At 42.8% G+C, this 142739-nt stretch overlaps 3 protein-coding genes across 5 annotated transcripts in view; 2 read left to right on the plus strand and 1 right to left on the minus strand.

The window, feature by feature from the left end:
• LOC135505102 (apoptosis regulator BAX-like) overlaps positions 1–2234 on the minus strand; it is a 6455-nt gene extending 4221 nt beyond the window's left edge. The window contains exons 1-3 of the mRNA XM_064924195.1: positions 1916–2234; positions 1036–1084; positions 782–943 (exon numbers count right to left, since the gene is read on the minus strand). Coding sequence (XP_064780267.1) covers positions 782–943; positions 1036–1084; positions 1916–1982 — 278 coding nt within the window. The 5' untranslated portion in view covers positions 1983–2234. The remainder of the gene's footprint in view (positions 1–781; positions 944–1035; positions 1085–1915) is intronic.
• A 49337-nt stretch (positions 2235–51571) lies between these two features.
• Positions 51572–112623, plus strand: LOC135505111 (anoctamin-1-like). 3 transcript variants are annotated; one of them, XM_064924216.1, is made up of 25 exons: positions 51572–51968; positions 55561–55733; positions 77951–78289; positions 82592–82690; positions 83208–83359; positions 85778–85832; positions 86239–86290; positions 86475–86530; positions 86624–86665; positions 90186–90250; positions 90433–90567; positions 91431–91591; positions 93391–93473; positions 94936–95007; positions 95982–96056; positions 99218–99419; positions 99697–99808; positions 100004–100061; positions 100460–100560; positions 100740–100882; positions 102845–102997; positions 103555–103607; positions 103747–103931; positions 109610–109715; positions 109877–112623. In XM_064924216.1, the coding sequence occupies exons 2-25, from the start codon at positions 55626–55628 to the stop codon at positions 110087–110089; spliced, it is 2820 nt and encodes a 939-aa protein (XP_064780288.1). In that variant the 5' UTR covers positions 51572–51968; positions 55561–55625; the 3' UTR covers positions 110090–112623. The 3 variants fall into 3 exon arrangements, with proteins under 3 accessions (XP_064780288.1, XP_064780298.1, XP_064780279.1); XM_064924226.1 differs by having other exon boundaries at positions 51572–51700; XM_064924207.1 differs by lacking the exon at positions 51572–51968 and adding an exon at positions 53329–53580.
• Positions 112624–113476: 853 nt separating this feature from the next.
• On the plus strand, positions 113477–115865 carry LOC135505125 (FAS-associated death domain protein-like). The gene is made up of 2 exons (XM_064924234.1): positions 113477–113823; positions 114261–115865. The coding sequence occupies exons 1-2, from the start codon at positions 113526–113528 to the stop codon at positions 114548–114550; spliced, it is 588 nt and encodes a 195-aa protein (XP_064780306.1). The 5' UTR covers positions 113477–113525; the 3' UTR covers positions 114551–115865.
• The last annotated feature ends 26874 nt before the right edge of the window (positions 115866–142739 follow it).

The raw sequence follows: 142739 nt of genomic DNA on the forward strand, positions 1-142739 counted from the left end.
CAAATGTGGCGAAACAATTAACTTTTTGTCCTGAATACAAGGTGTTATTTTTAAGGCCAATCCAATACACCACATTACTGAGTTCCACTCTCCATATTTCCAAGCATAGTTGAGGCTGCATCATGTTATGGGTATGCTTGTAATCGTTAAGGACTGGGGAGTTTGTCAGGATAAAACAGAAATGGCATAGAGCTAAGCACAGGCAAAATCCTAGAGGAAAACCTGGTTCAGTCTGCTTTCCACCAGACACTGTGAGATGAATACACTTTTCAGCAGGACAATAACCTAAAACACCTAGAGCTGCTCATCAAGAAGACAGTGAATGTTCCGGAGTGGCCTAGGTAGTGTTGACTTAAATCTATGGGAAGGCCTGAAAATGGTTGTCTAGCAATGATCAACAACCAATTTGACAGAGCTTGAAGAATTTTGAAAATAATTAAGGGGAAATGTCCAGATGTGGAAAGCGCTTTGTGACTTACCAAGAGAGACTCACAGCTGTAATCACTGCCAAAGGTGATTGTACAAAGTATTGACTCAGGGGTGTGAATAGTTACGTAAATGAGCTATTTCTGTATTTCATTTTCAATCAATTTGCAAACATAAAAAATAAAAATAAAGTTCAAGTGGGATATATATTGTGTGTAGATGGGTGAAAAAAACAATAATTTAACCCATTTTGAATTCAGACTGAAACACAACATTTGGAATAAGTCAAGGGGTATGAATACTTTCTGAAGGCACTGTAACTAATATGCTAATTCAGAAGAAAATAACGTCATACTGTTGTAGCTCAGCATTTCTGTTCAGGTCATCAGCGATCAGCAGCAGCTGTTGTACCACTTCTTTGACTTGGTGGTCCTCTAGTTCGTTGGGTCTGCCACCAAGGTCCTCTGGAGTCAAACGTCTCTCTGGGTTTTCTGCACTGACCCTCTCTATGACATACCTTCATGGATAAAAATGTACAAATATTTTGTGAAAATGGATAATGTGATCATCGGGATGGATACTAATGGTACTAGTGCTAAGTTTATTTACCCTCTTAAAACAACAGCTCCTTGTTCCATAATTCTGTCGTCGATGACATCTGTTACAAAGATGTTGTTAGTGATTTTATGTTTTTATTATCAATGTTTAATGACATGACAGTTTATTGTGGTGATCAGATAGATGTGTTAATCACGCATTGTGCTCCAATTCAATTGGCAGAGTCTTTTGCTCACTCCCAGAACCTGCATGTTTCCTTTATGATGTAGACTTTGTATGCCACTTTACTTGGGGGTTAGAGTTATGCCGCGTTCAAAACAACTGGAAGCTCGGGAACTCGGAAATCAATTCAATTCAATTCAATTCAAGGGGCTTTATTGGCATGGGAAACATGTGTTAACATTGCCAAAGCAAGTAAGGTATATAATATATAAAGTGAAATCTCTAACTTCCAACTTCAGTGCGTTCAAAAAAACGGTGAACTCGAAAAAACCCGATTTGAACAGTCATCCAACTCGAAATTCCAAGTCGGGGACTCGGGCCACTTTCTAGATTTCGACTTTCCGAACTTATGATTTTGATTTGACCTAGTATTACACTTTTTGTTTCCCATTTGTTACAGTGAAGTGACGTCAAATGACATTTCTATGGCCTTCCAAGCTCAAAGTGTGTAGCCCAAAATAGTTATAGATTTTTAGTGCTAGATTTTTACATGTTGAAATAGCCGACCTCACTAAGACTGTTTTCACCATTTCGCTAATTAGTCTAACTAGGCCTACATGCTGAAACAATCAGGGGGAAACAAAGTATCGCTTCGATCGCGACCAATGATTCTGACGGGACCCTGTACTTTGTGTTAGTTGACAATATTTTAGATTTTAAAAATTCAGGTGACGATCTTTCAAAGTCTCAAGCGCATATTAATATTTACCTTCACCCCCGACTGCACCCGGAGGCTCATCTTCGCCGGTTTTCCGTCTTTCTCGGGAGTCTGCCATCGACGAGAAGTTCTGGGGTGAAGAAGTTCTACACCTCCTGATCACCTCAGCGGGTCTTGACGAATCAGTAACCGCAAGGCGGGGATCTAAAGAAAACAATTATTATGCGTATCTGTCGCTCGCATTGATAAGTAGCCGAATCGTCCAAAAATTACCGCTGTCTACACATTTCTCTCCAGAAAAATACCAAAGATAAGATAGAACAAGGAAGTAACACGGAAATACACAGTGGGTTGGCCCTGGGCTGCTTGTTGTGTGTCTAAACTACGCCTCTTCTTCGTGTGTCTTTCCGGCAGACGAGACAATATGTTGCGTATTGCTGCCTTTCACAGTTTGGAAAGTGCATTGCACATTCGTTCACAAAGAAAATGTGTTGCACCACCATCTAACCCAGGGATGGGCAACTCTAGTCCTCGGGGACCTGATTGGTGTCACACCTTTGCCCCAGACCCAGCTAACACACCAGACTCCAATAAGTCATTCTAAACTGAAGTCATGATCTTCAGTTTAGAATGCAATCTGTTTAATCAGCTGTGTTTGCCAGGGATGGGGAAAATGTGTGACACCACTTCGGGCCCCTGAGGACCTGAGCTGAGTGTTCAAAACATTAAGAACATCCTCCTAATATTGAGTTGATTTAAATATTGACATCGATAATGGATCATAGCTTTTTCCTGGATTCACCTGGTCAGTCTATATGTCCTCATATTTTAGTGCAAAAGAACTACAGGGGGTTTTGAGAGAAAGGTGTCGAGCCTCTTTAGGCCAAGGGCCTGGTGTAGGATCTGTTTGGGTCAAAGTAGTGGGAAGGAGTGGCGAGGTGTGTTTGGGATAGTGGTAAATACACTGAGTGTACAAAACATTACAGACACCTGCTCTTTCCAGGACATACAGTTGAAGTCGGACGTTTAAATACACCTTAGCCAACTACATTTAAACTTAGTTTGTCACAATTCCTGACATTTAAACCTAGTAAAAATTCCCTGTCTTCGGTCAGTTAGGATCACCACTTTATTTTAAGAATGTGAAAAGTCAGAATAATAGTAGAGATAGTTATTTTTTTCAGCTTTTATTTATTTTATCACATTCCCAGTGGGTCAGAATTTTACATACACTCAATTAGTATTTGGTAGCATTGTCTTTAAAATTGTTTAACTTGGGTCAAATGTTCTGGGTAGCCTTCCACAAGCTTCCCACAAAAAGTTGGGTAAACTTTTGGCCCATTCCTCCTGACAGAGCTGGTGTAACTGAGACAGGTTTGTAGGCCTCCTTGCTCGCACATGCTTTTTCAGTTCTGCCCACAAATTTTGTATAGGATTGAGGTCAGGGCTTTGTGATGGCCACTCCAGTACCTTGACTTTGTTGTCCTTAAGCCATTTTGCCACAACTTTGGAAGTATGCTTGGGGTCATTGTCCATTTGGAAGACCCATTTGCGACCAAGCTTTAATTTCCTGACTTATGTCTTGAGATGTTATCGTAATATATCCACATAATTTTCCTCCCTCTCGATGCCATCTATTTTGTGAAGTGCACCAGTCCTTCCTGCAGCAAAGCACCCCCACAACATGATGCTACCACCCCTGTGCTTCAAGGTGGAGATGGTGTTCTTCGGGTTGCAAGCCTCCCCCTCTTTCCTTCAAACATAACGATGGTCATTATGGCCAAACAGTTTTATTTTTGTTTCATCAGACCAGAGGATTCGCCAAAAAGTATAATCTTTGTCCCCATGTGCAGTTGCAAACTGTTGTCTGGCTTTTTTTATGGCAGTTTTGGAGCAGTGGCTTCTTCCTTGCTGAGTGGCCTTTCAGGTTATGTCGATATAGGACTCGTTTCACTATGAATAAAGATACTTTTGTACCTGTTTCCTCCAGCATCTTCACAAGGTCCTTTGCTGTTGTTCTGGGATTGATTTGCCCTTTTTGCACCAAAGTACGTTCATCTAGGAGACAGAACGCGTCTCCTTCCTGAGCGGTATGACGGCTGCGTGGTCCCATGGTGTTTATACTTGCTTACTATTGTTTGTACAGATGAACGTGGTACCTTCAGGCGTTTGGAAATTGCTCCCAAGGATGAACCAGACTTGTGGAGGTCTACAATTTTTTTACGAGGTCTTGGCTGATTTCTTTCAATTTTCCATGATGTCAAGCAAAGAGGCATTGAGTTTGAAGGTAGGTCTTGAAATACATCCACAGGTACACCTCCAATTGACTCAAATAATGTCAATTAGCCTATCAGATGCTTCTAAAGCCATGACACCATTTTCTGGAATGTTCCAAGCTGTTTAAAGGCACAGTCAACTTAATGTATGTAATTTCTCACCCACTGGAATTGTGAAACAGTGAATTATAAGTGAAGTAATCTGTCTGTAAACAGTTGTTGGAGAAATTACTTGTGTCATGCACAAAGTAGATGTCCTAACTGACTTGCCAAAACTATAGTTTGTTAACAAGAAATTTGTGGAGTGGTTGAAAAACAAGCTTTTATGACTCCAACCTACAGTGCCTTGCGAAAGTATTCGGCCCCCTTGAACTTTGCGACCTTTTGCCACATTTCAGGCTTCAAACATATAGATATAAAACTGTATTTTTTTGTGAAGAATCAACAACAAGTGGGACACAATCATGAAGTGGAACGACATTTATTGGATATTTCAAACTTTTTTAACAAATCAAAAACTGAAAAATTGGGCGTGCAAAATTATTCAGCCCCCTTAAGTTAATACTGTGTAGCGCCACCTTTTGCTGTGATTACAGCTGTAAGTCGCTTGGGGTATGTCTCTATCAGTTTTGCACATCGAGAGACTTACATTTTTTCCCATTCCTCCTTGCAAAACAGCTCGAGCTCAGTGAGGTTGGATGGAGAGCATTTGTGAACAGCAGTTTTCAGTTCTGTCCACAGATTCTCAATTGGATTCAGGTCTGGACTTTGACTTGGCCATTCTAACACCTGGATATGTTTATGTTTGAACCATTCCATCGTAGATTTTGCTTTATGTTTTGGATCATTGTCTTGTTGGAAGACAAATCTCCGTCCCAGTCTCAGGTCTTTTGGAGACTCCATCAGGTTTTCTTCCAGAATGGTCCTGTATTTGGCTCCATCCATCTTCCCATCAATTTTAACCATCTTCCCTGTCCCTGCTGAAGAAAAGCAGGCCCAAACCATGATGCTGCCACCACCATGTTTGACAGTGGGGATGGTGTGTTCACAGTGATGAGCTGTGTTGCTTTTACGCCAAACATAACGTTTTGCATTGTTGCCAAAAAGTTCAATTTTGGTTTCATCTGACCAGAGCACCTTCTTCCACATGTTTGGTGTGTCTCCCAGGTGGCTTGTGGCAAACTTTAAACAACACTTTTTATGGATGTCTTTAAGAAATGGCTTTCTTCTTGCCACTCTTCCATAAAGGCCAGATTTGTGCAATATACGACTGATCGTTGTCCTATGGACAGAGTCCCCTCCTCAGCTGTAGATCTCTGCAGTTCATCCAGATTGATCATGGCCCTCTTGGCTGCATCTCTGATCAGTGTTCTCCAAGTATGAGCTGAAAGTTTAGAGGGACGGCCAGGTCTTGGTAGATTTGCAGTGGTCTGATACTCCTTCCATTTCAATATTATCGCTTGCACAGGGCTCCTTGGGATGTTTAAAGCTTGGGAAATCTTTTTGTATCCAAATCCGGCTTTAAACTTCTTCGCAACAGTATCTCGGACCTGCCTGGTGTATTCCTTGTTCTTCATGATGCTCTCTGCGCTTTTAACGGACCTCTGAGACTATCACAGTGCAGGTGCATTTATACGGAGACTTGATTACACACAGGTGGATTGTATTTTTCATCATTAGTCATTTAGGTCAACATTGGATCATTCAGAGATCCTCACTGAACTTCTGGAGAGAGTTTGCTGCACTGAAAGTAAAGGGGCTGAATAATTTTGCACACACAATTTTTCAGTTTTTGATTTGTTAAAAAAGTTTGAAATATCCAATAAATGTCGTTCCACTTCATGATTGTGTCCCACTTGTTGTTGATTCTTCACGAAAAATACAGTTTTATATCTTTATGTTTGAAGCCTGAAATGTGGCAAAAGATCGCAAAGTTCAAGGGGGCCGAATACTTTCGCAAGGCACTGTAAGTGTATGTAAACTTCCCGCATCAACTGTATAGACTGACCAAGTGAATCCAGGAAAAAGCTATGATCCCTTATTGATGTCACTCGATAAATCAGCTCAATATTAGGAAGGTGTTCTTAATGTTTTGTCCGCTGTTAGATCAGGTCCTCAGGGGCCGGAGTGGTGTCACATGTTTTCCCCATCCCTGGCAAACACGAATACAGTGAAATGTTTACCTACAAGCCCTTAACCAACAATGTAGTTTTAAGAAAAATACAACAAAAAAAGAAATAAAGTAACAAATAATTAAAGAGCATCAGTAAAATAACAATAGCGAGGCTATATACAGGGGGGGTACTGGTACAGAGTCAATGTGTGGGGGCACCAATTAAGGTTCAAGGTAATTGAGGTAATATATACTGTACATGTGGGTAGAGTTATTAAAGTGACATATGCATAGATAATAACAGAGAGTAGCAGCTGTGTAGGGGGGAAATGCAAGTAGGCTGCGTAGCCATTTGATTATATGTTCAGTAGTCTTATGGCTTGGGGGTAGAATCTGTTTAGAAGTCTCTTGGACCTAGACTTGGCGCTCTGGTACTGCTTGCCGTGCGGTAGCAGAGAGAACTGTCTATGACTAGGGTGGCTGGAGTCCTTGACAATTTGTAGGGCCTTCCTCTGACACTGCCCGGTACAGAGTTCCTGGATTGCAGGAAGCTTGGCCCCAGTGATGTACTGGGCCGTTCGCACTATCCTCTGGGTCGGAGACCGAGCAGTTGCCATACCAGGCAGTGATGCAACCAGTGCTGCAACTGTAGAACCTTTTGAGGATCTGAGGACCCATGCCAAATCTTTTAAGTCTCCTGAAGGGGAATAGGTTTTGTCATCCCCTCTTCACGACTGTCTTGGTGTGCTTGGACCATGTTAGTTTTTGGTGATGTGGACATCAAAGAACTTGAAGCTCTCAACCTGCTCCACTACATCCCCGTCGATGAGAATGGGGATGTGCTCAGTCCTCCTTTTCCTGAAGTCCATCTCCTTAGTCTTGATCATGTTGAGAGAGAGGTTGTTGTCCTGCCACCACATGGCCATGTCTCCGGCCTCCTCCATATATGCTGTATTGTCGTTGTTGATGATCAGGCCTACCACTGTTGTGTCATTAGCAAAAGTAAACATGGTGTTGGAGTTTTGGCTGGCAGTGCAGTCATGAGTGAACAGGGAGTACAGGAGGGGACTGAGCATGCAGCCTTGTGAATGTTGGTTGCGGAGAGTGTGATCACACAGTTGTCCGGGAACAGCTGGTGCTCTCATGCATGTTTCAGTGTGTCTTGCCTTGATGCTAGCATAGAAGTAATTTAGCTCGTCTGGTAGGCTCGTGTCACTGGGCAGCTCTCGGCTGTGCTTCACTTTGTTGTCTGTGATAGTTTGCAAGCCCTGCCACATCCGATAAGTGTCGTAGCCGGTGTAGTACAATTCGACCTTAGTCCTGTACTGACGCCTTGCCTATTTGATGGTTCGTCTGAGGGCATAGCGGGATTTCTTATTAGCTTCCGGGTTAGAGTCCTGCTCCTTGTAAGCTGGAGCTCTACCCTTTAGCTCATGGTGGATGTTGCCTGTAATCCATGGCTTCTGGTTGGGGTATATCCGTACAGTCACTGTGGGGACGATGTCATCGATGCACTTATTGATGAAGCCAGTGACTGATGTGGTTTACTCCTCAATGCCATCAGAAGAATCCTGGAACATATTCCAGTCTGTACTAGCAAAACAGTGCTGTAGCTTACCATCAGCTTCATCTGACCGCTTCCTGCTTTAATTCTTGCTTGTAAACAGGAATCAGGAGGATAGAATTATGGTCAGATTTGCCAAAAGAAGAGCGAGGGAGAGCTTTGTACGAGTCTCTGTGTGTGGAGTACAGGTGGTCTAGAGTTTTTTTCCCCTCTGGTTGCACATTTAACATGCTGATAGAAATGAGGTAAAACGGATTAAGTTTCCTTGCATAAAAGTCCCTAGGCCACTACGAGCGCCACCTCTGGATGAGCGTTTTCTTATTTGCTTATGGTGATAATATAGCTCATTGAGTGAGGTCTTAGTGCCATCATCCGTCTGTGGTGGTATGTAGACAGCTACGAAAAATAGAGCTGTAAACTCTCTAGTTAGATAGTGTGGTCTACAGCTTATCATGAGATACCTCAGGCGAGCAAAACCTCGAGACTTCCTATGGATATTGTGCACCATCTGTTGTTTACAAATATACATAGACCACCACCCATTGTCTTACCAGAAGCTGCTGTTGCAGTGTATAACCCGCCAGCTGTATGTTATTCATGTCGTCATTCAGCCACGACTCAGTGAAACATAAGATATTACAGTTTTCAATGTCCAGTTGGTAGGATATACGTGCTTTTAGCTCGTCCATTTCCCCCCCGGGGATTGTACGTTGGCCACTACTACGGATGGCAAGGGCAGATTAGCCGCTCTTTGGCGGATCCTCACAGGGCACCCCAATCTCTTTCTGCCATATAATTTCCGTCTCTTTCTCCTGCGAATGACGGGAATGAGGGTCTGTTCGGGTGTCTGGAGTAAATCTCCCTCATCCGACTCATTAAAGAGAAATTATTTGTCCAGTTCAAGGTGAGTAATCGCTATTCTGATTTCCAGAAGCTCTTTTCAGTCATAAGAGACAGTTGCAGCAACATGATGTACAAAAAATGTGAAAAAACAAGCAAAATGGCACGGTTGTTTAAGAGCCCATGAAACGACGCCATATGACACATTCTGCACTGCTCTCACCCTGGGAACTTCAATCTGTCTCACTTGTGGACATTTCTGATCCCCAGCAACATCGCCACCCCCACAATTGAAAGTCCCCCAAAAATTCCACCAAAACTATGCCGCACCAAATGTTTGTGTTGCACCAAATGGCACGCATCACAGACAACAGAGATCCCAAACTTCGGTCGATCCAATTTAACACTTAACCGTACCCCAGTTATCACTCCTTTCAGCAGTGCTCTGCTCCGGAGAGCAAAGCAGGACCGGTGGCAAGATACTGCTTTCATCCCGAGTCTCGAAACGCCCTCTGCCTATGAGCAGTTGACACACAGAAAAATTCCCCTCAGGATGTTTTGACTGAATTGACACAACTCAACTCCTTCCATAACACAGATCATGCAAAAGGCATGGATCCACTTTCCCCATGAATCGTACTCCCACTGGGCCAGATTCTTCCCGGGTATTTTCCTGATCATTGGGGTGAGATTCGGAAGCCTTCACCTCACCTGACGATGCAGGTTCTTCCTCCTCACTTTTGTCAGGTTCAATTTCAAGTTCACTATACGTCGACTGCAGTGTTTTCAGACACGTAACATGCGATTGTCTGTCCTGAACTTGACCCAAAGGAGAAAGTACTCTGCTTGTATTTCACAGTTTGTGTTTGTACCTCGCACCCTTCTTTCTGCTTCTTCTCACCATCCACACTCTTCCTTGCCTGGGCCTCCATCACGAATTCCATTTTCTTATGGGACTTCAGGAAACTCAGTATCTAGCCACTGGTACTGCCATGCTCCATTCCCTGATCCTATATTGTAGTACAGTGTAGCCCAGGGGTTTTCAAACTGTGATTCGGGGCCAGATAGAAAGCATGCAGAAAAGATATTGAACTATATGCAGTATATTTTTTTAATAATACCATCTTTGAGAACTAGCAATCAAATAAAGACTAGACAGTCAGGGAGAATCGAAAATGAAAAACATGACACACATGACACATGCTCAGTGATTTTGTTGTTTGAGTAGAGGAACACAGCATTAGCTATGGCAAAATGCATAGAATTGCAGGAAATTAGCTTTAAAACCACAAAATTGTCTTTCAGCTCCAGGCGAAACTGTGTAGAATTGTTGGAAATTAGCTTCAAATCTGCAAAATGTTCTCTCAGCTCAATGGAAAAATGTGTAGAATTGCAGATCATTAGCATTACAACAGCAATATGTCTTTCCACTGCAATGATACCTTTCTAGCTAATAGGCTATGTTAGAATTGACACTTCCTCTTCCAGTTATTATGTGGGGAGGTTAAATAATGAAACTGTCTACCAAACCTATTCATTTTAATTCACGGGGTCGCCGGTTTGCCTGGAAGGGGTCCCCGTGGAAGAAAAGTTTGAAAACCCCTGATGTAGCCTAGGCTAAATGATTGTCTTGCATGATTTAAAAGCTACACGCGCAGGCATTACACTGACTGACACCCACATCCTTAAATTGACTTAATTACATTTTTCAATAGCCTAAATTACACAATAACAAACAGAACATTCACACACATGATTTAAAAGAACATTTTAGTTAAAACAAAGTAGTGCATTTGCGTTTATGCAGACACTGCAATGCTTTCTTAGTTTGAATTAAATCATACTTTACATTCATAGTATTTACCTTTTCACAAATCTTAAAACTCAAACTACAAACTTGTCAGGGGATGTCACTGTTGCCTTATGGAATTTTCCTCCACTAGAGATAGCCTATCTGTAAGATGACACCGACCCAGAGCAGCACCAAAGTAAACACAGCATTGTTACTTGTTACATGGTCACTAATAGCCTAGCCCTATAGGTGGTGCTGTGTCATTTCTGTTTTGATGAGCAGACATGCGATTTTAGTATCACAACCCACCTCTTTCACACTCCACCTGCTTCCCTCCAGCCAACTTGCTTGTCTGTTTTTTTATACCACATAACAAAAGCCCAATGGACTGTCTCACAATGCCTGCATGGAAGACACATGGGGTATTTGGCTCTACCATCAGCTCCCACATTACCTATATACTCTAAAAAGAAAAGGTTCCTGGAGTATCCTTTTGGAGTTCTTCAAATTGAAACTATGGGGGAACCTCTATAAATTCTTTGAATAACCTTTTAAAGAGCCTTTTGGGGTACATTTTTGAACTAGCCCCCCCCTCCCTGTTGTTATTATTATTATTATCCATAATGTATAGGCCTATGGGATATTCATTGAAGAGGTGTCACGCCTGCTCCCGCCCTCTCTCTCTAGGGCTCAAAGGCGCCAGGCTCCCCAGCATTACGCACTCCGGCCACCATCATTAAGCACACCTGTTTTCCCTCATCACGCGCATCAGCAATTATTGGAATTACCTGGACTCAATCACCTGTGTCATTACCTCCCCTATATCTGTCTGTTCCCAAGCTCTGTTCGCTGCTTCAGGATTAATGTTTGTATGTCATTATGTTTACATTTACATTACATTTAAGTCATTTAGCAGACGCTCTTATCCAGAGCGACCCAGTGCTGATGCTGTTGCCATCCTGTTTAATGTCTGTGCTATGTTAATTATTGACTCCCCATACCTGCTTCTCATCTCCAGTGTCGGTCCTTACAAGAGGTAAGGGAGGAGGATACTAAATGTGATCTGCATAACATACCAATACCAATTGACATACCTTTGTATGCCTCCTCGTCTGTATACCTGCAGACATAGACACAAAAGTGAGCAGTTCAGTCATCTGCACCCAACACAGCCAGCCTTCAACATGTTCTTATAACCTACATATTCTTACCTCTTTGTCAATTGATATCCATTGAATTGTGTCCATTTTCTGTTTTAGAAAGATTTGCACAAATATGAAAAGATAGATGGTATCATCAGGAAACAATATAAATTTAGATCATACAAGTGATCTTTATATTTTTCAGTTAAGTGTTTGAACCTAGTTAAGTTAGGTTCCTGCAAAACCCCCACCAACTTAGGCGGTTCCTCAAAGAACCCCACCTCTTATAGGGTTGATGAAAGAACCTTTTGGGGCAATTGTCAGTGCCAAGAACCCTAAGGTTCTTGAAAATGACTTTGAGAATCTTAGAAGAACCCTTGTTGAACACCTAATTTTTAGAGTGTAGGGTATGATGTTGATAGATTTCCACTACCAGTGTAAGCAGGTAGTCTATTTTGGCTTTGTGGCTAGGGGAGAACCTATTGGTTTACTGGACACCCCGAGTATCAGACTGGTTCGTATATCACTTTAGGCATGTACTAATGTAATGTAATTATGTGGTGTGTGTTTTGGTCAATTATGTAAGTACATACACATAAGTACATACGCCAGAGTAGTGGAGTGGTTCAGCTGCACAATTTGACTCAATTGTTCACTTTATGATAAAAGCACCACATTTGGTACAGACCTTTTTGAATGTTACATATGAAATGTTGTATAAATGTGTTATGGAGGTTATTATGAATGATACTGCAACATCCACAAAGGAGTTTTTAATGGCTTCATAAAGGTGTTATGTATGCATTCTGTTTACCAAAACACACATACTGGTACCAACACATAAAGACTCAACATGTATTACAAACACTCACCGGCCAGTAGCGGTGCGTGGGTAAAATGACTGGGGAAGCCAAGCCAGAAAAAAAGCCCTATTACAACTTATGTGTTGTGATAATGGCATTGTTTGTTCTATAACCTGTTAGTTCATATGCCTTGCCATCGTGATATATGGGCCTAAGGCTGAGACAATAAGAAGACACAGTGGCACAATAAATTCAACCACACCTTTGTTTCATCACAAAACCGGAGAGCAACCTCTGTCCGGTGACGTCCACAAAGCATATTGCACGTAACAAACAGCATGGTCAAGCAAGTTAATGTTACTAACATTTTTGGATGACTAAACAACTATTGATTAACCATGGAGAGTTAAGAAAACAAAGAAAACAGGAGCTGCCTCCACTAATCCAGAACCATTTCAACATATATTTTTTAACATAATCAAATCACCTATGCTTATTTTATTACAGTGACAACTAAAAGATACCAAAAACCATTTAGTCTCGTCAACATAAGCTAAATACGATGTTGCTGTCCATGGATTTGATTTCTGTGTGTGTGCGCATGCATGCGTGTGTGCATTCGTGCAAATAGAAAAAACATGTCGACTCACCCTATTTGTAGAGAAGCGTCAATGCCATCCTCCTGTCTTTCATGTTGACGAAACGGTCTATGACTCTGTCATACAGTACACATTTTTAGTTTTTGTTGTCCTGGGCTATCCATGAATACACACCACTGTCACAGGCACACATAGGCATGTGACAAAATCACACAGAGACATACTAAGGCAAAACAAATACCTAAACAAAAGACTATTGTATAATGGTCGTAGTACCCAACCCTATGACCCACCAAACACAGAACAGTCTTTGAATTTTAGGGGCAAAGTGCCTTACTCATGGCAGTAGGGGATGGCACCTGAAAAAGTGATGTAGGTGTGGAATAAACTTGTCTGAGAGCTTAGAGCTGAATACTGAGATTATGCCTATGCTTAAACTTATCAGCGTAACACAGTCTTGTGGCCTGAAGAAGACCTAGGTTAGAAACCAGTCTGTCCCATTAGTGCCGTGACCCAGATTTGTGAGGAGAAGGTGAAATGGGTGGTGGAGCGTAACGAAGGTGGCTCTGTAAACCATGCTTTGGTGTTGAGTAACCTGTCTTGATACCTAAAGAGGTTAGAGTGGCAGGCCAGTAACTGGAAGGTTGCCAGTTTGAATCCCAATGTTGACATACACAATCTGGGGGTTGACGCAGTTGCTGGTGTTATCAACGGAGTTTAAACCTGTGCCTCTTGTTACCTTGCTGAACTATGCTGGTTTACATTCTGGGTCTGATGGGAAAAATCTGGTGGATGTGACTCTGCAACTGGAAGGTTGCTGGTACCTAATCTTAGATGCTATTCCTTGCCGTTGAAGCACAGTTGGTAGAGCATGGTATTTTTAATGCCAGGGTTGTGGATTCAATTCCCACTGGGCACTAATATTTAAAAAAAAAATGAAAATGTATGCACTCACTACTGTAAATTGTTCTGGATAAAAGTATATGCTAAAATGTAAAATGTTGTTCCCTTGAGCAAGGCACTACCACAAAACGGTTCCAAGGTGTAATCTCCTTTATCTTGGAGGAACTAACGCAAGTCTTCAAATTATCACACAGGGTTACTCAAAACCAAACTACTAAACTACCCCTGTTACACTTCACCCCCATTTGACTTCCCCTTCCTAGCAGAGACCCACCCTGGCACAGACTGGAATCTAACCCTGGACTCCTGTGCACCACAAGGTCTCAAGCAAGGTTACTCATCATGCTACACAGCCTGTTGTGTTTGGTGTGTCAGGGGTTGGATAATGTGACATCAAAAATACAAGTTTCAGTTGTACAATTAAACTTTTATTTAGAAAATCTCTCTCCACTAAAGGTGCTATGAATGCCTATCTATAATCAAGTATAGTGTTACCTGAGAACGTGTGTTTGTTTTGTATGTGTGTGTGTCAGTGTGGTCATCGCAGGGACCAACAGGCGGAATTCCATCAAGACCGGCAGAGAGGCAGCCGATAGAGACTCTATGTGGCTGTGGATCAAGAGAAATGATCAGTGAGTGACAGTACTACTTGGACACATGTCTAGATGCTTTTTATAGAGGAGATCAGATGTATAATTTCACTCATCTCCCCCGTAACTATTCCCCAGGTCGTTGCTGTAAATGAGAATGTGTTCTCAGTCAATTTACCTGGTAAAATAAAATAAAATAAATTGCAGGGCTGACGAGACAATGGACTATCCATTGTCAATCCACAATCCATTGTCTCGTCAGCCCTGCAATTTATTTTATTTTATTTTACCAGGTAAATTGACTGAGAACACATTCTCATTTACAGCAACGACCTGGGGAATAGTTACGGGGGAGATGAGTGAAATTATACATCTGATCTCCTCTATAAAAAGCATCTAGACATGTGTCCAAGTAGTACTGTCACTGTGAGATGGAACAGAGTAAATAGCCATTTTAACGTCATAGCCGGTGGCAATTTGTGGAATAGAAACCTGTTGGAATGCGGTTTTAACCAATCAGCATTCAGGATTAGACCCACCCATTGTATAAATGGCCAAAATACCATGGCTAACAACTGTTCTTACACAAGACAATCCATTGTCTCGTCAGCCCTGCAATTTATTTTATTTTATTTTACCAGGTAAATTGACTGAGAACACATTCTCATTTACAGCAACGACCTGGGGAATAGTTACGGGGGAGATGAGTGAAATTATACATCTGATCTCCTCTATAAAAAGCATCTAGACATGTGTCCAAGTAGTACTGTCACTGTGAGATGGAACAGAGTAAATAGCCATTTTAACGTCATAGCCGGTGGCAATTTGTGGAATAGAAACCTGTTGGAATGCGGTTTTAACCAATCAGCATTCAGGATTAGACCCACCCATTGTATAAATGGCCAAAATACCATGGCTAACAACTGTTCTTACACAAGACGCAACTCAGTGCCTGGATACAGCCCTTACATGCTGACCAGACCGGACACGTCGCGTGCGCGAGCGACGCAAAATAAATTTAGAAATCCATGTTATTCAATTATTGCACCCACACTGCTCGCGCATGCCAACGAGCGTCTGCTGCGCCAAGGGCTAAAATAGAACTCATTCCTCTTTCTGACGCAGATCGTGCTGCAAGACCTGCCTCTCCCATCTCCTCATTGGTTTATAGAAGCAGGTACCCACGTGCCATCTCCTCATTGGTTTTACCCACGTGGGTGATTTAAAGATGAACTGTTTTGCCGGTCGTCGTGGTAATACAATGAAAGTTTAGATGTGATCACCATATAAATTAAACGATGAAAAAGCCTGGAAGGAGGAGAGATGACTAGAAACGATTCAGTTGGCCATTTTATGTGTGGATTAATTGTCGGAGTAGAGGTCCGTCTGCATTTCAGGTTAAATAACAACTCAATTCAATGTTTATTTTTATTTTTTTGTTTGTTTTTGTTTTACCTTTATTTAACCAGGCAAGTCAGTTCTGGATTTTTGTTTTAAATTCCGTCTCTCACAGTTGAAGTGTACCTATGATAAAAATTACAGACCTCTACAAGCTTTGTAAGTAGGAAAACTTGCAAAATCGGCAGTGTATCAAATACTTGTTCTCCCCACTGTATATTTACACACAGTGATTTACACACCTGCTGATTTTGTACGTTTGCCCACTGACAAAGAAATGATCATTCTACAATTTTAATGGTAGGTTTATTTGAACAGTGAGAGACAGAATAACAACAAAAATATCCAGAAAAATGCATGTCAAACGTTATAAATTGATTTGCATTTTAATGAGGTAAATAATTATTTGATCCCCTCTCAATCAGAAAGATTTCTGACTCCCAGGTGTCTTTTATACAGGTAACGAGCTGAGATTAGGAGCACACTCTTAAAGGTAGTGCTCCTAATCTCAGTTTCTTACCTGTATAAAAGACACCTGTCCACATAAGCAATCAATCAATCAGATTCCAAACTCTACACCATGGCTAAGACCAAAGAGCTCTCCAAGGATGTCAGGGACAAGATTGTAGATCTACACAAGGCTGGCATGGTCTACAAACACCATTGCCAAGCTGCTTGGTGAGAAGGTGACAACAGTTGGTGTGATTATTCGCAATGGAAGGAACACAAAAGAACTGTCAATCTCCCTCGGCCTGGGGCTCAATGCAAGATCTCACCTCGTGGAGTTGCAATGAGAACGGTGAGGAATCAGCCCAGAACTACACAGGAGGATCTTGTCAATGGTCTCAAGGCAGCTGGGACCATAGTCACCAATAAAACAATTGGTAACACACTACGCCGTGAAGGACTGAAATCCTGCAGCGCCCGAAAGGTCCCCCTGCTCAAGAAAACACATATACATGCCCGTCTGAAGTTTGCCAATGAACATCTGAATGATTCAGAGGACAACTGGGTGAAATTGTTGTGGTCAGATGAGACCAAAATGGAGTTCTTTGGCATCAACTCAACTTGTCGTGTTTGGAGGAGGAGGAATGCTGCCTATGACCCCAAGAAACCATCCCCACCATCAAACTTGGAGGTGGAAACATTATGCTTTGGGGGTGGTTTTCTGCTAAGGGGACAGGACAACTTCACTGCATCAAAGGGACGATGGACAGGGCCATGTACCGTCAAATCTTGGGTGAAAACCTTCCCTCAGCCAGGGTAGGTCACAAAAATCAGAAAAGCAATCAAATTAATCGTTTACCTTTGATCTTCGGATGTTTTCACTCACGAGACTCCTAGTTAAACAAACAAATGTTCGTTTTGTTCCATAAAGATTATTTTTATACCCAAAATACCTCAATTTGTTTGTTGCGTTATGTTCAGAAATCCACAGGAAAGAGCGGTCATGACAACGCAGACAAAAATTCCAAATAATATCCATAATGTCCAAAGAAACATGTCACACGTCAACATGTTTTTTATAATATTTGATAATATATCAACCGGGTGTGTAGCTTTTCAATAGGACCTGGAGAAACCATGGCCGCTTTACTCAGTTGCGCAAAACTCACTCTGAGAGCCCCCACCTATCCACTTACGTAATGTGATCTTTCTCGCTCATTTCTCAAAACAAAAGCCTGAAACTATGTCTAAAGACTGTTGACACATTTGGAAAGCCATAGAAAAAAAGGAAAAAAGGATCTGGTTGATATCCCATTAAATGGAGGATAGGCATGCAGAGGTTTCAAAATAAGAGGCACTTCCTGATTGGATTTTACTCAGGTTTTCACCTGCAACATCAGTTCTGTTATACTCAAAGACATTATTTTTTACAGTTTTGGAAACTTTAGAGTGTTTTCTATCCTAATCTGACAATTATATGCATATTCTAGTTTCTGGGGCTGAGAAATAGGCAGTTTCAAATGGGCACGTTTTTTTAGCCAATAACGAAATTCTGCCCCCTGCACGCAAAAGGTTAAGGTCCTGGAGTAGCCTAGCCAGTCTCCAGACCTTAATCCCATAGAAAATCTGTGGAGGGAGCTGAAGGAGCTCGAAACCTTAATGACTTGGAGAAGATCTGCAAAGAGGAGTGGGACAAAATCCCACCTGAGATGTGTGCAAACCTGGTGGCCAACTACAAGAAACGTCTAACCTCTGTGATTGCCAACAAGGGTTTGCCACCAAGTACTAAGTCATGTTTTGCAGAGGGGTCAAATACTTATTTCCCTCATTAAAATGCAAATCAAAGCAACATTTCTGACACGCGTTTTTCTGGATATTTTTGTTGATATTCTGTCTCTCACTGTTCAAATAAACCTACCATTAAAATGACAGACTGATCATTCCTTTGTCAGTGGGCAAATGTACAAAATCAGCAGGGGATCAAATAATTTTCCCTCACTGTGTATATATATATATATATATATATATATATATATATATATATATATATATATCAGTGCCTTTGGAAAGTATTCAGACCCATTGACTTTTTTCCACATTTTGATACGTTACAGCCTTATTCTAAAATTGATTTAATCATTTTTCTTCTCTCATCAATCTACACACAATACCCCATATTGACAAAGCAAAAACAGGTTTTTCGAAAAATGTTCAGAGGTATAAATATTAGAGGTCGACCGATTATGATTTTTCAACGCCAATACCGATACCGATTTTGGAGGACCAAAAAAAGCCGATACCGATGAATCGGCCGATTTAAAATAAAAAAAATAAAAATAAAATAAAAAAAGTATTTGTAATAATGACAATTACAACAATACTGAATGAACAAATAAATAATGAAACATGTTCAATTTGGTTTAAATAATGCAAAAACTAAGTGTTGGAAAAGTAAAAGTGCAATATGTGCCATGTAAACAAGCTAACGTTCGAGTTCCTTGCTCAGAACATGAGAACATATGAAAGTTGGTGGTTCCTTTTAACATGAGACTTCAATATTCCAAGCTAAGAGGTTTTAGGTTGTAGTTTATATAGTATTTATAGGACTATTTCTCTCTATACCATTTGTATTTCATATACCTTTGACTATTGGATGTTCTTATAGGCACGTTAGTATTGCCAGTGTAACAGTATAGCTTCCGTCCCCCTCCTCGCTCCTACCTGGGCTCGAACCAGGAACACATCGACAACAGCCACCCTCGAAGCAGCGTTACCCATGCAGAGCAAGGGGAATAACTACTCCAAGTCTCAGAGCGAGTGACGTTTGAAACGCTGTTAGCACGCACCCCGCTAACTAGCTAGCCATTTCACATCGGTTACACCAGCCATTAGGATTATAGGCTTGAAGTCATAAACAGAGCTGTGCTTGCGAAGAGCTGCTGGCAAAATGCATGAAAGTGCTGTTTGAATGAGTGCTTACGAGCCTGCTGCTGCCTACCATCGCTCGGTCAGACTGCTCTATCAAGTCATAGACTTAATAATAACATAACACACACAAATACGAGCCTTTGGTCATTAATATGGTCGAATCCGGAAACTATCATTTCAAAAACAAAACGTTTATTATTTCAGTGCAATATGGAACCGTTCGGTATTTTATCTAACGGGTGGTATCCCTAAGTCTAAATATTCTTGTTACATTGCACAACCTTCAATGTTATGTCATAATTACGTTTTTTATAAGATGCGTTTAATGCTAGCTAGCAACTTACCTTGGCTTCTACTGCATTTGCGTAACAGGCAGGCTCCTCATGGAGTGCAATGAGAGGCAGGTGGTTTGAGCGTTGGACGAGTTAACTGTAAGGTTGCAAGATTAGATCCCCCGAGCTGACAAGGTGAACATCTGTCGTTCTGCCCCTGAACAAGGCAGTTAACCAACCGTTCCTAGGCTGTCATTGAAAATAAGAATGTGTTCTTAACTGACTTGCCTAGTTAAATAAAGGTATAAAAAAAAGAATAATAAATTGGCAAACTCGGCGCCCAAAAATTTCAGATTTCAGATTGTTATGAAAACTTGAAATCGGTCCTAATTAATCGGCCATTCCGATTAATCGGTCGACCTCTAATAAAAAATATATACTGAAATATCACATTTACATTAGTATTCAGACCCTTTACATTGTTGAAGCAAAGCCTCGAGTCATCTTGTGTATGACACTACAAGCTTGACACACCTGTATTTAGGGAGTTTCTCCCATTCTTCTCTGCAGATCCTCTCAAGTCTGTCAAGTGGATGGGGAGCGTCAGGTCTCTCCAGAGATGTTGGACTGGGTTCAAGTCCAGGGTCTGGATGGGCCACTCAAGTACATTCAGAGACTTCAAATCCAATTTTATTAGTCACATGCGCCGAATACAACAGGTAACACCTTACATTGAAATGCTTACTTACGAGCCCATAACCAACAGTGCAGTTTCAAAAAATACAGATAAGAATAAGAGATAAAAGTAACAAGTAATTAAAGAGCAGCAGTAAAAAAAAAAAAAAATATGTACAGGGGGGTGCCGATACAGAGTCAATGTGTGGGGGCACCAGTTAGTTGAGGTAGTACGTACATGTAGGTAGAGTTAATTGTCCCGAAGCCACCCCTATATTGTCTTGGCTGTGTGCTTATGGTCATTGTCCTGTTGGAAGGTGAACTTTCACTCCAGTTTGAGGTCCTGAGCACTCTGGAGCAGGTTTTCATCAAGGATCTATCTGTACTTTGCTCCATTCATCTTTCCCTTGATCCTGACTGGTCTCCCAGTCCCTGCCGCTGAAAAACATTCCCACAGCATGATGCTTGCACCACTCCAGACCTGAAAGTTTGGCATTCAGGCAAAGGGTTAAATCTTGGTTTCATCAGACCAGAGAATGTTATTTCTCATGGTCTGAGAGTCTTTAGGTGCCTTTTGGCAAACTCCAAGCAGGCTGTCTTGTGCCTTTTACTGAGGAGTGGCTTCCATCTGGCCACTCTACCATAAAGGCCTGATTGGTGGAGTGCAGCAGAGATGGTTGTCCTTCTGGAAGATTCTCCCATATCCACAGAGGTACTCTGGAGCTCTGTCAGATTGACCATCGGGTACTTGGTCACGATTACTCAGTTTGTCCAGCTTTAGGAAGAGCCTTGGTGGTTCCAAACTACTTCCATTTAAGAACGATGGAGTCCACTGTGTTATTGGGGACCTTCAATGCTGCAGAATTGTTTTGGTACCCTTCCCCAGATCTTTGCCTCGACGCAATTCTGTCTCGGAGCTCTACGGACAATTCCTTTGACCTCATGGCTTATTTTTTGCTCTGACATGCACTGTCAACTGTGGGACATTATATAGACAGGCGTGTGCCTTTCCTATCATGTCCAATCAATTGAATTTACCACAGGTGGATTCGAATGAAGTTGTACAAACATCTGCACCGGGATGCACCGGAGCTCAATTTTGAGTCTCATAGCAGGATTTTAATACTTATGTAAATAAGGTATTTATGTTTTTAATACATTTTCAAAATACATGGTGTTGCTTTGGCATCATGGGGTATTGTGTGTAGATTGCTGAAGGAATTGTTTTACTTAATCCATTTTAGAATAAGAATGTAATGTAACAAAACGTGAAAAGTTAATACTTCCCAAAGGCACTGTATATAGAGTAGGTATGTACAGACAGTATGAACAGTATATGAATATAAAAGGTGTGTAAAGCAGTAGTTATAATGGACAAGTCTTTCCTAGAATACAGTATTTACATATGAAGTGGGTAAAACACTATGTAAACATTATTAAAGTGACCAGTGTTCCATGACTATATACTGTACATGGGGCAGCAGTTGAAGGGTAGAGTACCGTGTGGTATCCGGCTAGTAACAGTGACTAAGGTTCATGGCACGGTGTTCAATATCATCTCCGCTGTACATGCAATCCCAGAAATATTGGTTTTCTACAATTTGACCTACACGACTGCTGTATTTCCATCTGACCCTCGTTGTATCATACTGTGTGAAACTGCAAAATCTTTTGGTTTTCCGGAGATCCAGGCCATGAATTATAGGCCATGAATTTTTGTATATTAAAGGTTTGTAAAATAGTGGTACACCAGTACGGATCATTTTGAAATATGGCTGCCTCGACCCCAGGGGCCAAATCTGGGGTGGCTCCATATCTAATTATTTTAAGGGTACATAAAACAGCATCTCTGCCAAATTTGGTGCTTTAATTAAAAAGAGAATGATTTTTCAGCTTAACCAGCCCAATAGAGGTGATAAGTGAACTAAACATTAGCTTGTTTCGTTATGTTGAAATGGACAGAGGTTTGTATAGCAGCTGAAAACAGACATACTGTAACTGTGTGGTATTCAAATATGCATTTATAAATAAGCCTTAACAACAGCAGATAATATGATTTAATAATGACCCCTCACATACTGGGGTCAATCATGGCAAAAAAATAGCTTGATGTCAAAATGTTACCTTAATACATAATGCCCAGGCACTTTGGTGTCTCTTACAGACTATCTTCCAATAGGGAAGCTTTTTAAAATGTATTACTGATTTCACCCACAGTTGTTGCCTTTTAGAGTATTTGTTTTTCCTCTGCCTTTATGGCTGCAAGTGGACTTTAGAGAGGTAGTATACTGTGGTCAGATAACCTGAAAAGAGTGCCTCCCACATGTTAGGGCACGGCTTTTTCTAACATCATCACATTGTGCAAACATAAAAACCATGTCTGGCAACTTGTGGAAAGGCATTTATGACTACTGTTTAGAGTAGACACAGTGATCCCCCATAAAATAACACTTCACCTGCCCTTAGGGCATCACACTAACCAAAGTGATTAACTTGTGTGTCTGAGAGTTAGCCTGTGATATTTACCTCCAAAGTCTCCAGAAAGGGGAGAGCCAAAGCATCACAAAATGGAAATAGCCAGAATCCACTACACTGCCCCTGTACTAGAGGAGAGTAGTGTATGTTTCTATTTTTGGGACAGCAATTCCTTTAAAGGGGAAGTGCCGTTTTTTGACATTTTCGCACAATGTGGTCAAAATAATTGTGAAAATTATGATAATGCCCTTTTAGTGTAAGAGCTTAAAAAATAAATGCCTGGAATTTCAGCCTGTTCAGGCTTATGGAGTTTTTGGCCCACAGCATGACATCATAATCTGATCGGATTATTCTGACCAATGACCAGTCATCTTTTATTTGCATATGTATCCTCCTATCTTTGAAGGGATAAGCTGGCCTGGGCAAAGGCCGGCCCAGAGGTCGTATGCGGCCCGCGACCTGATTTAATACGGCCCGTGGAATCATGCTCAGATCACATAAAGAATTTGCGATAGTAAAGTTTTGAAAAACGGATTTGTTATTCAAATGAAAAGCCCAATGAATACTCGTCTTTGTGTAATGATTTAATGATTTTATTTTGAAGGCACATATAAATAACAACTGCACGAGGACAGAGTGACTGACAGGCTCACACACACGTCACAGTTACAAATAGTAGCTAGCTAGAAATTGAGCACAATTTTGTTTTTCAAAGATTAAAAAAAAAATGAAAGTAGACAGTTCGAGCAAGAGTGGACATTGAAATATTTATTTATTGCGGTATCAGGGCTTACCTTCACCATTTACATCATGTCCCTCATGAATGAACTGAATTCCAAACTACAAGGGAAGGGCCTTCTTGCACATCAGATGTACAGCCTTGTCAAATCCTTCAAGGGAAAATGACTCCTGACCCGCCAAGTAGAAACCAACAATCTCACCCACCTTCCGACACTACTAGTCTGTTCCCTTTCAGATGATCAGCGAGAGAAGTATACATCACTGATGCACGCTTTGAATGGTGAGTTTTCTTGTCGTTTTGAGGATGTCAAAGTGTTGGACAATGACATGCTATTGTATTCCTCTCCTTTCACCTTCAATGTGGATAACGCTCCCACTGACCTGCAACTTGAGCTTATCGTTCTTCAGTCCGATGCAGCGATTGGAGAACTATTCAAAACAATGTCACTGATGAGGTTCTATGGATCTCTCAATGAACATTACTTTCCAAAGATTAGGAGTCATGCTCAGAAGATGTTTGTAATGTTCGGGTCAAGCTATGTATGTGAACAGATATAACAAGATATAACATAACACGTCAAGGCACAAATCATCTGTTACTGACTCTCACCTCTCAGCAATCCTGCGTATAGCGACGTCAGAAACTATACCTGACTTCACTGCTCTAGTAAATGCCCATCAGAGACTTCACTCCTCACACTGATTGAGTAATTTAAATGTAATGTTGAGCTCTCTCTCTCTCTTACCCGTTAACAAGAGTTATGTACGTGGTGCTGAATGCACAGTGTAATTTTTCCTCCATGGAGTTCATTGCATGTTTTATAATGAAAATACCTACCAAAAGTAGAATATGGATGTGGTTTATTTCTGTGCATGTTAAAAAGTTAAACAAGTAGCAAATCTGGACGTGATTTACAATCATACACATGATGTATAATGTATAATCCTGTAATAAGATTCTGGCCCGCGATGGCAAAAATATATTCTAATGTGGCCCTCCATGGAAAATAATTGCCCAGGCCTGCTCTAGAGTAGATTAACCTGTCCGCCAAGCAGGGCTGTGTACGGTATGCAAATATATTTTCAATTTGTATGAACATGCCCACATGATCAGACTGAGCATTTCAATGGCAAAAGGAGGCTCAGGGAAATACATTATTTAAAAAATATATTTTGAGCTATGTTCATGAAATAAATACACACTGTGAATTCTTAGACTGGGAGATGATTTAAAAATAACATTAAAAAACACAGCATTCCGTTCAAGTTGAAAAGAAATCACCCCCACATCCAGCGGTGCTCTATCAATCTCGATTGACACTCTCTCTGTGAGAAAATGTTCTCTGCTCTAAGGGGTTGGATCTGCCAGCTTGTTTTAATTTCAGCCTTGTCATGACAGGATGTGTGGGGGGCAACAGGAATGGGAAATGGTTAATACACTTAGTTTAGACGAGAGTGTTTGATGGTGTGAGGAGGACACTCAAATTGCTTCCCATGGAGAATTAAGCAAACCCAAGTTCAAGACTCGTGGGCTTGGCAGATTCCCATGCCACAGTCGTCTCGCCAGGCTCCAGCGCGTCAGGCTACTGGTCAGGTTCGTGTGCCTCTATGGAGGCGACCGGTCCGTGATCCTCGAACGTCCCTTTGGTCGGCCCCCTGCAGCTGAAGTCGCACGCGTCTCAGCCGGCTCGACAGGTTCCCGCGCTTCAGAAGAGGTAGCCGGTCCACTCCTAATCTCCGTGATCGTCCCTGTTGTCAGCGGCTTGCGGCTAAAGCCGCGCATCAGGGCGGGGGTAATGTCACGTATACTCCCTCTCTGGCCTCTAGGTCATCAGACTGCTGATTATTACGCACACCTGCCACCATCGTCACGCGCACCAGCGCTTATTGATGCTCACCTGGACTCCATCACGTCCTTGATTACCTGCCCTATTTATGTCACTCCCTTTGGTTCCTTCCCCAGGCTTCATTGTTTCTGTTTCATATCGGTGCGCTGTTCAAGTTTCTTGTTTTGGCCATGTCCGCGTATTTATTAAATGTATTCACTCCTTGAACTTGCTTCCTGACTCTCAGCGTACAACAGTCTCTATCCTGTAAAACTAATTGAGCATTGCATTAGCCTGTTAGTCTGCTAGCTACCCTCCCCCACAACTACACACACAGCCCAAGAAAGATGTTTCTGCACTCAATGGAAACAGAAACGCATCTTCCAGTCCTCACATTGTGTCCAAAAAATGTTTCACAAGTGTCGGGAAATATGACAAAGACAATATGAGTGGCAAAGAAATGTTGGTTTGTTCAGAGTAGGAATAGGCAACACCAGCCCTTGGGGGCCGGCCAATACTTGTTACACAGCACATAGCACTTACAATACTTGTTACACAGTACTCAAAATGAATCATATGATAAATGTTTACTGTTTTAAAACACTTATTACAGGTTTAAACTTTAAATCAGTTTATGAAAGGTTTTTGTCTTCTATTCTTTATTATAAGAACGTAAACGTCTCTGAGACCAAATCGTTTTAGAGAAGGGAACCCACTGAATAACTAGTTTTACAGAGCAAGGCATCTATATCCTGTGAGTTGTAAAGTAAACAAATATCTGAAAGTTAAACATTTATATCTGAAGATGAACACACTTTCAATATTCTACCTTGGAAGTTAAATACTTCATGATCAACACCTATTTAATTTCTTCATGCAACAAACCTAGAGTTGTTTTAGGTCTGTTTAGTGTTAACAGTTTGATGTGAATGTAAATATTTTCTTAAATATTTTTATTTTCTTAATGCCACTCGCCTGCTTTTCACCTCATGTAATACCTGATGTACTTAGAGGCACATCACAACAGGTGGTCCAGGTAAGTCATGACATACTTGCGAAAGTTTTCACCCCCTTGGCATTTTGACATATTTTGTTGCCTTGCCACCTGGAATTTAAAATAGATTTTTTGGGGGTTTGTGTCATTTTATTTACACAACATGCCTAACACTTTGTGGATGCAAAATATATTTGGAGAAACAAACAAGAAATAACACAAAAACAGAACTTGAGCGTGCATAACTATTCACCCAACCCTTTTTATAACCCAACCCTGATCTGTACTTCTCCATAACTTTTTCCCTGACCTGTTTCAAGAGCTCCTTGGTCCATTACATCCAAATAGAAATTAATTTAAATTACAGGTTGTAATGCAACAAAATAGGAAATCGTCAAAGGGGATGAATACCTTTGCAAGGCACTGTAGCAAAAGTGGGGAATTAACTCATTTGTTCTCTAGACGTTGAACTGATGTCTGTGCCTAGTGGGTTGAGTCGATCAATGAGAGAAGATTTTAAATGGAAAAGACCTTGTATTACTTCATGCAGCAAAACATGTATTTATTTTAATAACGAAACAACTGCAACTGGACACAGACAATTTAGAAGATGTATGTTTGGCCGAATCAAGAACAAAGGGAGCATCGACAAGATAAGGTTGGTTGAAAATTCTCTGTGCTACCCCAAACAATACATATCCTGTAATGGCTAATTGAGCATTGCAGTCTGATTAGCCCATTACAGTCTGATAGCTACCCTCCCCCCAACCACACATTTCCCCAGGAAAGATGACTTCCGGCGCCGACAGAGACTTCCGGCGCCGACAGAGATGGCCGCCTCGCTTCGCGTTCCTAGGAAACTATGCAGTTTTTTTTTTTTTTACGTGTTATTTCTTACATTAGTACCCCAGGTCATCTTAGGTTTCATTACATACAGTCGAGAAGAACTACTGTATATAAGATCAGCGTCAACTCACCATCAGTACGACCAAGAATATGTTTTTTGCGACGCGGATCCTGTGTTCTGCCTTACAAACAGGACAACGGAATGGATCGCATGCAGCGACCCAAAAAACGACTCCGAAAAAGAGGGAAACGAGGCGGTCTTCTGGTCAGACTCCGGAGACGGGCACACCGTGCACCACTCCCTAGCATTCTTCTTGCCAATGTCCAGTCTCTTGACAACAAGGTTGATGAAATCCGAGCAAGGGTAGCATTCCAGAGGGACATCAGAGACTGTAACGTTCTGTGCTGTACGGAAACATGGCTCACTGGAGAGACGCTATCCGAAGCGGTGCAGCCAACGGGTTTCTCCACGCATTGCGCCGACAGAAACAAACACCTTTCTGGTAAGAGGGGTGGGGGCGTATGCCTTATGGCTAACGAGACATGGTGCGATGAAAGAAATATACAGGAACTCAAATCCTTCTGTTCACCTGATTTAGAATTCCTCACAATCAAATGTAGACCGCATTATCTACCAAGAGAATTCTCTTTGGTTATAATCACAGCCGTATATATCCCCACCCCCCCAAGCAGACACATCGATGGCTCTGAACGAACTTTATTTAACTCTTTGCAAACTGGAAACCATTTATCCGGAGGCTGCATTCATTATAGCTGGGGATTTTAACAAGGCTAATCTGAAAACAAGACTCCCTAAATTTGATCAGCATATCGATTGCGCAACCAGGGGTGGAAAAAGCCGCGCCCTCAGAGCATGCGCAGACCAGTTGGCTGGAGTGTTTACGGACATATTCAATCAATCCCTATACCAGTCTGCTGTTCCCACATGCTTCAAGAGGGCCACCATTGTTCCTGTTCCCAGGAAGGCTAAGGTAACTGAGCTAAACGACTACCGCCCCGTAGCACTCACTCCCGTCATCATGAAGTGCTTTGAGAGACTAGTCAAGGACCATATCACCTCCACCCTACCTGACACCCTAGACCCACTCCAATTTACCGCCCAAATAGGTCCACAGACGATGCAATCTCAACCACACTGCACACTGCCCTAACCCATCTGGACAAGAGGAATACCTATGTGAGAATGCTGTTCATCGACTACAGCTCGGCATTCAACACCATAGTACCCTCCAAGCTCGTTATCAAGCTCGAGACCCTGGGTCTCGACCCCGCCCCGTGCAACCGGGTACTGGACTTCCTGACGGGCCGCCCCCAGGTGGTGAGGGTAGGTAACAACATCTCCTCCCCGCTGATCCTCAACACTGGGGCCCCACAAGGGTGCGTTCTGAGCCCTCTCCTGTACTCCCTGTTCACCCACGACTGCGTGTCCACGCATGCCTCCAACTCAATCATCAAGTTTGCGGACGACACAACAGTGGTAGGCTTGATTACCAACAACGACGAGACGGCCTACAGGGAGGAGGTGAGGGCTCTCGGAGTGTGGTGTCAGGAAAATAACCTCACACTCCACGTCAACAAAACTAAGGAAATGATTGTGGACTTTAGGAAACAGCAGAGGGAACACCCCCCTATCCACATCGATGGAACAGTAGTGGAGAGGGTAGCAAGTTTTAAGTTCCTCGGCATACACATCACAGACAAACTGAATTGGTCCACTCACACAGACAGCATCGTGAAGAAGGCGCAGCAGCGTCTCTTCAACCTCAGGAGGCTGAAGAAATTCGGCTTGTCACCAAAAGCACTCACAAACTTCTAGATGCACAGATGCACAATCGAGAGCATCCTGGCGGGCTGTATCACCGCCTGGTACGGCAACTGCTCCGCCCTCAACCTTAAGGCTCTCCAGAGGGTAGTGAGGTCTGCACAACGCATCACCGGGGGCAAACTACCTGCCCTCCAGGACACCTACACCACCCGATGTTACAGGAAGGCCATAAAGATCATCAAGGACATCAACCACCCGAGCCACTGCCTGTTCACCCCGCTATCATCCAGAAGGCGAGGTCAGTACAGGTGCATCAAAGCTGGGACCAAGAGACTGAAAAACAGCTTCTATCTCAAGGCCATCAGACTGTTAAACAGCCACCACTAACATTGAGTGGCTGCTGCCAACACACTGACACTGACTCAACTCCAGCCACTTTAATAATGGGAATTGATGGGAAATGATGTAAATATATCACTAGCCACTTTAAACAATGCTACCTTATATAATGTTACTTACCCTACATTATTCATCTCATATGCATACATATATACTGTACTCTATATCATCGACTGCATCCTTATGTAATACATGTATCACTAGCCACTTTAACTATGCCACTTTGTTTACATACTCATCTCATATGTATATACTGTACTCGATACCATCTACTGTATCTTGCCTATGCTGCTCTGTACCATCACTCATTCATATATCCTTATGTACATATTCTTTATCCCCTTACACTGTGTATAAGACAGTAGTTTAGGAATTGTTAGTTAGATTACTTGTTGGTTATTACTGCATTGTCGGAACTAGAAGCACAAGCATTTCGCTACACTCGCATTAACATCTGCTAACCATGTGGATGTGACAAATAAAATTTGATTTGATGTTCTGCACTCAATGGAAACAGAAACACCTCTTCCAGTCCCCACTTTTTTTTCATTGTTCAATAAAGGGTGTTTCCAAACAAATGTCACACAAGGAGGTGTTGGAACACAAGGAGTGGCAGAGTAAATGTGGTTTGTTTAGAGCAGGGATGGGCAACACCAGCCCTCGGGTGCCGGTTATTAGTGCATAGCCATAGCACAATTCTGGTTGCCTTATTTTACCTTTTCTGCCTTGTTTTGAGATATGGTTCGATCCCACCCAGGGACACATGGTTGTTTACAATAGTTGTTACACTGTCCTCAAAACATGAATCATAAGATAAAAGTTTACTCTGTTTATTAAAATAAACAGAGTAGAGTTTATTCCCTCAGAAGTTGGTACCCTGTACTTAAAACATTTGTTGTTTTCTATTTTGTAGTGTTCACGTTTATCGTCTTTATTAAACATGATGAACACTTACCACGCTGCGTTTTGGTCCTCTCCTTCGTCCACAGAAGAAAGACGTTACAGATGTTTAATTTAATGAAATCATACTTGAAAAAAAGTAAAGTTACATTAATAGAAAATTATTCGAGTAGAAGTGAAGGTCACCCAGTAAAATACTACTTGAGTAACAGCACAATATTTTCTTTAGGAATATAGTAAAGTTAAAAGTAAAATTTGTCAAAAATATGAATCGTAAAAGTACAGACTTAAAATCGACTTAAGTAGTATTTTAAAGTATTTTTTACTTAAGTACTTTACAGCACTGATAATATATACAGTGATCTTTTTTATTTTTATTTTTTTACCTTCATATACAGCAATATATGTACAGTAATGTAAAAGAATGAACAGTACCTGTGAAATAAATACAAATCAAACAAGAGTCCAAACCACTTCCATCAATGGAAATATATCTTCAGCTCCAATTTATTTCAGTGTGTGTGTGTGTGTGTGTGTGTCTGTAGAGTCACTCCCCCTTACCCACCATCCATCTCTACTTTTCAGTCTCATAAAAGGCAGTCTGTTGGCGTTCCCGCCAATGCCCTGTGCCAGGTAAAGGGAAAACACTTTGGCTAGGCAGTAGATATTTTCCTGCCACTCAAGGAAAGCCGGTGTGTGTGTGTGATGGCTGTTGGGGCCTTGATTCAGCAACTGGTGGCAGAACCTGTTGCTCTAAGGATTTTCTCTTTCCTCAGTTCGCTCCTTCCTCACTACCTCCCTCTGCTTCGAGGCCTCCAGCTTCCATTGAAAGAAGGCAGTGGCAGCAAAATCCTAAAATGGCATCCTTGAATTGGTGAGGCTTTCCGCTGTGTAAGTGCAGGTGGAAGGGAACATGATTGGGACACTGACCATTTTACTCTCTGCAGTAACATAATGTCACAGCTGTGTGTCTCTCGGAGCTTCTCTGGGCTGGTGTTAAGAGCAAAGCAGATCTACCCACTTCAGGATCTCTTCCTCTCTGTGGTGCCTGGCCAGTAGGACATCACTGGCAGCTCTAATGGGCTCTGTCCATCAGCCGTGGTCAAAGATGAAGAGGCAACCTCATCTCTTGATGGATCCAACGGAAAAGCTGTCAAGGGCAATGATCGGTGTGGCTGGCAGAGGTGTGCTTGGAAGATCTTATCAATTTTGCTTTAATGACAAAGTCTTTATCATACACTAACCTAAATCAAGTGTGCGATTATGTGTGATATCAGCAGGAACTCTCAGAGGAATCCTCTTTTGTTGGGGCAGGAGCTGGTGCCAAAGGGGAGCAGAGCAGGACAGCCTGTAGAGAAGGCCACTGTTCGAGCTGGGCCTGCTCTGCTGGGGGCCGAGCAGAGAGGAGAGCCAGAAGTTCATGCATGTCTTTCCTCTCCTGAAATAGAGGCCCGATTATCTTAAATGAGGATAATTATAAAGCTAAACTATGTCATTAAGTGAGTGTGTGAGTGCGTGAGTGAGCGAGTGTGTGATTGAGAGGCGGAGGGTGTGCTGTGTGATCATGTCACTGTGCTGTTTTCTTTTTTGTTGCATTCAGTCACTGTACCCGCCCTGGCAATCCCTGGTATGTGTGTGTGTGCGTGTGTTCATATGACACAGAAGTTTGTCAAGCTGACCGAGTCCTTGTAGTAGGACATTCAATGATTAGCTTTGGCATCAACTACCGTCAACAGTGTACAGTAAAAAAGACTATCAAACATTCCGATCTGTATTGACACAGGCTTTAATCATGTGAAGTTACAAAACCTCTTGGGCTTAGTCATCACTCAAGTTTACCAACGGATGGAGGTAACAGTGTGTACGCACCTCTCGACCATTGTGATACGCATTAATTGGCACAACGGTTGTTGACAAATGCATGACATATCCGTTGTTCCACCTGAGCGCAGACCAAGCCTGGTCATGCTCCAATTCACATCAGTTCCTCAAAATCAAAATATGAACTTGAAAGATATCCACACAACTTAAGTGGCCGCATTTATGAATGAAATTTACATTGGAATGAGATATTTACCACCGTTGTCTACACGGCGCACACAATGATGGCAGCTTTTTCTTTACGGTGTGTTTGAAAAAGCAACAGCACATCGTTACACCATGAGCAATGGAAATCATTCTCAATATAAGTAACATCTATAATTGAATGAGACCAGGTGTGTCTTATCTGATTGAGAGTTGCTGATACTATCCTTGTGTATTTTATGTAGAAAATCTGGCACTGAACCACACACTTCTATCTAGTGAGAGTGCACAGAACATTTTATCTTTAATTACAAAAACAAAGAAAGTATCGACAAGTTAAGGTTGGTTGAAAATTCTCTGTGCTACCCCAAACAGTACCTATCCTGTAATGGCTAATTAAGCATTGTATTAGCCCATTACAGTCTGATAACCCCCCCCCCCCCAACCACACATTGCCCCAGGAAACATTGTTCTGCACTCAATGGAAACAGAAACACTCTTCCAGCCCCCACTTTTTTTTTCATTGTACAATAAAGGGTGTGTCCAAAAAAATGTCACACAAGGAGGTGTTGGGACACAAGGAGTGGCAGAGAAAATGTGGTTTGTTTAGAGTAGGGATGGGCAACACCAGCCCTCGGGTGCCGGGTATTAGTGCATGGCCATAGCATGGCTCGATCCCACCCAGGGACACATGGTTATTTACAATAGTTGTTACACTGTCCTCAAAACATGAATCATATGATAATAGTTTACTCTGTTTATTAAAATAAACAGAGTAGAGTTTATTTCCTCAGAAGTTGGTACACTGTACTTAAAACAATTACATTACAAGTTTTAATAAGGTTTAATCAGTGCATGAAATGTTTTTGTCTTCAATTCTTTATTATAGTAACATACAATTCCCTGAGGCCAAATAGTTTTACAGGAGGGAACCCACTGTGAATAACTAGTTTTACAGGAGAGGTTGGGACTGACTGTGATTAACTAGTTTTACAGGAGAGAGTGCCTCTTCAGAGCAAGGCATCTATATCCTGTGAGATGCAAAGTTAAAAACAAATATCTGAAGATAAACACACTTTCAATATTCTACCTCAGCAGTTACATGCTTCATGATCAACCAATATTTATTCATTTCTTCATGCAACATACCTAGATAGTTGTTTTAGGTCTGTTTCGTGTAAACAGTTTGATATGTGAATGTAAATACATTGCTTTTTATTTTCTTAAAATGGCACTCGTCTGCTTTTCACCTCATGTAATACCTGATTTACTTAGAGGCACATCTCAATAGCTGGTCCAGGTAAGTCATGACACAGCAAAAGTGGGGGTTTTCCTTTGTTTTCTAGGTTTCCTTTATTGTTCCTCAAGCAAGATGACATCACAGACTCTCATCAGACTAACACCTTGAATGACTACAACGGTGTTCCTAATGTTTGGTATACTCTGTGTGTATATATATATATATATTCTTTTTTTCAGGATGTAACATATCATACAACATGGATGACGTTGTACACAATTGTGCATGATTTTTGGGAACCCATTTTGGCGTGAGTGCTACTTTCAAAACTACCGTCTGAAATTATGCAAAACCATTAACGCATCTTTAAGAAGGTTTTACAGTAGACACCTAACAGCTGTGATTTAAGGTTGCTTGCGTAACCCTGGTTCACTGATAATATGATTGAGGTCTCTCACTATAGGAACACGCCCTTCTAGGCAATCACAGATAGCTACAATCACACAACATCTATCAGAAACAGACAGGAAGCATAGTGAAAAGTGGGGAACCCCATTCATTATAAGACGCCAGGGTCCCATCTTGTTGAAGTCTCAAAATAAATGAGGGGTAACTAATGTACCAGATAATACGTCTCTATACAGAGATGCTGCAAGCGATGCCCTTGAGTGGTCTTGAACACGGTAGCAAAGAAACCCTCAACCTCACCAGGGTAGCATACCTGTGCCAAATTACTTCCGGCGCCGAAAGAGATGGCCGCCTCGCTTCGCGTTCCTAGGAAACTATGCAGTTTTTTGTTTTTTTTTACGTGTTATTTTACGTGTTATTTCTTACATTAGTACCCCAGGTCATCTTAGGTTTCATTACATACAGTCGAGAAGAACTACTGTATATAAGATCAGCGTAAACTCACCATCAGTACGACCAAGAATATGTTTTTCGCGACGCGGATCCTGTGTTCTGCCTTACAAACAGGACAACAGAATGGATTGCATGCAGCAACCCAAAAAAACGACTCCGAAAAAGAGGGAAACGAGGCGGTCTTCTGGTCAGACTACGGAGACGGGCACATCGTGCCCCACTTCCTAGCATTCTTCTTGCCAATGTCCAGTCTCTTGACAACAAGGTTGATGAAATCCGAGCAAGGGTAGCATTCCAGAGGGACATCAGAGACTGTAACGTTCTGTGCTTCACGGAAACATGGCTCACTGGAGAGACGTTATCCGAAGCGGTGCAGCCAACGGGTTTCTCCACGCATCGCGCCGACAGAAACAAACACCTTTCTGGTAAGAAGAGGGGTGGGGGTGTATGCCTTATGGCTAACGAGGCATGGTGCGATGAAAGAAACATACAGGAACTCAAATCCTTCTGTTCACCTGATTTAGAATTCCTCACAATCAAATGTAGAACGCATTATCTACCTAGAGAATTCTCTTCGATTATAATCACAGCCGTATATATCCCCCCAAGCAGACACATCGATGGCTCTGAGCAAACTTTAATTTAACTCATTGCAAACTGGAAAGCATTTATCCGGAGGCTGCATTCATCGTTGTTGGGGATTTTAACAAGGCTAATCTGAAAACAAGACTCCCTAAATTTTATCAGCATATCGATTGCGCAACCAGAGGTGGAAAAACCTTGGATCACTGTTACTCTAACTTCCGCGACGCATTTAAGGCCCTGCCCCGCCCCCCTTTCGGAAAAGCTGACCACGACTCCATTTTGCTGATACTTGCCTACAGACAAAAACTTAAAAAAGGAGCTCCCACGCTGAGGTCTGTCCAACGCTGGTCCGACCAAGCTGACTCCACACTCCAAGACTGCTTCCATCACGTGGACTGGGACATGTTTCGTATTGCGTCAGATAACAACATTGACGAATACGCTGATTCGGTGTGCGAGTTTATTAGAACGTGCGTTGAAGATGTCGTTCCCATAGCAACGATTAAAACATTCCCTAACCAGAAACCGTGGATTGATGGCAGCATTCGCGTGAAACTGAAAGCGCGAACCACTGCTTTCAATCAGGGCAAGGTGTCTGGTAACATGACTGAATACAAACAGTGCAGCTATTCCCTCCGTAAGGCTATCAAACAAGCTAAGCGTCAGTACAGAGACAAAGTAGAATCTCAATTCAACGGCTCAGACACAAGAGGCATGTGGCAGGGTCTACAGTCAACCACGGACTACAGGAAGAAATCCAGCCCAGTCACGGACCAGGATGTCTTGCTCCCAGGCAGACTAAATAACTTTTTTGCCCGCTTTGAGGACAATACAGTGCCACTGACACGGCCTGCAACGGAAACATGCGGTCTCTCCTTCACTGCAGCCGAGGTGAGTAAAACATTTAAACATGTTAACCCTCGCAAGGCTGCAGGCCCAGACGGCATCATGACAGGATGTGTGGGGGGCAACAGGAATGGGAAATGGTTAATACACTTAGTTTAGACGAGAGTGTTTGATGGTGTGAGGAGGACACTCAAATTGCTTCCCATGGAGAATTAAGAGAACCCAAGTTCAAGACTCGTGGGCTTGGCAGACTCCCATGCCACAGTCGTCTCGCCAGACTCCAGCGCGTCAGGCTACTAGTCAGGTTCGTGTGCCTCTATGCAGGCGACCGGTCCGTGATCCTCGAACGTCCCTTTGGTCGGCCCCCTGCAGCTGAAGTCGCGCGCGTCTCAGCCGGCTCGACAGGTTCCCGTGCTTCAGAAGAGGTAGCCGGTCCACTCCTAATCTCCGTGATCGTCCCTGTTGTCAGCGGCTTGCGGCTAAAGCCGCGCATCAGGGCGGGGGTAATGTCACGTATACTCCCTCTCTGGCCTCTAGGTCGTCAGACTGCTGATTATTACGCACTCCTGCCACCATCGTCACGCGCACCAGCGCTTATTGATGCTCACCTGGACTCCATCACGTCCTTGATTACCTGCCCTATTTATGTCACTCCCTTTGGTTCCTTCCCCAGGCTTCATTGTTTCTGTTTCATATCGGTGCGCTGTTCATGTTTCTTGTTTTGGTCATGTTCGCGTATTTATTAAATGTATTCACTCCCTGAACTTGCTTCCTGACTCTCAGCGTACAACAGTCTCTATCCTGTAAAGACTAATTGAGCATTGCATTAGCCTGTAAGTCTGCTAGCTACCCATTTAACATTACATTTACATTTAAGTCATTTGGCAGACGCTCTTATCCAGAGCGACTTACAAATTGGTGAATTCACCTTATGACATCCAGTGGAACAGCCACTTTACAATAGTGCATCTAAATCATTTAAGGGGGGGTGAGAAGGATTACTTTATCCTATCCTAGGTATTCCTTAAAGAGGTGGGGTTTCAGGTGTCTCCGGAAGGTGGTGATTGACTCCGCTGTCCTGGCGTCGTGAGGGAGTTTGTTCCACCATTGGGGGGCCAGAGCAGCGAACAGTTTTGACTGGGCTGAGCGGGAACTGTACTTCCTCAGTGGTAGGGAGGCGAGCAGGCCAGAGGTGGATGAACGCAGTGCCCTTGTTTGGGTGTAGGGCCTGATCAGAGCCTGGAGGTACTGCGGTGCCGTTCCCCTCACAGCTCCGTAGGCAAGCACCATGGTCTTCTAGCGGATGCGAGCTTCAACTGGAAGCCAGTGGAGAGAGCGGAGGAGCGGGGTGACGTGAGAGAACTTGGGAAGGTTGAACACCAGACGGGCTGCGGCGTTCTGGATGAGTTGTAGGGGTTTAATGGCACAGGCAGGGAGCCTCCCCCACAACTACACACACAGCCCAAGAAAGATGTTTCTGCACTCAATGGAAACAGAAATGCATCTTCCAGTCCTCACATTGTGTCCCAAAAAATGTTTCACAAGTGTAGGGAAATATGACAAAGACAATATGAGTGGCAAAGAAATGTTGGTTTGTTCAGAGTAGGAATAGGCAACACCAGCCCTTGGGGGCCGGCCAATACTTGTTACACAGCACATAGCACTTACAATACTTGTTACACAGTACTCAAAATGAATCAAATGATAAATGTTTATTGTTTTAAAACACTTATTACAGGTTTAAACTTTAAATCAGTTTATGAAAGGATTTTGTCTTCTATTCTTTATTAAAAGAACGTAAACGTCTCTGAGACCAAATCGTTTTAGAGAAGGGAACCCACTGAATAACTAGTTTTACAGAGCAAGGCATCTATATCCTGTGAGTTGTAAAGTAAACAAATATCTGAAAGTAAAACATTTATATCTGAAGATGAACACACTTTCAATATTCTACCTTGGAAGTTAAATACTTCATGATCAACACCTATTTAATTTCTTCATGCAACAAACCTAGAGTTGTTTTAGGTCTGTTTAGTGTTAACAGTTTGATGTGAATGTAAATATTTTCTTAAATATTTTTATTTTCTTAATGCCACTCGCCTGCTTTTCACCTCATGTAATACCTGATGTACTTAGAGGCACATCACAACAGGTGGTCCAGGTAAGTCATGACATACTTGCGAAAGTTTTCACCCCCTTGGCATTTTGACATATTTTGTTGCCTTGCCACCTGGAATTTAAAATAGATTTTTGGGGGGTTTGTGTCATTTTATTTACACAACATGCCTAACACTTTGAGGATGCAAAATATATTTGGAGAAACAAACAAGAAATAACACAAAAACAGAACTTGACTATTCACCCAACCCTTTTTATAACCCAACCCTGATCTGTACTTCTCCACAACTTTTTCCCTGACCTGTTTCAAGAGCTCCTTGGTCTTCATGTGCCCCTTGCTTGGTGGTGCCCCTTGCTTAGTGGTGTTGCAGACTGGGAATCTTTCAGAACAGGTGTGTGTGTATATACACTGAGACCATGTGACACTTAGATTGCACACAATGTGGACTTTATTTAGCTAATTATGTGATTTCTGAAGGTAATTGATTGCACCAGGTATTATTTAGGGGCTTCATAGCAAAGGGGGTGAATACATGTGCATGCACCACTTTTCCATTTTTTTATGTTTTGAAACAAGTTTTTCACTTCATCAATTTTGACTATTTTGTATGTCCATTACATGACATCCAAATAGAAATCAATTTAAATTACAGGTTGTAATGCAACAAAATAGGAAACCGTCAAAGGGGACGAATACCTTCGCAAGGCACTGTAGCAAAAGTGGGGAATTAACTCATTTGTTCTCTAGACGTTGAACTGATGTCTGTGCCTAGTGGGTTGAGTCGATCAATGAGAGAAGATTTTAAATGGAAAAGACCTTGTATTACTTCATGCAGCAAAACATGTATTTATTTTAATAACGAAACAACTGCAACTGGACACAGACAATTTAGAAGATGTATGTTTGGCCGAATCAAGAACAAAGAGAGCATCGACAAGTTAAGGTTGGTTGAAAATTCTCTGTGCTACCCCAAACAATACATATCCTGTAATGGCTAATTGAGCATTGCAGTCTGATTAGCCCATTACAGTCTGATAGCTACCCTCCCCCCAACCACACATTGCCCCAGGAAAGATGACTTCCGGCGCCGACAGAGACTTCCGGCGCCGACAGAGATGGCCGCCTCGCTTCGCGTTCCTAGGAAACTATGCAGTTTTTTTTTTTTTTTTTTTTTTTTACGTTTTTTTACGTGTTATTTCTTACATTAGTACCCCAGGTCATCTTAGGTTTCATTACATACAGTCGAGAAGAACTACTGTATATAAGATCAGCGTCAACTCACCATCAGTACGACCAAGAATATGTTTTTCGCGACGCGGATCCTGTGTTCTGCCTTACAAACAGGACAACGGAATGGATCGCATGCAGCGACCCAAAAAAACGACTCAGAAAAAGAGGGAAACGAGGCGGTCTTCTGGTCAGACTCCGGAGATGGGCACACCGTGCACCACTCCCTAGCATTCTTCTTGCCAATGTCCAGTCTCTTGACAACAAGGTTGATGAAATCCGAGCAAGGGTAGCATTCCAGAGGGACATCAGAGATTGTAACGTTCTGTGCTTCACGGAAACATGGCTCACTGGAGAGACACTATCCGAAGCGGTGCTGCCAACGGGTTTCTCCACGCATCGCGCCGACAGAAACAAACACCTTTCTGGTAAGAAGAGGGGTGGGGGCGTATGCCTTATGGCTAACGAGACATGGTGCGATGAAAGAAACATACAGGAACTCAAATCCTTCTGTTCACCTGATTTAGAATTCCTCACAATCAAATGTAGACCGCATTATCTACCAAGAGAATTCTCTTCGATTATAATCACAGCCGTATATATCCCCCCCCCAAGCAGACGCATCGATGGCTCTGAACGAACTTTATTTAACTCTTTGCAAACTGGAAACCATTTATCCGGAGGCTGCATTCATTGTAGCTGGGGATTTTAACAAGGCTAATCTGAAAACAAGACTCCCTAAATTTGATCAGCATATCGATTGCGCAACCAGGGGTTGAAAAAGCCGCGCCCTCAGAGCATGCGCAGACCAGTTGGCTGGTGTGTTTACGGACATATTCAATCAATCCCTATACCAGTCTGTTGTTCCCACATGCTTCAAGAGGGCCACCATTGTTCCTGTTCCCAAGAAGGCTAAGGTAACTGAGCTAAACGACTACCGCCCCGTAGCACTCACTTCCGTCATCATGAAGTGCTTTGAGAGACTAGTCAAGGACCATATCACCTCCACCCTACCTGACACCCTAGACCCACTCCAATTTGCTTACCGCCCAAATAGGTCCACAGACGATGCAATCTCAACCACACTTCACACTGCCCTAACCCATCTGGACAAGAGGAATACCTATGTGAGAATGCTGTTCATCGACTACAGCTCGGCATTCAACACCATAGTAACCTCCAAGCTCGTTATCAAGCTCGAGACCCTGGGTCTCGACCCCGCCCCGTGCAACCGGGTACTGGACTTCCTGACGGGCTGCCCCCAGGTGGTGAGGGTAGGTAACAACATCTCCTCCCCGCTAATCCTCAACACTGGGGCCCCACAAGGGTGCGTTCTGAGCCCTCTCCTGTACTCCCTGTTCACCCACGACTGCGTGGCCACGCACGCCTCCAACTCAATCATCAAGTGTGCGGACGACACAACAGTGGTAGGCTTGATTACCAACAACGACGAGACGGCCTACAGGGAGGAGGTGAGGGCCCTCGGAGTGTGGTGTCAGGAAAATAACCTCACACTCAACGTCAACAAAACTAAGGAGATGATTGTGGACTTCAGGAAACAGCAGAGGGAACACCCCCTATCCACATCGATGGAACAGTAGTGGAGAGGGTAGCAAGTTTTAAGTTCCTCGGCATACACATCACAGACAAACTGAATTGGTCCACTCACACAGACAGCATCGTGAAGAAGGCGCAGCAGCGCCTCTTCAACCTCAGGAGGCTGAAGAAATTCGGCTTGTCACCAAAAGCACTCACAAACTTCTACAGATGCACAATCGAGAGCATCCTGGCGGGCTGTATCACCGCCTGGTACGGCAACTGCTCCGCCCTCAACCTTAAGGCTCTCCAGAGGGTAGTGAGGTCTGCACAATGCATCACCGGGGGCAAACTACCTGCCCTCCAGGACACCTACACCACCCGATGTTACAGGAAGGCCATAAAGATCATCAAGGACATCAACCACCCGAGCCACTGCCTGTTCACCCCGCTATCATCCAGAAGGCGAGGTCAGTACAGGTGCATCAAAGCTGGGACCGAGAGACTGAAAAACAGCTTCTATCTCAAGGCCATCAGACTGTTAAACAGCCACCACTAACATTGAGTGGCTGCTACCAACACACTGACACTGACTCAACTCCAGCCACTTTAATAATGGGAATTGATGGGAAATGATGTAAATATATCACTAGCCACTTTAAACAATGCTACCTTATATAATGTTACTTACCCTACATTATTCATCTCATATGCATACGTATATACTGTACTCTATATCATCGACTGCATCCTTATGTAATACATGTATCACTAGCCACTTTAACTATGCCACTTTGTTTACATACTCATCTCATATGTATATACTGTACTCGATACCATCTACTGTATCTTGCCTATGTTGCTCTGTACCATCACTCATTCATATATCCTTATGTACATATTCTTTATCCCCTTACACTGTGTATAAGACAGTAGTTTAGGAATTGTTAGTTAGATTACTTGTTGGTTATTACTGCATTGTCGGAACTAGAAGCACAAGCATTTCGCTACACTCGCATTAACATCTGCTAACCATGTGGATGTGACAAATAAAATTTGATTTGATTTGATTTGAAATTAATGGGTGGCGTCATGCCCCTTGGGGTGGCACCCAGCAGACAGTTCTATTGTCAAGCCCAACTCTGGAAAACAGATGCACCCCTCGTCCGCTTTGGGGGTGGTCTGTCTTCTGCCCGAGAAGGTGCAGGGCCCAACACTGTATGAGCTGTGCCCTGCTCCGCTCCGCCTCTAGAGGATCCCTAGGTCAGGACTTTGAAGAGGCTGCAGTGAAGGACAGCTCGAACCTGGACTGCGTCGATGGGGTCTGGAGCCCCTGGACGCCGAGAGCTGTTCACAGATGTAGGATTTTATAGGACATATCAAGGCTCTGTGCCCCTTTGCAAGGGGACATAGAGTGATATATTTCTGGAAGTAGGGTGCTGTAAGCATGAAGTGAGGACAGTGCATGGTGGAAACTGATATTTACCCGTCCAGCCTCGGCTTGAGCTTAAAACGGTACTGAGGGGAGAGCTTTAGCTTGGAGGTCACTTGTGTCCAGAACAACCATGTTTTAGCCCAGCTTTGGCTACAGTTTGTGAAAACTAGCCTTTACGCGGGAGCTGCCTTGGTTTTAGAGTCACCCAGTGGACTACTAGCTTAGCTATAGCTAGCACAGTGTTAGCTGAAGAGAACCATGTTGCCATTCGGTCTAGAGAGCCTCTTTTGACCTTAATTCCATGCTGTGTAACTGGTCAGTTTAACCTAAACATTTAATTCCAGGAATTTGAGTGCTTGGCTTAGTTCGCCCAGTACGGGGACGGTGTAGCTGTACCTCAGAGGGAGAGAGAGACTGTTCTGTCAGCAAGGTTGTGTGTGTACTAATCAAAGCCTGAACACGGGGCCTGTACAGCTTTGCTAGCTCGTAGCAGCCTAGTGGGTTAAACGCCTAGCTGTAGTTAGCACTTCGTTAGTCGGAGTGCACCGTGTGAGGGTATTCCTCTATAAGCTGAAAATCTCCCACAACCGTAGTACGAAGAGGCAAAACCAGTTAGTCTAGCCAGTGCGGGCTCTGGTAAGCTAATCGAGTAGAGAAGTAATGCTACCAAAGGTAGGTAGAAATAACTAGCAGAAAGAGTGAGATTTAATCGTTTGCTGGCCGACCTTAGCTGTGGAGCTAGTCCTGGCTCTGTGGCTGAACAGGTCACCTGTGAATAGTTAAGCAGGACAGAAGTGGTTCAAGTCATGCTGAAGAGAGACAGAGATCTTACCTTTGCAGTAAGGAAGAAAACAAATCATAAAAGTAGAGGATGGAAGCGTGGCGCTTTATAAGGAGTGGGGTTCTGACAGACTGTGTGACTGGAGCTTCCTGAGACTCTGCCTAAAAGGGTGTGGCCCCATAGGGAGAGACTACAATTAGTATTTGAAAGAGATGTTTGCATATCTTGCATTACTCATCTCACATCTCATGTATATACTGTATTCTATACAATCTACTGCATCTTGCCTATGCCGCTCGGTCATTCGCTCATCCATATATTTATATTTATATGTACACTAGACATAAAACTATGTAATAACACATATGGAATCATGTAGTAACCAGAAAAGTGTTAAACAAATCAAATATATTTGAGATTTGAGATTCTTCAAATAACTACCATTTTCCTTGATGACAGCTTTGCACACTCTCAACCAGCTTCACCTGGAATTATTTTCCAACCATCTTCAAGGATTTCCCATAGATGCTGAGCACTTGTTGGCTGCTTTTCCATCACTCAGCGGTCCGACTCATCCCAAACCATCTCAATTTAGTTGAGGTCGGGGATTGTGGAGGCCAGGTCATCTGATGCAGCACCTAATCACTTTCCTTCTTGGTAAAATAGCCCTTACATATCATATGTGATGTGTTGGGTCATTGTCCTGTTGAAAAACAAATTATAGTGGGACAAAGCGCAAACCAGATGGGATGGCGTATCGCTGCAGAATGCTGTGGTAGCCATGCTGGTTAAGGGTGCCTTGAATTCTGAATAAATCACAGACAGTGTCATCAGCAAAGCACCCCCACACCATCACACCACCTCCATGCATCATGGTGGGAAATACACATGCGGAGATCATCCATTCACCCACACCGCGTCTCACAAAGACACGGCGGTTGGAACCAGAAATTGCCAATTTGGACTCCAGACCAAAGGACAAATTTCCACCGGTCTAATGTCCATTGCTGGTGTTTCTTGGCCCAAGCAAGTATCTTCTTATTGGTGTCCTTTATTAGTGGATTCTTTGCAGAAATTCGACCATGAAGGCCTGATTCACACAGTCTCCTCTGCACAGTTGTTGTTGAGATGTGTCTGTTACTTGAACTCTGAAGCATTTATCTTAGTGCTTGATGGTTTTTGTGACTGCACTTGGAAGAAACTTTCAAAGTTCTTTATGTTCCGTATTGACTGACCGAGAATGGTCGTACCTACGTTGTCACAACACAACTGATTGGCTCAAACGCATTATATCAAAGCACAAGGTGAGTATCAAAGCACAAGGTGAGACCCAAATGCAGACACAGGAGGCAGATGGTTGCAGTCTTACAATGTTTATTAATCCAAAGGGGTAGGCAAGAGAATGGTCATGGACAGGCAAAAAGGTCAAAACTAGATCAGAGTCCAGGAGGTACAGAGAGGCAGACAGGTTTGAGGTCAAGGCAGGCAGAATGGTCAGGCCGGCGGGTACAAAGTCCAGAAACAGGCAAGGATCAAAACCAGGAGGACTAGAATAATAATAATAATAATATATCCCATTTAGCAGACGCTTTTGTCCAAAGCGACTTACAAGTCGGCTGGGGCCACTACTTTTACATATGGGTGGCCCCAGCGGGAATCGAACCCACGACGCTTGGCGTTGCAAGCGCCATGCTCTACCGACTGAGCCACACAGGACCGAAAAAGAATGCAAAAAGTAGGAGAACGGGAAAAACCGCTGGTTGACATGGAAACATACAAGACAAAGAGACAGGAAAAGCAGGGATAAATAGACTGGGGAAAACAAGCAACTGGAGGGGGTGGAGACAATAATGAGGACAGGTGAAACTCATCAGGGTGTGACATTAAGAAAGAAATACATTCCACAAATACATTTTTAAGAAGGCACACCTGTTAATTGAAATGTATTCCAGGAAAATACCTCATGAAGCCGGTTGAGAGAATGCCAGGAGTGTGCAAAGCTTTCATCAAGGCTAAGGGTGGCTATTTGAAGAATCTCAAATATAAAATATACACTGCTCAAAAAAATAAAGGGAACACTTAAACAACACAATGTAACTTCAAGTCAATCACACTTCTGTGAAATCAAACTGTCCACTTAGGAAGCAACACTGATTGACAATAAATTTCACATGCTGTTGTGCAAATGGAATAGACAACAGGTGGAAATTATAGGCAATTAGCAAGACACCCCCAATAAAGGAGTGGTTCTGCAGGTGATAACCACAGACCACTTCTCAGTTCCTATGCTTCCTGGCTGATGTTTTGGTCACTTTTGAATGCCGGCGGTGCTTTCACTCTAGTGGTAGCATGAGACGGAGTCTACAACCCACACAAGTGGCTCAGGTAGTGCAGCTCATCCAGGATGGCACATCAATGCGAGCTGTGGCAAGAAGGTTTGCTGTGTCTGTCAGTGTAGTGTCCAGAGCATGGAGGCGCTACCAGGAGACAGGCCAGTACATCAGGAGATGTGGAGGAGGCCGTAGGAGGGCAACAACCCAGCAGCAGGACCGCTACCTCCGCCTTTCTGCAAGGAGGAGCACTGCCAGACCTCCAGCAGGCCACAAATGTGAATGTGTCCGCTGAAACGGTCAGAAACAGTCTCCATTTGGGTGGTATGAGGGCCCGACGTCCACAGGTGGGGGTTGTGCTTACAGCCCAACACCGTGCAGGATGTTTGGCATTTGCCAGTCTGGAGACGCCGTGGAGAATGTTCTGCTGCCTGTAACATCCTCCAGCATGACCAGTTTGGCGGTGGGTCAGTCATGGTGTGGGGTGGCATTTCTTTGGGGGGCTGCACAGCCCTCCATGTGCTCGCCAGAGGTAGCCTGACTGCCATTAGGTACCGAGATGAGATCCTCAGATCCCTTGTGAGACCATATGCTGGTGCGGTTGGCCCTGGGTTCCTCCTAATGCAAGACAATGCTAGACCTCATGTGGCTGGAGTGTGTCAGCAGTTCCTGCAAGAGGAAGGCATTCATTTTATGGACTGGCCCGCCCGTTCCCCAGACCTGAATCCAATTGAGCACATCTGGGACATCATGTCTCGCTCCATCCACCAACGCCACGTTGCACCACAGGAGTTGGCAGATGCTTTAGTCCAGGTCTGGAAGGAGATCCCTCAGAAGACCATCCGCCACCTCATCAGGAGCATGCCCAGGCGTTGTAGGGAGGTCATACAGGCACGTGGAGGCCACACACACTACTGAGCCTCCTTTTGACTTGTTTTAAGGACATTAGATCAACGTTGGATCAACCTGTAGTGTGGTTTTCCACTTTAATTTTGAGTGTGACTCCAAATCCAGACCTCCATGGGTTGATAAATTTGATTGATAATTTTTGTGTGATTTTGTTGTCAGCACATGTAAAGAAAAAAGTATTTAATAAGAATATTTCATTCAGATCGAGGATGTGTTATTTTAGTGTTCCCTTTATTTTTTTGAGCAGTGTATTTTCATTTGTTAAAAAAATGGGTTACTACATGATTCCATGTGTGTTATTTCATAATTTTGATGTCTTCACTATTATTCTATAATGTGGAAAATAGTAAAAATAAACAAAAACCCTTGAATGAATAGGTGTTCTAAAACTTTTAACCGGTAGTGTACATATTCTTATTCCATCCCTTTACTTGGATTTGTGTGTATCATGGAGTTGATGCGGAATTGTTAGATTACTTGTTAGGTATTGCTGCAATGTCAGAACTAGAAGCATAAGCATTTTGCTACACTCGCATAAACATCTGCTAACCATGTGTGACCAATAACGTGTGATTTGATTTGTTGACTCACCTTTGTCATGCAATGTCAGACTTGGATGTTCTTGGGTGTGACGCTACAAGCTTGGCACACCTGTACAATGCCTTGTAAAAGTATTAATCCCCCTTGGCATTTTTCCTATTTTGTTGCGTTACAACTTGTCATTTAATTAGATTTTTATTTGGATTTCATGTAATGGACATACACAAAATATTCCAAATTGTGAAGTGAAATGAGAAAAAATTAGTGGTTTCAAATGCTAAAAAATAAAAAACGGAAAAGTGGTGCGTGCCAATTGTCACGCCCTGATCACAGAGAGCCCTTGGTTCTTTATGGTATTGTAGGTCTGGGCGTGACTAGGGGGGTGTTCTAGTTTTTATATTTCTATGTTAGTGTCTCTAATTGGGGATCATATTTAAGTTCTCCAATGTTCCCACCTGGGTTGTGGGATAATGTTTTGGTTGGTGCTTTGTTGCGCTCGGTGACTGCATGTTTGTTATTATTTGTTGTAGGTTTCACTATGAAAGATAATGTGGAACTCTACGTACACTGCGCCTTGGTCCACTCATTTCAACAAACGTGACAGAATATCCCACCAACACTGGACCAAGCAGCATGTGACGGAGATAAAGGAGTTTTGGACCTCGGAGGAGATCATGGGAGGTTGTGAGACCGTTCCTTGGAAAGAGACACCAAGGAGGGTGGAAGGACAGCGATGACGCCAGGGACCGCGGCCACAGAAATTCTAATCTTTTTTTAGGGCGGGGGGGGACGAGGGCTGGTCGGCGGAGCAGCGGAAGAGTGGGTCATCAGTCCGGTGACATCTGTGCCAGCTCCCCTTACTCACCCTGAAGAGCCAGAGACCGTCTGGGAAGTGATGGATAAGTTAGGAGAGAGATAAATTAGAGAAATGTTATGTAGGTGTGTTCTGCACGGCATCCGACCTCAAGATCCTGTCAGCAGTCTGGTGAGTCCTGTGCCAGCTCTCCGCACTCTCCCTAAAGTGCGTGTCACCAGTCCGGTGCCACCTGTGCCAGCTCCCCGCACGAGCCCTGAAGTGCGTGTCCCCAGTCCGGTACGTCCTGTGCCAGCTCCCCGCACTCTCCCTGAAGTGCGTCTCACCAGTCCGGTGCCGCCTGTGCCGGCTCCACGCATCAGGCCTCCAGTGTGCCTCCCCAGTCCGGTACATCCTGTGCCAGCCATCCGCACTCTCCCTGAAGTTCTTGTCACCAGTCCGGTGCCACCTGTGCCGGCTCCATGCACCAGGCCTTCAGTGCGTCTCCCCAGCCTGGTACGTCCGGTGCCAGCTCCCCGCACCCGGCCTCCAGTGCGCCTCCCCAGTTCCGCTCCTAGGCCGGAGCATTCCTCTGCGCCGGTGCCCAGTCCAGGTACGGTGTACAGTCCAGCTCCAAGGCCAGAGCCTTCCTCTGCGCCCGATGCCCAGTCCTGGTACGGTGTCCAGTCCAACTCCAGGGCAGGAGCCTTCCTCTTCGCCGGGGCCCAGTCCAGGTCGTGGTGGCCGGTCCAGCTCCAGGGCCGGGGCCTTCATCTGCACCGGTGCCCAGTCCAGGCACTGCGGCCGGCCCAGCTCCATGGCCAGAGCCATCCTCTGCGCCGGTGCCCAGTCCAGGCATGGCGTCCAACCCAGCTCCATGGCCGGAGCCTTCCTCGGCGCTGGTACCCAGCCCGGGCACGGCGTCCAACCCAGATCCATGGCCGGAGCCTTTCTCTGTGCCGATGCCCAGTCCAGGCATGGCGTTCAGCCCGGCACCATGGCTGGATCCGGGATCTGGGCGGTGGCTACGACCCGCTCCAGAGACGCCACCGACACAGGTTTTGTGGCCGGAGTATGCACCTTTGGGGGGGCGGGGGGTACTGTCGCACCCTGATCATAGAGAGCCCTTGGTTCTCTATGGTATTGTAGGTCAGGGCGTGGCTAGGGGGTGTTCTATGTTGGTCTGCTTGGTATGGTTCACAATTAGAGGCAGCTGATTATCGTTATCTCTTTTTGGGGGATCATATTTAAGTTCTCCATTGTTCCCACCTGCGTTGTGGGACATTGTTTTGGTTGGTGCTTTGTTGCGCTCCGTGACTGCACGTTTGTTATTCTTTGTTGTTTTGTTGTAAGTTTCACTATTAAAGATAGTGTGGAACTCTATGCACGCTGCGCCTTGGTCCACTCATTTCAACAAACGTGACACCAATGTATAACCACCTTTGCTATGAAGCCCCTAAATAAGATCTGGTGCAATCAAATACATTCAGACGTCACATAATTAGTTAAATAAGGTCCACCTGTGTGCAATCTAAGACTCACATGATCTCAATATACATACACCTGTTTGGAAAGAGTCTCAGAGTCGGCACCACCACTAAGCAAGGGGCATCACTAAGCAAGTGGTACCATGAAGACCAAGGAACTCTCCAAACAGTTCAGGGACAAAGTTGTGGAGAAGTACAGATCAGGGTTGGGTTATAAAGAAATATCAGAAACTTTGAACATCCCGCGGAGCACCATTAAAGCCATTATTTAAAAAATGAAAGAATATGGCACCACAACAAACATGCCAAGAGAGGGCTGCCTACAAAAACTCACGGACCAGACAAGGAGGGCATTAAAAGAAGCAACAAATAGACAAAATATAGGCCTGAAGGAGCTGCAAAGCTCCACAGCGGAGATTGGAGTATCTGTCCATAGGGCCACTTTAAGCCATACACTCCACAGAGCTGGGCTTTACGGAAGAGTGTCCAGAAAAAAAACATTGCTTAAAGAAAAAAATAAGAAAACACGTTTGGTGTTCACCAAAAGGCATGTGGGAGACTCCCTAAACATATGAAAGAAGGTACTCTGATCAGATGAGACTAAAATATAGGTTTTTGGCCATCAAGGAAAACGCAATGTCTGGCGCAAACCCAACACCTCTCATCACCCCAAAAAACACCATCCCCACAGTGAAGCATGGCGGTGGCAGTATCATGCTGTGGGGATGTTTTTCATCGGCAGGGACTGGGAAACTGGTCAGATTTGAAGGAATGATGGATGGCGCTAAATAAAGGGAAATTCTTGAGGGAAACCTGTGTCAGTCTTCCAGAGATTTGAGACTGGGACAGAGGTTCACCTTCCAGCAGGACAATGACCCTAAGCATACTGTTAAAGCAACCCTTGAGTGTTTTAAGGGGAAACATTAGTCAAAGCCCAGACCTCAATCCAATTGAGAATCTATGGTATGACTTAAAGATTGCTGTACACCAGCAGAACCCATCCAACTTGAAGGAGCTGGAGCAGTTTTACCTTGAAGAATGGGCAAAATCCCAGTGGCTAGATGTTCCAAGTTTATAGAGACATACCCCAAGAGACTTGCAACTGTAATTGCTGCAAAAGGTGGATCTACAAATAATTCACTTTGGGAGGGTGAATAGTTATGTACACTCATGTTTTTGTTTGTTTGTGTTATTTCTTGTTTGTTTCACAATAAAAAATATCATGCATCTTCAAGGTGGTAGGCATGTTGTGTAAATCAAATGATACAACCCCCCCCCCCAAAAAAAATAATAATATATATTTTAATTCCCTCTTGTAAGGTAACAAAATAGGAAAAATGCCAAAGGGGGTGAATACTTTCACAAGCCACTGTATTTGGGGAGTTTGTCCCTTTCTTCTCTGAAGATCCTCTCAAGCTCTGTCATGTTGGATGGGAGCGTCGCTGCACAGGTATTTTCAGGTCTCTCCAGAAATATTTGATCTGGTTCAAGTCTGGGCTCTTGCTGGGCCACTCAAGGACATTCAGAGACTTGTCCCGAAGCCCATCCTACGTTGTCTTGGCAGTGTGCTTAAGGTCATTGTCCTTTTGGAAGGTAAACCTTTGCCCCAGTCTGAGGTCCTGAGCACTCTGGAGCAGGTTTTCATAAATGATCTCTCTGTTCTTTGCTCCAGTCATCTTTCCCTCGATCCTGACTAGTCTCCCAGTCCATTTCCAGAATACCAAACTGGTAGCTGAAGGCAAAACATACATTGATTGTTACTCAGTTGATTACTACATAAAGTTAATGAATGGATACATTCATTGGGATTGTGGTTTGAGAAGACAGCCTCTACCAAAGGACTGACATCATGAAAAGACTACAGACAACTCATCAAATGATCAATACAAGGATACCAATGCTTAGATACATTTGAAGGAAATCGTTTTTGTTACCGCCCAGAAGGATATGCCTAGTATTCTATATTCCACTTGTATATAGTAATTACTCTGTTTAATGCTAGTGGTTATCAATTGAGATAGGCCTGTAGTTCATGCACCAGCATTTCTCCAGATCACTCCAGGAAACATTTTACATATGTAAAGTCACTGTTGCAGAAGCATTTGGTAGGAAAATCTATGCAGATGGCCTCATTGTCCATTGATTATTTGCATAAAATAAGGCCATCTGCTGAATATGACTTTTTTTAAACGAATTACATCCGTATTTCCATTCCATTTCCCATCAGTATCTTCAACATCTTAAACAAGACTGCATGCAGACACAGGCTACTTTTTAGAGAACAGGTGGTTGAATGTAGATGTGAATTATGCACAATATAATACTTTTTTATGCATGTGCATTCACTTTAGTTAGAAGTCTCAGGTACTCTGGCTCTGATCTGAGAACAGCTGGGAATGCCATTATTTTGGTTCTCATTCCCTGCTTCATAAGAGTCGCTACACGCCCAGGCTGGTATGTGTGTGCAGAGATTACATTTGAAAACATTCCTAATGTGTTTTATTGCGTTTCCTACTGTCATCCTAGGCCTACCTGATATTGCCGTATCATTATTCTGATTCACAGACTTCCAAGACAATTTGTAAGCTTAATTCAATACCACACTCTGTAGGTTATTGTTTGTTGTGGCACTAAGGTGACGACGACAACTTTACATTTCCTGATTCTCGGGGAGGGAGTCGCAGGGAGGTTGCGAACAGGTAGACACAGGCAGAGAGGAAGAGGCGAAGGGAGAGTATTTACTCCGCTCAAAATCTGTCCGAGTGTGATGAGCCAATTTTTGCATGGAGGTCTATAAGAGAGTGTCGAATTTGGTCAGTCATATTTCATCAAATAGAAGTTTCGTAATGTTTAGGCTTTTACAAATGTATTGACATGAGTGAATGCAAGTGGCATTCTGGCAACTTTGAGAAAAACTACTTAGACTACGCGTGTGAACAACAGGCACAACTATCTGCCCTCTCGTTGCCTAGAATGGTCCCACCTGATCGCGCCTGCCCCTAATAATTGAGGACATGTATTTCCATTATTAGAGCGGTCAGACGGGTATCTTGTCATTTTAACAGATCATCTTTGACACAGGTGAGTCGCCGACAAATGTGATACTGGTATAATTTGGGGAAGTGCAGTTTTGTGTACTTGTGTGTCTTGGCATCATTGCTTTATTGTACTTAACTAAGGTAGGCCTAATTGCTGTCTTTCAGTAATTTCAGTAAATGTTGTTTGGTTTGACCAAGTTGGTTCAAAGCCCAGATGCGCCTTCTTGTCGGGGTGGGGGTTTCCCTATAAAATACCAGTTTTTCCCTGTGGCATCCTGGGAGCCTAATTGTAAATAGTATACTTTCCAGAATGTTTTTAAAACTGATTATCCACATGTAAATATAGGCCTAACATCGTACACGGATATAGGCTATCAAGTGTGTTTTTGATCACGACGAACTATTGCTGATTATCCACATATAAGCCTAACATGGTACACGGATATAGGGCTATCAAGTGTGTTTTTGATCACGACGAACTATTGCTACATATTAAAACACGTTTAAAATATTTTGTTATGGAGATTTACATTTGTACCATGATGGTGCGCCTGACAAATTTAAGCATCATACAGAACGAAGTCGTTTCAACTCAGGCTGCGTAAAATGCAAATTCCGCGGGTATCGAGAATGTCAAGCATAAAAGTTAGATATAGTGGGTGATTGGGCATCTACATTTGACATGCTGTACACGTTCTAGGCTACTTCTGACATTTTTCGTGAACGCTTCCTCTGTGACTGTCGCTCTGGTTTCCTATTTGAAGAGAGAGTAGCCTAAATTCATTGGACACACACAAGCATTGCGTTGCGCACGGACTGTTGTCTCCAGGTATTGACGTGGTCGTCAGGCTCGAGGTAAATGAAATGCCCTCATTTGAATTCCTCTATAATGGGTTATTTCATTGAAAATATAACCATTGATTAAGTCAATTTGCTGAATTTGAGGGTTCACAAAATCAGCAATCAAGTTTTTTATACGAGTATGAAAACCTGAGTGCATGACAGTACAGGCCAAATAAGGTGCAGGTCAAATCATATAACCATATGCGCTGTAAGATGTTGCCGCGTTGCTCAGTCAAATTAGTGTATAGTAATTCATGTATTTCAAGCATGAAACATCCCCTGTGTTTGACGGATAGCCTCACACCTACCCATGTTGGAGGAGATATCAGATCGTGGCGTGGGCGGCACCAGCTGTCTCTTGCGGGTGCTCTCACAACCATATTGACCATCCTATTGATGCACTGCACTGAAATATATTACATCTATTTTGCACGACGTGTTGTGGGAGGGCACATAGAGAGAGAGAGAGAGAGAGAGAGAGAGAGAGAGAGAGAGAGAGAGAGAGAGAGAGAGAGAGAGAGAGAGAGAGAGAGAGAGAGAGAGAGAGAGAGAGAGAGAGCCTCTGTAGTAGGCTAGCCTTCATGGGGAGGCAGGGGCACGTTCTGTGGGAAACCCATCGTTTCCATGCCTCACCACAGCATTGAGCCCACGGGCGCAGTGAAGGCATCGACTATATGGTTTTCAGAGCGTGGAGGATAGAGAGAGGAAAATCTGTTGAGATCACTGGTGTAAATAGTCTGTTCAAATGGAGAGACATGGTGATGATGATGATGATCCGATGCAAGCCATAAACAGTCATGATAAAGTAACTGGTAAGTTAATGCTGTTTGATGAATGGTTAATTTGAAATTATTTTCCAAATGTACAAGCTCCAATACAAAAAGAAGCGCACCACAGGTAGGATATGGTTGCATAAGGTATAGAGCTACATTTGATGGATGGATATGCGGCAGGTTAGCGGTTAGGAGCGTTGGCCAGTAAGGTCGCTGGTTAGAATCCCCAAGCCGACTAGGTGAAAGATCTGTCCATGTGCCTTTGAGCAAGACATTTAACCCTAATTGATCCTGTAAGTCGCTCTTGATAAGTGTCTGCTAAATGACTAAAGTAAATGTCAAATGTAGGAAGGCAGGCAGGCTGTAGCCTAATATTTAATTATATGAAAGCCCACTCGATCTATTTTTTAACATCACTTTTGCATGTTTATATTTTAGGCATTTTTTAGGGGGGTTGGAAACGATTTATTACACATTTGTCATAATGACCATTCACTGTAAGGTTATAGCCTACTGTAATGTAGCTGCTTTGAGAGGTTTGTTTACCTGGCAGTCAATGCTGAGCAGTATTCCCGAGGCAAGTGTTCACTGTGTTCACACCCTCGGCTACAGTAGCTGATAGGGGACGGCGCACAGACAGATATATTTCTGGAAGCACGACTCCATTTAAGCATGCCTTATACTGTCATCCAAACCATTCTAACTTGAATTCATAAAAACAAATATGTTAATAAATATGTTTTTGACAGCTCTTGTTATATACAGTATCTATCTACGACTACTGTTGAATTATTCTACATGTTGATTGGGATGAGGAATGGAATTAGCAAACAAAGAGGTTCTTTCTGATAAGTATGAAGACTGGATCATAGTTGGGAAATCGAATTGGTGTAATTTAATTTTGCTTTAGCTACTCCGTCACATCATATTCCTTCAGCTCTCAATAAGTTCACATAGGTTTGTTTCATGTTGATATAACAAATCAAGCATCTAAATCGTAAAAAAAAGGACTTTACTATTTGGCCATTTTGATCAATACAGCATCTTTATGGATAGATACAGCATATTTCTTTGTATCATTACTGAATATTACTGAATTGTAAATTCCAACATACAATTTTGCAGTGCAAGACAACATCAGGTCACTACTTTTGATTTAATGGAGCTGTCAGTGTAATTATATAATGTAATCCTTCAACCTATTATGGTCCATATCAGGCTCCTGCTAATTTCAGCACACACTCCTTTTTTCTCCTGAAGAGCACCCAAGGGCCCTTATCTGTGAAGGTTATTACAAGGACTTGACTTACAGCATATATGTGTCTTTGACTGTCAGAAGCTGTCCCTGGCATTGCCACGGGTAGGGAAATCCTTGTGAGTCATTGCCCAAGAAAAGGCAGATACTTGGTGGAGCTCCTTTGTATTCCCTCTAAAAGGTTTTCTCAACGTAAAAGGATTCGTAATGTTTCGTGATCAAAGACCAGATGTGTACGTTGTCTAGGTACGCTCAGATATTCAAATATTTATAGAAATATTGTCATACAGGCATGCGGGGTGACAAATGAACAAAAGACCAATCGGTAAAAAGAGGCAACATTAGCCTTTAGGCCATGAGAGATTCATGGACGTGCTTACGCAACCAATGCCTTTACATTAGCTCTTTGGAAGAAAAATAAAACGTTTTTGCTCAACATTCACACAACATGCACATAGATGTTGAGTGTAAATAAACTATGGTCAGATTCTCAGTGATTATAGTCAACTATATGGGTACTTCCTCATCCACGCTGTTAGATTACCCTAGAAATGAACACCCAAAGCATGTTGGTTAATTTATGTGGCTGTCAAGAACCTCATCAGACAATATACTGTACAATGGTAGGATGCTTATTATGCTTCTCAAGCCATTGAGCTGGACAGTACACTCTTTGCACCATTTGACCTGGAAGCACATATCAGAGTAACAAATACTTACAGTATATTGTTCCATACTAATCATATCTTTTTCCTCCCTCACAGGTCAAACTTTCCTCGTACACGACCTCTCTGGTAGTCTTCTCCCTGAGTTGGAAGAGCAAGGCACCATGAGGAGGAATGACTATTATATCCCTGTATCCTGCGAGGAGAAGGCAGCTGACTTTGGGAACACTAAGGATGGTGGCGATAGCAAATATAACAAGTATGACTCCATCGTAAGTGGTCTTCTCTACATTGAGAATTTGTATTTGTATTTATTAGGGATCCCCTTTAGCTTTTGCCAAGGCAGCAGCGGCTCTTCCTGGGGTCCAAACACATGAAGACACCTGCATTGTAATATTGTTGTATGGTGGTATTATACAGTTTGTATTGTAGATATGTAGTGGTGTAATAATGTTAAATGATGTATTGTTTTATCGTTTGTTTTATGTGTATAGAATGCGTGTGCTAGTGTGTGTGTGCGTATGCGTGTGTCTGTACCTGTGTGTGTGTCTCTTCACAGTCTCCGCTGTTCAATAAGTTTTATTTTGATGTGTTTAAAAAAAAATCTGATTCTACTGTTTGCATCAGCTACCTGATGTGCACCTCCCATAGTCTGTTTTTGACTTGGGAATTGTGAAGAGACCTCTGATAGCATGTCTTGTGGGGTATAACACAAAATCATTTTACTTTTTTTCTCTCAAGATCAAAGCATTTAATAAAGTAGTTCAAAGTGTGTAAACAGCTGATGGGCATACACAGAAGTTAATCTTAGTGTGGTAAATATGAAGATCAAAACAAAGATTCCACCCATCTAATCATGGGTGGAATCTTTGTTCTGATCTTCAGTCATCATATTTACCACACTAAGATTCACTTCTGTGTATAATTACTGTATGTTAATAACCTAAAACCATTCAAAATCATAAAAAAAAATATATATATATTTTATTTATTTCACCTTTATTTAACCAGGTAGCCTAGTTGAGAACAACTGCGACCTGGCCAAGATTCGACACATACAACAGCACAGGAATAAACAAAACATACAGTCAATAATACAGTAGAAAAAAAATAAAACAAGTGCAAATAAGGTAAGATTAGGGTTGTTCAGGAGTTAAGGCAAAGTAATTACAATATAGCAATTAAACACTGTAATGGTAGATGTGCAGAAGATGAATGTGCAAGTAGAGATACTGTGGTGCAAATCTCTTCAGCACTGTTCAATTGGCTTTTATAATTTATTTATTTAACTGGGCAAGTCAGTTAAGAACAAATTCTTATTTTCAATGACCGGCCTAGGAACAGTGGGTTAACTGCCTTGTTCAGGGGCAGAACGACAGATTTTTACCTTGTCAGCTCGGGGATTTGATCTTGCAACCTTTCAGATACAAGTCCAACACGCCAACCACTAGGCTACCTGCCGTCCCATTTTGAAAAAATAAATGGTGCAAATAACGAATTATCATAGGAAGTCACCCTCATGTACTGCCCTGTGTTAGCAGTGTAGAAGGTTAAAAAGTCAGAGTTGGTGTTCCTCTCTTGATGAGGACTAATGCCCCATCACTATGGAAACTGTATTGGGTCAAACTTGTGTACCTTCTACTGGCTCAGAGGGTCATTTGGACAGTAATTGCGGTCTTGTTCTATCTAATCACAGACACACTGGAATTATTAAGCAAGCTGATGTACGCACCTAAAGCAGGCAAGAAAGGTCAAGTACGTTGTTTGAAACACAGAGTCAATTAAATCAGTGCGGAATGCGGATGTATTGCTATGTATCAAGTGACTGCTAAAACAGACACTGATGGATGTTTTGTTGTTGTGAGGACCTATTTCCAGAATTAGTTTATGTATTCATTAGGATATAAAAATGATGCAGTATTGTTATTCAGCTATCCTATAGTGACCCTACGGATGTTATGTCCAAACCTCTCCCACAGGACTCTGCTGTTAGTGAATCGGCATGACAGTCAGATGGCTTAGATCTAGTAGCTATACAGCTGTAAAGGTTTATATGCAAATGTGTAAGAAGATATGCATGCCTCCCTAGATTAGAGGGCCTGTGGCTGAGTAACACTATTGATATGCATGCTGGTTTTTCTCACAGCACAGGAGTTAGGAGGTGGGTGGTTGAAGGAAGGGTTATGGTTCTCTCCATTCCTGTATCTGCAACATGCCGTAACCACAACCTTATTTTCCCCTGTGAGGAGTGACCTTTGCTGTGACTTCTTGTTCTGAGGGGGCTGAGGCTTGTCGTCCAGTGGGATGCTTGTATTGAGATGTTTTCCAACAACTAGAGCTCTTTTGTCTCTTGATTATCAAATAGGTTTGTTTTCCATAAGAAATATACTGTTTGTTCTCAACAAAAGCGATGAATTTCAAGCAAATAATTGCAGAGCAAATATTGTGTTTGGGTGTGCCGTACCAGTAGAGAGAACATACAGGTGAGGCCATTCAAACTAGAGTCCATAAAACAATATCTACACGTGTTTAGTTTGTGTTAATGCATGCAATCCATTTTGAATGAGTTATTTTAAGTTAAAAATACCTATATCCCTATTATATATCAATGTGTGTCACTATACCTGACAGTTATTTTGCAGTAACACATCTATATAGCACAAGGGGAAAATATTTGAACTTAATATATAAATGTGTAAACATGACTGTATAGCATTATATTCATGAACCCTTCCCCACAGAGTATTTCAGAGTGAAAGTTGTGGTGTTTGTTTATAACACGCTATATGGCACACATTTAGCTTTTCAGATTTCAGCTGTTATCAGATGCAGTACATTTTATTTGACAAGGTCACGAGTTCAATGTGGACAAATGCAGTCCATTTTTGAAATATGAAATACAATACATGCAAACAAAAGATATATAAAATCTAGTTACCACACCTTAATCGTCTAATTGGACTCGATTCTACGTACGTCCACGGTCTAGGCTAAATGACTCTATCATGGCATTTTGTCTAATGTCATATCTAGGGCGATCCTACTTAGTGGTGTGTTGCTTAGGGCACTATCCTAAGTTGATAACTACATGATAAGTCTACAGCTGGAAGGCACTAGCTTCGGACAGTCTACAGGGATGACCTATGGACCTCTGGGGAGAAACTGGTGATTATTGTAGCTGTAGAATCAAAGGGGCTTTAGGGACTATTTTCAACTTTACCAAGACTGGTATTTTACTCAGACCTTTAATTGATCCGAGTATAAATCTTCGTTAAATGTTCCGTTGTGCATATGCATTTATGCTTGCACAAGCGCACATGCCAAGGGAAAGAACCAAGTATCCTGATAGGCTGCAACCTGTTCAGTAAGAATCGGTGCCAACCTCAAGCCATATGCTAAGGGGGCCTGTAATGGTTTGACTACAAGTCAATGTGTCTTACACCATTGTAGTGGCTGGAATGACTGTTGCTGGGGGATCAGCTACCCTACCAATTTATCCAGAAATGTTATCTTACCGAAACACATGATTAGAGCAAATCCAAGTTGCATTGTAGTTGAGACTACACATGGCAATGAATTATTATTGTTACCATTTGTTTTTGGAGGTGGAAAGACCACTGGACTTTTTTACGACCCGTATGGACACCTCAGTGATATTTCAGATGTATTCCAAGGTTATCCCCGTTGAGGGGTTTGTCCGCTCCTCTCTGTTCTCGTGGGGAAGTTTATAACTTGATTTGTTTTCTGATCAGGCTGCCTTATACAGTGTTGTACGTAGCATCAACTCCCCCACTGGCCTCAACGAGGCTTATCATGGGTCTGGGCCAGTATTCCTCCCCTTTGTATCTCGGGACACCCCCACCAGCGGTTGCTGTTGGTGTCCGAGTGTAACGATGACACTGAGTCGAGAAGCAGGTGCAGAGGAAACGTTTAATAAAACAACAAACATGAAACAAGACAGCGTATCAGTGGCGAGAAAACAGGAAACAATACCGACTGAGGAATGAACATAAGGGAGGGACATATAAAGTGGAGGTAATGAGGAAGGTAATGGATTCCAGGTGTGATTCATGATGATCTGTAGGTGCGCGTAATGAAGGATGCCAGGTGTGCTTATTGATGAATCCTAGGACCAGTGGTTAGTATTCCGGCGACGTAGCACACCAAAGGGGAGGAGCAGGAGTAGATGTGACAGTAACCCCCCTCTGACGCGCAGCTCCTGCCGCAGGACAGGGGCGACCCCGAGGACGAGGAGAGGGTCTGTCCAGCCGGCGAAGGTGGAAATCACGGATGAAGTTGGGATCCAGAATGTCCTCCACCGGAACCCAATGCCACTCCGCTGGGCATGGGGGACAGCATCAGCTAGGGGACCAGGAACCACCGGCCTGAGAAGGGAGACATGAAACGAGGGTAAGATATGATACTGACTGGGCAACTGTAACCTATAGGTCACCTCGTTGACCCTCCGGAGAACCTTGAACGGCCCCACAAACCAGGGGCTCAGTTACTTGCAGGGCAGGCGGAGTGGGAGGTTCCTGGTAGAGAGCCAGACGTGATTCCTAGCGTGGAACACCGGGGTCTCAATGTGGTGGACGGTCTGCCTGTTCCTTTTTACGATGGACAGCACGTGGTCTGCCTGTTCCTTTTGATGATGGAACCACTCATCAACCACAGGAGCTTCGGTCTGGCCCGGGGTCCACGGACGGCTGAAAACCCAGAACACACTGGAAGGGGGTCAACCCAGTGGAGGAGTAAAGCAGCGAGTTCTGCGCGTACACTTCCCATGGATGGAATCGTACCCACTTACTCTGCCGGTACTGGCAGTGACTGAGGCCGGTACTCGGAAGTGAGGCTGAACGTGAGCCCGAGCTTCTCCATGAAGGCACTCCATACTCATGATGTGAATTGGGGGCCACGGTCAGAGACTTTGTCCTCGGGAAGGCCATAATGCCGGAAGACCTGCTGGAAGAGTGCCTCAGCGACCTGGGGAGCAGTTGGGAGACCAGGAAGAGGGATTAAATGACATCACTTAGAAAATCTATCCACTACCACCAGATTGGTGGTGAAACCGTCAGAGGAGGGGAGATCAGTTACAAAGTCAATGGATAAATGAGACCAGGGTTGCTGAGGCACGGGAAGCGGCAGGATCTTCCTTGCTGGTGCATTCTGTGGACTTGGTTTGGGCACATTCAGATCAGAAGTTGACATAACAAGTTACATCCTGCGTCAAGGTGGGCCACCAGTACTTCTCAGTGATGGAGTGGATAGTGCGAGAAATACCTGGATATCTAGCGACGACAGCTGTGTGTGCCCAGGTCAGCAGCCGATCACTTATCCCTGTGGGAACGTAGATGCGCTCAGGAGGACAGTTCAGGGGTGCGGGCTCCCTCTCCTTTAACCTCTTGAAACTCTAGGGGCGCTATATCATTTTTGGATAAAAAGACGTGCCCGTTTTAAGCGCAATATTTTGTCACAAAAAGATGCTCGACTATGCATATAATTGATAGCTTTGGAAAGAAAACACTCTGAGGTTTCCAGAACTGCAAAGATATTCTCTGTGCGTGCCCTAGAACGTGAGCTACAGGCAAAACCAAGATGAAACGGCATCCAGGAAATCAGCAGGATTTTTGAGGCTCCGTTTTCTATTGTCTCCTTATATGGCTGTGAATGCGAGATGAATGAGCCTGCCCTTTCTGTCGTTTCCCCAAGGTGTCTGCAGCATTGTGACGTATTTGTAGGCATATCATTGGAAGATTGACCATAAGAGACCACATTTACCAGGTGTCCGCCCAGTGTCCTGCGCCGAAATTGGTGCGCAAACCTCAGCTGCAAGTATTTTTCCATGGAATTCAGAGAAGAAAGCAGGCTTCCACGAACGATATATTAATGAAGAGATATGTGAAAAAACACCTTGAGGATTGATTCCAAACAACGTTTGCCATGTTTCGGTCGATATTATGGAGTTAATTCGGAAAAAGTTTGACGTTGTTGGTGACTGAATTTTCGGTTAGTTTCGGTAGCCAAATGTGATGTACAAAACGGAGCGATTTCTCCTACACAAAGATTCTTTCAGGAAAAACTGAACATTTGCTATGTAACTGAGAGTCTCCTCATTGAAAACATCCGAAGCTCTTCAAAGGTAAATGATTTTATTTATTTGGTTATCTGGTTTTTGTGAAAATGTTGCGTGCTAAATGCTACTCAAAATGCTAAGCTAGCTTAGCATACTCTTACACAAATTAGTGAATTGCTATGGTTCAAAAGCATATTTTGAAAATCTGAGATGTCAGTGTTGTTAAGAAAAGGCTAAGCTTGAGAGCAGGCGCATTATTTTCATTTTATTTGCGATTTTCAGAAATCGTTAACGTTACATTATGCTAATGAGCTTGAGGCTATAACTGTATACAGGTTTTTTTCATAGCCAAACGTGAACAAAACGGAGCGATTTGTCATACACAAATAATATTTTTTTGAAAAACTGAACATTTGCTATCTAACTGAGAGTCTCCTCATTGAAAACATCTGAAGTTCTTCAAAGGTAAATGATTTTATTTGAATTATTTTCTTGTTTTTGTGAAAATGTTGCTGGCTGAATTCTAGGCTTATAGCTATGTTAGCAATCAATACTCTTACACAAATGCTTGTTTAGCTATGGTTGAAAAGCATATTTCGAAAATCTGAGATGACAGTGTTGTTAACAAAAGTCTAAGCTTGAGAGCAAATATATTTATTTCATTTCATTTGCGATTTTCATGAATAGTTAACGTTGCGTTATGCTAATGAGCTTGAGGCTATAAATAGAATCCCGGATCCGGGATTGCGCGACGCAACAGGTTAATTCCTGGCAGATTTCCACATCTACGTCCCAGGCATCTGGACCTACGACTCGGGAGGATGAGATTATAGGTGCACTCTGGACAGGACCCCCTCCCGAATCGTAGATACAGGACAGGGCGTCTGCCTTGATGTTCTTGGAACCTCGGCGATAGGTCAGCTTGGTGAAGAAAAGTTCCCACCTGGCTTGTCGTGGATTCAGTCTCCTCGCTGTCCGTATGTACTCCAAGATCCGTTGGTCGGTGAGGATGACGAAAGGTTCCTTGGTACCCTCCAGCCAATGTCTCCACTCCTCTAATGCCAACTTCACCACCAGAAGCTAACAATCGCCGACGTTGTGATTTCTCTCTGTGGGGGACATTTTCTTAGAAAAGAATGCACACAGATACAATTTGAATGGGTTACCCTGCGCTGAGACAAAACTGCCGCCACGCCCACCTCTGGCGCGTCCATCTCAACCACAAAGGAAAACGTGGGATCTGGGTGTTTGAGCAATGGGGCGGAGGTGAAACGTCCCTTGAGGAGATGAAAGGGCTTGTCGGCTGCTGGGCTCCACACCAACCTACGAGGCCCACTGAGGAATGAACATAAGGGAGGGACATACAAAGGGGAGGTAATGAGGAAGGTAATGGAGTCCAGGTGTGAGTCATGATGATCTGCAGGTGCGCGTAATGAAGGATGCCAGGTGTGCGTAATGATGAACCCAGGACAGGTGGTTAGTATTCCAGCGACGCCGCGTGCCGGAGGGGAGGAGCAGGAGTAGACGTGACATCGAGGCACAAACAAAAGGGTTGGACCCTTTGTAAGAGTTGTCAGCAGCCGCGTTGTTAGTAGTTTGTGGTTCAAAATGCTCAGTGGCTGTTGTGGCCTGCCTTCCACCACAGTGTCCGCGTGTGGCAACTGTTCCAGTACCCTTGAACTTAGACAAGGATATCTTTTGGCGATATCGGAACAGTGTTTCACCAGTTTCAATCACCGGGTCAGTGGCGGGACTGACACCGTTAGTTTCATAGAAAGGGTTTTCAGTCCCTCTCAAAGCGGAAAATGTATCATCGGAAGCAGAGTCCACTCTGAACGTTGATGCTTTGTTTCCTGAGACGGCTGCATTGCTTGCGGAAGTGTCTGAAGGACAAGAGAAGTTAATCTTAGCTACAGTATCGCATGACTCCAAGGAGGAGGGAAGTTGCTCACTCACAGTGACTGCTGGCTCGAAATCATGAAAATAATAGTCTATCAGGTTTGCTGACTGAATGTGACAAGATATCGTAATATCGGCTTGAGTCAGATTCTACATCAAGAGGTGTCAATGTATTTTTCCCAAGGGGTCCTGTAGACAGATACTCCTTGTGGATGACTGTGTTGCAGCCAGCGTTAGGAGAAGACAGTGTGGTCAGTGGAGACGGCACGGTTATCTGTGACCATACCTGGTTGGCTTTCCAATCCATTAGTGGGATCAAACGATCCATCAAGTCTGCCCCGAGTACCAGGTGTTCAGTTTTGAAGCTGGTAACTTACACAGGGTGAAAAAGCGATACATCTTGGAAGTGTAGTTTCAGCATGAGTCATATTGTGAGAGGCGAGGTAGTCTGAGTAAAACCTTGAAGTTCAGTGTCACATCGTTCCATTTTTTAACCAACGTTTAGCTAGGTTCACAACCCTTTTGAGATCATTAAACAACATTTGAGAGATGAGCGATATTGTTGAGCTCGAATCAATTAATGCATCACATGTTAAGCAGTCCTCTAGGACTGTTTCCACGTAGTGACTTTCAGAGTTGCGTTTTGTGGTCATATTCTCCACAAAGTGGAGTGACTGTTCGCAATGGCATGATATGTCAATTGTCTTCATGGTTAACTTCTTGCGTCGAGCAATCCCGGATCCGGGATCCTATTTATAGCCTCAAGCTCATTAGCATAACGCAACGTTAACTATTCATGAAAATCGCAAATGAAATGAAATAAATATATTTGCTCTCAAGCTTAGACTTTTGTTAACAACACTGTCATCTCAGATTTTCAAAATATGCTTTTCAACCATAGCTAAACAAGCATTTGTGTAAGAGTATTGATAGCTAGCATAGCTATAAGCCTAGAATTCAGCCAGCAACATTTTCACAAAAACAAGAAAATCATTCAAATAAAATCATTTACCTTTGAAGAACTTCAGATGTTTTCAGTGAGGAGACTCTCAGTTAGATAGCAAATGTTCAGTTTTTCAGAAATATTATTTGTGTAGGACAAATCGCTCCGTTTTGTTCACGTTTGGCTATGAAAAAAACCTGTATCCAGTTATAGCCTCAAGCTCATTAGCATAACGTAACGTTAACTATTTATGAAAATCGCAAATGAAATGAAATGAATGTGCTAGCTCTCAAGCTTAGCATTTTCTTAACAACACTGTCATCTCAGATTTTCAAAATATGCTTTTGAACCATAGCAAAACAAGCATTTGTGTAAGAGTATTGATAGCTAGCATAGCATTTAGCGTAGCATTTAGCCGGCAACATTTGCACAAAAAACAGAAAAGGATTCAAATAAAATCATTTACCTTTGAAGAACTTCGGATGTTTTCAATGAGGAGACTCTCAGTTGCATAGCAAATGTTCAGTTTTTCCTGAAAGATTCTTTGTGTAGGAGAAATCGCTCCGTTTTGTACATCACGTTTGGGTACCAAAAAAAACAAAAATTCTGTCATCAAAACGGCGAACTGTTTTCAAAATTAACTCCATAATATCGACTGAAACACGGCAAACGCTCTTTAGAATCAATCCTCAAGGTGTTTTTCACATATCTCTTCATTGATATATTGTTCGTGAATGTCTACTTTCTCCTGTGAATCGCTTGGAAAAAGACGTGCAGTTGAAGATGACGCACCAATTTCGACGGAGGACACCGGGCGGACACCTGGCAAATGTCGTCTCTTATGGTCAATCTTCCAATGATATGCCTACAAATACGTCACAATGCTGCAGACACCTTGGGGAAACGATAGATCGGGCAGGCTCATTCCTTGCGCATTCACAGCCATATAAGTAGACAATGAAAAACAGAGCCTAAAAAATCCTGCTCATTTCCTGTTTGAAGTTTCATCTTGGTTTCGCCTGTAGCATCAGTTCTGGGGCACTCACAGACAATATCTTTGCAGTTTTGGAAACGTCAGAGTGTTCTCTTGCTCTCTCTTTCGCTTGCATAGTCGAGCATCTTTTTGTGACAAAATATTGCGCTTAAAACGGGCACGTTTTTTTATCCAATAATTAAATAGCGCCCCCATAGATGTAACAGGTTAAAACAGATTGACTTATCTGAGTTTGAGTGGAATTGGCTATTGCGATGTGGTTGAACTTGTGCGTCACAACATTATTGTTATTTTTTAAAACTTTATTTATAGATTTTCAAATATGAGAACAAAAACAGTACAACCCCAACCATCCATCCATCCCTCCAATCCAATCCACCCTCCCTCCAATCCACCCACCCAACAACCAAGGCATCAATAGGATATACTATTAAAGTAAATTAAATATGACAGAAACACACAGAAAAACAGTAATAGAAACAAAAACAATGGAAAAAATGTAATAAAAATTATCAGCACAAACGGCCACTAGAACAGACATGGCTGCTTACCAAAATATGCAAGTTACACTAAGTAAAAGACAGGCTCTCCACGTATTGTATTAATGAGGACCAGATTAAGTCAAACTTTTGTCGGGACCCAAGCACAGTGTACCTAACCTTCTCCAGAGGAGGATATGACATCACCTCTTTAACCCACTGCATAAAGGAGGGTGGCTTTGCAGACCTCCAGTGAAAGAGAACAAGGTGGTGAGCTAGCAGCGAAGCAAATGCTATCGCATTTCCTGATGCATGGTAGCATTCTGGTCTAGGGCAAGTACCGCAAAAATGTCAGTGAATGGCTTGGGGCTAACAGTTGTATTACACATACAGTGGGGCAAAAAAAGTATTTAGTCAGCCACCAATTGTGCAAGTTCTCCCACTTAAAAAGATGAGAGAGGCCTGTAATTTTCATCATAGGTACACTTCAACTATGACAGAGAAAATGAGAAAAATAAATCCAGAACATCACATTGTAAGATTTTTAATGAATTTATTTGCAAATTTATGGTGGAAAATAAGTATTTGGTCACCTTCAAATAAGCAATATTTCTGGCTCTCACAGACCTGTAACTTCTTCTTTAAGAGGCTCCTCTGTCCTCCACTCGTTACCTGTATTAATGGCACCTGTTTGAACTTGTAATCAGTATAAAAGACACCTGTCCACAACCTCAAACAGTCACACTCCAAACTCCACTATGGCCAAGACCAAAGAGCTGTCAAAGGACACCAGAAACAAAATTGTAGACCTGCACCATGCTGGGAAGACTGAATCTGCAATAGGTAAGCAGCTTGGTTTTAAGAAATCAACTGTGGGAGCAATTATTAGGAAATGGAAGACATACAAGACCACTGATAATCTCCCTCGATCTGGGGCTCCATGCAAGATCTCACCCCGTGGGGTCAAAATGATCACAAGAACAGTGAGCAAAAATCCCAGAACCACACGGGGGACCTAGTGAATGACCTGCAGAGAGCTGGGACCAAAGTAACAAAGCCTACCATCAGTAACACACTACGCCGCCAGGGACTCAAATCCTGCAGTGCCAGACGTGTCCCCTGCTTAAGCCAGTACATGTCCAGGCCCGTCTGAAGTTTGCTAGAGAGCAGTTGGATGAACCAGAAGAAGATTGGGAGAATGTCATATGGTCAGATGAAACCAAAATAGAAGTTTTTGGTAAACTCAACTCGTCGTGTTTGGATGACAAAGAATGCTGAGTTGCATCCAAAGAACACCATACCTACTGTGAAGCATGGGGGTGGAAACATCATGCTTTGGGGGTGTTTTTCTGCAAAGGGACCAGGACGACTGATCCGTGTAAAGGGAAGAATGAATGGGGCCATGTATCGTTAGATTTTGAGTGAAAACCTTCCATCAGCAAGGGCATTGAAGATGAAACGTGGCTGGCTCTTTCAGCATGACAATGATTCCAAACACACCGCCCGGGCAACATAGGAGTGGCTTCGTAAGAAGCATTTCAAGGTCCAGATCTCAACCTCATAGATCTCAACCTCATAGAAAATCTTTGGAGGGAGTTGAAAGTCCGTGTTGCCCAGCAACAGCCCCAAAACATCCCTGCTCTAGAGGAGATCTGCATGGAGGATTGGGCCAAAATACCAGCAACAGTGTGTGAAAACCTTATGAAGACTTACAGAAAATGTTTGACCTCTGTCATTGCCAACAAAGGGTATATAACAAAGTATTGAGAAACTTTTGTTATTGACCAAATACTTATTTTCCACCATAATTTGCAAATAAATTCATAATCCTACAATGTGATGTTCTGGATTTTTTTTTTTCTCATTCTGTCTGTCATAGTTGAAGTATACCTATGATGAAAATTACAGGCCTCTCTCACCTTTTTAAGTGGGAGAACTTGCACAATTGGTGGCTGACTAAATACTTTTTCCCCCCCACTGTATGTGAGAATGCCTCAAAATGGGGCCCCAGAAGCCACTCAAAGATTGGCATGACCAATACATGTGTCCCACAGTCGCTGGACTCTGGTGGCATCTCAAACATTTGGCATCCACATTTGGGTATATTTTTGCCAATCTGTCATTTGAGTAATGGAGACGGTGCAAAACTTTAAACTGAATGAGCCCATGCCTTTTGCAACATGATGAGATGTGGATACGCTCAATACGTTGTTGCCTTATATAATCAGGAGCTCGGCACCCATGTTTTGCTCCCATGCAGATTTTGTATTTGCCAAGGAAGGCGGATTAATGTCCTGTATTATGTTGTATAATCTGGAGATTGTGCCCTTCAGATACGGGTTAAGATCTAAGCACATCTCGACTGGACACTTAGTGGGCTCGAGTGGAAATGAAGGCAAATGTTGTTGTTTTTTAGCAAAGCTGCGAGTATGCAGATATCTAAACAAGTGGGTATTGGGAACATTATGGTCAACCCTCAGAGTCACAAAAAACACCAGACCGTTCCTATGCCAGAACTGGAATGCCGTGTCAGTCTGTGACACTGGGAAGATATGATTAGATGTTAATGGAGTTGCAAGTAGTTGCTTGCTTATTTAAGGCTAAAGTGATTTCGGAATTGGGACCAGATTTTAAGGGTGTTCTTGACAATGGAATTCAAAACATGGGTGCCAAGGTTCATGGACAGTGGGGAGCACAGGAGCGAGACAGGATAAGTTGGAAGACTTGACTGTTGCTCCATGAGGGCCCAAGTTGAACCATCCTTGTTATAAAATGTAGAAACCCAATAAACACATTTAGATATATTTGCATGACTAGTATTAGTGTAAAAAATGTGGAAGGCCTGCGGGCTTAGGTCTCTCTAGATATACCTTTCTCATTCGTGTATTTGACTTATTCCAAATGAAGTTGGAAATGTAGCTGTCCAGCTGTTTGAACATCGACTTTGGGAGAAAAATGGGGATCATTTGGAATAAGTACAAACATCTAGGTAGTATAGTCATCTTAACAGAATTAATGCGACCTGCCTAATGCGACCTGCTGATAAAATGGGACCACCTTATGAAATCCTGCTGTTTTATCCTGGGGATAAACAGCAACACTGCCTGCCCCCTCCCCCTGTGAGGAGGGAAGTAGCTGGAGGTAACCTTGTTGGTGCGAATGGAAGCCACTGGGAACGAGATCAAAATCTTAATCCAGGAAAGGAATAAGGGGCCAAACCCAAGTCTCTCTAGTACTGTAAATGGATATTCCCACCCAACCCGGTCGAAACCCTTTTCAGCATTTTTGACTGGGCTGAGCGGGAACTGTACTTCCTCAGTGGTAGGGAGGCGAGCAGGCCAGAGGTGGATGAACGCAGTGCCCTTGTTTGGGTGTAGGGCCTGATCAGAGCCTGGAGGTACTGCGGTGCCGTTCCCCTCACAGCTCCGTAGGCAAGCACCATGGTCTTGTAGCGGATGCGAGCTTCAACTGGAAGCCAGTGGAGAGAGCGGAGGAGCGGGGTGACGTGAGAGAACTTGGGAAGGTTGAACACCAGACGGGCTGCGGCGTTCTGGATGAGTTGTAGGGGTTTAATGGCACAGGCAGGGAGCCCAGCCAACAGCGAGTTGCAGTAATCCAGACGGGAGATGACAAGTGCCTGGATTAGGACCTGCGCCGCTTCCTGTGTGAGGCAGGGTCGTACTCTGCGGATGTTGTAGAGCATGAACCTACAGGAACGGGCCACCGCCTTGATGTTAGTTGAGAACGACAGGGTGTTGTCCAGGATCACGCCAAGGTTCTTAGCGCTCTGGGAGGAGGACACAATGGAGTTGTCAACCGTGATGGCGAGATCATGGAACGGGCAGTCCTTCCCCGGGAGGAAGAGCAGCTCCGTCTTGCCGAGGTTCAGCTTGAGGTGGTGATCCGTCATCCACACTGATATGTCTGCCAGACATGCAGAGATGCGATTCGCCACCTGGTCATCAGAGAGATGACAACCTCTGGCTGTTGAGTTGAGTGGGCAGAATAAAGAACATTAAATAGCCAGCGCATATTATAGAAAGATTGCCTACCTGTCAGAGTTAATTATTATATTAGGCATCACTGTCTCTAAACGGCGTGAGAGGACCTTAGTGAGAATTTTAAAATTGCAACACAAAAGGCTTATAGGGCGGTATGAGCCACAGTCTCGGGGGATTCTTGTATTTTTTAAGCAAACCGAAATACTCACCTGGGTAGGTGTCTGTGGCAGGTTCAGACTAGAAAGGATTTCAATGTACATTGAGCTGAGGATAGGGGATAATTTAGAAGAGAATGCTTTATAAAACTCAATAGGAAACCTGTCAGGCCCAGGAGCTTTACCGCTCTGCATGGACAGGATTGCCAGAGTAGCTTCATTATCACTTATTGAGGCATCCATGTTGGTTTGTTCATCTGAATTGAGACAGGGGGATGTCCAGATTGTCTCGAAATGCATGCATACGAAATGTGTCAGGAAGAGTACGAGTAAAGAGCAGAGTAGAATTGCTTAAATTGATTGTTGATTTCTTTGGGATGGGTTGAAGTTGAATCGGCTGCGACACACATTTCAGGTATGGTGCTGCTGGTAGCGGATTGTCGAAGCTGATGAGATAACAACTTGTCAGCTTTCTCTCCATGTTCATAAAATGTCTGCCTCGACTTAAACAGAAGCTGCTCCGTTTGTTTAGTGGAGAGATTGTCAAATTCTGATTGGTGTAGCAGTCTCTCTTTGTAGAGTTCAGGAGTCAGAGAAGAGGCATTATCTGTTGTCCAAATCTAGTGCGCTGGTTGTTGTCATACGCTGTGTATGAAATAGTTTGGCCCCTTAGATATTCTTTTAATGACTCCCGCACAGTAGAGGGAGACACGTCAGGGGTGCAGTTGATCTGTAAAAACACATCAATATGAGTTGATATGTAATTTTTTTAAACGCACTACAGGATAGTAGCAGTGGGTCAAGTTGCCACACGCGTTGTGACACAGTACTGTCCAGAAAGCGGATATCTAGCTATAGTCTGAGATGATGATGCTGTGATATTGACTATTAGTTACAAAAGGAAGAATTCTATTGTCCAGCAGGAAAAAGTAGATCCTAGAGTATGAGCGGCGGACTGGAGAAAAAAGGAGTAATGTTTAGGGATTGCTCCTCCTACATGGATCAGACAAATTATAAGATTCTAGAAATGAGTTGATTACTGCGCCTGATTTTGAAATTACATTGTTGGGCTTCGGTCTGGATCTGTCTAGACTTGGATGCAATACACAATTGAAATCTCTGCCCAGTATAAAGTGATGAGAGGTAAGGTCAGGAAGTGTTGCAATGAGGTCAGAGAAACATGTAGCGTCATCCCAATTAGGACCATAGATGTTAGCCAGAATAGCCTGTGTGCTAAACAATTTCCCCATCACTATAATATATCTGCCGTTAGTATCCGAAATGACTTTGGAGGAGACAAACGGGGTGCCTTTTCTGATAAGGATGGCTGTCCCTCTGGCCTTAGCATCAAAGTTGGAGTGAAATAATGGTCTACCCATCCTGTCTTTAGTTTATCATGATCGCTGGACCGGAGGTGGGTCTCTTGGAGAAAAACAATGTCTGGACTTGGACTTAAGATGAGCAAACACTCGGCTACGCTTGGCCATATGGTTAATTCCTTTTAAATTCCAGCTGATAAAACAAGTGGAACCTAGAGTATGTGAATTAGGCATAGCTATAGTAATTAGAAATTAATGTTGGTACGATCACATGGCCAGTGTGCTGAGAGGTCAGAGTAATAAAATATAAAGAAAAGAACAACAAAATACTCCGAAGAAAGTATTTGGTGGGGGGAACATATACCCCGTCCCCTTGGGATGACAATATATTTTTTTTTATATATATATAATATTGCTTGTGCTTCTGCTGTGCACTGTTGTACAGGACCAATGTCAATCTCTGCTGGCGGCCATATATCAGGGTTATACTGGAGAGAACCTTTACATGGCCTGCGCCTGAAGGTTTATTCTGGAGGGCGTCTGTCGCGATTTCTGCATTTTTTCTTCTTCTTATGGTATAGTTTGGGTTTATATCGCTGCTATGGGTGAGGGTTCATTAATTAGTGGGAGAATGGGGGCCACCCCCTCTGATAGCGTGCTCTTTATTATTATTCATCTTTTTAATGTTTTATTTAAAGTTTAGGTTTTGAATCGTTGGAAGCTGCAAAAACGATTTTAATCTACACTACCGGTCAAAAATTTTAAAACACCTACTCATTCAAGGGTTTTTATTTATTTTTTGCAATTTTCTACATTGTAGAATAATAGTGAAGACATCAAAACTATGAAATAAAACATGGAATCATGTAGTAACCAAATAAGTGTTAAACAAATCAACATTTATTTTATATTTGAGATTCTTCAAATAGCCACCCTTTACCTTGATGATATCTTTGCACACTCTTGACATTCTCTCAACCAGCTTCACCTGGAATGCTTTTCCAACAGTCTTGAAGGAGTTCCCACATATGCTGAGCACTTGTTGGCTGCTTCTCCTTCACTCTGCGGTCCGACTCATCCCAAACCATCTCAATTTGGTCATAGTTTCTAAGATCACATCCCTCTCTTAACCTTTTCATACGTACCAACAAACTTGTTTGATCATTCTACGGTGGTCCCTGTAGCATATGCTCAAACCGGTGTGATTAGAACACTTGATTAGAGCGCTTATTTAGAACGTCCAGTTTCGATTGACGCAACAATCAGTATTTGAGCTGGCCACACTGTTTTTTCACAGAAACATTTTGCAGAGACACAGTCCTTATAAAGTTACGTCCAGAATGTGACCAGTTTTTTTGGGGATGCAATGTTCAGACATTTACAGTAGCTACGGCATAACATAGTCATCCAAACCGGAAAATGTAGACTAATGTAGACTACATTTGTCCTAGTGCTAACTGTGGAAAGATTGAGGTAACACAAGCGGTCATATTTTTATAACTCCCGGGTTGACAGAAACTACAATATAAATGATCTAATAGCAATTACTACTCATGATTAATCCATCACGGGGTGAGCTCACCATTGATAGAAATAATAGAGTAAAAAACATTCTAGAAATCAAAAGTATTCCGAAGATGGGTAGTTTGTGCACGCCCCCATGTTTGTTTTTTACGCCTCAACATAAAGATCATTTGAGAAGACAAGTTTAGTTTTGTCTATAGTATGCATGTTGAAGACGGTGTGTCGTCTACCATCTTTCACATCACATCATTCACTTCCGGAAGTTTACTCGAAAACTGAGTGAACCCTCCCTCACCTCATTTTGTTATAGCAGATTTGGTCCGACAGACGTTTACGTGAAACCCAGAATTGATTGTATGTCAACAAACATGGCTTTACACATCGCTGGAATTAGCTTAGCTCATCATAATCAGTACAACCTTCAAAAAAGTATTTTACACACATAATATGTGTCCATTACAATCTATGCAAGAATCAGAATGCATGATTTGTCAGCAGTATTTGAAAACATGAATAAAACAGTAAATTTATCAATAATTACCACACAAAACATTTTGTGATGGTGATGTATTGATACAAGTGGCGCGAGCCGGCAGTCAATCACATAACCTCTCACTCCCACTCTGAGACATTCAGTGTTGTTGTTTATGTATGTAGCTCGTGAGCTAAGCTGTAGCATTAGTAATGTCTTTCAAAAGGAGACAACTTACAAATGGGGAAATTCCATAGATTTTTTTATCAATTTTGACAATGAGTCTGGGTATGAAAGTCAGGAATGAGGAGCTGCCCCCAACCTTGTAGCCATTGAGAACCCTGAATCTGAGGACCCCTTGTTCACTGACGAAGTCCCAGGTCCCTTTGAAGATGCTGGTGGTGATGGAAGCAGACTGACAGTGGATGAAGTACATGAGTTCTGTGGTAGCTGGAAGGCCTCCAGCCATTTCACCCCTCCTGGCCCTGCTGTTTGCTTTGATAAGTCCCAGTCTGGAGTGCAAAGCCCCTTTCCATTCCCCCTGAGGCAGTGCTTCAAGCTGTTTCTGACAGAGAAGCTGTTGGGAGACATAGTAGAGGAGACCAATCGCTATGCCTTAGAGCTACAGGAGAAGAGAGAGAGCCAGGAGTGAGGGGAAAACTCACTAAATGGTTGACAACCACAATTAGTGAAATGTATACCTTCCTTGTGACAGTCCTTCTCATGGGAATAGTAAAGAAGAACTTCCTAAGAGGATACTGGAGCACAGATTCTATGTTTGTAACTCCGTCTTTGCCAACCGCTTCCTAGTTCTATTTTGGTCAGGCCAGGGTGTGACATGGGTTTATTGTGGTGTGTTTTGTCTTGGGGTTTTGTTAGGTGTTGGGTTTGTGGCATAGTGGGGGTATCTAGCATTGTCTATGGCTGTCTGGAGTGGTTCTCAGTCAGAGGCAGGTGTTTATCGTTGTCTCTGATTGGGAACCATATTTAGGCAGCCATATTCTTTGAGTGTTTCGTGGGTGATTGTTCCTGTCTCTGTGTTTGTTGTCACCAGATAGGTTGTTTAGGTTTTCACGTTACGTTTGTTGTTTTTGTATCATTCGTGTTTATTCGTACATTAAACATGTATGAAAATTACCACGCCGCATTTTGGTCCGATCCTTGCTACACCTCTTCGTCAGAGGAGGAGTTAGAAGAAAACCGTAACAGTCGTGTGCGACGGAAGACAGGATTTGTCCAGGACATGGTCCACACATCATATAAAAGCTGTCCTCAATCTTTCGCTCGAAAGATGTCCACTTCCAGTTATGATAGTGACAAATACTCTTTGTGTGTGTGGTTTCTGAAGTACAGAGTAAACCGGGATCATTACTAATTAGAATACAATATCAGGATATAGCAATAAAACAATATTACAAAGAAGCAACATAATAACACTGCTATAAAAAATAATATATTGCATTGACAAAATCCCAAATAGGAGTTATAACAGTAGGAATCTGCTCCACAAGGGCAGGGCAGTGCAGAACAGAGCTATGCTAAATAGGCTGAATGAAAACCAACCATGGTCATAAGGCCTGGGTAGCTTGAAAATACAACACAAGCTAATACTTCTCTGACGCAATTAGCAATGTTTTAGAGAGCTAATAGAAGAATGTCGCTAGCTACATAAGCACGATTGAATATAACACCACAGAGGTTATATAAAATTAGCAACGTTACCTCGCGTGTCTGCGGTTAGAAGGATTACACACAAATATATTATACTCCATACATATAGTGAGCTACAGTAGAAAGGACATAACACGATATACAGAAACTATTATAACGTAATAAGGCACTTATTTTGATATGAACGCACACATTTCCAAATGTATTATCATGTAGTAATGAAAACAACAATGAATGTGATGCGGGCACCAGATGGAAAATGTGAACACGTGTGTGCAGGTCCTGTTTTGACTGGAGACGCGCACATTTCTGTAGACTTGATTTGCAGAAACAATTGGTGCTTAGGGAAGTTTGTCCGGGTCAGTATAATGCCCAAAAAGTTATTGTCCGCAAAGGTGAAATGGCCTACCTTTATGTGAATTAATAAGGAGGTGGAACACACTTCAATTCAAACGGTTGTTAAAAAATCAAGACGCGTTCAAAAATAATTTGAAATTGACAAGTTGAAACAGTCTATAAATAAAAACAGGCAGCGTGCCTTGGTTTGAGGGCAGCGCGGACGAACTGTCCTGTTGCGTAACAATCACATTTTGGAACAGTGAGCGCATTCTGACATCACGTGCATAAAAGAGATATTGGAGATATTTAGAACTCCAGTATGAACAGGTCAACAAAAACACTTTCATCATTTTTCATATTTCATACACAACAGGGAGGATGGAGACTTCGTACATGTAGTGTGTATACTTTTCAAGTTACAGTATTTCCTTTATCATTTGTTTTAATGACATCTCAAAATAACCACCAAAATTACATTAGTAGTCTTCAGATTGCCTCTGACCATTCCCCACGTTCTATGTTAGAAATATTGTTACAGTATTTGCTTTAGAACGTGTTAGAGTTTCGTCGGGAAATGTCTGCGAAAACAAAGGCACATTCCTGTGTGATTTTGGAGAGGGAGAGGGCTGAAAGTTCTAATCCCTGATTTTACAATAGGTTGTGAACTGTCAACCTCCCTCCTCCCACTCTGTGTGTGAGAGAGGGTCTGGCCGAAGTCATCCACTGAAAAGCTAATCCGACCCATCTGGATCCTCACAGTACAGCCATTACACACCCTTTGCCTTGATGACAGCTTTGCACACTCTTGGCATTCTCTCAACCAGCTTCATAAGGTAGTCAACTGAAATGCATTTAAATTAATAGGCGTGCCTTCTTAAAAGTTAATATGTAGGATTTCTTTCCTTCTTAATGCGAGCCTATCAGTTGTGTTGCGACAAGGTAGGGTTGGTATACAGAAGATATCCCTATCTGGTAAAAGACCAAGTCCATATTATGGCAAGAAGAGCTCAAATAAGCAAAGAGAAACGACAGTCCATCATTACTTTAAGACATGAAGGTCAGTCAATCCGGAAAATCCAGAACTTTTCTGCAATTGCAGCCATAAAAACCATCAAGCGCTATGATGAAACTGGCTTTCATGAGGACTGTCACAGGAAAGGAAGACCCAGAGATACCTCTGCTGCAGAGGATACGCTAATTAGAGTTACCAGAGTTCAAGTAACAGACACATCACTGTTCAGAGGAGACTGCGTGAATCAGACCTTCAGGCTCAGACTGCTGCAAAGAAACCACTACTAAAGGACACCAATAAGAAGAAGAGACTTGCTTTGGCCAAGAAACACAAGCAATCGACATTAGACCGGTGGAAATCTGTCCTTTGGTCTGATGAGTCCAAATTTGAGATTTTTGGTTCCAACCGCCGTGTCTTTGTGAGACGCAGAGTAGGTGAACGGATGATCTCCGCATGTGTGGTTCCCACCATGAAGCATGGAGGAGGAGGTGTGATAGTGTGGGGGTGCTTTGCTGGTGACACGGTCTGTGATTAATTTAGAATTCAAGGGACACTTACCCAGCATGGCTAACACAGCATTCTGCAGTGATATGCCATCCCATCTGGTTTGCACTTAGTGGGGCTATCATTTGTTTTTCAACAGGACAGTGACCCAACATACTACCAGGCTGTGTAAGGGCTATTTTACCAATAAGTAGAGTGATGGAGTTCTGCAACAGATGACCTGGCCTCCACAATCACCGGGCCTCAACCCAATTGAGATGGTTTGGGATGAGTTGGACTGCAGAGTGAAGGAAAAGTAGCCAACAAGTCAGCATATGTGAGAACTGCTTCAAGATTGTTGGAAAAGCATTCCAGTTTAATCTGGTTGAGACAATGCTAAGAGTGTACAAAGCTGTCATCAAGGCAAAGGGTGGCTACTTTTTTTGTTACTACATGATTCCATATACTGGTATGTTATTTCTACAAAAGAGTGAAAATAAAGAAAAACCCTTGAATGAGTAGGTGTGTCCAAGCTTTTGACTGGCACTATATATATAATTTTAACATTCCATTTAATTTAAAACCTTACTTCAATTTGCTGCCAAATCTAATTTCACACTAACATTTCACACTAAAAAATTATGTATTCAAGGACAATGAAGCAGAAATGTTTTTAGGTCAAAGACAAACACCAGAGTCACTTTGTGACCATATGTTCCTCTATGAGTCGTACTGTCAAGTAGCATATAATTGATTTGGTCACTGGTCTCCAGGTACAGTGTGTCTTCATGAGGATTAGGACAGTATTATGAGAAAGTCTAACGTAATGTGTTGCAGGGTGCAACGATTATTTTGTCATCTTTTGAGGGGAAGCATTTAATCTGTACAAAATGATTCAATTCCCACTCCTTGGAGAAGGCAGTAGCAGAGATATGGTTGAGTGCACTGATTTATCACGGTGGAGGGGATTTGACTATCCACAAGGCTTAAGCTTTTCCAATTTTAAAAGATAAACAGATGTACACACAACCAACTCTCACAGGCTAGAATGACACATGCCTTCTCCTCATGATCTGCCAACATGTCTCCATTAAAACCATAATCCCCCTTCCTCTCTCTTCTCAGCCCTTGAACTCCCTCAAGTCAGATGAGGCCGGCCCAAAACAGGGGCCTACATTCCAGGATGGCCAGCGGCGGGTGGACTATGTTCTCACATATCATATCCAGAAACCCCAGAGTTTTCGTCGCAAGACATCCCACTTCGGGGATTACCGCATCCTCAGGAGCCTGCGCCGCAGTCTGAGCACGATGAGAGGTCGGGACACGCCACCACCCAAAGAAGACCCCGAGGTTGCTGCCCACAAGCATCGCCTCGACTACCATGAGGATGACAAGCGCTTCCGCCAGACTGAGTTTGAGGATAACCTTCGAGAGATGGGCCTGGAGCTAGAGAAGGATGAAGGGGTGAGTTTAGTGGCCTTGGACTGTGTTTTCCCCACATGTTTGAAAACCTCAACAGTAGAACATCTCGAAGTCTTTTTGGAATAACCTCGATATTAGACTGCCTAACCTAACTGATACAAAAAATGTTTTTATCAACCTATTTTGTAGTAGACTGGCGTAATATTCAATCCCTGGTGTGGTTGTGCATTTAGACGAGATGCTTGCTTGTAGCTGCATTCTTTCACATCTTGGCAATCAGTGTTCAGATATTGTCTTTGATGTCATGTTGTTCCATTGAACGCAACTTAATTCTCCATTCCTCCTTATATTGACTGGTTGACATTTGTCCACCTATTGTTCATGTAGCGATTATATCATGTATCTTCTTCATACCGAACAAAGCACATTGAACTTCCTCTTGCGTTGAGGGTTTACTGTGATCAGATATGATTTTTCAAATCTACAATTGACATGCATTCGTCACATTATTGATCTTTATCAAATGAACAGCTTTCATCAAATATATATCTGATAAGAAAGGACAGCACTTGCAATAGATTTTCCCTACAATGGGAGTAATTATTTTCAGCCTTACAAGCAAAAAGAGGCCTAATATCATAGGTTATTATATACACTCGGGAGTGGCTATTGACCCATTAATCATTACTCATTCATCATAAATCGCTACATTGATCAAGTCCCAAGATACATTGGCTGCGGACCAAACTTTTAAAAGACACACCCTATCCCCTCAGTCCTTAAATTAAAGTGGACACTTCTGATGATGTATCATGGCGTTTGACGAGTACACACTTGCAGGGCAAGGGGTGAGAGAGGAAGGAATGATTTTTAAATGGACCACCTTTGGCTGGAAATTCATCACTTGTTCATCCTGTGATGATTGTGTTTTCAGCCACCGGTGGCTTGTGGGTACTTTATATGCGCTACAGTCAATTATGAGTGCATGTCTACTTACAATTGAAGTCAGAAGTTTACATACACCTTAGCCAAATACATTTAAACTCAGTTTTTCACAATTCCTGATATTTAATACAAGTAAAAAATTCCCTGTTTTACGTCAGTTAGTATCACCACTTTATTTTTAAGAATGTGAAATAATAGTAGAGATAATGATTTATTTCAGCTTTCATTTCTTTCATCACATTCCCAGTGGGTCAGAAGGTTACATACACTCAATTAGCATTTGGTAGCATTACTTTTAAATTGTTTAACTTGGGTCAAACGTTTCAGGTAGCCTTCCACAAGCTTCCCACAATAAGTTGGGTGAATTTTGTCCCATTCCTCTTGACAAAGCTAGTGTAACTGAATCCGGTTTGTAGGCCTCCTTACTCGCACTTGCTTTTTCAGTTCTGCCCACAAATCTTCTATAGGGTTGAGGTCAGGGCTTTGTGATGGCCACTCCAATATCTTGACTTTGTTATCCTTAAGCCATTTTGCCACAACTTGGAAGTATGCTTGGGGTCATTGTCCATTTGGAAGACTCATTTGCGACCAAGCTTTAACTTGGTCATTTGCGAACAAGCTTTAACTGATGTCTTGAGATGTTGCCTCAATATATCCACATCATTTTCCTGCCTCATGATGCCATCTATTTTGTGAAGTGCACCAGTCCCTCCTGCAGCAAAGCACCTCCACAACATGATGCTGCCACCCCTGTGCTTCACGGTTGGGATGGTGTTCTTCGGCTTGCAAGCTTAATCTTTTTCCTCCAAACATAAAGATGGTCATTATGGCCAAACAGTTCTATTTTTGTTTCATCAGACCAGAGGACATTTCTCCAAAAAAGTATGATCTTTGTCCCCATGTGCAGTTGCAAACTGTAGTCTGTCTTTTTTATGGCGGTTTTGGAGCCGTGGCTTCTTCCTTGCTGAGAGGCCTTTCAGGTTATGTCGATATAGGACTCGTTTTACCATGGATATAAATAATTTTGTACCTGTTTCCTCCAGCATCTTCACAAGGTCCTTTGCTGTTGTTCTGGGATTGATTTGCACTTTTCACACCAAAGTACGTTCATCTCTAGGAGACAGAACGCGTCTCCTTCCTGAGCAGTATGACGGCTGCGTGGTCCCATGGTGTTTATACTTGCGTACTATTTTTTTGTACAGATGAACGTAGTACCTTCTTGGCGTTTGGATATTGCTCCCAAGGATGAACCAGACTTGTGGTCTACAAAAAAAATTTTTAGGTCTTGGCTGAATTCTTTTAATTTTTCCATGATGTCAAGCAAATAGGCACTGAGTTTGAAAGTAGGCCTTGAAATACATCCACAGGTACACCTCCAATTGACTCGAATGATGTCAATTAGCATATCAGAAGCTTCTAAAGCCATGACATAATTTTCGGGAATTTTACAAGTTGTTTAAATTCACAGTCAACTTAGTGTATGTAAACTTCTGACCCACTGGAATTGTGATACAGTGAATTAGAAGTGAAATAATCTGTCTGTAAACACTTGTTGGAAAAATGACTTGTCTCATGCACAAAGTAGATGTCCTAACCAACTTGCCAAAACTATAGTTTGTTAATTTAACAAGAAATTTGTGGAGTGGTTGAAAAATGAGTTTGAATGACTCCAACCTAAGTGTATATAAACTTCCGACTTCAACTGTATATTAAATAATTCATTAGTAATATATGCCTACTGTATGATGGCTAGTAAATGAATTAGCTAACTAACGTTAGCCTGCCTAGCTGAAACTTCCAAAAGTCAATAATCCAGAGAGGGTGTAAGGTACAGGACAGCAGGCGGGCTCAGGGTCAGGTCAGGCAGAGGTCGGTAACCCAGAGTAGTGTGGCAAAAGTACAGGACGACAGGCAGGCTCAGGGTCAGGTCAGGCAGAGGTCAGTAACCCAGAGTAGTGGGGCAAAAGTACAGGACGACAGGCAGGCTCAGGGTCAGGACTGGCAGGATGGTCAGAACCGGGAAACTAGACAACAGGAGCAGGAAAACAGGTAGGAGCAGGGAAAACAAAACGCTGGTAGGTTCTTGAACAAAACGAACTGGCAACAGACAAAAAGAGAACACAGGTATAAATACACAGGGGATAATGGGGAAGATGAGCGAAACAGATCAGGGCGTGACATATGTGGAGATTCAGGCCCCGGAGTGAACATAATTGTACACTCGCAAAGCCGACTAAAAACGAGGGCTGAGGGGCTTACGTTGCAAACCTCCCTTGCTTGGCTAATCATTTGGACGGCCCTCCAAGATGACGACGGGGATTCCCCAAAGGGCACAAGGCGATGGTAAGTGTACGAGGGTGTGTCTTTTAAGTGTTTGGACCGCAGCCATTGTGTCTCCCATTCAGATTTAAATATCTACAGTATACAGCATAAAACATATTTGGGATTTAAAAACGATGGGAAACTGCCCTGTATGAAAGAGTAATGGTAAGGCCTAGTTCCTAACCACTCCATTTGCAAACCACTACTGAAACCACTTAAGTAAAGATTTGACATGTGTTTACTGTTCTATCTTTTATCGTTGATATGTGTTTTGTAATGTCTGTTACGTGACATTTTGCAGAAAAATGGTAGGAGGCATGTGGTTCTGTGGGAGTTGGGTTCCTATTGCATGCATGAAGAGGTCTCTTACCATTTAGTGATTGTTGCTCACATGGGTTGAAGTTTTGTTTTGAGTGATATTAAGGCAAATTCAAAATGATTTGATACTTATTGACAACATCTGTATGCTTTGTTGATGAGTAAGTCGGAAAAACCCTCCCTGTTTTATTTTATTAATTTACTTTGTCCATGAATGAGGGTTGTTTGTGGATAATCGAACCAAAGCCCCAAAATAGAATTGGCAGGATCTGTTCTGCTTGATATTGCTGTGAAAAGTGTAGTCTGCCACAGTGTTCTCAACAGACAGGGCCAGGACCCTGAAGTGGGCTGGGAGGTGTGAGGATGTAGGTCAGGAGCATATGAGAGGGACTTACATAACCACTGTTGTTTTTGATAGAGGAGATTGTGGAGAGAGAACTTTTATCCTGTATATATTAGACTATGAGACATTGCTTTCTATTCAAGTGGATACAGCCTTTGGCTGACTCAAACCAACAACAATCCTTGCTATTGTAGCATTGCGACTTTTTTCAGTTGCAATGCTGCAGTAGCATTGCTGTGCTTTACCTTGGAGAGACTGATTAGTCCTCAGAGATGTGACATTAGCTTCATTCTAGGGACACATATATCACGCAGATAAAACAGGGGAAACCTATTTCATCACACATTAAAATATCCATGAAAACCTTTTGCCTTATTATTATTATTTTATTCAACATCACATGCTCTGTTTTCCAGAACAAAATCCCAGGAATTGGCTTCCTGAAGATCCATGCTCCCTGGAATGTGCTCTGTCGGGAGGCAGAATTCATAAAGCTCAAGATGCCCACCAAAAAGGTATGGCCTGCCTTTAGATGGATCACTGTAGATCACTGGTCAGTTTCTATGGGAAGGCAGTTCCCGCTCAGGCCAGTCAAAGTTCTTCCCTCTCTTAGCACCCCAATGTGAGAACACGCTTTCCCCTAAGGTCAGGACAGCGAAGTCCCTGCACGGCATCTGAAAGTTCTAAAACCCTATCTCTTTTTAAAGAGTACCTTAAATAACTCTCACAGCGCCCCGACGCCACCCTCCCCGCCCGCCCTCCCCCCCCCAAAAAAAGAAAAAAGGGCCTTGTCTTTTTCTACTAGCACTGACATTGCTGATAAACGTTGAGGGAACGTGTCCTTGATACGGTTGTGATGGGTTGTTGTCTCACCTAGCTATCATAAGATGAAGGCCCGAATCGTAAGTCGCTCTGGATAAGAGTGTCTGTTAAATGACTAAATTGTTAAAACAAACAAGCAAAATGAAACTGATAGCCTTTCATGCACTCATTTCTCAACATGTATTCTTCCTGTTTCCCCTTTCCCTTCAGGTGTACGAGGTCAAACAGGGAAGTGATATGGTGGAGAGGATCAATCTGTTCATCCGCAAAGCGACTGCACCACTTCATCCTAAAGTGGAGCCGAATAGAGCCCAAAATGTGAAGCATCTCTCCCACCCTTTCTCCAGGGAAAAGCAGCACCTGTGAGTATAGTAGTAGCACTGAGACCTGTGGCATTGCTTCAGGGGTTTAGTCTCATCATTGAACATTAAATACATTCTGACAAGTGATCAATGATGCAGAGCTCAAAGGTTAATGGGTATACTTCCAGTACTATGCATGTGAGAAATTCAAAGTGGCTTGAAATGTTTATTGCAATCGGAAAGAAATGTATTTTCAATGCAAGACATGGGTACAATGCCACAGTATAGCTATTTAAATCATTACAGCACAGGTTGTGGCGTTATTAACACTAGAACCTCTAAAGCAGTCATTTTGACTGCTCATAAGTTTTAAAACAATTATTACTCTGCCATTTTTTAAGTTTTGCCTGCCTCTGTCCTTGACTTTTTCCTAAATAGGTCTATATAACACACTGCCGTTGTTAGAATCTCAATATGACAAACAGAACTGGGGTTATATATGAGGACATGCCATTTAAAAAAATAAATAATTGGGGGAGTACAAAGTATACATAGTGAGCGCGTGCGTAATTTACAATGGCAAGAAGACCAAGATGAATGGATGCACATGTTGCCTTTAGCGATGCTACAAGATCCGAATGAAAATGACTCAGATGGCGAGGAAGAAATGAATCATGATGATTATTCTTCGGATTCTGAGCCTCAGCCTGAATAACCTACACCTTCTAGGCTTAAGTGCAAAAAGAAAGCCAGAATGGTGGGAACTGCGTAGGTTCCCCCGCCACAACCAAATGGAACAGTGAGAGAGGAGAGCAGAAGGGATGGCACCATTTAGATAGAACTTGCCAATGACACTGCTCCATGGAGATTATCAACACCAAATGTCATTACAGAGTAAGGACACTTCCTGGGATCTGTCTGTTGATGACCTGGAAGTGTTCATTTTAATCCGGTATGTCTGTAGAGTATTCGGTGAAAAGAGCGTGTGTGTGTGTGTGTGTGTGTGGAGAGCTTTTGGTCAGACTTGAATGGGATACGTTTATTTCGAGAAAACTTGTCACGGGATTGCTTCAGAGAGATCATGCGTTACCTCCATTTTGATGACAAAGATACAAACAGCGATTAAATAATTGACTATTTTTCACTACTGTCATATCGACACTTCTTATAATGCCATTATTGCATATGTGCTGATTTTCACTATTTATCAAGCACACTTATAATGATGTTTAGGCTACTGATGTTTTCATCATTAGACTGTGCGTCTTGCTGACTGTGCGCCTTGGTGGTTGGGGTATTACTTTTTGTGTGTATGTGTGTGTGTGGGGGGGGGGGTCATTATAAAAGGAAGCTGTTAGCGTGTTCAATGGACGTACTGTATGCTTTCTGTTTCATAGCTGTAACAAAGGCACTCCACTAAACACCTGAATTTTTGTGTTTCTTTACATACTGTGTAGCCTACAGTAACATAAACTAATGAAAATGCAATTGCTATTTGAAATAAAATAATGAGTATTCTGTTACCTTAGACCTTCGTAAACACAACCAAATGATACTTTTTGCGATGGCATATATAAAATATGAATTACACTGTAAGAATGTCGCAGTCAAAATGACTGCTCATTTGCTTGAAGGGGGGTCCCACAAGGCCCAGCAGTTTTAGTGTTAAAGATTGTAATTAGTGAGCTGGATGCTTATATGTGCAGAATATGTGATTATGTATGAATGATACAGGCTGCTACCTGTAATGATTCATCTCAGTAGGTGCGTTTCCCCATAATGTGATATGGCTGAGCTGAAATAAATGGAATTTAAATGGTTCTTCTACCCCCGCAGTCTTCACCAGTCTTGAGCTCTTTGTCATTTTTGACATGGTTAATGGCCCCACTGTGCCATGACGGTAATAATGTAGAGGTGCAATCATCAGGCCCAAAATCAACAGGCCCAAAATCAACGGATACAAAATCTGAACAAAGATGTTGTTTGGAAGAGATCCACTCTGCGATTCAATATTATTTTTAAACAGAGACCTACCTGATGTTCAAGGAATAATTCATCTGTGTTTGGATGTTAGAATTTTATGTATTGTAAAAAGCACAGTGTTTGAATGTGTTTCGAGCGAGGCTAGTAAACAAGCTGGATTTTATTCAAGAGAGTGGGCATAGAGGTTACAGGCTATTTTGAGCTCCTGACTCTCAATGAACACTGTGTAGGCCAGGCTGCTGACTAACCCTAGCTACCAATACATGTTGCAACCATATTCTCCTTGTAACCACCTTGTATTGTATGTCTGGTCTAACTAATGACAGCACGTGTGTGGGACATCTTGGCCAGAACATTTAAAAAACATCGCTGTCCACGTACCTACAAATCTGATATGACATGTCTGCACGGAACACGAACATAGTTTCCCCTGGTTGAGTACATGGCTCTTTAAATAAACCACTGACAGAAAGTTCCTGTCTTCTGTATTAACAGGTTTGATCTCTCAGACAGAGAGTCTTTCTTCGACAGCAAAACCAGGGCCTCAATAGTAAGTACTATCGATCTGTTTGAATGATGGTCAAGTCAATAAATAGCCCCTCACACCACAAGTAAACTCATTTGTTTTGTTCATGTGATTTACTTTTCATTGGATTCTTTCTCAATCAGCGGATGTTGCTCCCAGTGGAGATCGTGTAGAACTTTACCGCTCAACAGAAACATCAATACTGAGCTAAAATGACTTTGGAGATAGCCATGAAGTTTGAAAACAACTTGCCCATCAATACATTATGAGTGGTTCATTAATGGCCAGGAGCTGAGGTCCATTTCTGAACAAATTCATTGCACAAACAGGATTTCTGCCCTATTTGGATGTGATTATTACCTGAGATCATCTTAATACATTGCGGAAGTATTATTATTTTTTTAAACATTTATGTTATTTACCCATTTAGGTTTATGAAGTGTTGAAACGTACAAGATGCACTAAAGCCAAATACACCATGGGTAAGCCGAGCCATGTCCCCTCTCTCTTGTGGATATTACAATGCATTTGTTTCCTTTAGGGTTGTAAATGACACCTGTCTTGTCTTTCTCGACACCACTAGTATGCTGTAGTAGAATATTACTGCTATTGTGTGCCTTCTGTTTGATAGTCAAATTTGGAATCTCTTGAAAATGACGTTTACAGGAATCACCAGTCTCCTTGGCAATGGTGTTTACAGTGCTGCGTACCCTCTTCACGATGTGGGTATATTACGACACATATTATCAATACCCATGCAAAGCCAAGCGCTCTGTGACCAGACAACACTCATTGTGTCATTACGTGTCTTGCAGGGGGATGTTGACGGCATGGGGCCGGAGGCCAATGACAGGAAGGTGAGACGAGCAAATCATCGGTCATGTCAATATGCAATCAATGAAATCACCAACTGATCCATTATTTTGTGTCACTGTTAGCGATTATCATAAACCATTTTATTGTGTGGACAGGAAAGTCTCGTCGATAGCGACAGAGCATATTGAAAAGGTTCAAGAACAGAATTCAAATACTGTCTAAACGCAAGCCCTCAGCAACGATGGAGAGGAAAAGACCCATTTGGCTTAGAGAATAATTACACTGTATTGAAAGTGTCACCACGGCAACAGGCTTAATCCCTTTTCACCATCCTCAAGCACTGTACGACAACCAGTCTGGTCGAATCTAAGCGATTTAAGCCCAGAGCAAAGAAAATCTAAAGAATTTCCAAGTTGCCGTATGGCAGTGGTATGTTTTTTCCCACCAATCTTCTGTAGTCCGTGCACAGAGCAAATTGAGTGCTCTCTGACAGAAATGACTTATGTCCTTGAGATGATGGCATGATCACATTTTTGTTATGAGTTGTTCCATGGTTTGTTGTTTTTCCAGTCCTGTGTTACGCTGGTCTATGATGAGTCACAGGCATCACTAATTTGTCTTGCAAAGTGGGAGCTCTGTTTGGGAACAGACAGGGCCATTGGGGTGGAGGATGGTAACCTACTGAAGCTCTGTTTGATGCTGTGCCATTGGGACTACAGTTCACTGTTCAGTAAAAAAAAAAAATGTGAGACTCTGATGGCATGACCCCTGTGTGCCCATTTCCCTGCCTGAGAGCGATGGCACTTTATTAGTGAAACCTCATGTCTGACAGGCAGAGGAGTACAACATGAGACCAACAGTGAAATGTACTTATATAATTTCATGTAGATGCACGCTAGCGACTTCTGAGTAGCAATATAAGAGTCATCTAAATAACATTTTGACCTGTCAGGATGATCTTGACCTGTCAGACGACGCAGACCACAGCACCCTGTCCTTACATGCTGATCCTGGGCCCGGTTTCATAAAACATCTTAAAGTGGTTCCCTTAAGTACAAAAGTCTAGAGAGGACATATGACTAAAAATAATTCCCTCGTTATCGAGATCACAACTTATTTATCTTATGATCATGACATAAAAGTTGTTTTGTCAAGATCACGAGATAAACTTTATAAATATGAGTGGACGTAAAGATGATTGATTGTCAGTGTGGCTGAGGCGGCAGAGTCCACAGCTTGATCAGCGCATGCGTTTTTATTGATTGCTACACTAAGGGATGGTACGTTTCATGCTAACATCATGCTTTCATTTGTGTTTGGAGCTCATGATCAGTTTTTAAGTTAGAATGTTAGCAAGCTAAATATTCCTTACCTTGAGCTAAGGGCTTCTGAAATCGTGGGGCATTCAAGCCCAGAATGATGCCTGACAGGCAGCACTGTCTCCCAGACTGAGTGCCACCCCAAAGACCATAGCCAATCGCATGCAAGCAACAACGTAGCTAACTTGGCTAGTCTTGTGAGCAAGCAAGCTAGTAGTCCTGTTAGCTAGCTAGTATCTCAGGCTCTGTAGTAGACACATTATTATTTTTTTGTTTTGTTTGTTTATTACCTACTTTTTCTCTCCAATTTCGATTTTGTCTCATTGCTGCAACTCCCCAACGGACTCGGGAGATGAAGGTTGAGTCATGCGTTCTCCCGCCAAACTGTGCTTCTTAACACCCGCACCAATGTGTTGGAGGAAACACAGTTCAACTGGCAACCAAGGTCAGCTTGCAGGCTCCCGGCCCACCACAAGGAGTCGCTAGAGCGTGATGAGCCAAGGAAAGCCCCTCCAACCAAACCCTCCCCCAACCCTGATGATGCTGGGCCAATTGTGCGCTGCCTGATGGGACTTCCAATCACGGCCAGTTGTGACACATCCCGGGATGGAACCCGGGTCTGTAGTGACGCCTCTAGCACTACAGTGCCTCTAGGACTGTCTTATACTGCTGTACCACTCGGGAGGCCCAGTAACATTATTTCTGACACCTTTATCAGAATCCCACAGTTCTTCCATTTTTACTTAATGAGAATAGTATACATTATTATGCACAATTTAGAAAATGCCACCAGAGGGGGTCAGAGTTTAACATGTTAATCAGTTGGTCCCCCGCGGGATTGTTGAGCTGATTATGGCTAATGTGATTAGCAGGAGGTTGTAAGTAACAAGAACATTTCCCAGGACATCGACATATCTGATATTGGCAGAAATCTTAAATTCTTGTTAATCTTACTGTGTTGTCCAATCTACAGTAGCCATTACAATATAAGAATACCATACTATTGTTTGAGGAGAATGCACAGTTATGAACTTGAAAATGTATTAATAAACCAATTAGGCACATTTGGGGCAGTCTTGATACACAATTTTGAATTGAAATAAAAAAATAAAAAATTGCACATACACTGCTGCCATCTAGTGGGAAAAATCTAAATTGCCCCTGGAATGGCATAATACATTATGACCTTTCTCTTGCATTTCAAAGATGATGGTACAAAAAAATACCCAAAAAATCATGTTTTTTTCTTTGTATTATCTTCTACCAGATCAAATGTGTTATAATCTCCTATAGTAATTTAAAATGTCAACAAACTTCAAAGTGTTTACTTTCAAATGGTATCAAGAATATGCATATCCTTGCATATCCATTTCCTTTTTTTTAAAGGGGCGGATCCTTAAGAGGTTTTAAAATGTGTTTTGCAACTGACTAAAGTTAAGGAAACTTTAAGGGAAAAGATCATGGGAAAATAAACTTAAGGGGTTTTATGCAACCGGCACCTGGACCTTAATGGCACGGATTCTGTGTCACGGCTGACTAGGTGTGTAGATTGGAATCAGGCGCCGAGAGCAGAGAGTTCCAGGGGAAAGACGCACTTTATTCCAGCACCAAAAGTAAATGCCCAAACACACAGGACACAAAATACCGGCCAACCCAAAACACAGGGTAACACGGTCCAGAGCACAAACAACACCAATGACACAAACGTGAACACCAAAATAATCCCTCACAACAAAGGTTGCGGGTTCCACACGCTAAATAGGGAAGCGAATCAAGAACACACAAAATAGGAACAGGTGTAACTAATGAGACAAAACTAACCGAAAGGAAAAAGGGATCGGTGGCGGCGCCAACTTCGGCGGGAGTCGTGACATTCTGTGTACAGATGTACTCAATCACACAGACATAATGTACTTTGCCTTTGGCAAAACTCAGGCTGCAATTATAGCATTGAAATCACAGCGCAGCTGTGACTAGTAACGGCCATGCAATATTTCATAAGGGCTTTGTGATGGGACTGACCGTTTCCTATCAGCATTTTTTAAATGCATAATCTGCATGATGAATTTCAATCATCTATGAGCCCAAACCGACTTGTCCTCTGTTTTATAATGAGTCTCGGAAGTAAGATAAGAAGCGAGATTAAATAGTAATTAAATTAAATTTTGTTTTCCATCATGGATTTGCCTCTAAATATTTTGTTTAATTAAAGATGTTGTTTTACCCGTTATTGTCTTGTCAGATCTTGTATGATGAATGGGCAAGCTACAGTGTCTTCTACAAGTACCAACCAATTGGGTTAATCAGGTGAGAGAATCCTGCTCTAAATTCTAGGACATGACAATGCAGAGAGTACATACTGCACTGTATTGTAGCAATCAAACAAACAAAGCATTATATCATGTGCTTGAGTTAATGTTAGTTAATCACCATATCTGAATTGATTCCTGATGTATGTACTCAGTGCTGCTTGCCTTCCTCTCCTACAGGAAGTACTTTGGGGAGAAGATTGGCCTGTACTTTGCCTGGCTGGGGGTTTACACCCAGATGCTGATCCCTGCTGCCATAGTGGGGGCCATAGTGTTCTTGTACGGCTGTGCCACTGTGGACAATGACATTCCCAGGTACACTGACCTCCCACAACTGCAATTAAACCCACAACTACGAACAACGTCACTTATAACTACACGTACAACTACACCAACATGTTTAGATTTCTAATGGCATGGAAGCACGAGTGAGGGTTTATCAAAAACCCAAGAGTTGCTAAACACTGTGTTGTGACAGTTGCCTTGTGCAGATATGCCGTAATGTTTTGTTATTGCTTTTCATTTTGAGTCTGTGCGTTAATGGTATTTCAAGTAAATGCTGCCTACAGCCAGCACTTCTATGCAAAACACGGGTTGTTTTTCAATGCTTTGTTTATCAATGCTTTGTTTAAATAGGCCATCATGTCGTGCTCCTATTGCACAGCAATACTGTAGCCTACCCATACTGTCATAGGCTACCTGTCTATTAAATGAGCGATGGAATGGTGGCCTAATATTTGTTGTGTAGCAGTAAATAAATGCTGCTATGTGATTTTCTTACCAACGGCAAATGCATCCATTTTATCATTAGACCTGTGTTGTTATTAGCCTACCATTATTATAATTACTGTTCATCAACCACCTCCATTTCCCCAAATGACAATATTTGCTTGCAATAATGTTGATTAACCACTAGAAGTTGTGCATACGCATGGTCTAAGATTTGCGTGGAGATACGCACACACTTTCCCGTCAAATTCAAAATTGGATAAATAACAACCTTTGCGGGAACTGGCGGTATGCAAGGATTATTCTTTTTTGTGCACTACTACATTCGTTCATTCCTCGTTGCTGTTGGACTCTATAGCCTCTAAAACTGGTAACTGAGTTTATGCTGGTCATTATGGTTAGATCTCTTTTACTGAGGTTTTCCACAAATGTTCTTCTCCCACGTGCAGCATGGAGATTTGTGATCCGAGAAACAACATCACCATGTGCCCACTGTGTGACCGCGCTTGCAGCTACTGGAAGCTGAAGACTGCATGCGGCACGGCCAGGGCCAGCCATCTCTTTGACAACCCGGCCACTGTCTTCTTCTCCATCTTCATGGCCCTCTGGGGTGAGCCATCCCTCCCATGTTCTCTCTCTCTCATCTTCTGCCAATAAAACAATGCCATCTGCTACAGTCCACAGGACCAGGCAGAGTCCTGCAGGGCAACCTGGTCTCAGAGCCAACCTACTATTATTTTTTACTTAAATAACCATCTGTCTTATGTAACCATACCAAACAAAACATATAATACTACTTTGAGTGTCCTGGATTTACATTTACTATGTTACGTCTAGTCTATGAGACCAGGCTGTGCGGGACCATGGGAGACCAGTGTCAGTTGCCATTAGAAGATGGCCTTTTGAGTTAAAATTGTGGTAAAGGTTCGGATTGTAGGTTCCTATATTAAGAGGAGATAAGATCATAACCTGTTTGAGTTTCAGAGATGTTGATCTTTTGGACTATATTTTGACGTTTAAACTCTAGTCCATTCACTTTGCTCTGTCTTTCTCGTACTGTAGTCATTAAGCAGTCCCTCAAGGATTTCGTGGTGATTTAAAAAAATAAAAAGTTGTGGGCAAAAATGCCTGATTATACTGCGGCAATTATAATATTGTTCATTGCATTATGCAATGATTTTGTCCAATTTGTCACAAATAGGCTGATGAAGGAAAACGTTTGACGTGCGGCTTGTTTGAACCATGTTATGTGGTAAATGTGCCGTGATTGGTTGACATTGCGAGTCCTCTTTGTTATGCAGTGATCTGTCAGTTCTAATGCAATAAAACTGAAATTATTTGACTGTTTTATGTGGTAATATTGCAGTAATTGGTCAAATTTGCAAGCTCTTGCATAATAGTCTCGAAAATCAAACCTTAGGCAGTGACTAGACCTGGTTTCAATGTTGGACTATTTTGACATATACAGTAGCAGGGGTATTCAACCAGGGATCCGTGGAGGTACTGCAGGGGATCTGCATTTTTCTCCCAGTGTATCGCTAGCAACAACAGAATAAAATAACGAGGAGAATATCTTCTTTCTAATGATTTCAACTTTATTGCTAAACTGCTAATTGTGAGCAAATTAAACTCATTGGAGCAAATTACACTCACTGGTGTATTTGACAGACTTTAACCCCCCCCCCTCGAATAGGCTACAGTGTGGCTAGTGCCACTGGCTCCTGGTAGTGGATATGTATTTTATGTAACACATGGCTAACCTTTGTTTAAACAGCTGCTCTTAGGAGTTTTGAGTTACCTTTCTAGCTAATGGGCTATGCTCGTTTACACTTTCTCTTCCAATTATGTTGTGAGGTCAAAATAATAAAAAACTATCTACCAAATCTATAAATTTTAATATGTTGCCATATTATTACATTTTTTGCTATCGTATGATGAGGGTCCCTGGCCCGCCAGATTGCCTGGGAGGGGATCCCTGGGCATAGGGGAACTTCAACCTTTCCGACGTCAGTCATCACACTTTAATAAAATACAAAATAGTAGCCAGCAAGATGGAGATCAGAGGTTAGTTTGCATCAATTACCTTTAGTAAAAACCACTGCAAAGGTTTTGCCTTCAAACTTTTGTTTAGAATCGCGACGTTCTGACTTGTCTGCCTCGTGATTTGTTGGGAGAGTTTTCTGTCTGAATAGGACCAACCCTGGATAGAGTAGTGATGTACGCAGAGACGTTGTTTCTCTATGCCAAAAGAGTCCATCACTGAAACCAGACCCTGGTCACTGTTGCCTTGTGTCTGGTTTCCCGAGACTACGCATAATAAGATGGCTATTGTTGATTTTGCTAAACAAATTTTGATTGCAAAATCCTAGAGGGACTGATTTTAAGGGTGAGTTGTGTTTTGTTTCCCAGCTGCCATGTTCATGGAGCACTGGAAGAGAAGGCAAATGAGACTAAATTACATCTGGGATTTGACTGGCTTTGAAGAGGAAGAGGTGAGCCTATGCCCTTGTTTTGGAACCTGTTTGGCCAATTTGGACAAGAACATCTGATACAAGAAACATTGAAAAATGATTTCTCCTCTTCATCATGTTTTTTATGTTTTATATTATGGTGGTTCCTGAAGCAGATGTACAAGGTTTGAAATTTCATTTATTTATTTATTTATGAACTTCATTTTCTAGCAGCTTTCTCTGCAGATGCTGTTACTCAATACTAACCAACTTCCCCCAACAAGGTTTATATCACTCTCCTTCACTCTAACACTCTTATCTATTTCAGAAAGAATTCATGGTATGTTACCTGTAAAAAAAGAATAAGGCATTGTTTATATGACCCCCTATCAAACAGTCCCTTATTTACCACTTTGAGGGGTGAGGGGTGGGAATAGCCTAATGGCGATCTGGCCACCAAGTTTCAAAGTTTACTCGCCATGTGCACAGGATACAACAGGTGTAAAACAGTACAGTGAAACGCTTAGTTGTGAGCTCTTTCCCAACAGTGTAGTGATGAAAGTAATTACATAGATAAAATAACTAATAAAACTCAAGAAATAGGAAAAAAGATCAAGACAATACCGCAACATTGACTAGGTCTTGAGGCAGAATTTAATGTACCATGTTTTTTACCCCCACCCCTCTCTCTCTCTCCCTCTCACTCACTCACTCACTCACTCACTCACTCACTCACTCACTCACTCACTCACTCACTCACTCACTCACTCACTCACTCACTCACTCACTCACTCACACACTAAGGTGCTTCTTAACATCACCTGTCCTCATATTTTTTTACATTTAGGCACTAGGCAGCACCTCCTGATGGTAGCAATTGTTTCCCTTATACCTGCCTTACCACCAGGGTATCTGGTAAACTGTGCTTCATGGCTGACTGCTGTGGTTCTCCTTTGGCTCTTTGCATGTCAGTGATGGTTTAAAAGAAAAAGACACTTGCTTTACCTTCTCTGTTTCTGTCTGCTCACACAGATATGGGCTTGCTTCTGTTTAATATGAAATGACTGCAATGACTGTTTATATTTACTGGTAGATGGGGGTAAGGTTGTTAAGTAGACAGGCAAGATAATTAATATAACATGTAGAGGTATTCTAATAGGTGTCCTTATCAGATTGAGGGTAAAGTAAACGTTTCCAAATGCATTAATGCCAAACCCATTTTGTAAAACCTGCATTCCCTCTAACAGATATGGTACTCCTAACATTGTTCTGTTACGCATTTCCTCCTGTATGCTAGAAATGTTGGTGGTGTTCCCCACCGCACTGAGCTGAAACACTTAGCAGATGACAAGAGTTTTCTGTGGGGGTGTTGCTATGTACTTGACAACTGGTAAAAACACCATTTGACCTGGATGATGTCAGTTCCTCCATCTTGAGGAAAATGTGTTCATACCGCTAAGGTGATACCGCTGGATGTTGATTCATGGGTATCTGTCCCCCCTAGGGCCACCATAGGGCTGAGTATGAGATCCAAGTCATGCAGAAGACCCTGAAGAAACAGGATATGTCCCCCAAGGTAAGCCTTTTCCTATGCCTCTTGGTGGGCTGTTAAACAACACACTATCAGTATTATTCAATGATTTATTTATTCTATGTATGCGTCCGTGCATAGAATATATCAATGATTGAAGATTATGCATGTGTTCAGTGTTTCTCTGTCTATTATTTTGCCGCATCAAGTGTCTGCTGCGCTGGTGCGCTTGATTTATAGTGTCAGAGGTGGGGACTGGAACCATCATAGTAGAAGCACACAGAGTGCTTCTCCCCTCTCTCTATCCTCTGGGCGACCTTTCCCTTTCGCAAACACACATGGCATTTTTGTCGCCTCCACTTTTTGTTCTCGTGTGAACTCCACCATTTAAAGTTATCAACGTACGCCACATGCACTTCTCAACTTCTCCTAGGCTGTAAAATATAGTGTATCCTGGAGTTGTCCACAACCCATACCCCCTCCCTCAGATATAGCTATCAACTCTTTTATTAGTCATGGATGCTCTGCAGTCTATCGTAAGATGAACAGCCGTTGCTGTCTCTATGTACTGCTGCCTAACAACGGTTAGCACATGTAGCACATTAGCACATCAACACATGCCAGGGTGGTTGTTTATGTCTGGCTTTCTCTGTTTAGCAGCAAAACTGCAGCTCAGGCATGTCAGCTCCTTTCTCATCAGACCTCGAAGGGGTCATTACTTTCCCTTGCACCTCTGGAAACAGGGTCTGATGTCGCTGACCATCTTTTTTTTAATACACATTAAGATGTGATTTGACTGCACGGTTTCGTGTCCGGGAGCTCCCATTATGTGTGCTTGATTAGAGTGGCGTCAGTCCGCTCGGGGCGAGAGTCCCTCAGACTTGTTTGAAAATGGCTGCGTCAGCGTACGCAATCACTGCTGAGGTCACGATCGCTGTCAGATAGATACTACTGCTTGTTTGCTCCTTTATGTTTGCTCTTATTTCTCACTTGATTATGTATTAATTACTCTGTTTCAGGACGAAAAAGTGAAACTGACATGTACAGACCGTGCACCAGCATATATGACAGGACTTTTCACTATGCTTATTATGGTAAGTTGATGTGCCCAGGGCCCACATGGCTTGTTAGTCTCTGGTATTAGATACAGGGACGTCACTAGTCTAGCAATTGAAAGCAATGCAGATCTTCGGCAGACACCCACACACAAATTAGGCCTACGTGTAACTGCCAGAATAGTGGAAACATTTGAGTAAATGAGGGATAAATGAGGGCCCCGAATAGGAGGGAGACTCTGGCGGCGCCGGAGTGAAGGGCGGCTCTGGCGGCTCCGGAGTGACGGACGGCTCTGGCGGCTCTGGACTGACGGGCGGCTCCGGACCGACGGGCGGCTCTGGCGGCTCCGGAATGACGGGCGGCTCTGGCAGCTCCGGACAGACGGCGGCTCTGGCCGCTCCGGACAGACGGCGGCTCTGGCCGCTCCGGACAGACGGGCGGCTCTGGCAGCTCCGGACAGACGGGCGGCTCTAGCAGCTCCGGACAAGCGGGAGTGAAGGGCGGCTCTGGCAGCTCCTGACAGACAGGAGGGAGAACCTGGAGGGAGGAGACGGTGAGACAGCCTGTTGCGTGGAGCTGCCACAGGGCCCACCAGGCTGGGTAGACCTACAGGAGGCCTGACGCGTAGAGGAGGCACCGAATGGACTGGGCCGTGGAGGCGCACTGGAGGTCGAGCAACGAGCCTGCACAACCTGTCCTGGCTGGATACCCCCTGTAGCCCGGCAAGTGCGGCGGGTTGGAACAGACCGCACTGGGCTGTGCTGGCGAACCGGGGACACCATGCGTTTGGCTGGTGCCATATGACCCGGGCCGAGGAGACGCACTGGAGACCAGATGCGCTGAGCCGGCTTCATCCCTCCTGGCTCGATGCCCACTCTAGTCCGGCCGATTCACGAAGCTGCGATGTAGCGCACCGAGCTATGCGTGCGCACTGGGGACACCGTGCGCCTCACCGCATAACACGGTGCTTACCCGGTCACTCTCTCGCCTCGGTAAGCACAGGGAGTTGGCTCAGGTCTCCTACCTGACTTTGCCAATCTCCCCGTGTGCCCCCCCACAAGAAAATAGAGACATAAAAAAGGAAATAAGGTCAGGACGTGACAGCAATCCCATCATGCTTAGGGTCATGTATTATTTTGGCTACCATAGCTATGCCTCCATAGTATGTCAATTCCCTCATCCACAGGGCACGAGTGGTCACAATGGTTTGTTGATCATGAAAACGATGTATGCCATGGCCGTCTCAGTCACCAGATCTCAACCCGATTAAACATTTAAGGGAGATTCTGGGGCAGAAATATGTGTTAATTTATTAAAAATAAAAAACTGATATCACATTTACATAAGTATTCAGACCCTTTACTCAGTACTTTGTTGAAGCACCTTAGGCAGTGATTACAGCCTTGAGTCCATTGGGTATGAAGCTACAAGCTTGGAACACCTGTATTTGGGGTGTTTCTCCCGTTCCTCTTTGCAGATCCTCTCAAGCTCTGTCAGGTTGGATGGGGAGCGTTGCTGCACAGATATTTTTAGGTCTTTCCAGATATGTTGGATTGGGTTCAAGTCCGGGCTCTGGCTGGGCCACTCAAGGACATTCAGAGATTTGTCCCAATGCCACTCCTGTGTTAATCTTGGCTGAGTGCTTAGGGTCGTTGTCCTGTTGGAAGGTGAACATTCGCCTCAGTCTGAGGTCCTGAACTCTCTGAAGCAGGTTTTCATCAAGGATATCTCTGTACTTTGCTCTGTTCATCTTTGCCTTGATCCTGACTAGTTTCCCAGTCCCTGCAGCAGAAAAACATCCCCACAGCATGATGCTGCCACCACCATGCTTCACCATAGGGATAGCGTCAGGTTTCCTCCAGACGTGACGCTTGGCATTCAGGCCAATGAGTTGAATCTTGGCATCATCAGACCAAAGAATCTTGTTTCTCATGGTCTGAGATCCTTTAGGTGACGTTTGGCAAACTCCAAGCGGGCAGTCATGTGCATTTTAATGAGGTCTAGCCGCTCTACCAAATAGGCCTAATTAGTGGAGTGCTGCAGAAATGGTTGTCTTTCTGGAAGGTTGTCCCATCTCCACAGAGGAACTCTAGAGCTCTGTCAGAGTGACCATCTGGTTCTTGGTCACCTCCCTGACCAAGGCCCTTTTCCCCCGATTACTCGGTTTGTCCGGGCTGCCAGCTCTAGGAAGAATCTTGGTGTTTCCAAACTTCTTCCATTTAAGAATGATGGAGGCCAATGTGTTCTTGGGACCTTCATAGCTTCAGAAATGTTTTGGTACCCTTTCCCTGATCTGTGCCTCGGCACAATCCTGTTTCGGAGCTCTACGGACAATTCCTTCGACCTCGTGGCTTGGTTTTTGCTCAGACATGCAATGTCAACTGTGGGACCTTATATAGACAGGTGTGTGCCTTTCCAAATCATGTCCAATTAATAAAAATGTTCATCAGGTGGAATCCAATTAAATTGTAGAAACATCTCAAGGATGATCAATGGAAACAGGATGCAGCTGAGCTCAATTTTTAGTCTCATAGCGAAGGGTCTGAATACTTTTATTTTTACACATTTTCAAAATCTCTCAACCTGTTTTCACTTTGTCATTGTGAGGTATTGTGTGCAGATTGCTGGGGATTTGTATTTATTTAATCAATTTTTGAATAAGGCTGTAACGTAGAAAAGTCAAAGGATCTGATTATTTTCTGAAGGCACTGTAATGAATTAAATGTATTTTCGTGTCAAATCTCCAGTTGGCAACCCATGCCTTATGGGATTAATTGACTCATTAACAAACATTACAATAATTCACTGTGATAATTCAGTGATAATTCTTTAGTATTTCACAGATTGAAAGCTGAAAAAAAATATGATCCACAATCTGCTCTGGACAAGTCCAGTCCTGGAGTGTCTTGACAAAATTAAACAAAATTATTTAGGCTGACATCATCCAGTGTCCAGAAAAATGAATTTGAATGGTATGCAAATATGTGCATATTTAATTAGATATATAATTAGCATATTTTAACACAATATTTCAGAAACATTGTAATACAAAAATGTATTTTATTTGTGTTTACATTCAACTGGTAAAAGTTGATTTGTAAAATGATTAAGATAAAATATATATACCTTATCAGGGTGTGGTGCTGGTCTTTAAACAGCTCATGAACTCGAAGTTTGTGTTCTCTTGTCTCCTCTGCAGGTTGGTGTGACCTTTGCCGTAGTGTTCGGGGTCATCCTGTACAGAATCTCCATCAAGGCGGCCTTACACATGAGCTCCAATCCCACGGCTCGCACCAACATCCGGGCAACTGTCAAGGGCACCGCTGCTGTCATCAACCTGGTGATTATCATCATCATGGATGAGGTCTACGGTGCCTTAGCTCGCTGGCTCACTCTTCTTGGTTAGTCCCTCAACTATGACCAGGATGCTGTGATCACACAACTGTACCATGTTAGCAAAGCTCACCCTGTGTATTAGGCCCTGCAGTCTATCCGGGAGTGCTATCTGTATTGACTGTATTTACCCAGTTTTAATACATTTATAACTACCTTTCTCGACTACTTTTCGGTGTCGGCTACAAAAGCTACAGTTCTGGATTATAACCCCCTTGATCACTGAATCCTCTTCGGTTTTGTATCAATCAGGTGATAGAAACTCATTTTGTTTTGTATTCTCAGAGGTGCCAAAGACTGACAAGAGTTTTGAGGAGAGGCTGATAATCAAGACCTTTGTTCTGAAGTTTGCCAACGCCTTCTCCCCCATCGTCTACCTGGCCTTCTTCAGGGGCAGGTTGAACTCTCTTCTACTCTATTCGGCTAATAAGCTTCTCCACAACTCAAACATCTTAGCAGATATCCGCCGTTGATACACTTTCACCATAAAACCTGATTATGTTTAATCATTTGGTTTTTTTTATTGTGATTTACACCTCTTTAAGGATAGTGGCCAATGAATTTGACCTTTTTTCAACCTGTACGTCCACAGAATGGTTGGGCGTCCTGGGGACTATGTGTATGTTATCGGGTCATACAGGATGGAGGAGGTAATCAACTGTATTCATCTTTGTTTATCTTTAAACATTGACCAAAATGCCTTTAAATGTTGACCAAAATAAGTCCAAATGCTTCATGATTCAGTGCTGGATAATCAATGGAAATATTACCATATGCTGTAATGGTTATAACCCTCCCTTATTTACAAAGTAACAGGGGCAAGATCCTCTATAGGTATCCCAGGGCAGTTGTGTAGGTTCCAGGCCTGGTGCCCTTGAGCCCTATCCTAAAGACAATTGGCATGGTAGATAACATCAAAGCTAACCAACCTATCAGAGAAAGCAGAAGTGTAACAATTATAGGCTAGCCCTTCCAGTCTGTTAGATGGAGATTACCTCTGTTATCTGTGTGTCTGACTGGGTTGACTGCTGTCTCGTCTGTACGCCAGTGTGCCCACGCAGGTTGCTTGATGGAGCTGTGTATTCAGCTCTGTATCACCATGCTGGGCAAACAGCTCATCCAGAACAACCTGTTTGAAATCGGCATCCCGTAAGTACAGTACAGAGCAGGTACCATACTGTCTGGATGAAACTAGGACATAATCACACACCCACTCACACACACCACACCCACTCACACACACACACACGCAAGCACACAAGCACTAAAATAAATATGATCAGGGCTAGACTCATATTGCTACCATTTCTTTTCTCTGCTTGCTACAGTAAAATCAAGAAGCTGATCAGGCGTCGGAAGTCTGACATGGACTCTCAGCAGCAGGAGGACTATAACATGACCCTACAGCGTCATGAGAAGGACCACTTCTTGGGTCCCTTCGTGGGCCTCAGCCCAGAGTACATGGAGATGAGTGAGTCATACGTCAGTCTGTCCAGTAAAGCTCCTGACAGCTTACTGCGGATCAGCCGCCCTCAGGCCACCCTATCCCAAATTCTCCTTATCACATGAGACAGGAGGAAAATTAACTACTGCAGTGTGCCGTGAGTAGAGATTTGGTGCAAAGGATCATAGAGATCATAGATATACTATTTAATTCTAAGGGTGTGATAAGCATGTCTGATTGGCTTTTCCCTTTTACGGTCAACTAATTACTGCCAATGAATTACTTCTAATGTACTGTGCACGACATACATAATTAGTCAACTAATGTAGCGTGTACATTAGTTGTCAATAATTGTTTATCTTTTTAAGCTCTTGCCATTGAGGTCAGGTCTTTGTGGGTTTTTTTAGGCAGGGACGATACAACCATGTTTGTATGAAACTGGCAACTTTTATAAATATCACTGATTACTGGAATTAGCAAGCCAGAAAATGTTATCCTCAGTAACCACTTCTCTTTACGCCGTAAAGCGTGACATTTGATTTAACGATAAGACATTTTACTTCATGCCGCTCACAGTATTAGATCCTGATTAGTTGTAAAACCTCCGATGTGGAACCCTCTCTAAAAATGCATATTCTCTGCATGAGATAATCCTCAATGGAGAATCAGAGAACCATTCTGTCTATAATGCCCACGTAATCAGCACAAGTGGATTTAGTTGACCTGATTTTGACTTTAGTCCTTAGATGTCTTTATCAGCTTCTTTCCTTGCAGCATCAGACTGAATAACTGGACAATCCCTACAGCATGTACATTGAAAAGACACACGGTGTAAGACGAAGAATTGGGGGAAACCTCAAACGTCTGTACATCTGTGCCATAACATACTGATCCTACCACATTACTTATTGTATACCAGGAGCGTTGGGCCAGTAACCAAAAGGTTGCTGGATCGAATCCCTGAGCTGACAAGGTAAAGAAAATCTGTCGTTCTGCCCCAGAGCAAGGCAGTTAACCCATTGTTCCCCGGTCGATTATGGCAATGCGGAAGACGTTTCAGTTGTAAAAACTGACTAGGTATACCCTTTCCCTTTCCTTTTCCCACAACATATCCGTCATAAGAAATATTACTGCTCCCTCTCACGATCCGCGCAGTGGATAAACCATGAATAATTACTGTATGGAATTCATTCACAGTATTTTTTGAACTAAAGTGTTGATAATGCAGTTCCATGACCATACCCTGGCACACCAGACCATACCCTGATACACAGAAGCCATAAAGAAGGGTTATAGTGATGATTCCAGGGTTTGTTCAATATGTCTAGTTGTTATTTCTACTAGTTATACTGTACAACGTTATCAACTAGAAATCTCTGGGTAGCAGCTATAGAAGCACAGTCATATTGTTGTGGCATAGCAGTCCTATCTACATCAAAGATTCAGTCCATCTTTAGGTTTTTAGGCATGCCTGTTTAAGTGGCTTTTTCAAGGGTACTCAACTGAAAACCAGCTAGGATTAATATATGGATGCAGGCACAAAAGGCCAGAGTGTTTGAACCCATATAGAGTGTGAAGTGGGCACATTTAAAAAAATAAAACGTTTTTTTGATTGGATCTCTGGAAGTTATACCCAGTACATTACAGTAAAGTTTCTGACTGTGGCCATCCGAAAGCAAGTGCAGAAACATGGCATGCCCTCATTCCACCATCTCATTACTTTTTGCTTAGACATGTTCATCTCTCATGTGTTCTCCTTGTAGTGTGTACTGTGATTATTTCAAATGGGAAAAAAATGGAAACGCATATATTGCGTAGTACGGTATTAGAAGTAGATTATTAACGGCTTGTGCTCCTCTTTTCACGTCCCTCTATACTTGTGCTCCAGTTATCTAATTTGAGATTTAATCTACCCAGCATGCTTTGTGTTGATTTCCTTGTGGTCATAATGTCCAGTTGAATATATCTGTTTTGTTTTTTAACTCGCAGTCATCCAGTTTGGCATGGTGACCCTGTTTGTGGCCTCCTTTCCCTTGGCACCACTCTTTGCTCTGCTCAACAACATCATCGAAATCCGTCTTGATGCGAAGAAGTTTGTGACAGAGGTCAGGAGACCCATCGCAGCCAGAGCAAAAGACATTGGTAGGTTTCCATCTCCACACTTTAACAGCACTGGTCTATTTATGTTCTAATAAACGGGACATTTTTACCTAATTTCTTCCACTTTTCAAATTGAATTTGACTTAATTGGAGATTCCCAGAATTGGCCCTACATGATAGATACCAAATTGAAATAGGTAGCAGGAATTTCCCATCTGAAAACACAGGTCCCTCACAACTGTTTTGGTCATGTTTGTGTGATTACATCATTGAGTCAGTCTCTGACTTTGACCAAATACTGTGGCTATTTGGTTTGAATGCGATACATTTTTATACTACAGTAATCTAGTAAAATCTAATGATCCTTAAAACACCTTATAATTATATCCATTCAGTGACTATCAATGGGATACACATTTATTTTTGCCAATGTTTTTCTGGTGGTGCACATTTATGGTGTGACCATAATCAATTTTTTCAACCAATTAATAGACCATTGCATCTACCATGTCTAAGTAAAGTAGGTACTTATAAAGCCCCCTTGTCTACCCAGTTATTGGTGTTTCGGGCAAATCTCCATATCTTATTTCTTCTCTCAGGCATCTGGTATAATCTTCTGAGAGGGCTCAGCAAAGTAGCAGTCATTGTCAATGTAAGTACATACCTTCACGTTAATAAAAACATTTAAAGTGCTCATTATTTCCAGGTCTGTCGTCAAGATTATACAATGTTGACATTTGAATATAATTTTGGTCATAACACCTCCCCTCTCCTCTGTCTGCTCTCTCCAGGCCTTTGTGATTTCCTTTACGTCCGACTTCATCCCTCGACTAGTCTACCAGTACATGTACAGCCCTGATGGCTCCATGCACGGCTTTGTCAATCACACTCTGTCTTACTTCAACGTCAGTGACTTCCAGCCTGGCACTGCCCCTCTGCAGCCAATGCATCTGGGGTATGAAGTGCAGATATGCAGGTAAGACATTCAAAATATTACGGTCCCCCTCGATGAAATCAGGAAGGGGACTATGAATCTTTCTCCGTCCGTACGTGTGTGTACGTGCGTACGTCACACACTATATCTCAAGACATCACTGGACCGATTTTGACGAAACTTGGGTGAATGATGTCTTGCCATAGAGGTCCGACATTTACAAAATGACAGTGGTTGGCCAGATGGTAGTGCTATAACAAGCGATTGAAAATGACAACTTTGAAAGGTCACGCTCTTCACTCTGTTTGGCATAATGTCATGAAATTCTCTACATACTGTAGGTCCCTCTCCTCACAAGTAAAATATTTGCCTCAGCGATCCATAAGGTCCACCATGATGGATTGTCCACCATTTTGAATGTTGTGAAAAACACAAAAAACGCTACTCCTCGAGCACCGAATGATTGATCTGCACAAAACCTGCACGAAAGGGCTCAACGTAATATGTTCCAGACTAGTAATTAAAACAATATGGCCGCTATTGACTAAAGCTAACGGTAATTTACCAAAGTAACAAAAGTAATAATTTGGGCAATTAACAGAATCTATGGCAATCTATGGTAACTTTTGTCTTTTTTATATACACTATTGGTCAAAAGTTTTAGAACAGCTACTCTTTCAAGGGCTTTTCTTTATTTTTATATTTTTTATATTGAAGAATAATAGTGACAACATCAAAACTATGAAATAACATGTAGTAACCAAAAAATTGTTAAACAAATCAAAATCAAAAGAGTGTGCGAAGATGTCATCAAGGCAAAGGGTGGCTATTTGAAGAATCTCAAATATAAAATATATTTTGATTTGTTTAACACTTTTTTATTTCATAGTTTTGATGTCTTCACTATTATTGTACAATGTAGAAAATAGTCCAAATAAAGGAAAACCCTTGAATGAGTAGGTGTTCTAAAACTTTTGACCAGTAGTGTATCTGTGTCCATATTGTCCATGAGTTTATATTAGATAGTCCATATGGTTTAAGAGAAAAATAGCCTAATTAATGAAAAAGGAATCTAATCAAAAATTGAATTATTTTCAGTAAACTCTACAACTCCTCCAACTACTGACTTCTTTCACAACTGCCACCAGTTTGATGATGTTGAACATCTCATTCCAAGATCATGGGCATTAATATGGAGTTGGTCCCCCCTGTGCTGCTATAACAGCCTACGCTCTTCCAGGAAGGTTTTCCAATAGATGTTGGAACATTGCTGCGGGCACTTGCTTCCATTCAGCCACAAGAACATTAGTGAGGTCAGGCACTGGTGTTGGGCGATTAGGCCTGACTCGCAGTCGCCGTTCCAATTCATCCCAAAGATGTTCGATGGGGTTGAGGTCAGGGCTCTGTGCAGGCCAGTCAAGTTCTTCCACACCGATCTCAACAAACCATTTCTGTATGGACTGCACTTTGTGTTCGGGGGAATTGTCATGCTGAAACATGAAAGGACCTTCCCCAAACTGTTGCCACAAAGTTGGAAGCACAGAATCATATAGAAATTAATTGTATGCTCTGGTGTGTTAAGATTTCCCTTCCCTGGAACTAAGGGGCCTATCCCTAACCTTGGAAAACAGCCCCAGACCATTATACCACCTCCCCCAAACTTTACAGTTGGCACTATGCATTCGGGCATGTAGCGTTCTCCTGGCATCTGCCAAACCCAGATTCGTCCGTCAGACTACCAGACAGTGAAGCGTGATTCATCACTCCAGAGACCGCGTTTCCACTGCTCCAGAGTATAATGACAGCGAGCTTTACACACTTTCAGCCGACGCTTGGCATTGCACATAGTGATCTTCAGCTTGTATGCGGCTGCTCGGCCATGGAAACCCAGAAGCTCTGATGAACCGTTCTTGTGCTGACATTGCTTCCAGAGGCAGTTTGGAACTCGGTAGTGAGTGTTGCAACTGAGGACAGACGATTTTCAGCACTCGGCGGTCCTATTCTGTGAGTTTGTGAGGCCTACCACTTTGCGGCTGAGACGTTGTTGCTCCTAGACGTTTTCACTTCACAATAACGCCACTGACATTTGACCGGTGCAGCTCTAGCAGGGCATAGATTTGATGAACTGACTTTTTCGAAAGGTGGCATCTTATGACGGTGCCATGTTGAAAGTCACTGAGCTCTTCAGTAAGGCCATTCTACTGCCAATGCTTGTCTATGAAGATTGGATGGCTGTGTGCTTGATTTTATACACCTGTCAGCAACCGGTGTGGCTGAAAAAGCCAAATCCACTCATTTGAAGCAGTGTCCACATACTTTTCTATATATAGTGTACATATTGACATAGTAATTTGTATTTATTTATTTATTTATTTCAACTTTATTTAACCAGGTAGGCTAGTTGAGAACTAGTTCTCATTTACAACTGTGACCTGGCCAAGATAAAGCAAGATAAAGCACAGCAGTTCGACACATACAACAACACAAAGGAGCAAGATAAATAAATAAATACAGTATGGGAATGAGGTAGTTGGATGGGCTGTTTACAGATGGGCTATGTACAGGTGCAGTGATCTGTGAGCTGCTCTGACAGCTGGTACTTAAAGCTAGTGAGGGAGATATGAGTCTCCAGCTTCAGTGAAAAATATATACAAGTATATAACAAAAGGGATCATACTGAAACACTCATAATTAAACATCAATGGTATTACCTAAGTTGATGATTTAGATCATGTTTTACAGCTTTGTCGTTCTATAAAAAAATCATCATCATCATTATTTCATATATTTCACATGTGATAAGGCCACACAGAGGGCCAAAGATATTTGCAGACACCTGTAATAGTCTGTTTTGTGATAGATTACATATAATCCTGCAATGAAATCAACATTCTAGTTGTATTACTGGTAAACTTCACAAGTTTCCAGTAATATATTGTCCCTTTGCAACCCTTCTCAAGACTCAAGAACATTCATATCAACCACACGGTGGCACTATAACGGCCACATGTTTTGTTACTTTCAGTTAGTCTAGGTTGAATTGGGCGCGGATATAAAGACACGCCTTGTTCACAAAATTGATGACGTATTTCACGCAGTGAGAGTTGAGTAGGGACGAACAGATTGGGTTCAGTCAGTTCAGTCAGTCATCCTAATGATCCTTCCCCAGCTAGCTAGTTTATGCTTGTGGCTAGAAAATTCAGTGCTAATTTAAAACTTGTCTGCATTGTGGAGACTTAAGAGAGTGTCCAGAATCATTCTGTTTTAATCAAAGTAATTGTTTGTTTTTCCCTTCCCAAATATAGATGTTAATGCTGTAGTTGTACATTTTGGGTGAAAATCATTCCAATAAATGGGTTTTAGCTGTCACACTGGCGTGATGATATTGGCGACACTATCGAGCTACTTCCCTCAGCAGTGCTTTGCAGTGGGCAAGCGGGAGAGAAGGAAACACTGTGCACAATGATTTATATACTCTGAACAAAAATATAAACGCAACCAGTTTTGGCCCCATGTTTCATGAGCTGAAATAAAAAATCCTAGACATTTTCCATATGCACAAAATGCTTATTTCTCTCAAATTTTGTGCAAAAATGTGTTTACATCCATGTTAGTGAGCATTCCTCCTCTGCCAAGATAATCCATCCACCTGACAGGTGTGGCATATCAAGAATCTGATTAAACACCATGATCCTTAAACAGGTGCACCTTGTGCTGGGAACAATAAAAGGTCACTCTAAAATGTGCAGTGTTGTCACAAAACACAATGTCACAGATGTCTCAAGTTTTGAGGAAGGGTGCAATTGGCATGCTGATTGCAGGAATGTCCACCAGAGCTGTTTCCAGAGATTTGAATGTTCATTTCTCTACCATAAGCCGTCATTTTAGAGAATTTGGCAGTACGTTCCACCGGCCTCACAACCGCAGACCATGTGTAACCATGCCAGCCCAGGACCTCCACATCCGGCTTCTTCACCTGCAGGATTATCTGAGACCAGCCACCTGGACAGCTGATGAAACTGGGGGTTCACACAACCAAAAGAATTCAGCACAAACGGTCAGAAACCGTCTCAGGGAAGCTCATTTGCGTACTCGTAGTCCTCACCAAGGTCTTGACTTGACTGCAGATCGGCGTCGTAACCTACTTCAGTGGACAAATTATGAATCCCAGTTTCAACAGTACCTGGCAGATGGCAGACAGCGTGTATGGCGTCGTGTGGGCGAGCGGTTTGCTGATGTCAACATTGTGAACAGAGTGCTCCATAGAGGTGGTGGGGTTATGGTATGGGCAGGCATAAGCTACGGACAAGGAACACAATTGCATTTTAATCAATGGCAATTTGAATGCACAGAGATACCATGACAAGATCCTGAGGCCCATTGTCGTGCCATTCATCCGCTGCCATCACCTCATGTTTCAGCATGATAATATACAGCACAATGTCACAAGGATCTGTACACAATTCCTGGAAGCTGGAAATGTCCCAGTTCTTCCATGACCTGCATATTCACCAGACATGTCACCCATTGATCATATTTGGGATGCTCTGGACCTACGTTTATGACAGCGTGTTCCAGTTCCCGCCAATATCCAGCAACTTCACACAGCCATTGAAGAGGAGTGGGACAACATTTCACAAGCCACAATCAACAGCCTGATCAACTCTATGTGAAGAAGATGTGTTGCGCTGCATGAGGCACACCAGATACTGACTGGTTTTATGATCCACGCCCATACTTTTTTTTAAAGGTATCTTTGACCAACAAATGCAGATCTGTATTTCCAGTTGTGGAATCCATAGATTAGGGCCTAATGAATTTATTTCAATTGACTGATTTCCTTATATGAACTGTAACTCAGTAAAATCTTTGAAATTGTTGCATGTTGTGTTTACATTTTTGTTCAGTGCATATATACACTACATGACTGACAGAGTGCGCTGTTTTGAAGTGAGTGCGCAGAGTGCGCTGTTTTGACGCTACCCCACAATTGTAAAAAAAAAAAAAAAAGCATTTATTAATGTCTACATTTTTTTTTGACATGTTTATGAGATAACACCTTAATGCATATTCTTAAATTATATTATTTGAGCTCAACATAAAATAAAAAATATATGAAAAATATTTTCCTTAAAGTAGCTAACCTACCTACCGCCAGCGACATGTGATACAGCTGACCAGTGAAGCAACTGCTGCCCAGTGGGAAGCAACATTGGTAACTGGGAAACACCTCGATATAACGCTGTTGCTCTTGTCATTCACACCGACTTGTCATTACGTTAGCTTATTGGCATGTCACGATGACATCCAGATGGTAACCAATACTGCAAGTTTTTTCTCCCTCGCCCATCGAAAAAAACATAACTTTCTTTTACAAGTTTTAACTAGAGCTGTGCTGCTGTTGTTGCCAGCTAGCCAGCATCAACTAGCTAGCTGGGAAGGGCTCATCAGGACGACTGACTGAACCGAATCCATTCGTCTCCAGTCGACTCTCGTCATCAATTTGGGCACCAGGCGTGTCCGGATAACCTCTCCCGTTTTAATTGTTGCCACTAATTTTCCCAAGTGGGGGCGCTGCATCATTCGTGGGGGACGACATGTTTACTGTGCCTTGTTTCAAATAGGTGTTACGTTATGAGAATGTGTGTGAAGTCTATCATACTGGTTGGATGCGTTGTCATTTATAGTAAATCATTTTGCCAATTCAATCCCTTCTCCAGATACAAGGACTACAGAGAGACACCATGGTCCAACACACCCTATGACCTCTCCAAAGAGTTCTGGGCTATACTGGCTTGCCGGCTGGCCTTTGTCGTCGTTTTTCAGGTCAGATGCCTAGACAAAAACAAACATATGAGTCATTGAGGGTTCAATCTTTTTATGCTGAAAGCATTTGGTCATACCCTTTTGAATAACTGTTTTTGGTTATTTTATTGAAGGAATTGTGAAAGAAATGCCTCGATCTGTACCCTCTTTTCTCCTTCTAGAACGTGGTGATGCTGATGAGTGACTTTGTTGACTGGCTGATCCCAGACATCCCCAAGGACATCAGTCTGCAGATCCACAAGGAGAAGATCCTGATGGTGGAGCTCTTCATGAAGGAGGAAGAGGGCAAAAAGCTCCTCCGAGACAGCCGCGCCAACCAAAGTCCTCTTCAGCCCCGCTCTCGCCCTGCCTCACATACACCTTCTAACTGCTAGTGCCCTGGTGGGTGGCTCCATCTGCCCGTTCATCTGGTCTGTTCAAAAACCTTCAGCCCCCCTTGTCTGGACTTGGACACTCCACATACACAGTGGCCTACTCAAGAAAAGAGGGAGGCAGCTATTGGCAGGCTTCTGCACGTGCAACCTTTCTGACTTATAGCAAGCCATTGCCCAACCTTTGGTGAACCAGGTATCAGGCAGAAGGCTCAGAGGGCTGTTTTTCTCTTTTGCACAAAAATTATACAATGCAGGAAAACATGTAGATCTTTTTTGAATATGCAATTTTGCTAGCTAATGTTTTTATTTTGAAACTTTTGCCTTTTTAAGACACTGAGATCAGGTAAAGGAGCTTGCCATTCTGCTTGTTTACCATGCCAATTTTCCCTTATGTCGTGTGTTTTATGTCCTGTTTGTTATTATACTAATTCATATCTATCATGGGCTAGGTTTCCATCCAATTGGCGACAGATTTTCATGCAAATATTCTAAAATCCGCATAAAAACAAGATGCACATTTCCCCACCAGAGATGTTTCCATCAAATGTACGTGTTGCAGATGAAAGTATGTGCATGATGACTTAGTGCACATAAACATATATTTTGCAGTTCAATTCCCACATACCGAACACAAAATAGCCTACAAGTTAAAGGTTTCCATCACATTTTCAAATTCACTGAAGTTTTCTCACAAAAAAATGTTACGTTATATAGCGAGTGTGCCCCTTCTAGTACTGGCAAGTGTGCTCTAGCCAACGTATCTGCGCGCTGTTGACTAGACTGCGCATATGATATTATTATGGACAAAAGAGCGAGATTACTTTTATTTGTCAAACAGCAGCCAAGCATCGATGATCATGTCAACAACTATTTCAAGGAGAGGAAGAAGGTATTTTGTCAGCTCATTTTGTATATAATTTGTGAGTAAACAATACTTTTTAATGCATATCCAATACATTGTCAATATTGAATCCTATCAACATACACAGTCTACAAAACATTATTGACTTGCACCCCCTTTCTGCCCTCAGAACAGCCTTAATTCATCAGGGTATGGACTCAACAAGGTGTCGAAAGCATTCCACAGGGTTACTGGCCCATGTTGACTCCAATGCTTCCCACGGTTGTGTCAAATTGGCTGGATGTCCTTTGGGTGCTGAACCATTCTTGATACACATGGGAAACTGTTGAGCGTTAAAGAAAACAGCAGCGTTGCAGTTCTTGACACACTCAAATCTGTGCGCCTGACAATTACTACCATCCCCGTTCAAAGGCACTTCAATCTATTGTTTTGTCAGTTCACCCTCTGAATGGCACACATAAACTATCCACGTCTCAATTGTCTCAAGGCTTAAACATTATTATGTAGCCTGTCTACTCCCATTTATCTACACTGATTGAAGTGGATTTAACAGGTGACATCAATAAGGGATCATGTCTTTCACCCGGATTCACCTGGTCAGTCTATGTTGTGGAAAGAGAAGGTGTTCTTAATGTTTTGTACGCTCAGTGTATAGGGTTTGTAAAAGAGGAGAAACATTCATCCATCTTGTCTTAACACGAGAAAAACAACATTATTAAAAACATTTTAAAAACCTCATGATCAAACCAAGGACACATTTACAAATGAAGCACAAAAACAAACGAGAAGAAGAAAAAAAAATCTATCCTTTGTGGTACCATGTCATGTTTTGCTTGTTTGTGACCACTGTTTCTCATACAGTAGGATCTGTAATTCTATGTCTGTGTTTAGGAATGTGACAGACCTTTGATTTAGTCTCTTCTGATCAAACAGGGAAAAAATGTAGATAATTCACGTCAATGGAATGACATGGAACCTGCCCCCCAGACTGTTGGAATGTATTACATTATTCACAATTAGTAGTTATTATATATTTTATATTTTCAATGATATGTACGATATTTAACTGTCTTCAACTTCTATTTTGTGTGTCTACGGTATTGAAATGTATCAACATTGACCTCTTGCAATATAATATGTTTGTAATATTACATTACTCCTGGATGCATACCCAGGTGTTTGTACGTTGATACTGGTTATATGAGATGTCTTTCCTTTTGCTTATAGAAAGAACTCTGATGGCCATTAACGTAGTCTCAAATGTATTTGTTAGGACATTGCAGAATATTGCATCACCTCATATTTTAATTTCTAATTCAAGGACATGTTCTTGTTTTTTGTTTTTTTACTACTAATATTGTATGTTCATTGTATGACTTATAGGCCAATGCTGAATGGCAGCCACAATACCTTGCTTTTGAGCTAGTGGCATCTTATTCCCAACTGATACTTAGATATTTCAATCCTTGATATTCATCTTGGTATACTAGAGCAGTAGAGAAAAACTTGGTGTTTAAATATTTGCCTGAATTGTACAGCAACATTACAACTATATTTGATTAGGATAGTACTATATTTATTTCATATTTCAGGCTTATATTTCCACTAGAGGTCTGTCAGCCTAAAGTAAAAGTTTTAGGATATTTTAATTGCAATAAAATAATACAAGTTATGAGAAGTGTATGTGTATTTGTATCATGTGTTCGTTATAGAATTGATGTCTACTGTTAGCAATACAATACAATGTTTTCACCATGAACATGGAACAAAAGCACCCCCGGTGTAAATCAAAGCGAAGCATTGGCAACAGCTGTCGTGTGTGTGTGTGTGTGTGTGTGTGTGTGTGTGTGTGTGTGTGTGTGTGTGTGTGTGTGTGTGTGTGTGTGTGTGTGTGTGTGTGTGTGTGTGTGTGCGTGCGTGCGTGCGTGCGTGCGTGCGTGCGTGTGCATGCATGTGGGGGTAAGCAGAGGGTGTACGTGGACATGACTGAGGCTAGGAGAGGATGGGGTAAGGATGTGAGAAGGAGTGTGGAGAGATGTAGAGATAATCAACTTTATGTGTTTTTAAGGATATATAGAGATGGTTCAAAGGATCCAGTCAGTGGAAGGGTGGGGGCTGTGGTGTATATCCCAGATTTTAATGTTGGAGTATGTACGCGGTTAACTGATTGTGTCAGTGTATGGGGCAGAGATGATGGCCATGACTGTAGGTTTGAGATGGATGGAGGAGGTGAAACCACGAGGTGGTGATCTGCTCTGATTCGGGCTTCAGTGTTGACTAGTGTGAAGACGGGCAAGACGAATGCTAGTAGTAAGGTGAGGCAATTTTATTGCATGCATCAGTCATTAAAGGAAGAGGTGGGGAGTATGGGATGAAGAGATGGGGAGTGTCTATTGATCTATTTAACTTTCTTAGAGGAACAGGACTAATTAAGAGAATTGAATGTAGCTCGGTCGTGCCTGGCCTCCCACTACAGTACAGTAGGTGGCAGTGTATGTACCTTGAAAGTTGGATGACCCGCCAACCCAATCCCAAAGAAGAAGAAGATATTTACTTGGTTCACTTACAGTCAAGATGAGTACGTTTAACAGCATTTTGCTGAAGATTTCAGGTGAACTTGTTGGTGATCAATTGGAGAAAATGAAGTTCCTGTGTAATAAAGAAATAGGAAAAAATCGTCTCGAGAAGATGACCAGTGGCTTACAACTTTTCATGGTCCTAATGGAAAGAAATAAACTTGGACCTGACAACACAGTATTTCTAGTTTCGCTTTTGACAGACATTGGTCGCCTAGATCTTGCGGACAAATTTACCAACTGTGAAAGCCAATATGCTGGATCACCGAATTCTCTTCCCAACGATGAGGAGCAAGGTAAATTACGTGGTTTGCCCCACTCCCAAAATATTAATGGGAAAATGTTGAAATACCATAGCGTGGGCCATTTTTTATTGGGCTGTGACGCCTGTTTCAACACTTACTGTAAAGTGTAGGTGTTGCTTAGTCATTCTACAGAGGGAAGTGCCCAATGTCTTCTTGAATGTATGTAAGAATGTATCAGAGATCATGGCGACATGTTATCTGGGGAACCCTGTCACAACTGCTATGAAAGATATTAGGCTAAGTTACATTGTCACTATCTTTCTGACATGCTCTCCCATACAGTAAATGTTTGCCAGTGTATTGTATTTCCTCTGAGGGCAAATATAAAATGCAACTGTATGCCTTAGATAATGTACTGTATATTGTGTTGGAAATATGACTTTTGTAGTGGACTTATTTACATTCCATGGCATCTTCTCTTTTCCCAGCAAAACTTGACATCGCAAAAGAAATGATCACTAACAACATTGGAAAGAAGTGGCGAACATATGGTCGTAAACTTGGTCTGCCAGAGGCCAAACTGGACCATATCGCGCAGAAGCACCCAAACAACCTGGAAGAGCAAGTGGTGGAGCTTTTGAAGGAGTGGCGGAACAAGCAGAAAGCTGACGCCAAAGCAGACACTTTAATTAAGGCCCTTCGCTCCTGTGATCAGAACTGCACTGCTGATCTGATACAGACAGAACTTGACAAACTTAATGCCAATGTTGGACAGTGAAAGTGTGACAAACAATCTTCATCTTTTCTTAGGCCTCTTATGTTGTTTACTCAATGGATTATTTATTCATTGCTTTCACAATGAGTTTGGTGCTTTTATACGATTCAGTAAATTCACCACAATTTGTTGGCAATATTGGTATACCAGTATACTCGTGGACCAGTATAATTTTATGGAAAGTAGCCCAGTGCACTCTGGGTACATACATTCCTACTACATATTGCAAGGGAATTTGGGAGAAACTTGATTGGACTATGGATATTATAAAATTGTATAGATAATGTGCATTTAAATGTGATATTAATGTATCCACTGTTGAGATTAGTAAACTGGTAAAAGATTAGTAAACTCCCTTAAGCTGGTAAAAATACTTTTCTAATTATTTAATGTTGAAGTAAACACAGAAATGATGGATTTGTTTATGATTGTAGTCATGCCATTCCAAATTCAACAAAACCCACAAATGTTTATGTTTGGGGTTACTGTGAACATGTTCCATAGTTGCTGTAATACTTGTCCAAAGCATTTACACGTAACCCAAACCGGCTGCATGCGTGCGCTATCGTGCATACATTTATTTTGTCCCCCTACACCAAACGCGATCATGACACGCAGGTTAAAATATCAAAACAAACTCTGAACCAATGACATTAATTTGGGGACAGGTCGAAAAGCATTAAACATGTATGGCAATTTAGCTAGGTAGCTTGCACTTGCTAGCTAATTTGTCCTATTTAGCTAACTTGCTGTTGCTAGCTAATTTGTCCTGGGATATAAACATTGAGTTGTTATTTAACCTGAAATGCACAAGGTCCTCTACTCCGACAATTAATCCACACATAAAACGGCCAACCGAATCGAGTCTAGTCATCTCCCCTCCTTCCAGGCTTTTTCATCTTTGAACTTTTATGGTGATTGGCATCTAAACCTTCATAGTATTACCACGACGACCGGCAAAACAGTTCGCCTTTCAATCACCCATGTGGGTATAACCAATGAGTAGATGGCACGTGGGTACCTGCTTCTATAAACCAATGAGGAGATGGGAGAGGCAGGACTTGCACCGCAATCTGCGTCAGAAATAGAAAGGAGTTCTATTTTAGCCCTTGGCATCGCAGACGCTCGTTGCCGCCCGCAAGCAATAATTGAATAACATGGATTTCTAAATTTATTTTGCGACGCTCGCACACGCAACGTGTCCGGTCTGGTCAGCATATTAGAATACTTATGATGAGTAAAGCATGTTGTATGGACACATATTTGGAGAGCTGTATTGAAATGGAATTATAGATACAGATGAAGCTTTTGATTTCAATTGATCAGATTTTTATTGTGATTATAAGAGACACATTACATTAATAGTCCTACCACTAGAGCTCACTCCACTCCTTCAGCGGAATGTCTTGAGATTGAGATTATCGGAAGTGAGACCACAGGTATCCAACTGTTTCTATTGGGGGAGGTAAGGTGAAAAAATAGTGATTATTTAACCATACACACAAAGCTATGTCCAGTGTGATATTCTCCCACCCGCAATGTCACAATTCTTGCATTGTTTTTTAAGCTCTAGATATATTAGAACTGAGGAAGAGGTATGTAGGGGGGCAGAATGAGGAGGTTTGATCCGGTCACGCAGCCTTGGCCTAGATTTGAATCATCCAAACCCATGTACAGTAAATTGTTCAGTGTGGCAGTACTCTCAGCAGCAATGCAGCCTGTTAGGCCTCTCTGTCGTTCTTGCTCATCTGGGTGGCCTTGCCAAAAGACACGTTGCTGTCGGGGAGGAGCACCATGACATAAGTATTTGATCACCTACCAACCAGTAAGAATTCCGGCTCTCACAGACCTGTACGTTTTTCTTTAAGAAGCCCTCCACTGCATTCATTACCTGTATTAACTGCACCTGTTTGAACTCGTTACCTGTATAAAAGACACCTGTCCAATCAAACAGACTCCAACCTCTCCACAATGGCCAAGACTATAGAGCTGTGTAAGGACATCAGGGATAAAATTGTAGACCTGCACAAGGCTGGGGTGGGCTACAAGACAATAGGCAAGCAGCTTGGTGAGAAGGCAACAACTGTTGGCGCAATTATTAGAAAATGGAAGAAGTTCAAGATGACGGTCAATCACCCTCGGTCTGGGGCTCCATGCAAGATCTCAACTCGTGGGGCATCAATGATCATGAGGTAGGTGAGGGATCAGCCCAGAACTACACGGCAGGACCTGGTCAATGACCTGAAGAGAGCTGGGACCACAGTCTCAAAGAAAACCATTAGTAACACACTACGCCGTCATGGATTAAAGCCCTGCAGCGCACGCAATGTCCCCCTGCTCAAGCCAGCGCATGTTCTGGCCCGTCTGAAGTTTGCCAATCACCATCTGGATGATCCAGAGGAGGAATGGGAGGTCATGTGGTCTGATGAGACAAAAATAGAGCTTTTTGGTCTAAACTCCACTCGCCACGCTTGGAGGAAGAAGAAGGATGAGTACAACCCCAAGACCACCATCCCAACTGTGAAGCATGGAGGTGGAAACATCATTGGTTGAATTGCTGCAAAGAAACCAATACTAAAAGACACCAATAAGGAGAAAATACTTGCTTGGGCCAAGAAACATGAGCAATGGCCATGAGACTTTGGCGGTGTGGGTGAACGGATGATCTCTGCATGTGTGGTTCCCACTGTAAATCATGGAGGAGGAGGTATTGTGGTGTGGGGGTGCTTTGCTGGTGACACTATCTGTGAGTTATTTCGAATTCAATGCACACTTAACCAGCATGGCTACCACAGCATTCTGCATCGATATCCCATCTGGTTTGGGTTTAGAGGGACTATCATTTGTTTTTCAACAGGACAATGACCCAACACACCTCTAGGCTGTGTAAGGGCTGTTTTACCAAGAAGGAGAGTGACGGAGTGCTTCATCAGATGACCTGGCCTCCACAGTCCCCAAACCTCAACCAAATTGAGATGGTTTGAGATGAGTCGGACCAGAGAGTGAAGGAAAAGCAACCAACAAATGCTCAGCATATGTGGGCACTGCTTCAAGACTGTTGGAAAAGCATTCCAGGTGAGATTCCTGGTTGAGATAATGCCAAGAGTGTGCAAAGATGTCATCAAGGCAAAGGGTGGCTATTTGAAGAATCTCAAATATAAAATATATGATTTGTTTACTTTTTTGGTTATTACATACTACTATATGTGTTATTTCATAGTTTTGATGTCTTCACTATTATTCTACAATGTAAAATATAGTAAAAATAAAGAAAACCCCTTAAATGAGTAGGTGTTCTAAAACTTTTGACCAGTAATCTATAACACAGGTTTCTACCCATGACCCTCAATCTTCACCTAAAACGCAACGCATCCTCCTCCAGTGAACCCAGGTGTAATGTTGCAAAACTACAGTTCCCTAAGGTAAAACCCACCTTCCACCTTAAGCTGCAGAACCGCTTCTCTGTTCTCGCCCACAATATACCAGCCAATCCAGAAAAGATCTTCAAGAACGACATCACTAAAGAAGCTGGAAAGATATTTGGACACAAAATAACAAAGGAGGACATCTCAGGAGTATACGTGAGGCCAGAAGAGTGTGCTGTGGCGTACAGCAGGTCAGCCACCATTTGGAGACTTGTTGAGGCCTGGTGACAGACGGTGTAAACATCACGAGGCGATGGCCCCATCTGCTGGACGTGCAAGGTCTCGACGGCTCTCTGCCCAGGACTAATTGGGGCTGATTGGGGAGTTTGTGAGTAATCAAGGGCTGATTGCTCACCAGCTGTACAAGCCCCATAAAGCTGCCAGAAGGGCAAGCACACAGGAGAGGACTGGGGGAAGTAAGGTGACTTCTGTGTAGTTGGAGATGTTTGTGTGCCCGACAGGATACAGCAAGACCCGGAGCCCAGAAGACGGTATCCTGCGGAGGGTCTCATGGGGGAGACCTTTTCTTTTGATTTATTATTTAATAAACACCCTTGAAGCCGAGCTAATCATACTCTGTCCGATCTGTGTAAAAGTCTTGACAAAACCCCCTGGTCTGCCAGAGTAAATAAATACAGAAGGCTGAACTCCTTGTGCCAGAAGTACAAACAGAAGTGGCATGACACCCTTGCTGATGAAGCCAAGGCTGCCTCTAAGGCAAGCAACTATTGAGCTCTTTACAAAACCCTCCGGGTTCTCACTGGGAAGACTACAATTCAACACAGCCCACAAATGTTTCTGTTTTGGGTTACTGTGAAGATGTTCCATAGTTGCTGTAATACTTGTTCAAAGCATTATTATACTTATGTTGAGTAAAGCGTGTTGTATGAACACATATTTGGAGAACTGTACTGAAATGGAATGATCAACAGATTAGCTTTTGATTTCAGTTGATCAGATTTTTATTGTGATTTTAGGTTTTAGGAAACCTCCGGGTAATGAGTTCATAAGAGATAAAAGTGTTGGGGGATAACCTGACAGTGCAGGTTTGCAAAAACAATTATTGCATGGATTATGATCCTCAAAGCGAAATTCAACGACGTATGTATTGATGTGATATTCGAATTGTTTAATCATGTTATTGAAATTTAGGCTCACCCGCTGCGAGACTCAATGCTGAGGTAGTCCCTCTCGTTCTGATAGTGCCGAAACAGTTTTTTCTCACCTTCGAACTTTGGATGACAACGTGAAAAAAAAACAGACAATGACAAAGGAGAATACATATAAAATGAACATAGAATATATGAACTCATGAAGAATGCAATACATGAATAATACATTGAGCTCCAAAAGTAATGGAACAGTGGCACATTTTTTGTTGTTTTACTCCAGCATTTTGGATTTGAAATGATACAATGACTATGAGGTTAAAGTGCAGACTGTCAGCTTTCATTTAAGGGTATTTTCATCCATGTCACAATTAGTATACCCCCAAGACATGCTAACTTCTCACCATTACAATAACGGTAGGCTAGCATTTTTTTGGGGGGGGTTATGATATTTGTCCGTCTGTAACTTTCTTACTCATCATTATTCACGATTCAGGATTATCTTTAACCATGGTAGCATCCACATTAATGTAGAAGTGTTTAGAAACATATTATATTCTTATTTACAATAAAAGTGACTCCAAAATTACACAATACATTATTTACCATTAATTTCTATTGGGCACAAAATAATCTGAAACACAACCAAAACAAACAGAAAATGCATGCAACAAATCACACGCTTCACAGTGTGCTAGGAATATGGGATAAAATACTTATTTAATACACATAATCGACATTTGGACAAAAAGTGCTGTAAATTCTAAACGGTTCCCCCGATATGGATGAAAATACCCTAAAATTAAAGCTGACAATCTGCACGCTAACCTCGTAGACATTGTATAATTTCAAATTCAAAATGCTGGAGTATATAGCCAAAAATCTAATACCTTTGGAGCTCAATGTATTTATTGTGTGAAGTATTTTTAAGGTCCCAATGTTACTGGGGTCCAAGTAGGTCCTAGTGTTACTTTGAATATGCGTTGACTGTTCGATTGAGTTTAGCAAAGCAGTGATCTTATGGCATGGTAGCTTCGTATCCTGTGTCACTCACCTCAGTCAGTTCCTCAATCCAGGCAGAGGACACCAGCATCAGGGTCAGGAGACCCACAGTGAGCTTGACCACAAACATGGCAGCAAAAGGACTGTAGGATAAATACAACCATATAGGGAAAATCATTAAAACCAGCCATAGTGTTGGTCATTGAAGCTCACACACATACAGCATGAACACTGAGCACAGTGCTTACCTTAGAGCTCCGAGAAGGAATGGGTGAAATGGAAGTAGTTAGCGTCGTTTTTATACTCTTTCCTCAGGAATATACACGTAGATAGATAACAGACCCCCAAGAATAAGTGAATATGGGCACAAAAACATGCTGACAGGTAAGGAAATGTCATATTGAGTCGAGGTTGCTGCACGTCATGTGGAAATTCTGCAGGAAATCCTTGAAACGTGTGTGAAACATGACATGTGTGAGGTGTGTATGTTAACATTTTGTACCATATCATGTATCATATCATGGCTAAATATGTTTGACCTTGACGATTTGCAAACAGGTATGCCCTTCTCTGTGTGTCATTCTACCTTTTCAGGATGCGTATAAGTAATTAAATTAATGAAGCCTCTTATTTAAAGTTAGATTTTTTTTCCTTTTTTCATTGCATTTTTCATATTCAGAAATAGTAGCTATACGTTGAGGTGTGACAGGAGTGTTACAAGTGATAAAACGTATTGATGGATTTTTTTGTAATTTTTCATTGAACAGAATTTTTAAAAATCGAATACACGTTGACAATCTTCAAAAGGCCCCTAAAATTACTTTTTTTTACATTTGAGTAATTTAGCAGACACTCTTATCCAAAGCAAGTTACAGAAGTGAGTGAATACGTTTTTGTTCGCAATGGTCCCCTGTGGGAAGCCAACCCACAAACCAACTGAGCAACAAAGGACCACAATAACATATTACATACTGTGAAATCTTCTCATGTAATATCTGCTGCTGGGAAATCTTCGTTGGCAGCCCACATACTTCATTACGTGTCAGTGGGTTCTCTCATTCAACATAGATATTACCTTAGCTTCATGAAAGAGGCAAATGTTGTGCAGATCAGAATAGCGCTTATAACGTATGGATGGGGGTCTGAAAGTAGCTATATCTCCTTACTGTTGTGTTTATATACTCACTCTATCTCTATGGTGGCCTGGTTTAGTCATTTGAACATGTGCATCAAGAACAGACGGGATAAGATTGTGGAGGTTTCCAGCAAGGTCATAGAAGGGCAACTGACAAAATTATCAGAAGTTTTTAAGAAATTGACTTTAGTAGTGATTTTTTTTAACCCTTTACAATAAGATTCCATTTATAAAGGGTTTATCAAGGGTTTGTTAATTCCTTTATTAACGGTTATTCAATCATTTGTAAGTGCATTATAAACCATTAATAAATGGGTTATATAAATGGGTTATAATTGGTCAAAATAGTGGGAAGCGAAATAAAGCTTGCCAAATAGTGAGCCACTATTTACCTCCAGCTATTAATCATTTATAAATACACTTACAAATGTGTATAATGTTGGACCCTTGTGTATCATCATGCAACCTTGTTTTTTAATGGTTGCACAGTTGAACAATAGTTATTTTCTCACTTTTGTGTGTGATGAATTGTTGATGTCCCCAGGAACAGAAATGGTTGGTTTTCAGACCAATGGTCAACTCGCATGACGTGCCTTGCCTCACTTTTGAAACTCTGATGATGCATTGGTACACTTATTTGTTCCAGGAATGAAGGCTTCAGCTGAAGATTTCAAGCCATAATATTGGTGTGGTTTGCTGGTTTCGGAGAAACTCCCCCGAATTTGTGAGATCTGCCCATCTGGAGGAAACCTGACACAATCCCTACGATATTTTTATTTATTTTATTTCAACCTTTATTTAACCAGGTAGGCAAGTTGAGAACAAGTTCTCATTTAAAACTGCGACCTGGCCAAGATAAAGCAACGCAGTGCGACACAAATAACAAGATAGTGTTACACTTGGAATAAACAAAACATACAGTCAAAACACAATAGAAAAATGTATATATACAGTGTGCAAATGAGGTAAGGTGAGGGAGGTAAGGCAATGAATAGGCCATCGTGGTATAATAATTACAATTTTGTGATTCAACACTGGAGTGATAGATGTGCAGAAGATGAATGTGCAAGTAGAGATACTGGGGTGCAAAGTAGCAAAAAAATAAATAACAGTATGGGGATGAAGTAGTTGGATGAGCTATTTACAGATGGGCTATGTACAGGTGCAGTGATCTATGAGCTAATCTGACAGCTGCTGCTTAAATTTAGTGATGGAGATATGAGTCTCCAGCTTCAGTGATTTTTGCAGTTCGTTCCAGTCATTGGCAGCAGAGAACTGAAAGGAAAGGTGGCCAAAGGAGAAATTGGCTTTGGGGGTGACCAGTTAAATTTACCTGCTGGTGTGCGTGCTATTTGTGGGTGCTGCTATGGTGACCAGTGAGCTGAGATAAGGTGGGGCTTTACCTAGCAGAGACTTCTAGATGACCTGGAGCCAATGGGTTTGGCGATGAATATGAAGCGAGGGCCAGCCAATGAGAGCATACAGGTCACAGTGGTGGGTACTATATGGTTCATTGGTGACCAAACGGCACTGTGATAGACTGCATTCAATTTGCTGAGTAGAGTGTTGGAGGCTATTTTGCAAATGAAATTGCCGAAGTCAATGATCGGTAGGATAGTCAGTTTTACGAGGGTATGTTTGGCAGCGTGAGTGAAGGATCCTTTGATACGAAATAGGAAGCCGATTCTAGATCAAATTTTGGATTGGAGATGCTTAATGTGAGTCTTGAAGGAGAGCTTACAGTCTAACCAGACACCTGGGTATTTGTAGATGTCCACATATTCTAAATCAGAACCGTTCAGAGTAGTGATGCTGGTATGGGGATGACCTCGGCAGCTTTCCAATCTTTGGGGATCTCAGATGATCTGAAAGAGAGGTTGAACAGGCTAGTAATAGGGGTTGCAACAATTTCGGCTGATCATTTTAGAAAGAGATTGTCTCGTCCTGCTGATTTGTAGGGGTCCAGATTTTGCAGCTCTTTCAGAACATCAGCTATCTGGTTTTGGGTGAAGGATAAATGAGGGAGGCTTGGGCAGGTTGCTGTGGGGGGTGCAGGGCTGTTGACCAGGGTAGGGGTGGCCAGGTGGACAGCATGGCCAGCCATAGAAAAATGCTTATTGGAGTTCTTAGTTATTGTGGATTTATCGGTGGTGACAGTGTTTCCTAGCCTCAGTGCAGTGGACAGCAGGGAGGAGGTGCTCTTATTCTCCATGGACTTTACAGTGTCCCAGAACTTTTTGGAGTTTGTGCTGCAGGATGAAGCATGGTGGTTGCAGAATTATGCTGTGGGGATGTTTTCAGTGGCAGGGACTGGGGGACTAGTCAGGATCGAGGCAAAGATGAACGGAACAAAGTACAGAGAGTTCCTTGATGAAAACGTGCTCCAGGGAGCTCAGGGCCTCAGACTGGGATGAAGGTTTACTTTTCAACAGGACAACGACCCTAAGCACACAGCCAAGACAACGCAGGAGTGGCTTCGGGGACAAGTTTTTGAATGTCCTTGAGTGGCCCAGCCAGAGCCCGGACTTAAACCTCATCGAACATCTCTGGAGATACCTGAAAATAGCTATGCAGCAATGCTCCCCATCCAACCTGACAGAGCTTGAGAGGATCTGCAGAGAAGAAAGGGAGAAACTCCCCAAATACACATGTGCCACGCTTGTAGCATCATACCCAAGAAGACTCAAGGCTGTAATCACTGCCAAAGGTGCTTCAACAAAGTACTGAGTAAAGGGTCTGAATATTTATATAAATGTGATCTTTCAGTATTTTTTGTTTTTATAAAAAGCAAAAATTGTGAAAACCTGTTTTTGCTTTGTCATTATGGGGTATTGTCTGTAGATTGATGAGGGGGAAAAACAATTAAATCAATTTTAGAATACAGCTTTAACCTATCAAAATGTGGAAAATGTCAATGGGTCTCAATACTTTCTGAAGGCACTGTATATGACTAGGCACTGTATACAACTATCAATCACTTAGATCAAGCATTATCAGGCTCAGGGAGCAACTGCTTTCTATCACTCTCAATCACCTGTTCTTTCTTCTCTCAGTCTGTGTTTGCTCTGCAAAGACAGGACAAGTTTAAATGGGAGTACAGTGGATTATGGTCATTGTAGTTAATTACCAAGTTTTCTGTCCTAAACTATGTAGAATATTGGCCTGATGGAAATTACAACTCCATACTTTTTTAAATGTTTTACTTTATTTAACCTTTATTTAACTGGGCAAGTCAGTTAAGAACAAATTCTTATTTACAATGAAGGCCTACCAAAAGCCAAAAGGCCTCCTGCGTGGATGAGGCTGGGATTACAAATTAAAATACACCACAACACTACACAAAGAGAGACCTAAAATAACATAGCATGGTAGCAACACATGACAACAACATGCTAGCAACACAACATGGCAGCAGCCCAACGTGGTCGCAGCACAAACATGGTACAAACATTATTGGGCACAGACAACATGTGGAGGATGAGGGCTGCAGTAGATATCTCAGATAGTGGGGAGTGAGGCTTAAGAGGGTTTAATAAATAAGCATCAACCAATGGGTCTTGAGACGTGTATACAGAGTTGATCAGTTTACAGAGGAGTATAGAGTGCAGTGATGTGTCCTATAAGGAGCATTGGTGGCAAATCTGATGTCCGAACAGTAAAGAACATCTAGCCACTCGAGAGCACCCTTACCTGCCGATCTATAAATTACATCTCCATAATCTAGCATGGGTACAATGGTCATCTGAATCAGGGTTTGTTTGGCAGCTGTGGTGAAAGAGGAACAATTACGATAGAGGAAACCAAGTCTAGATTTAATCTTAGCCTGCAGCTTTGATATGTGCTGAGAGAAGGACAGTGTACCATCTAGCCATACTCTCAATACTTGTATGAGGTGACTGCCTAAAGCTCTAAACCCTCAGAGGTAGTAATCACACCTGAAGGGTCATAAGACCCATCCCCCACTACATTTATAGGGTCATAGACTACACATTAACAATACATATATTCATTATATATGATGTGTGAATTATTGCATGGGCTCTGTGAGAAAGCACTTCAAAGATAAGCACAGAGCCCTGCAGAGGAGTAAAAGCGATAAGAGACTCATCAGACATACCTCTATAAATCAACTTGGGGGAGTGGACATTTACTGCTGAGCCCTTAGAAAACACTGGAACTATTGTATAAGTACTTCTTCAATACACATAATAGACATTTGGACAAAAAGTGCTGTAATTTCTAAACGGTTCCCCCGATATGGATAATAATACCCTAAAATTAAAGCTGACAATCTGCATGCTAACCTCGTAGACATTGTATAATTTCACATTCAAAATGCTGGAGTATATAGCCAAAACGCTAATACCTTTGGAGCTCACTGTATTTATTGTGTGAAGTATTTTTAAGGTCCCAATGTTACTGGGGTCCAAGTAGGTCCTAGTGTTACTTTGAATATGCGTTGACTGTTCGATTGAGTTTAGCAAAGCAGTGATCTTATGGCATGGTAGCTTCGTATCCTGTGTCACTCACCTCAGTCAGTTCCTCAATCCAGGCAGAGGACACCAGCATCAGGGTCAGGAGACCCACAGTGAGCTTGACCACAAACATGGCAGCAAAAGGACTGTAGGATAAATACAACCATATAGGGAAAATCATTAAAACCAGCCATAGTGTTGGTCATTGAAGCTCACACACTTACAGTATGAACACTGAGCACAGTGCTTACCTAAGAGCTCCGAGAAGGAATGGGTGAAATGGAAGTAGTTAGCGTTGTTTTTATACTCTTTCCTCAGGAATATACACGTAGATAGATAACAGACCCCCAAATAAGTGAATATGGGCACAAAAACATGCTGACAGGTAAGGAATTAATATAATATATATTGAGTCGAGGTTGCTGCACGTCATGTGGAAATTCTGCAGGAAATCCTTGAAACGTGTGTGAAACATGACATGTGTGAGGTGTGTATGTTAACATTTTGTACCGTATCATGTATCATATCATGGCTAAATATGTTTGACCTTGATGGTTTGCAAACAGGTATGCCCTTCTCTGTGTGTCATTCTACCTTTTCAGGATGCGTATAAGTAATTAAATTAATGAAGCCTCTTATTTAAAGTTAGAATTTTTTTTCTTTTTTCATTGCATTTTTCATATTCAGAAATAGTAGCTATACGTTGAGGTGTGACAGGAGTGTTACAAGTGATCAAATGTATTGATGGATTTTTTTTTGTAATTTTCTAATTGAACAGAATTTTTTTTAAACAAATACACGTTGACAATCTTCAAAAGGCCCCTAAAATTACTTTTTTTAGTTTTGAGTAATTTGGCAGACGCTCTTATCCAAAGCAAGTTACAGAAGTGAGTGAATACGTTTTCGTTCGCAATGGTCCCCCGTGGGAAACCAACCCACAAACCAACAGAGCTACAAGGGACCACAATAGCATACTGTGAAATCTTCTCATGTAATATCTGCTGCTGGGAAATCTTCGTTGGCAGCCCACATACTTCATTACGTGTCAGTGGGTTCTCTCATTCAACATAAATATTACATTAGCTTCATGAAAGAGGCAAATGTTGTGCAGATCAGAATAGGGCTTATAACATATGGATGGGGGCTGAAAGTAGCTATATCTCCTTACTGTTGTGTTTATATACTCACTCTATCTCTATGGTGGCCTGGTTTAGTCATTTGAACATGTGCATCAAGAACAGACTGGATAAGATTGTGCGGGTTTCCAGCAAGGTCATAGAAGGGCAACCGACACAATTATCAGAAGTTTTTAAGAAATTGATAGAGGAATTCTAAATTCCTGTATGTTTTATTGCCCAAACCAATTTGCACTCATTTCTAATTCATTAATGAGTTGTAAGTTCATTAATTATGCATGAAGTAGATCGAGACCAGTCTTAAAAGCCAAAGGTAACAGCGTTTATTACAAGTGTTATGTACTTGAGTGAAGACCCAAAAGCGGTTTTAACAGAAACAGAGTTCTTTAATGAAAAAACAGGAATGGCATAGATCCTCTTCCGACGTTGTCAATGGAACAAAAGATAGTTAGTAGAGTGCAGGATGCACCTGCCAGGCAGACTCCGACAGGATAGGACTAGGTGGAAGCAAACGAGACGATAGCTTGCTTCTGGCATGAGAAACACAAACGAGAATCTGACACCGAAAGTAGCAGGAACAGAGAGAAAATAGAGACCTAATCAGAGGGAAAAAAGGGAACAGGTGGGGAATGGTGAATGAGCTAGTTAGAGGAGATGAGGAACAGCTGGAGAAGGAGAGAAAGAGAAGGTAACCTAATAAGACCAGCAGAGAGAGACAGAGTGAAGAGAAAGGACAGGAACAGACATAATAAGACATGACAGTACCCCCCCACTCACCGAGCGCCTCCTGGCGCACTCGAGGAGGAAACCTGGCGGCAACGGAGGAAATCATCGATCAGCGAACGGTCCAGCACGTCCCGAGAGGGAACCCAACTCCTCTCCTCAGGACCGTACCCCTCCCAATCCACTAGGTACTGATGACCACGGCCCCGAGGACGCATGTCCAAAATCTTACGAACCCTGTAGATAGGTGCGCCCTCGACAAGGATGGGGGGGAGGGACGAGCGGGGGCGCGAAGAACGGGCTTAACACAGGAGACATGGAAGACCGGGTGAACGCGACGAAGATAGCGCGGGAGAAGAAGTCGCACAGCGACAGGATTAATGACTTGAGAAATACGGAACGGACCAATGAACCGCGGGGTCAACTTGCGAGAAGCTGTCTTAAGGGGAAGGTTCTGAGTGGAGAGCCATACTCTCTGACCGCAACAATATCTAGGACTCTTGGTCCTACGCTTATTAGCGGCCCTCACAGTCTGCGCCCTATTACGGCAAAGTGCCGACCTGACCCCCTTCCAGGTGCGCTCGCAACGCTGGACAAAAGCCTGAGCGGAGGGGACGCAGGACTCGGCGAGCTGAGATGAGAACAGCGGAGGCTGGTACCCGAGACTACTCGGAAAAGGAGATAGACCGGTAGCAGACGAAGGAAGCGAGTTGTGGGCGTACTCTGCCCAGGGGAGCTGTTCTGACCAAGACGCAGGGTTACGAAAAGAAAGACTGCGTAAGATGCGACCAACAGTCTGATTGGCCCGTTCGGCTTGACCGTTAGACTGGGGATGAAAGCCGGACGAGAGACTGACGGAAGCCCCAATCAAACGGCAAAACTCCCTCCAAAATTGAGACGTGAACTGCGGGCCTCTGTCCGAAACGACGTCTGACGGAAGGCCATGAATTCGGAAAACATTCTCGATAATGATCTGAGCCGTCTCCTTAGCAGAAGGGAGCTTAGCGAGAGGAATGAAATGAGCCGCCTTAGAGAATCTATCGACAACCGTAAGAATAACTGTCTTCCCCGCTGATGAAGGCAGTCCGGTGATAAAATCTAAAGCGATGTGAGACCACGGTCGAGAGGGAATGGGAAGCGGTCTGAGACGGCCGGCAGGAGGAGAGTTCCCAGATTTAGTCTGCGCGCAGACCGAACAAGCAGCGACAAATCGACGCGTGTCACGTTCCCGAGTGGGCCACCAGAAACGCTGGCGAATGGAAGCGAGCGTACCCCGAACGCCGGGGTGGCCGGCTAACTTGGCAGAGTGGGCCCACTGAAGAACGGCCGGACGAGTAGGAACGGGAACGAACAGAAGGTTCCTAGGACAAGCTCGCGGCGACGGAGTGTGAGCGAGTGCTTGCTTTACCTGCCTCTCAATTCCCCAGACAGTCAACCCGACAACACGCCCCTCAGGGAGAATCCCCTCGGGGTCGGTGGAGACCTCAGAAGAACTGAAGAGACGAGATAAAGCATCAGGCTTGGTGTTTTTTGAGCCCGGACGATAAGAAATAACGAACTCGAAACGAGCGAAAAACAGAGCCCAACGAGCCTGGCGCGCATTAAGTCGTTTGGCTGAACGGATGTACTCAAGGTTCCTATGGTCAGTCCAAACGACAAAAGGAACGGTTGCCCCCTCCAACCACTGTCGCCATTCGCCTAGGGCTAAGCGGATGGCGAGCAGTTCGCGATTACCAACATCATAATTACGTTCTGACGGCGATAAGCGATGAGAGAAAAACGCGCAAGGATGGACCTTGCCGTCAGAGAGGGAGCGCTGAGAAAGAATGGCTCCCACGCCCACCTCTGACGCGTCAACCTCAACAACAAACTGTCTAGAGATGTCAGGTGTAACAAGAATAGGTGCGGATGTAAAACGATTCTTGAGAAGATCAAAAGCTCCCTGGGCGGAAACGGACCACTTAAAGCACGTCTTAACAGAAGTAAGGGCTGTGAGGGGAGCTGCCACCTGACCGAAATTACAGATGAAACGACGATAGAAATTCGCGAAGCCAAGAAAGCGCTGCAGCTCGACGCGTGACTTAGGAACGGGCCAATCAATGACAGCCTGGACCTTAGCGGGATCCATCTTAATGCCCTCAGCGGAAATAACGGAACCGAGAAAAGGGACAGAGGAGGCATGAAAAGTGCACTTCTCAGCCTTCACATAAAGACAGTTCTCCAAAAGGCGCTGGAGGACGCGTCGCACGTGCTGAACATGAATCGGGAGAGACGGTGAAAAAATCAGGATATCGTCCATGTAAACGAAAACAAAAATGTTCAGCATGTCTCTCAGGACGTCGTTAACTAGTGCCTGAAAGACAGCTGGAGCGTTAACGAGGCCGAAAGGAAGAACCCGGTATTCAAAGTGCCCTAACGGAGTGTTAAACGCCGTCTTCCACTCGTCCCCTCCCTGATGCGCACGAGATGGTAGGCGTTACGAAGGTCCAATTTGGTGAAAAACCTGGCTCCCTGCAGGATCTCGAAGGCTGAAGACATAAGAGGAAGCGGATAACGATTCTTAACTGTTATGTCATTCAGCCCTCGATAATCCACGCATGGGCGCAGGGACCCGTCCTTCTTCTGAACAAAAAAAAACCCCGCTCCGGCGGGAGAGGAGGAGGAGACTATGGTACCGGCGTCGAGCGATACAGACAAATAATCCTCGAGAGCCTTACGTTCGGGAGCCGACAGAGAGTATAATCTACCCCGGGGGAGTAGTTCCCGGAAGGAGATCAATACTACAGTCATACGACCGGTGTGGAGGGAGAGAGTGGCCTTGGAACGACTGAACACCGTGCGCAGATCGTGATACTCCTCCGGCACCCCTGTCAAATCACCAGGCTCCTCCTGTGAAGAAGAGACAGAGGAAACAGGAGGGATAGCAGACATTAAACAGGTCACATGACAAGAAACATTCCAGGATAGGATAGTATTACTAGACCAATTAATAGAAGGGTTATGGCGAACTAGCCAGGGATGACCCAAAACAACAGGTGTAAAAGGTGAACGAAAAATTAAAAAAGAAATGGTTTCGCTATGATTACCAGAGACAGTGAGGGTTAAAGGCAGCGTCTCACGCTGAATCTCGGGGAGAGAACTACCATCTAAAGCGAACAAGGCCGTGGGATCCCTTAACTGTCTGAGAGGAATGTCATGTTCCCGAGCCCAGGTCTCGTCCATAAAACAGCCCTCCGCCCCAGAGTCTATCAATGCACTGCAGGAAGCAGATGAACCGGTCCAGCGGAGATGGACCGGAAAGGTAGTGCAGGATCTTGAAGGAGAGACCTGAGTAGTTGCGCTCACCAGTAGCCCTCCTCTTACTGATGAGCTCTGGCTTTTACTGGGCATGAGGTGACAAAATGACCAGCGGAGCCGCAGTAGAGACAGAGGCGGTTGGTGATTCTCTGTTCCTTCTCCTTGGCCGAGATGTGGATACCCCCCAGCTGCATAGGCTCAGCACCCGAGCCGGCGGAGGAGGATGGCAGTGATGCAGCAGGTGGCTGTGATGCGGAGAGGGGGGCAACGGAGAACGCGAGCTCCCTTCCACGAGCTCGGCGACGAAGATCAAACCGTCGCTCTATGCGAATAGCGAGAGCTATTAAGGAGTCCAGACTGGAAGGAACCTCCCGGGAGAGAATCTCATCCTTAACCTCGGCGAGGAGACCCTCCAGAAAACGAGCGAGCAAAGCCGGCTCGTTCCAGTCACTAGAGGCAGCGAGAGTGCGAAACTCAATAGAATAATCCGTTATGGATCGATTCCCCTGACATAGGGAAGACAGGGCCCTGGAAGCCTCCTCCCCAAAAACAGAACGGTCAAAAACCCGTATCATCTCCTCCTTAAAGTCCTGATACTGGTTAATACACTCAGCCCTCGCCTCCCAGATTGCCGTGCCCCACTCACGCGCCCGTCCGGTAAGGAGAGAAATGACGTAGGCGATGCGGGCTGTGCTCCTGGAGTAAGTGTTGGGCTGGAGAGAAAACACCACATCACACTGAGTGAGGAATGAGCGGCACTCAGTGGGCTCCCCAGAGTAACACGGCGGGTTATTGATCCTGGGCTCCGGAGACTCGGAAACCCTGGAAGTGGGCGGTGGATCGAGGTGGAGTTGGTGAACCTGTCTTGTGAGGTCGGAGACTTGGACGGCCAGGGTCTCAACGGCATGTCGAGCAGCAGACAATTCCTCCTCGTGTCTGCCTAGCATCGCTCCCTGGATCTCGACGGCGGAGTGAAAAGGGTCCGGAGCCGCTGGGTCCATTCTTGGTCAGATTCTTCTGTTATGTACTTGAGTGAAGACCCAAAAGCGGTTTTAACAGAAACAGAGTTCTTTAATGAAAAAACAGGAATGGCATAGATCCTCTTCCGACGTTGTCAATGGAACAAAAGATAGTTAGTAGAGTGCAGGATGCACCTGCCAGGCAGACTCCGACAGGATAGGACTAGGTGGAAGCAAACGAGACGATAGCTTGCTTCTGGCATGAGAAACACAAACGAGAATCTGACACCGAAAGTAGCAGGAACAGAGAGAGAAATAGAGACCTAATCAGAGGGAAAAAAGGGAACAGGTGGGGAATGGTGAATGAGCTAGTTAGAGGAGATGAGGAACAGCTGGAGAAGGAGAGAAAGAGAAGGTAACCTAATAAGACCAGCAGAGAGAGACAGAGTGAAGAGAAAGGACAGGAACAGACATAATAAGACATGACAACAAGAGAGTACTAACCGCATACATATATTTCCACAGGTTATAAACTGAAAATGACGTCAGCGTTTTCTAAACGTTCTATCTATTTCACAAGTAGAGGGGCCCTCTAGCTCTGGAGCCTTCGCGTTATCAGCACGAAGTCAAGGCCAGTCAGTATAAATCAACATTCTAGACAGTCTGGAGATGGGCCGTTCCCACCACCTGGAGATTGTACAACTGAATGAACTAAGGAACAGACCTTCATTGTTACTAAACTCCTGACTACATTATATACAATTGGGAATGGGAGCAAGAGAGAAAATTCACATGTACAGTACATTATAGCATTTTGACTAGTCAGTTCTGATTGGAATGTATACATAATTAGTCATGTCAACCATAATTTCCTCTATCAGAAATTGACATAAGTATTGCATTTTTTTTAACACTTTACAATAAGATTCCATTTATAAAGGGTTTATCAAGGGTTTGTTAATTCCTTTATTAACGGTTATTTAATGATTTGTAAGTGCATTATAAACCATTAATAAATGGGTTATATAAATGGGTTATAATTGGTCAAAATAGTGCGAAAGCGAAACAAAGCTTGCCAAATAGTGAGCCACTATTTACCTCCAGCTATTAATCATTTATAAATACACTTACAAATGTGTATAATGTTGGACCCTTGTGTATCATCATGCAACCTTGTTTTTTAATGGTTGCACAGTTGAACAATAGTTATTTTCTCACTTTTGTGTGTGATGAATTGTTGATGTCCCCAGGAACAGAAATGGTTGGTTTTCAGACCAATGGTCAACTCGCATGATGTGCCTTGCCTCACTTTTGAAACTCTGATGATGCATTGGCACACTTATTTGTTCCAGGAATGAAGCCTTCAGCTGAAGATTTCAAGCCATAATATTGCTGGTTTTGGAGAAATTCCCCCGAATTTGTGAGATCTGCCCATCTGGAGGAGACCTTTTTTATTATTATTTTTATTTCAACCTTTATTTAACCAGGTAGGCAAGTTGAGAACAAGTTCTCATTTAACCCCACTAATCTACTGACGGAATGCAAGAGGTGGCTAATAACAGACCTCCATCCTATGCTGGCTTGCTACCGATGGCCTGGCTAGCTGTCTAAATCTCTGTGACCCCCAACCAACCTCTCCACTCACCGGACCCTTTTGATCACTCGACTAAACATGCCTCTCCTTAATGTCAATATGCCTTGTCCATTGCTGTTCTGGTTAGTGTTTATTGGCTTATTTCACTGTAGAGCTTCTAGTCCTGCTCACTATACATTATCCAACCTATTAGTTCCACCACCCACACATGCAATGACATCTCCTGGTTTCAATGATGTTTCTAGAGACAATATCTCTCTCTTCATCACTCAATACCTAGGTTTACCTCCACTGTATTCACATCCTACCATACCTTTGACTGTACATTATACATTGATGCTATTTTATCTCCCCCAGGAACCTCCTTTTACTCTCTGTTCCAGACATTCTAGACGACCAATTCTTATTGCTTTTAGCCGCACCCTTATTCTACTCCTCCTCTGTTCCTCTGGCGATGTAGAGGTGAATCCAGGCCCTGCAGTGCCTAGCTCCACTCATATTCCCCAGGCACTCTCTTTTGACGACTTCTGTAACCGTAATAGCCTTGGTTTCATGCATGTTAACATTAGAAGCCTCCTCCCTAAGTTTGTTCTATTCACTGCTTTAGCACACTCTGCCAACCCGGATGTTCTAGCTGTGTCTGAATCCTGGCTTAGGAAGACCACCAAAAATTCTGAAATTTTAATTTCAAACTACAACATTTTCAGACAAGACAGAACTGCCAAAGGGGGCGGTGTTGCAATCTACTGCAAATATAGCCTGCAGAGTTCTGTCCTACTATCCAGGTCTGTACCCAAACAATTTGAACTTCTACTTTTAAAAATCCACCTCTCTAAAAACAAGTCTCTCACCGTTGCCGCCTGCTATAGACCACCCTCTGCCCCCAGCTGTGCTCTGGACACCATATGTGAACTGATTGCCCCCCATCTATCTTCAGAGCTCGTGCTGCTAGGCAACCTAAACTGGAACATGCTTAACACCCCAGCCATCCTACAATCTAAACTTGATGCCCTCAATCTCACACAAATTATCAATGAACCTACCAGGTACCTCCCCAAAGCCTTAAACACGGGCACCCTCATAGATATCATCCTAACCAACTTGCCCTCTAAATACACCTCTGCTGTCTTCAACCAAGATCTCAGCGATCACTGCCTCATTGCCTGCATCCGTAATGGGTCAGCGGTCAAACGACCTCCACTCATCACAGTAAAACACTCCATGAAACACTTCAGCGAGCAGGCCTGTCTAATCGACCTGGCCGGGGTATCCTGGAAGGATATTGATCTCATCCCGTCAGTAGAGGATGCCTGGATATTTTTTTAAATGCCTTCCTAACCATCTTAAATAAACATGCCCCTTTCAAGAAATTTAGAACCAGGAACAGATATAGCCCTTGGTTCTCCCCAGACCTGACTGCCCTTAACCAACACAAAAACATCCTATGGCATTCTGCATTAGCATCGAACAGCCCCCGTGATATGCAGCTGTTCAGGGAAGCTAGAAACCATTATACACAGGCAGTTAGAAAAGCCAAGGCTAGCTTTTTCAAGCAGAAATTTGCTTCCTGCAACACTAACTCAAAAAAGTTCTGGGACACTGTAAATTCCATGGAGTATAAGAACACCTCCTCCCAGCTGCCCACTGCACTGAAGATAGGAAACACTGTCACCACTGATAAATCCACCATAATTGAGAATTTCAATAAGCATTTTTCTACAGTTGGCCATGCTTTCCACCTGGCTACTCCTACCCCGGTCAACAGCACTGCACCCCCCAGAGCAACTCGCCCAAGCCTTCCCCATTTCTCCTTCTCCCAAATCCATTCAGCTGATGTTCTGAAAGAGCTGCAAAATCTGGACCCCTACAAATCAGCCGGGCTAGACAATCTGGACCCTTTCTTTCTAAAATTATCTGCCGAAATTGTTGCAACCCCTATTACTAGCCTGTTCAACCTCTCTTTCGTGTCGTCTGAGATTCCCAAAGATTGGAAAGCAGCTGCGGTCATCCCCCTCTTCAAAGGGGGGGACACTCTTGACCCAAACTGCTACAGACCTATATCTATCCTACCATGCCTTTCTAAGGTCTTCGAAAGCCAAGTCAACAAACAGATTACCGACCATTTCGAATCTCACCATACCTTCTCTGCTATGCAATCTGGTTTCAGAGCTGGTCATGGGTGCACCTCAGCCACGCTCAAGGTCCTAAACAATATCTTAACCGCCATCGATAAGAAACATTACTGTGCAGCTGTATTCAGGGTAGTCTAGTGGTTAGAGCGTTGGACTCGTAACCAGAAGGTTGCAAGTTCAAACCCCCGAGCTGACAAGGTACAAATCTGTTGTTCTCCCCCTGAACAGGCAGTTAACCCACTGTTCCTAGGCCGTCATTGTAAATAAGAATTTGTTCATAACTGACTTGCCTAGTAAAATAAAGGTAAAATAAAAAATTCATTGATCTGGCCAAGGCTTTCGACTCTGTCAATCACCACATCCTCATCGGCAGACTCGACAGCCTTGGTTTCTCAAATGATTTCCTCGCCTGGTTCACCAACTACTTCTCTGATAGAGTTCAGTGTGTCAAATCGGAGGGTCTGCTGTCTGGACCTCTGGCAGTCTCTATGGGTGTGCCACAGGGTTCAATTCCTGGACCGACTCTCTTCTCTGTATACATCAATGAGGTTGCTCTTGCTGCTGGTGAGTCTCTGATCCACCTCTACGCAGACGACACCATTCTGTATACTTCTGGCCCTTCTTTGGACACTGTGTTAACAACCCTCCAGGCAAGCTTCAATGCCATACAACTCTCCTTCCGTGGCCTCCAATTGTTCTTAAATACAAGTAAAACTAAATGCATGCTCTTCAACCGATCGCTACCCGCACCTACCTGCCTGTCCAACATCACTACTCTGGACGGCTCTGACTTAGAATACGTGGACAACTACAAATACTTAGGTGTCTGGTTAGACTGTAAACTCTCCTTCCAGACCCATATCAAACATCTCCAATCCAAAGTTAAATCTAGAATTGGCTTCCTATTTCGCCATAAAGCATCCTTCACTCATGCTGCCAAACATACCCTTGTAAAACTGACCATCCTACCAATCCTCGACTTTGGCGATGTCATTTACAAAATAGCCTCCAATACCCTACTCAACAAATGCAGTCTATCACAGTGCAATCCGTTTTGTCACCAATGCCCCATCAAATCAAATCAAATCAAATTTTATTTGTCACATACACATGGTTAGCAGATGTTAATGCGAGTGTAGCGAAATGCTTGTGCTTCTAGTTCCGACAATGCAGTAATAACCAACAAGTAATCTAACTAACAATTCCAAAACTACTGTCTTATACACACAAGTGTAAGGGGATAAAGAATATGTACATAAAGATATATGAATGAGTGATGGTACAGAGCAGCATAGGCAAGATACAGTAGATGGTATCGAGTACAGTATATACATATGAGATGAGTATGTAAACAAAGTGGCATAGTTAAGGTGGCTAGCGATACATGTATTACATAAAGATGCAGTAGATGATATAGAGTACAGTATATATGTATACATATGAGATGAATAATGTAGAGTATGTAAACATTATATTAGGTAGCGTTATTTATAGTGGCTAGTGATATATTTTACATAATTTCCCATCAATTCCCATTATTAAAGTGGCTGGAGTTGAGTCAGTGTGTTGGCAGCAGCCACTCAATATTAGTGGTGGCTGTTTAATAGGCCTTGAGATAGAAGCTGTTTTTCAGTCTCTCGATCCCAGCTTTGATGGACCTGTACTGACCTCGCCTTCTGGATGATAGCGGGGTGAACAGGCAGTGGCTCGGGTGGTTGTTGTCCTTGATGATCTTTATGGCCTTCCTGTAACATCGGGTGGTGTAGGTGTCCTGGAGGGCAGGTAGTTGCGACCTGTACGCTCTTGTTGGCTGGCCCTCGCTTCATACTCGTCGCCAAACCCACTGGCTCCATGTCATCTACAAGACCCTGCTAGGTAAAGTCCCCCCTTATCTCAGCTCTCTGGTCACCATAGCATCTCCCTCCTGTAGCACACGCTCCAGCAGGTATATCTCTCAAGTCACCCCCAAAACCAATTCTTTCTTTGTCCGCCTCTCCTTCCAGTTCTCTGCTGCCAATGACTGGAACGAACTACAAAAATCTCTGAAACTGGAAACACTTGTCTCCCTTACTAGCTTTAAGCACCAACTGTCAGATCAGCTCACAGATTACTGCACCTGTACATAGCCCACCTATAATTTATCCCAAACAACTACCTCTTTCCCTACTGTATTTAATTTATTCATTTATTTTGCTCCTTTGCACCCCATTATTTTTATTTCTACTTTGCACATTCTTCCACTGCAAATCTACCATTCCAGTGTTTTACTTGCTATATTGTATTTACGTTGCCACCATGGCCTTTTTTGCCTTTACCTCCCTTATCTCACCTCATTTGCTCACATCGTATATAGACTTGTTTATACTGTATTATTGACTGTATGTTTGTTTTACTCCATGTGTAACTCTGTGTCGTTGTATGTGTCGAACTGCTTTGCTTTATCTTGGCCAGGTCGCAATTGTAAATGAGAACTTGTTCTCAACTTGCCAACCTGGTTAAATAAAGGTGAAAAAATAAAAAAATAAAAAAATAAATAAAACTGCGACCTGGCCAAGATAAAGCAACGCAGTGCGACACAAATAACAAGATAGTGTTACACTTGGAATACACAAAACATACAGTCAAAACACAATAGAAAAATGTATATATACAGTGTGCAAATGAGGTAAGGTGAGGGAGGTAAGGCAATGAATAGGCCATCGTGGTATAACAATTACAATTTTGTGATTCAACACTGGAGTGATAGATGTGCAGAAGATGAATGTGCAAGTAGAGACACTGGGGTGCAAAGTAGCAAAAAAAGAAATAACAGTATGGAGATGAAGTAGTTGGATGAGCTATTTACAGATGGGCTATGTACAGGTGCAGTGATCTGTGAGCTGCTCTGACAGCTGCTGCTTAAAGTTAGTGAAGGAGATATGAGTCTCCAGCTTCAGTGATTTTTGCAGTTTGTTCCAGTCATTGGCAGCAGAGAACTGAAAGGAAAGGTGACCAAAGTAGAAATTGGCTTTGGGGGTGACCAGTTAAATTTACCTGCTGGTGTGCGTGCTATGTGTGGGTGCTGCTATGGTGACCAATGAGCTGAGATAAGGCGGGGCTTTACCTAGCAGAGACTTATAGATGACCTGGAGCCAATGGGTTTGGCGATGAATATGAAGCGAGGGCCAGCCAATGAGAGCATACAGGTCACAGTGGTGAGTACTATATGGGTCATTGGTGACAAAACGGATGGCACTGTGATAGACTGCATTCAATTTGCTGAGTAGAGTGTTGGAGGCTATTTTGCAAATGAAATTGCCGAAGTCAATGTTCGGTCCAGAGTAGTGATGCTGGTATGGGGATGACCTCGGCAGCTTTCCAATCTTTGGGGATCTCAGATGATCTGAAAGAGAGGTTGAACAGGCTCGTAATAGGGGTTGCAACAATTTCGGCTGATAATTTTAGAAAGAGATTGTCTCGTCCTGCTGATTTGTAGGGGTGAATGATAAATGAGGGAGGCTTGGGCAGGTTGCTGTGGGGGGTTCAGGGCTGTTGACCAGGGTAGGGGTGGCCAGGTGGACAGCATGGCTAGCCATAGAAAAATGCTTATTGGAGTTCTTAATTATTGTGGATTTATCGGTGGTGACAGTGTTTCCTAGCCTCAGTGCAATGGACAGCAGGGAGGAGGTGCTCTTATTCTCCATGGAATTTACAGTGTCCCAGAACTTTTTGGAGTTTGTGCTGCAGGATGAAGCAGCAGAATCATGCTGTGGGGATGTTTTCAGTGGCAGGGACTGGGGGACTAGTCAGGATCAAGGCAAAGATGAACGGAACAAAGTACAGAGAGTTCCTTGATGAAAACGTGCTCCAGGGAGCTCAGGACCTCAAACTGGGATGAAGGTTTACTTTTCAACAGGACAACGACCCTAAGCACACAGCCAAGACAACGCAGGAGTGGCTTCGGGGACAAGTTTTTGAATGTCCTTGAGTGGCCCAGCCAGAGCCCGGACTTAAACCTCATCGAACATCTCTGGAGAGACCTGAAAATAGCTGTGCTGCAATGCTCCCCATCCAACCTGACAGAGCTTGAGAGGCTCTGCAGAGAAGAATGGGAGAAACTCCCCAAATACACATGTGCCAAGCTTGTAGCGTCATACCCAAGAAGACTCGAGGCTGTAATCACTGCCAAAGGTGCTTCAACAAAGTACTGAGTAAAGGGTCTGAATATTTATATAAATGTGATTTTTCAGTATTTTTTGTTTTTATAAATAGCAAAAATTCTTAAAAGCTGTTTTTGCTTTGTCATTATGGGGTATTGTCTGTAGATTGATGAGGGACAAAAAACAATTTAATCAATTTTAGAATACAGCTTTAACCTATAAAAATGTGAAAAATGTCAATGGGTCTCAATACTTTCTGAAGGCACTGTATATGACTGCAGAATACCAACTATCAATCACTTAGATCAAGCATTTTCAGGCTCAGGGAGCAACTGCTTTCTATCACTCTCAATCACCTGTTCTTTCTTCTCTCATTCTGTGTTTGCTCCGCAAAGTTTAAATGGGAGTACAGTGGATTATGGTCATTGTAGTTAATTACCAAGTTTTCTGTCCTAAACTATGTAGAATATTGGCCTGATGGAAATTACAACTCCATACTTTTTTAAATGTTTTACTTTATTTAACCTTTATTTAACTAGGCAAGTCAGTTAAGAACAAATTCTTATTTACAATGACGGCCTACCAAAAGCCAAAAGGCCTCCTGCGTGGATAGGGCTAGGATTAAAAATTAAAATACACCACAACACTACATAAAGAGAGACCTAAATTAACATAGCATGGTAGCAACACATGACAACAAAATGCATGGTACAAACATGGTACAAACATTATTGGGCACAGACAACAGCAGAAAGGGCAAGAAGGTAGAGACAACAATAAATGATGCGAAGCAGCCACAACTGTCAGTAAGAGTGTCCATGGTTGAGTCTTTGAATGAAGAGATCGAGGTAAAACTGTCCAGTTCGAGTGTTTGTTGCAGCTCATTCCAACCCGGGATGCGTGTGCTTTGGGGACCATTAACAGAAGGTGACTGGCAGAACGGGTGTTGTATGTGGAGGATGAGGGCTGCAGTAGATATCTCAGATAGGGGGAGTGAGGCTTAAGAGGGTTTAATAAATAAGCATCAACCAACGGGTCTTGCGACGTCTATACAGACATGACACGTTTACAGAGGAGTATAGAGTGCAGTGATGTGTCCTATAAGGAGCATTGGTGGCAAATCTGATGTCCGAACGGTAAAGAACATCTAGCCGCTCGAGAGCACCCTTACCTGCCATTCTATAAATTGTGTGAGTATAACAGAACTGATATTGCAGGCGAAACCCTGAGGAGAATCCAATCAGGAAGTGCCTCTTATTTTGAAACCTTTCTGTTCCTATGCATGCCTATCCTCCATTTAAAGGGATATCAACCAGATTCCTTTTTCTATGGTTTCCCTAAGGTTTCAACAGTCTTTAGACATAGTTTCAGGCTTTTATTTTGAAAAATGAGCGTGAAAGATCACATTGCGTAAACGGATAGGTGGGGGCTCTCAGAGTGAGTTTTTGCGCAACTGAGTAAAGCCGCTGTTATTGAAAAACCTACACACTCGGTTGATATATAATCAAATATATATTTTAGAAACGACCTGAGGAATGATTTAAAAAAACTTTTGACATGTTTCTGTGGACATTATAGAGACTATTTGACATTTCTGTCTGCGTTGTCGTGACCACTCTTTCCTGAGGATTTCTGAACATAACGAGACGAACAAACGAAGGTATTTTGGATATAAAAATAATCTTTATGGAACAAAAGGAACATTTGTTGTGTAACTGGGAGTCTCGTGAGTGAAAACATCTGAAGATCATCAAAGGTAAATGGTTTTGATTGCTTTTCTGATTTTCGTGAGCAAGCTTCCTGATGCTAAGTGTACATAATGCTATGCTAGGCTATCGATAAACTTACACAAACGCTTGGATTGCGACAGGGATGTGTAGCGTCAAGAAGTTAACAGTATATATATTCATTATAAAGGCTTAATTTTGTTCCACAGTCTTTTCTGATCTCTGCCTCTTATAATGAAACGGTCTGAGAGATTATTGCATGCGGTCTGTGAGAAAGCACTTCAAAGATAAGCACAGAAACCCGCAGAGGAGTAAAAGAGATAAGAAACTAGTCAGACATACCTCTATAAATCAACTTGGGAGAGTGGACATTTACTGCTGAGCCCTTAGAAAACACTGGAACTATTGTATCTCTCTTGCAAGTTTGTATAGCTGTGTATGCATGGGCTTGGTCTGATGAGTAGAAGGTAATGACGTATGCTGTGACATCACTAGGGCTGGACTTCAGGCTTAATAAAATAACTTGGGACTTTTACTCTGGGGCAGAACTCAGGAGAGACATCAGTTGTATGTGTGATGTTTGATCTTTGACTTCTGTCTACAGCTGTATTTTGATTAAAATAGTTGTGATTTATAAGTGCACATTTTGAGTGTTCCTTATTTGTTAAGTAAATAAAACGGAGCACAGAAAAACGGGAACCAACAAGAAGAAAGGGTCTAAATCATCTGACCCAGATGTTTTTTGGGTCAGGTTTAGGGAGCTCCTTTGGCACCTCGGACTCAGTGACGGCCTGCAGGGAGAAACTTTGTAGCGGGGCAGGGAAAAAAGAGGGAGGAGCATTGGGGCTTGGCACATTAGAAGGGATGGGGGATTAGGACATTTTGGACAGTCAAGGATGCATGGCTGAGTCAAATAGGAATCCTGACTTTATGAAGTGGTGATTAAAGAGCTCAGTCTTGTGCTCCTTGTCAGTAGCAACCACATCATCAATGTTAAGGGCTGATGGATTGCTAGTTCGGGACTCTGTTTTTGACCTTGTGGGAGATCTGTCGACGTACCCTTGAGCAGGGCATTGACCCTGGTTGCTTTTGTGTGTCTCTCTGGATGGGAGTCTGCTAGATGACTAATGTGATGTTGTTGTTGAACGGCTTCACTGCAAGTATATTTTATGTTTAAATATTTAATTTAAAAAAAGGTAATTCATAAAAAACATTAAGGGACATGACCAGCTGTGAGAAGAAGGGTTTATTCTCCAGGTCTTTAACCGTTTTCCAGAGCTTCTTGGGGTTAGACCCACAGAGAGAGAACTGCTCCTTAAAGTAACTAACTTTGGCCATC

Source organism: Oncorhynchus masou, chromosome 2, assembly GCF_036934945.1.
Source record: "Oncorhynchus masou masou isolate Uvic2021 chromosome 2, UVic_Omas_1.1, whole genome shotgun sequence".
NCBI lineage: Eukaryota > Metazoa > Chordata > Actinopteri > Salmoniformes > Salmonidae > Oncorhynchus > Oncorhynchus masou.

Bases quoted from the DNA above. Each gene is read 5' to 3' on its own strand.
- LOC135505111 (XM_064924207.1), top strand. From the start codon at position 53,514: ATGGAGAGACATGGTGATGATGATGATGATCCGATGCAAGCCATAAAC. The intron at 83,360-85,777 runs GTGAGTATAGTA...CTGTATTAACAG, and splicing joins TCCAGGGAAAAGCAGCACCT to GTTTGATCTCTCAGACAGAG. The intron at 99,809-100,003 runs GTTGAACTCTCT...GTACGTCCACAG, and splicing joins CTGGCCTTCTTCAGGGGCAG to AATGGTTGGGCGTCCTGGGG.
- LOC135505125 (XM_064924234.1), top strand. From the start codon at position 113,526: ATGAGTACGTTTAACAGCATTTTGCTGAAGATTTCAGGTGAACTTGTT. The intron at 113,824-114,260 runs GTAAATTACGTG...CTCTTTTCCCAG, and splicing joins TCCCAACGATGAGGAGCAAG to CAAAACTTGACATCGCAAAA.